The 123,401-nt window shown below is 39.5% G+C and overlaps 6 protein-coding genes and 1 long non-coding RNA gene across 18 annotated transcripts in view; 4 read left to right on the forward strand and 3 right to left on the reverse strand.

Annotated features, from left to right (window-relative positions):
• Positions 1–2,332, forward strand: part of LOC120797016 (phosphatidylinositol 4,5-bisphosphate 3-kinase catalytic subunit alpha isoform-like) — a 31,805-nt gene extending 29,473 nt beyond the window's left edge. For all 6 annotated transcript variants that reach the window (XM_040140219.1, XM_040140218.1, XM_040140216.1 and 3 more), the window contains one exon: positions 1,266–2,332. In XM_040140219.1, coding sequence (XP_039996153.1) covers positions 1,266–1,390 — 125 coding nt within the window. In that variant the 3' untranslated portion in view covers positions 1,391–2,332. The remainder of the gene's footprint in view (positions 1–1,265) is intronic.
• A 7,468-nt stretch (positions 2,333–9,800) lies between these two features.
• On the reverse strand, positions 9,801–12,986 carry LOC120797384 (H-2 class II histocompatibility antigen, E-S beta chain-like). The gene is made up of 6 exons (XM_040141006.1): positions 12,834–12,986; positions 12,438–12,707; positions 11,486–11,699; positions 11,282–11,349; positions 11,074–11,187; positions 9,801–10,543 (listed from the first exon to the last, which is right to left on the reverse strand). Exons 1-6 carry the CDS (start codon positions 12,886–12,888, stop codon positions 10,518–10,520), a joined length of 747 nt encoding a protein of 248 aa, XP_039996940.1. The 5' UTR covers positions 12,889–12,986; the 3' UTR covers positions 9,801–10,517.
• A 1,458-nt stretch (positions 12,987–14,444) lies between these two features.
• LOC120797386 (H-2 class II histocompatibility antigen, A-F beta chain-like) lies at positions 14,445–17,242 on the reverse strand. 2 transcript variants are annotated; one of them, XM_040141009.1, is made up of 5 exons: positions 17,114–17,242; positions 16,160–16,373; positions 15,956–16,023; positions 15,748–15,861; positions 14,445–15,187 (listed from the first exon to the last, which is right to left on the reverse strand). In XM_040141009.1, the coding sequence occupies exons 2-5, from the start codon at positions 16,354–16,356 to the stop codon at positions 15,162–15,164; spliced, it is 405 nt and encodes a 134-aa protein (XP_039996943.1). In that variant the 5' UTR covers positions 16,357–16,373; positions 17,114–17,242; the 3' UTR covers positions 14,445–15,161. The 2 variants fall into 2 exon arrangements, with proteins under 2 accessions (XP_039996943.1, XP_039996942.1); XM_040141008.1 differs by lacking the exon at positions 14,445–15,187 and adding an exon at positions 15,629–15,667 and having other exon boundaries at positions 15,698–15,861.
• A 3,718-nt stretch (positions 17,243–20,960) lies between these two features.
• On the forward strand, positions 20,961–24,138 carry LOC120797387. 2 transcript variants are annotated; one of them, XR_005708508.1, is made up of 3 exons: positions 20,961–21,749; positions 21,840–21,987; positions 23,278–24,138. It is a non-coding gene; the product is annotated as an uncharacterized LOC120797387 (long non-coding RNA). The 2 variants fall into 2 exon arrangements; XR_005708507.1 differs by having other exon boundaries at positions 20,968–21,548.
• On the reverse strand, positions 22,517–26,726 carry LOC120797385 (H-2 class II histocompatibility antigen, A-U alpha chain-like). Its single transcript, XM_040141007.1, has 4 exons — positions 26,578–26,726; positions 26,238–26,486; positions 23,742–24,026; positions 22,517–23,631 (listed from the first exon to the last, which is right to left on the reverse strand). Exons 1-4 carry the CDS (start codon positions 26,645–26,647, stop codon positions 23,510–23,512), a joined length of 726 nt encoding a protein of 241 aa, XP_039996941.1. The 5' UTR covers positions 26,648–26,726; the 3' UTR covers positions 22,517–23,509.
• Positions 26,727–40,840: 14,114 nt separating this feature from the next.
• On the forward strand, positions 40,841–74,065 carry eif4e2rs1 (eukaryotic translation initiation factor 4E family member 2 related sequence 1). Of its 5 annotated transcripts, none has more exons than XM_040141433.1 (8): positions 40,841–40,994; positions 44,353–44,443; positions 47,798–47,932; positions 48,797–48,901; positions 63,369–63,500; positions 70,088–70,240; positions 70,588–70,724; positions 73,918–74,065. In XM_040141433.1, the coding sequence occupies exons 1-8, from the start codon at positions 40,978–40,980 to the stop codon at positions 73,955–73,957; spliced, it is 810 nt and encodes a 269-aa protein (XP_039997367.1). In that variant the 5' UTR covers positions 40,841–40,977; the 3' UTR covers positions 73,958–74,065. The 5 variants fall into 5 exon arrangements, 4 of the variants coding, with proteins under 4 accessions (XP_039997367.1, XP_039997369.1, XP_039997366.1 ...); XR_005708550.1 differs by lacking the exon at positions 40,841–40,994 and adding an exon at positions 41,925–42,518 and having other exon boundaries at positions 70,550–70,724; positions 73,918–73,938; XM_040141432.1 differs by lacking the exon at positions 40,841–40,994 and adding an exon at positions 41,973–42,518.
• Positions 74,066–91,557: 17,492 nt separating this feature from the next.
• Positions 91,558–121,372, forward strand: LOC120797535 (retinal guanylyl cyclase 2-like). Its single transcript, XM_040141270.1, has 23 exons — positions 91,558–91,798; positions 93,295–93,525; positions 94,212–94,367; positions 95,236–95,378; positions 95,825–95,980; positions 98,593–98,742; positions 100,353–100,572; positions 100,823–100,898; positions 101,198–101,288; positions 102,329–102,445; positions 102,553–102,636; positions 105,890–106,066; positions 106,576–106,729; positions 107,122–107,265; positions 107,354–107,502; positions 107,677–107,840; positions 108,392–108,515; positions 108,594–108,662; positions 113,540–113,714; positions 115,447–115,545; positions 115,730–115,815; positions 116,168–116,253; positions 119,820–121,372. Exons 1-23 carry the CDS (start codon positions 91,558–91,560, stop codon positions 119,905–119,907), a joined length of 3,180 nt encoding a protein of 1,059 aa, XP_039997204.1. The 3' UTR covers positions 119,908–121,372.
• The last annotated feature ends 2,029 nt before the right edge of the window (positions 121,373–123,401 follow it).

Consider the following 123,401-nt stretch of genomic DNA (forward strand, 5'->3'; position numbering starts at 1 on the left):
AGTAAAATGACCTTTTTTGCGACAAAAACAACTAAAATTAAATAAAAACAAACAATATATGATCGATATCATTTACAATCTTCTCTTAATGGAGAAATGAAACTAAAACGTACAAAAACTGACAAAAACTATTCATTGACAGTACTTTTCACAACAAACACAAAAAGTAACAAATTATGACAAAATATTCGTTTACAAACTTTTTTCAACACTAAAACTATGAAAAAACAAAGACTGAAACAAATGTAGTGAAAACTGACAGAAGCTATTTGTTGACAATTTGGTTCTCAAAGAAAACAAAATTACAACCAAAAAAGAAATGAAAAACACTGTAGAACAAAAGTACACAAGATTTTTCTCACAACAAAGCAAGACTAAAAAATCTAAAAATGTAACAAAGGTTATGAAAAAAAACTGTTTTTGTTGACAATCTTCCTCACAACAAAAACAAAAATAAGACAAAACACAAAGTAACCAAAAGTATGAAAAAAAAATTTGATGGCAACTTTTTCTTTACAAGTAAAAGGAGACTAAAGTAAATAAAAATTGAGAAAAGCTGACATCAAATAATTGTTTATGAACTAATTTCATACAATCTTTGATTAATTGTAAAGCTTTTCTTCTATTTTAGTCTAAATGACTAAAATAAAGTAAAAAGAAACAAAAAAAATGTAAAAAATATTTCTTGACTTTTTTTCTCAAGTGAAGATAAATATAATGATGAAAATATAAACTATGCCATAAACTTTTTTTCATGATTAAAAACAACCTTTTTCAGAATGATAATGACACTAAAGTAAAAAAAAAAAAACATTTCACAACAAAAACAAGACAATTGAAATGAAAAGTAACAACAGGTATGAAAGAATATGTTCACAACTTTTTATATAAGAGTAAAAGTAAAAAAATACAAATTATGACTAAAAAATACCTGTATAGTATCTATGACCTTTTTTGCTACATAAATTTGACTAAAATTAAATAAATAGACATTAAATTTAAAGGCCAAATTGTTCTCAAGTGTAAAGCTGAATCACAACAAATGTATACACCTCTTTTTTCATGTATAAATAAAAATGACTCAAAACTATGAAAAAATATTAGTTAACATAATTCTTTCACAGCAAAAATGTGACTGTCAAAACTGTCGAAGGTGTGTCACCTGTCTCTTTCTCTACCTCTCTAAATGTGTCTGTACCTGTCTCACTGCGTCTGTACCTGTCTCACTGCATCTGTACCTGTCTTTCTACCTGTATGTCTCTCAGAGAAGAGCCAGCAGGAGGCGCTGGAGTATTTCACCAAACAGATGAATGATGCTCATCATGGAGGTTGGAGCACCAAGATGGACTGGATCTTCCACACCATCAGACACATGCCCAATGAGCACTGATCGATACACACATGTATATGTAACACACACACACACACACACCATCAGACACATGCCCAATGAGCACTGATCGATACACACATGTATATGTAACACACACACACACACACACACACACACACACACACCATCAGACACATGCCCAATGAGCACTGATCGATACACACATGTATATGTAACACACACACACACACACACACACACACACACACACACCATCAGACACATGCCCAATGAGCACTGATCGATACACACATGTATATGTAACACACACACACACACACACACACACACACACACACACACACACCATCAGACACATGCCCAATGAGCACTGATCGATACACACATGTATATGTAACACACACACACACACACACACACACACCATCAGACACATGCCCAATGAGCACTGATCGATACACACATGTATATGTAACACACACACACACACACACACACACACACACACACACACACACACACACCATCAGACACATGCCCAATGAGCACTGATCGATACACACATGTATATGTAACACACAACACACACACACACACACACACACACACCATCAGACACATGCCCAATGAGCACTGATCGATACACACATGTATATGTAACACACACACACACACACACACACACACACACACCATCAGACACATGCCCAATGAGCACTGATCGATACACACATGTATATGTAACACACACACACACACACACACACACACACACACACACACACACACACACACACCATCAGACACATGCCCAATGAGCACTGATCGATACACACATGTATATGTAACACACACACACACACACACACACACACACACCATCAGACACATGCCCAATGAGCACTGATCGATACACACATGTATATGTAACACACACACACACACACACACACACACACACACACACACACACACACACACACACACACACATGCCCAATGAGCACTGATCGATACACACATTTATATGTAACACACACACACACACACCATCAGACACACACACACACACACACACACACACACCATCAGACACATGCCCAATGAGCACTGATCGATACACACATGTATATGTAACACACACACACACACACACACACACACCATCAGACACATGCCCAATGAGCACTGATCGATACACACATGTATATGTAACACACACACACACACACACACACCATCAGACACATGCCCAATGAGCACTGATCGATACACACATGTATATGTAACACACACACACACACACACACCATCAGACACATGCCCAATGAGCACTGATCGATATACACACATGTATATGTAACACACACACACACACACACACACACCATCAGACACATGCCCAATGAGCACTGATCGATACACACATGTATATGTAACACACACACACACACACACACACCATCAGACACATGCCCAATGAGCACTGATCGATACACACATGTATATGTAACACACACACACACACACACACACACACACACACACACCATCAGACACATGCCCAATGAGCACTGATCGATACACACATGTATATGTAACACACACACACACACACACACCATCAGACACATGCCCAATGAGCACTGATCGATACACACACACACACACAACACGTGTGTGTTCACTGCGCCACTTTTTGAGGATGACAGTGGTGAAAGTGTCTGATTGTTGTAGGTTTTAGCATCACAAATTTGTGAGATGGTTGTCATAGCAACATGAATCTCAGGGTCACAGGTCAGAGGGGTGGTTGAGAATGACAAAGGCATGCTGGGAAAAGATGATGATGATGATCATGATGATGATCATGATGTCCTAAATGTCTTCCAGTCCGTGCTACAGTTAGCATGTTAGCTGTGCTAGCTGCTGTAAATACAGACCAAGCTTTTTTAAAGAAAAAAACTTTATTGCTTCAGTGTACATTTGAATCAAACTTTATTAATTATCAGCTGTAACTTCATGATGTTTGTTGGGAGAATTTAAATGAAACCAGCTTTATTGAAACCAGCGAAGCTAACACTGTGGTCACTGTGGGAGCAATAAAACTTCCAAAAGCTGATCAATACTTTGATTAGACAATCAGGAGTTCCGACCAATAGGAAGGCAGAGCTGACCAGCTGTGGGTGGAGACAATGTGCAGAGTTCAGACCAAACTAACCCATCGTGTTGTTAGGGATGTTAAAAAGGAGAACAAGATCAAACTGTGATGAAAAGGCAAGTTTAGACTTTTAAGCAGATTTTCTGATGATTGTCATTTCAGAAGATTTCTGCAGTTTAAACCAACAAGATAAGACTTTTTACCAGTGACACCATGAGTTTTCCAAGTTTTGTTTTGTTTTTTTTAATATTACAACCACTTTATTTAGTAAATATTTATATTTTTTTTCTCAAAATATGGTTACATATAAGCATTTTCTCATAAAATTACAGGTTTTCCTAAAAATATTAATTTAACATTACAGATTTATTCTCAAATTATTTTGACTTTTTCTTATATTTCCACTAATTTTACTTCTAAACCTGCTGCTATTTGACATATTGCAGCTCTTTTCTCATAAAATTATTAGTGTATGTATAATTTTACAACTTTTTCTCATAAATATATGGCGGTATTCTGAAAAAAGTACTTTTCTATGAAATCTGAGATGTTTGTTTATTTGTAGTATAAAGTCGTCGAGTGTTTAAAAATGATTATTTTCTTCCACAGGTTGCAGATTGTTGATCATTTACAGATGACTATGAAGTTTTCATCCACAGCTGGTCACAAACTGTCCGACGGCTTAAGTTAACTCCAGATATTTCAATATTTTTTGTTTTTCAGTATGATTAATGCGCTGAACTGATCTGAATTCAGTTTCTGCTGACTATTATCAGGGATCAAAGTCTTAAGACGACAATCTGAACCAGTCAGCTGCTTGTTAGCCGTTAGCTAGATCAGGTCTTTGTTAGCCTCTAATGCGCTGTTTTTGATAAACAGTGCTAGGCTAGTTAGCACTGTTAGCCTGTTAGCTGAGCTGGTGCACTAGTTATTTATTAGTTAGCTCGCTAGTTGCACTGGAGCAATGACTTGTGAGTAGCTTAAGTAAGTGTAGCGTAGCATTGTGTGGAAACCCCGCCCCCTCCTCTCTCATTGGCTACTCGCCTCTGGGGGCGGGGCGTCACTCAGGCAGGTTAAAGGGCAATGACGCTAATTTTTTAATGTGAAGGTTTGATTCTGCTCAGGTCAGGGGTCAGCATAAGTCCTGCCCACACCTGTCAGTAACCATGACAACCTGTGAGGCAATCTGAGCCTACTGCATGCTGATCCATAAATTGATTTATGTCATCATCATCTGTGCTGGTTACTATAGTGACTGAAGTGAACAGACGTGATGTGTTTGTTTTCATGTGACCATTATTATTGATTGTTTTGTACACAGTATTGATGATTGATTGATGTATTTAACGGGCATAAGAGCTGACGGGATCATTTTCTTCACGTTGGGTATTGACTTCTGATGACTATTGAACCTCCTCGTGGAGACTTTTTATAAATGTTTTCTCAAACTATTAAGACATTTTTCATAAAATATTACAACTTTTTTTCTTTAATTTTACAATCAAGGACGCAAATGCAGAGCCGATGCCCACAGATGGCAAGTTCAGCCAATCAGAGGGCTTGTAGAGCCTCTGCGCCCATATATGGTGATGAAGCTCCGTTCTGACTTTTTAAACTGAACTTTACAGCAGGTCATCTGGTGGCTGAGCCCGATCACACTGCAGGATCCAGGTGTGAAGCACTTATTGATCCTTGACTGTCAGCGTTATCATGGATTATCATTTTATTTCAAATAAAAGGTCAACGAGTTTGCTGTGTCTTGTTTGTGATCTACAGTCAGGACTCACCTGCGACAGTTGTTCAGTAACTCTACTGTGACAAAACTCTGTCACAGCTTTACTCTCAAAATATTGTTTTTCCAAAATATTACAACTTATATCTCAAAATGTTACACAATGCTCCTTAGTGTCCTCAGAATAGTTTCTGATGGGATGACACCAGCTGTGACGCTTGTCAACATCCTGACGTTCAGACACATGAGTACTCATGAGTAATGGGTCGGACCACATCCATCTTCGAACTCGGCCTTCATTCAATCACTTCTTTGATCTCAACTACACACCTGTAAAGTTTCCTGACTGTGTCTTGCACAGTTGTGACGTTATCGTGGTGATAACATCTGTCCACAGACAGACAGAGAGACAGACACCTGCCAAAGTCCTCAAAACCACCGCTGTGGTAGTTTCCGTTACAGTAGGTGTCTCCAGGACCACAATTTGCCATGATGACACACACACACACACACACGCAGATTCACAAGGTGAAAACAATACAGCCACATAATAATGGCTGGTAAACATCTTGATTTTTTTTTTTTTTTCCTTCAAAATATTATAGAATAACTAAAATATTACAAGTTTTTCTCTTAAAATATGTAAAAACTTTGTCTCGAAACTTAATTTATTTTTTAATTCTATAACCAGAGATGAATTGGTTCTCATGACCATCTGAGAAAACCCTTCAGATGATAAGTCAACAAACCTGAGACAAAATGTCTTCAGAGCCCAGATCACAGTTACAGTGAAATCAAATCCAACACAAGAAAGAAGATGGCCGCTGTGAGTAACAAAACATTTCAACCAACTCGTCCCAATTTTATCATACTGGTTGTGAAAATGACGCTTCATTAGGTTTATATGAATGTGGTGTCATTCAACAAGATAACAGTGGTGATTAGTATATTAAGAAGGGGAAGACGAACTAAGCTCAAAACAAACGTTCCGCCTTTACCTGGCAGATCTCGCTTGGCAGACGTCGTCTGGCTTACAGACACTGTTGACACGACACTTACTGCTGTGCTGTTTAAGTTTAGACTATCTTTGAACTATTGAGACCTGGAACAATGCACAAACGTGGACAGTGGGATCCTAAGCAAATCTGAGGCCAATTGACCTCAAGTGACTCGGAGGATAATGTTACTCATACTGCTATATATCTCTAACCAACTTCAAAACTGGACATCTTAAATAATTTAAAGTCTAACATCTCAGAAGTAAAACAATCTGGAGTATAGCAATACTCTAATGGAAGAAAGACACTGCTAAAATGTGACAACAACCTTTGTGAATGAAAATGAAAAATTCAAACTGATGCCGTTGGACCTCCAGTGAGAAATATGAGCGATAAGCTACTAATTATGGGATTAGAAGAAACAGAGAAGGAAACGTACGGAACGTCGGAGGCCCTTACGAGAGCATTCATGCAGGAGCTACTTGGAATTCTGGAGGAAGAGGTTAAAAAGGTCCGGCTGGGACAATATAAAGAACAAGGTAAACCAAGACCTCTTGTTAAATTTATTGTTCCAAACGTAAGTTCAAGTCCTGGGTCTCAGCAGAAAACTGAAAGTTGCAAGTTTTTACGTGAGTAATCAGTGTCCAGCAGAAGTGGTTGTGAAGCAGCGCAAGTTCATTCCAATTATGAACTCTTTGAAACAGCAGGGACAAAAAGTTTGCCTCACAATAACCGGTATAAAACCAACACAGAAAAGTTGAGGGGCTATGATGTCACTGTTGTTAAGTGTTAGGATTGGTTAGAGAAGTTGTTTAAACACCATCTCCGTAGTAATGCAACCACATGGCGAGAACTGTCCTGGGGGAATGTTCAAGACCGTATGATAAAAGGTTTGATTTGGATGCTTCACCTTATATTTCATCCATTCATTTCTCTGTTAATCGCCAGCTATAATTGTAATGATCTAGCAGATCGTAAAAAACTGGGTATTCTTTTTCTAGAAACATAAAATAAATCATATAACAAATAACTTATTTCTGCCACAATAGATCAAAAAAATTGGAAAAAAGAGTGGGATGGCCCAATTTATTTTCACATGGTCAGAGAAATTCAAAAGGTTTTATGGTTCTTTTCAAGAAGCAATTTAATTTTCAGATGTGGTCCATAAACACAAATTCAGTGGGAGGATGGTTACGTTAAAAAGTAATGATTCAAGGAGAAAAGCTGTGCATTTTGATCTTGTATGGACGTAATATAGATGATGCCACTGTTTTTGATGAAATATTTAACAAGTTGCGGGGTATAGAGGAGGAAATTATTATGGTGGGCGACTTTAATATTGCTTTAGCAGCACGGTCGATCAAAAATGAAGTCCTCCTATTAACTCTCACCCACATGCTCTTATGAAGATTTACAACCTTAAGGATGCTTTAGACTTAGTTGATATTTGGAGATTTAAAATTCCAAAACTGATTTGATACACTTGGAGAAGGCAAAACCAGGCAAGTAGAAAGGAATTATTTTCAATTTCCTTTTCTCTTACATCCAAAGTAATGGATGTATCAATAGAGGATAATTTAAAGTCTGACCATAATTTATTGGATTAAATCTTTCAGTGTTGGAAAATTTACAGGGACCAGGATATTGAAAGTTTAATCAGAGTCTTCCAAGATGAACATTTGTTGAGATTCATTTATTATTTTTTGTACATGATATTATTAGAGCAAATCCTTCATTAGTCTGAGAAGCATTTAAACGTAGTTTTAGAGGACACACAATTTCTATTCTTCTATGGGGAAAAAATGAAATTGAAAGAACAAACTTTAACACCAGAAGTTGAACAGTTGACTCTAAATATTGATGATTGGGCTGATTCATCTAGAGATAAGCTAAATGATTTGATAAATAAACAAAATTAATTATATAATTTAGATGGAAATTGCCTGCTAAGAAGATGCGATTATAAAAGGGCAGAGTTGATGGAGAAACGGGAAAAATGTTTAAAACTTTAGAATTGTTTGCACAGACCGATATTTTAAATGAGAGAGAAAATAATTTTTTATAAGATATTTTAATTTCAGCCATCACCTCCGCACAGCTCTCTGAACCTTTTCCCACAAATTTATGAAAGGAAGTTAGGTCATGTGAGTGTTTGATTACAGAGGAGGAACCTTTTTCTGCTGTAATGTCTTTTAAATCAGGGAAAACACCTGGAACGGATGGAATGGATAGACCCATTGAGGTCTATCAGAAATCTATTCAATATAGTACCTATATAAACGTGAGGACACTTTTGATTGTCCTATACAGTGGGAACAAGTGTTCAGGTTAATGTATAAAACACAAGTAGACACATTTATAAGATCCTTTCAGTTAAAAATAAGATACGTTTCTTTGCCTGCTAGGAAAATGTGAAGGGTTTGGGTTTCTGACTCAGATGAGAGTTGATTTGTTTAAGGGATCTGAGGTACATCTTTTCTAGTATTGTCATGTTGTGTCTGCCTTTTGGAGCGAGGTTCTAAAGGTGTAATGCAAAGAAGCTGTGCCTTCAACTGGACTTCTGCTCAGTGACATCGGGTGATGTTAAAGAGACAAACATTTATATTATTCATTTGATTATTTTGTTAGGGAAAAGATTTATTTTTAAAGCTGCTGATGTTGATTCATTGAATATCAGTCAATTTAGAGTATCTGTGAAACATCACTTTATTCTGGAAGGATATATTGCAAATACCAATGAGGAGGTTTATTGAAGTGGAAGGCTGGTAAGAAGCTTGTATTGAAACAATAAAAATATGAGGTGCAGAGTCTGAAATTTTTGTTTTTTATCTTTTATTGTTTTGTTACTTATTTAGGTAGTTAGGCCTGCTGATATATGGTGTGTGTTTGTGTTTATTACTTTGGTTTCTTTTAGTGTGATTTACTGTGCTTATTGTTTGTCTTCTGGTAATTTATGTCATGTTTTCATTAAAACATCTGACAGTGCAGAAAAACTATTCCAACCTGGTTGTTTCAAGTATTTTGTAAAACAAAATTTCTCATAATTCTCCAGCGGCAGTTGCCTTGTTCTTTCTACTTTTAATTAAGTGGAAACACTTTACTTTAAGCACCCATTTATCCCTTATAATCAGGATATAAACATGTAATAACTGGTTTATTTATCTGTATAATCAGCATATAAACATGCCACACATGGACATGAAACTGATCAATCGTCAACTGTCCAATTACTTTTGAGCCTCTGAAAATGAGGGACTATGTATAAAAATGGCTTTAATTCCTAAACACTTGATGTGATATTTTTGTTAAACCCCTTGAATTAAACCTGAAAGTTCACACCTCAATCGCATCTTGATGGTTTCATTTCAAATCCATCAGGATGGTGTACAGAGGCAAGACTGCAAAAATTGTGTCATTGCCCAAATACTTACGTACCTAACTGAATATGCTGATTATTCTGGATAAATAGGTTATAAAATCTTACTAGCTGAGTAAAGGATCTGAGTACTTCTTTCACCAATGCATATTAAGTACAGATACACAAAACAGCAGTAAAATCTGTGATCATTTCAGCTGTTTAATCTTAGAACAATGAGTGTGTCTGTCCCCGTTTCCTTCACATTTCTCGTTCAGATTTACAAAGAACGACAATTGTTATAAAATATAAAATATTTTAATTAATACTAACACACATCTTCTTCAACACCACAGTCTGTCAGACTTTTCCGATCGTTTATTGTTGTTCAAATGTTCAAATCCAGCAGATATTAACAAATCTATCAATCTCACTGGAACCCCAAAATGATTACAACCAGTGATTACATGATCTCAAAGAAGAGCTAATAAGTCAGTTAATGGCTGTAAAATATTGATTTCACACAGTCAAGCAGCATATCAGGGTTAGGTGAAGCAGAGCTCAGATCCAGCTGGTAAACCAGAGACCAGATTAAACCTGATCCAGTGAACATCTCAGATATTTAGTGCACAAACAGTGAAAGACAAAATGTTGAGGCAAAGAACAGCACTGTGACATACACCATAAAAAGTCCAGGATCGGGTTTACACCAGGTGACTATCAGATTACAGTCCTGGATCAGGTTTAGACCAGCAGAGACCATCAGATAATCAGCTGTTCAGCCAGTCCAGCAGGTGGCAGCACTGACAGTCTGCTGAGCTGTAAACAGAAAGCAAGTTGAAGCAGCAGCTGATTTGTCTTCCATCTGACAAACAGCAACAGGTGCAGAACCAGGACCGGGTCCAGGACTAGGATCCTGCCTCAGTTAGTGGGAACCAGAATCCTTCCTGGTGTAAAGAGAAGAAGAGGACAGGGTCAGCTACAGATACAGATACAGTATTACGACAACTAACTGAAACTGGGCTAAACTGGTCTGAACTGGTCTGACACAAGGCCAACATTCAGGGAGTTAGTGGGAACCACAGTATCAACAACAAACACAGACACCGCATGATTACAGCTGGTTTAAACTGGTCTGAGCTGGTCCGAGCTGGTCCAAAGGAAAGGGTCAATATCTGGACAAACACTTGGTTCTCAAACTGGTTCAAATATTAAAACTGGTCTGATATTTAATCTGAATTTGGTCTAAATCTGATCCAAACTGGTCTAAACCAGATCTAAACTGATCTATATCTGATCAAAACTGGTCTGGAGAAAGTGTAAGTCTTATTTGAATTCTTAAAAACTAGTCTGAAACTGGTGTAAACTGGTTTCTAGACTGTGTAAACTGGAGTAAACTGGTTTTAGACTGGGTAAACTGGAGTAAACTGGTTTTGGACTGGGTAAACTGGTTTTGGACTGGGTGTCCTGCTCTGACCTCGGGCCTTCCTCCTGTAGTAGATGAATCCAGCCAGAGATAAGATCAGACCCAGGATCAGTCCTGAGGCTCCGATGGCGATCTTGTTCCTCTCTGACTCAGGCATGGACGGATCTGAGGACAGACAGGTAGAGACACAGACAGGTGAGCAGACAGACAAGTAAGCAGACAGACAGGTGTACAGGTGTAGAGACAGACAGGTATTTACCCCAGTCAGTAACCAGAGGTTCTTTCAGGCTGGCGTGCTCCACCACACAGGAGATCTTCTCTCCAGACCTGCTCCAACACAGACCAACACATCACTGTTTCTGTCACACTGCTGATCCAACTGGACCCATCCAGACCCAACTGGACTCAACTGGACCTGGACCTAAGCGCCCTTGGACCAAACTAGATCTGAACCTGGACTCACCTGGGAGCGTACTCCAGGTGAGAGTGGATCTGGTAGTACCAATCACCATCTGCCAGCTCATCAGTGGAAGTGACATCAGAGGTGACTTCCTGTCCGTCTCTGCGCCAGCTCACTCTGATCTGTTTGGGGTAGAAGTCGAAGACGCTGCAGACCAACATGGCGGGACGTTTACCAGCAGGGGGCGTCGTAGAGCTCATCACCACATAGGGCTTAACTGGAACACGCAGACATTATTCTCAAACCTCTGCTGACTCTCCAGTGTTTCATATTAATTAAGTCACATTCTGCAGCCAAACTTTGTTCAAATTCTCTCAACTTTAATTCTAATGGAGATCTCAATGTTTGCGAAGATCGGAAATCGATCAGGTCCGTGGAACTGGACCATGGAGTGTGTGGTTTGAAGATTTCAACGACTGTAAACGTCAGAAAGTCTAAAAGAATTCATTAGTTTAAAGAAAAGAAGAAGAAACTTCAGGGTAAAACAGTGTCAGTAGCTGCAGTATTAGTGTTTGACCAGCAGGTGGTGACACAGCTAAGTCTGATGTGTTAAGGGCCGATCAACATCAGTTTTACAAAATAAGTTTTCTTCTAAAATGAAGCGACAAGACTTTGTTCTTCTTAAATAACAGTCATATTGTCAATGGACCAAATGTTAGAATACTTAAAGAAAAATCACATCATGAATCGTATCTGCAGTGTCTGTTTTTAGGAGTTATTTTAAGACAAAGTCCGGATGTTTTATCTCCACTCTGTAGATCTAAAAGTGTAAAATGAATTTCCACTTAAAAAAAAAGTTGACATTCAATTTAAAGTTTGTAAAAAAACAAAAACACAAATATCCTCATTATAAAGTGCAGTCAGTTGAAACAGTAGTTAAGTTGATAACGATTCAGCGTGTTGATGAATCTGAGGTTTAACATTAAGATCTGATGAAGTTCACAAACAGACTCACCGGACTTAGTCAGAGCAGCTTGGTAGAAGATTCCAACGTTGTGAAGACAGTACCTCTCCCTCTCAGCTTTCTCCTGGTCCAAGTCTGGACCACTGTTCCAGCGCTCTGCGTCCTTTACACCAAACTCAGTGTATCCAACGTACTTCCCCACAGTGCTGTTGAACGTGATGAGCTCCATCTTGTTGTAATAGTAAGAGTCGATGAACTCGATGTCTTCCAGCTTAGTGGAGCTAAACAAACAGCTGGTCACCATGTATTCCCGAAATCCATCTGAAGGACGAACAGAGTCAGAGAAAAGTATTGATCGGTGATCAGTGTGTTGATCCTACCTGCTGCGTGGACGCTGATGAAGTATAACCGGTGTGTATTGATCGGTGATCAGTGTATTGATCCTACCTGCTGCGTAGACGCTGATGAAGAGGAGGGAGAAGCTGAGAAAGGGCGAAGCCATGTTCCTCTGTTCACTTCACAAACACTGACACAGTCTGACTGAGAGCTGCACTAAAAACCAGAGGACACGATCACGTGACCTGCGGCATCACCTGTTGCCAGGAAGACGACTCTGGCAGAAGTCGGGTCCTGCTACAGAAACACAGTCAGAGGAGAGTTAATAAAGTAATGAGTCTAAAGAAGTAAAAGAGGATCAAGAGACAACAGTTAAACTATGTTTTAAAACTACAAATGTCCCGCACAGGTATTTTTGACCCTGATCTCATTTTGAGTTTTCTTTACTCTTGAGTATCTAACGATAAAGTTTGATCTGATACTTTTATTTACCTAAATGACAAAGGAGCTAAACACCCACTCTACACTACAACCTGAACTTGAGGTCAGACTGAACTTAATTCAATCTGAAGGAAGTTTTCCTGCCAAAGACACTAAGAATACACAGAAAAAATAATACTATAGTCAGAAGATATAGCAGAAGATATGGCACGTTGATTCAATGTGTATTCCTCTTTCAAAACTATTAAGCTGATAAATTTAAATTATTGATCTGATATGAGCAAAAAATTAACTGGAGAATGTGACTCCTGAAACTGACACGAAATCAGCTGATGGGTTATTAGAGAAGATATTTCACTCTGCTGTATTTGTTGAACTGCAGCAAAATGAATGGTAAAGTGGTGTTACGGAGTGGAGCTTCTTCCCTCAGATGAAGCAAAGCTTGGAAGAGCCACTGTAGTTCAAGCAGCCCAACGCGTGTCTGCTGCTACACTCGCGTTACTCATGGCAGTAATAATGGAAATGATAATCAATAATTACGCTGCATTCTCTGAATGATCCTTTCTATATAATTAGAATAAAAGCCACATGGACAAAGATAGTAAAGAAAGTTAGGATGCTGAGTGTTCAGCAGGTATCTAAATCAGATACTTGATGTTGATGTTGTACGGCATTCTGGGTAGGCACGTTTAGGAAGCCCTTACCCTCATGTGCTGTGTCCGTCATCAGAGGACAGTTTACAGAAGGAGGAGTTAACAAAGGTTTTCAGAGGCCTCATCTGGGTGACAATCAATACAATTATTCACAAAGTTCGTTATATAAACCAATTATTTTTCTTATATTAAAACATTTGATGCAGTTAAGATCAGATCTCTACCAAACAGACCCTACATTAATGCCGCAGCAGCCTCAGACGAATAGCAAACATCCTATATAAACACAAACTGTTAATGTATTATTATATTCATGAATTACAGTTAAGGCAATGAGGCACTTTCTGCAGTACTAACGTAAGAGTTAGCCCCACCACCACAACTGAAAACCCTGGAACTCCTCTAGATACGTATGTGGATCAACCAAATGTTTATGGTCAAAATGAAAAGAATACCAAATTAACTAGTGACTCACCTGGGTAGCTGAGTCAAGTACTTACGTACCTAACTGAATATGCTGATTATTCTGGATAAATAGGTTATAAAATCTTACTAGCTGAGTAAAGGATCTGAGTACTTCTTTCACCACTGCATATTAAGTACAGATACACAAAACAGCAGTAAAATCTGTGATCATTTCAGCTGTTTAATCTTAGAACAATGAGTGTGTCTGTCCCCGTTTCCTTCACATTTCTCGTTCAGATTTACAAAGAACGACAATTGTTATAAAATATAAAATATTTTAATTAATACTAACACACATCTTCTTCAACACCACAGTCTGTCAGACTTTTCCGATCGTTTATTGTTGTTCAAATGTTCAAATCCAGCAGATATTAACAAATCTATCAATCTCACTGGAACCCCAAAATGATTACAACCAGTGATTACATGATCTCAAAGAAGAGCTAATAAGTCAGTTAATGGCTGTAAAATATTGATTTCACACAGTCAAGCAGCATATCAGGGTTAGGTGAAGCAGAGCTCAGATCCAGCTGGTAAACCAGAGACCAGATTAAACCTGATCCAGTGAACATCTCAGATATTTAGTGCACAAACAGTGAAAGACAAAATGTTGAGGCAAAGAACAGCACTGTGACATACACCATAAAAAGTCCAGGATCGGGTTTACACCAGGTGACTATCAGATTACAGTCCTGGATCAGGTTTAGACCAGCAGAGACCATCAGAGAATCAGCTGTTCAGCCAGTCCAGCAGGTGGCAGCACTGAGAGTCTGCTGAGCTGTAAACAGAAAGCAAGTTGAAGCAGCAGCTGATTTGTCTTCCATCTGACAAACAGCAACAGGTGCAGAACCAGGACCGGGGCCAGGACTAGGATCCTGCCTCAGTTAGTGGGAACCAGAATCCTTCCTGGTGTAAAGAGAAGAAGAGGACAGGGTCAGCTACAGATACAGATACAGTATTACGACAACTAACTGAAACTGGGCTAAACTGGTCTGAACTGGTCTGACACAAGGCCAACATTCAGGGAGTTAGTGGGAACCACAGTATCATCAACAAACACAGACACCGCATGATTACAGCTGGTTTAAACTGGTCTGAGCTGGTCCGAGCTGGTCCAAAGGAAAGGGTCAATATCTGGACAAACACTTGGTTCTCAAACTGGTTCAAATATTAAAACTGGTCTGATATTTAATCTGAATTTGGTCTAAATCTGATCCAAACTGGTCTAAACCAGATCTAAACTGATCTATATCTGATCCAAACTGGTCTGGAGAAAGTGTAAGTCTTATTTGAATTCTTAAAAACTAGTCTGAAACTGGTGTAAACTGGTTTCTAGACTGTGTAAACTGGAGTAAACTGGTTTTAGACTGGGTAAACTGGAGTAAACTGGTTTTAGACTGGGTAAACTGGAGTAAACTGGTTTTGGACTGGGTAAACTGGTTTTAGACTGGGTGTCCTGCTCTGACCTCGGGCCTTCCTCCTGTAGTAGATGAATCCAGCCAGAGATAAGATCAGACCCAGGATCAGTCCTGAGGCTCCGATGGCGATCTTGTTCCTCTCTGACTCAGGCATGGACGGATCTGAGGACAGACAGGTAGAGACACAGACAGGTGAGCAGACAGACAAGTAAGCAGACAGACAGGTGTACAGGTGTAGAGACAGACAGGTATTTACCCCAGTCAGTAACCAGAGGTTCTTTCAGGCTGGCGTGCTCCACCACACAGGAGATCTTCTCTCCAGACCTGCTCCAACACAGACCAACACATCACTGTTTCTGTCACACTGCTGATCCAACTGGACCCATCCAGACCCAACTGGACTCAACTGGACCTGGACCTAAGCGCCCTTGGACCAAACCAGATCTGAACCTGGACTCACCTGGGAGCGTACTCCAGGTGAGAGTGGATCTGGTAGTACCAATCACCATCTGCCAGCTCATCAGTGGAAGTGACATCAGAGGTGACTTCCTGTCCGTCTCTGCGCCAGCTCACTCTGATCTGTTTGGGGTAGAAGTCGAAGACGCTGCAGACCAACATGGCGGGACGTTTACCAGCAGGGGGCGTCGTAGAGCTCATCACCACATAGGGCTTAACTGGAACACGCAGACATTATTCTCAAACCTCTGCTGACTCTCCAGTGTTTCATATTAATTAAGTCACATTCTGCAGCCAAACTTTGTTCAAATTCTCTCAACTTTAATTCTAATGGAGATCTCAATGTTTGCGAAGATCGGAAATCGATCAGGTCCGTGGAACTGGACCATGGAGTGTGTGGTTTGAAGATTTCAACGACTGTAAACGTCAGAAAGTTTAAAAGAATTCATTAGTTTAAAGAAAAGAAGAAGAAACTTCAGGGTAAAACAGTGTCTCAGTAGCTGCAGTATTAGTGTTTGACCAGCAGGTGGTGACACAGCTAAGTCTGATGCGTTAAGGGCCGATCAACATCAGTTTTACAAAATAAGTTTTCTTCTAAAATGAAGCGACAAGACTTTGTTCTTCTTAAATAACAGTCATATTTTCAATGGACCAAATGTTAGAATACTTAAAGAAAAATCACATCATGAATCGTATCTGCAGTGTCTGTTTTTAGGAGTTATTTTAAGACAAAGTCCGGATGTTTTATCTCCACTCTGTAGATCTAAAAGTGTAAAATGAATTTCCACTTAAAAAAAAAGTTGACATTCAATTTAAAGTTTGTAAAAAAACAAAAACACAAATATCCTCATTATAAAGTGCAGTCAGTTGAAACAGTAGTTAAGTTGATAACGATTCAGCGTGTTGATGAATCTGAGGTTTAACATTAAGATCTGATGAAGTTCACAAACAGACTCACCGGACTTAGTCAGAGCAGCTTGGTAGTCAATTCCAACGTTGTGAAGACAGTACCTCTCCCTCTCAGCTCTAATCTGGTCCAACTCTGGACCACTGTTCCAGCGCTCTTCCAGCTTCCACAACTAAAGTTTTAAAGCTATGCATTGTGCAGGTTCTACATAAAGTGTATAATTAAAAAAATAATACAATTATTAATAATAATTGAAGCAGTGGGTGTATAGCAGCATCAGGGGCAGAAATACCTGCAGAAAGCGATAGGAGAGAGGAGAGAGGCGAAAAAGCACAAAACTACGTGAGAGAGAAGAAGTCAAGTTGGTAACGAGCATTAATGTAATGTGTGTGCGTACAGATGGAGAGGAAGAGGAGGAGAGAGGAGCTCAGTGCATCAAGTCCCCCAGCAGTCTGGGCCTATGGCAGCGTAACTAAGGGGTGTTTTAAACCAAACCTGAGCCAGTCCCAACTGTAAGCTTCATCAAAAAGGAAGCTTTTAACCCTACTCTTAAATGTGGACAGGGTGTCTGCCTCCTGGACCCAAATTGGAAGATGATTCCACAATACTACTTTTGGAGACTCTAGGAACCACAGGGAAGCCCGAGTTCTGGGAGCGCAGTGTTCCAGTTGGGTGACAGGTGCTATGAGCTCTTTCAGATATGATGGTGCCTGACCATTAAGGGCTTTGTAGGTAAAGAATTTTGCAACCAAGGCTTAAAGGATGCTTCTCTGTGTGAACTGCTCAGAGGAGCCTCTTAGTACTTTCTAGAGTCCTCTCTCCATGTAGGCACAAGTAAAACCAAATCAAAGTTCATTTTCAAATAAGTCTGCTTGGGTCCATGGCTGGTCAGATCCTTCCGTCACAACTGGCTGAACAGCACAGAGGGGAGCCAAATGCAGACTCCGAGGCCGGCGGCTTCAGTGAAGATATTTTAATAGTAAAAATCAGGCTTACAGGCAGACAAGACAAGACAAGCTGGCAGGCAGGAACAGAGGTAGACTGAGGCAAGAGGAAAAATAAATGCTGGAGCAGCAACACAAGAAAACCACAAGGGACCATAAGCAGAAACATGAGCAGGAACAAAAGCAGACACTCCAACAAAGGACTGGTGCGAAATGGCAGGTTTAAATAGTTCTTAGGTGATGAAGGAACTGGGTTCAGGTATGTGAGTGGGGAGGGATGTTCAGGTGATTGAGGATAGAAAAAAGGTGAGGAGATGGAAATGGGGACAGGACGTTTGGGGACATCTGGGCGACAGAAGGCGAAGTCCTCAAGTCTGGGGAGAAAACGTGGCCTAGGAGCAGTGAGAAGGAGCAAGTGACGGGCCGAAGCTTTTATGAGCTTCTTGATCTAAATACTTAAGGTCATGGTTCAAAAATATAAATCAATCAGACTTTATTTATATAGCACTTTTCACAATGTAACAGCCCACGCACAAAGCAACAAACAACTACGTTATAAATAAAGGACTCAATAAAAACAGGAACTGCGGAAACACTATCATAAATTTCATAAATCTGCAATGAGAAAACACCAGTGGCAGGATAAAAATTTAAAAATTCAGAATAAAAAATAGGACAATAAGAAAAGTGAAGTATAAAAGAAGATAATAAAATACTAAAAGAGAGGAAATGTATTAAAAGGAAAACAAAGTTAAACATAAAATATTAAAGATAAAATAGTAAAATACTGAAAGGGAGGAGATGTATTGGAGTGAGTAAAATAAAAAAAATCGTAGTAAAACGGAATAAAATATATAAATACATAGACAAATAAATAAATTCAATAAAATTAAAAGCCAGAATAAAAAGGTAGGTCTTGAGTTTGCTTTTAAAAATATCAACATTCTCTGCTGTCCTCGGGTCTTCAGTAAGGCTGTTCCAGAGACGTGGACCATAGTAATAAGGGATGTCTCACCGTGGGGTTTTTGTTCTGTCTTAGGGTATAGTTAAAAGGACCAGAAGACCTGAGGGTTCTAGAAACTTCATAGGATAAAAGCAAATCTGATAAATAGGCAGGAGCAAGACCCTTAAGAGCTTTATAAACCAATAAAAGAATCTTAAAATCAATTCTGAAGCAGAAAGGTAGCCAGTGCAGAGACTTTAAAGTCGGTCGAATGTGTTCTCTCTCTCTGGTCTTAGTCAACACACATGCAGCTGAGTTTTGAAGCAGTTGTAGTTCAGATATATTGTTCTCAGGGAGACCAGAGAGCAGATCATTACAATAGTCAATCCTGCAGGTGAAGCCTGCGCTAGTGTCTCGGTTTTGGCTTGAAAGAGAAATGGTCACATTCTGGCCATGTTCTTTAGACGTAAAGATCGATTCTTAATTATGTTTCTAATGCGAGGATCAAATTGAAATCTGAGTCAAAGATGTCTCCTAAGATTTTCACTTGTTGACTGGGGTTTAATAACAGTGCTTGCAGTCTCACACTGAGTTTCACTCTCTGAGCATTAGTACCAATGACCAAGACTTCAGGTTTGTCCTGTTTGAGCTGTACAAATTCTCTGCCATCCATAAATCACATCTAAAATGCAGACTAATAGGGCATCATTTTGCTCTGGGCCATCAGGAGACAAGGCAATGTAAAACTGTGTGGTATCAGCATAGCTATGGAAATTGATACTGCGCTTCCTGATGACATTTCCAAGTTGCAGAATGTAAAGGTTAAAAAGTGTAAGACCTAAAATTGAACCTCGAGGAACACCATAATCAGTTTTATAGCTTCTAGATGAACATTCATCCATGCTTACAAAACATTTTCTCCATCAGTAAGATAAGATTTGAACCAATTAAAAACGCCAATCAGACTGAAGTCTGTCCAAAAGAATCGAGTGGTCTATCATATTGAAGGCTGCGCTCAAGTCATGTAGTGCTACTACAGAGGGTTTTTTCATATCCATATCTGACCTGAGGTCGATTACAATCTTGACTGGTGCTGTCTTAGTACTAGGATTGGCCCAAAAAACAGATTGGTGTATTTCAAAAATAATGTGAGAGTTCACAAGATTATGTAAAGGATTTTAAAAAACAAGCTTTTCTCAAACTCTACTTAAAAATGTTAGATTGGATACTGATCTGTGGTTATTAAATAATGAGGCATCAAATTTGTTTTCTCTTCATAAGAAGTTTAACTATGGCGGTATTAAGAGCACCACAGGTAACATCCAGAAACTTTGTTTATTACACCCCAGAAACGTCTGGGGTGTTAAAATTCATATGCTGACATTGAGATTAATTCAATCTAATAGTGTCCACTTGTGAAGTTGACTGCAAAATTTTAACATTTGGAGTTGGTAGACATACTGCTAGACTTCATAAAAACAGGGTTAATTAAACAGTCAATAGCTGAGAGGAGGATTCGGCCTTTGTTCTGATTGTCGGTTATAAATTTAGAGAAGTGAGCTTTTCGTGCATGTTTAATTGCCTTATTGTAAATATTCAGCTGCTGATGTTAAATTTGATAATTGACTGTTGATTCATTCTTTCTACATCTTCTTTCTGCTGCTCGAGATTTTCTCTTTAATTGTTTGATTTCCCCTTTTCTCCACGGAGGGGTTGGATCAGCAGTAAAGTATTTTCAGTTTTCGTGGGGCTACTGTGTCAAGGGTTGACCTTAGTTTACTGTTAAAACTATGAAAATCAAAACTGTCGACAAAAAGTCTGAGCTTTAATTATTGATATGAATGAAAGTTCAGGTGGAAGCCACTGGAAGACGTCTCACTCTGTTGGATTTGTGGTTGTACAGTGGTGTTGAAGAGTGTTTGATAATTGTGACAGCGGCGGGACACCGCCGAGTGCAGACCGGGACAGAGTTCACAGGAGTTAGTGACAGCGGATGTGACGTGTCACCGGCGAAGCGCGTCATTTTAACGGCGACAGCGACGCTGAGCAAAGGCTTAAATAAGAAGCCTCCGCCGATTTGCTAATGATCGTTAGCGTCGGGGCTCAGTCGCCCTGTGCAACCTTCCAACCTGAACTCAGTCACTCACCACTGCGCCCAATTAATATTTCAATTTCACACGCTCATTTTCACCGGATGCTGCACCGTTGAGGCCGGTTGTCTTGAAGGAGGTGGACCAAACACAGCAGGGTAACGTAATGGAAGGATCGGGTTTTCACCTGCCCACACACCTGACATTACAACAACAGCGATGACATGAACGGTAACCGGATGTTCGTGCCTGTCGTTGGCGGACGCAGACCGTGATGTGAGGTGTTTAAGGATTACCGAAGGCTGTAAAAACCCACAGACGCGTGGAAGGAAACTCCCTTTGAATGACTCGTGTTGTTCATGAGTCTGAGTCGAGTCTGTTAATGTGGGACTCGATTGTGACTCGAGCAACTTGAGTCCCCGTGTCTCAGGCCCCATTTGATTGATAGGTCATCCCAGCTACGCCATGCAAGAAAGGCAAATAAAAACATGCAATCCCTGAAGACACCCGTAAGTGCACTGCATGTAAACACAAACACCTACTGTCCTCACAGACACTAAAAACATGGGCAGACTATCCACAACCAGCATCAGGCCACCTCTCTCAATGGAGATATAAGGGCCCCTGACAAAATGGGAACAGATGAGCGACTTGAAAACAAATTTCTCCTGTCACATCTTCAGCAGGCCAAGTACTGTCACACGACAGAGGTTGAGTTGTGACCCTTACGAAGGCTATATTGTAAAACACAAGTTAAGTACAGGTTCTTTTTAAAAATGCAATTCCTTTTTGTCATTTAGGCTACTAGCATTAAACAGGTGCACTGCTCTTAAGGCAGATCTGTGAAGAGCAGGTCTGAAGGAGGAGCCTGGCTTGATCACATCTTACATACAGGATTGAATTCAGGTGTGAGCCCTTTCACCTACCTGCAGCAGAACCCTGGGCACTGTAAGTAACTGTTAGTCTGAGTTCTTTGTTCTTGATACCTTGCACTAATTTGCTTGAGATGCTATGTTATATCAAGCTTGAATAATCATGGTTGTTGAACATTGTGTTACACTTGATATCCTTACATATTTTTTTATCAGTGCATTAAGTTTAATGTACAGTGGTAAGTTAACACATGGCTTATATTTTCTGTTTCTGCATTAAACACAAAGTCCAGCTGAAGAGGATGGGAAAGTTATGATAAATCATCCCGGGGGGAACATGAATGTCTGAACCACATTTCATCCCGGTCCATCCAGTAGTTGAGATATTCTTAATCTCTGTTAGCAGTTAACAGTAAGAGTTGTTCTGTGTTTACAGCCTGTTACATCTTTGATCTTTAGTTCAGAATTGAAGTAACAGTGAAAAGTTAACTGTTTATTCATTTGAATCAACCTGCACAAAGATAAAACCTAACCTTAATGCTTTTTCATTATTCAGTGATCAATGATCAACAGAGCTTTATCCTAACAAACTGATCAATAATCAATGAGAGAACAAATGTAATCAGTTTATTCATGTTCATTAACACTTTTACAATATTTATTAATTCATCGGTTGATTAATCTTTATTTGCGAACCTGGTTTACGATAGAAACATAGTGATTATTTGATAGAAACTGTCCTGTCAAACCAAAATGTCAAGTACAGATATTTATTACGTGCTGGATTGTTATGATCATTCATATATTAGAGTGAGGATGTCCTGCGGAGAAAATCAGGAGTGTTTGTCTGAAAGCTGCAGCTGTCAGTAATGTGTGTTAGCACTGGATCATTGAGATGCATTATCTACATGAGGCAGAGGGAAAAAGGTTGAAGCCCTTTAGCTCACTGTAGAGCAGTGACGTGTGAGGACACATGTACAGCTTCCTCCAGTAAGAGTCCCATTCGTGTTTCTCATATTCAGTGACTGAGAGTTTGTGATGGACACAAAACCCTCCCGGTGAAAAGATCAACAACTGTGTTAGAAAATATCTGTAATTAAAAAGTCAAAGCCTGTGGACACGCAAACTGAAGGACGGAAATCAACTACAACTCCCAAGGTGCAATTCACAAAGAAAAGCTTAGAATTCTGTTGTGTGCTGCTAAGGGTGAGCTGAAGCTAAAGCTGTTGAGAGAAGAGAACTGGGTTGATTTCATTAAATTATTTCAGCTTTTGGGTCAATTTCTAATGAATTCGGTAACCATGGTGACATGAATAGTTAAATTCAACAAAGTGTTCTGAATTCACTTCTGTCTTCTTCTCTATAGACAGCTGCTGAGGCTTATGGGTACTATAGTATTTACAGGCAGAGTGAACCTGATGCGTCGGAAACAAAGTGGAAATGATTCAGAACAGAAACCTGTGTGTCATCAATGTTCAGTAACATCGAGGAGATCGTTTCAAGAAATCAAATTAAATGCAGAATGAGGAGAAACGCTTCAGGAACCAATGGCTCCTCACACCTCACTAAACACTGACGACATCATCAGCCCCAGCCAATCAGCTGCACTCGTTTCCTTTGATGAGGAAGAAGGTGCCAGCAGCCACGCCGAGCAGACCGACCGTCAGACCCAGTCCACAAAATACCGCAGGTCCAATGCTGGGCTGCTTCACCTCCACATCTGGAGACAGAAACACACAGACATTAACTTCACCTCCACATCTGGAGACAGAAAACAGAAAGTCAGTCAGTTCTCTCTCTGATCAGCTGTTGTCTGGTCAGTTTTCTCACCCCAGAATCTGGTCAGTGGTTGGTTCAGAGCTGGATGTTTCACTGAACAGCTGTACATGTCTCCCAGCTGTGGGACGAACTCCAGTCTGGAAATCTGGTTGAAGGAACCATCTTTGTTAGGATAGGGAATGTTGATACTCGTTCCTTCAGTCACTTCCTGTCTGTTCTTGGTCCAGTAGACTGTGACAGGAGCAGGGTAGAAACCAGTCACATAACAGATCAGGGTGTTGTTCTCTCCGAGCTCCACAGTATCTCTGGTGTAGATCATCGGACGGGAAGGAGGATCTGCACAGGAAGACAAATCCTATCATTACTGCTAAATATACTGGAGTGTTTCTTTTAATGAAGAAAGAAGTGAAATCATCTGCAAAATAAACTTTGTATTAATACTGTGGTACTCAGTTGATATCCTTTTGTTTTATTTTCTGCCATTGTGAAGAATCTGTCAAGTTCTTATTTCAAAGAAGACATTTTTCAGTACTGTCGGTAAATTATAATTATTCATATATATATATATATACAATTTTTTGTGCATTTAAAATGAGTTGTAAATATTTATATATATATTTTTTTAATTCACTCCAGTTGCTTTTTTTTCTTGTAAAATTAATGTAAAATTAGGATTTTTTTTTTTTTAAACAGGAAACTGAAATGCACAAAATGGTTTTAATTAATATCCATGCTGTAGATAACCACACTCAGATTTACCTTGATTGTTACTCACCATGAAAATAATGTCATTCATTATTTGTTTTAATTAAATTTTAGGAGCACTTCTAGTTTTACTAACAAAGACAAAGAAACCTAGTACCCATGAATTCCTTAATTACAGTTATAAGGTACTTGTACTTTACTGGAATATTTCCACGTTTATATATTATTTATATTTATATATATATCTATATATAGATATAGCTATAGATAGATGAAACTTTTCAGCAGTATATCTAGTTAAAACGAGTTCCACCTTTTAAAAAGAGTAAGTAAATGTAAGTTCATTGTTTTTGTTAATACTTCTGTACTTTTACTTTAGTAAAAATTTTCAGTGCAGGACTCTTAACAGTATGTTTGCAGTGAGGTTTAGAGTGTTAACAAAAACAAATATTTTGAGTATTTCTTCTACCACTGCCAATACGACACTCTGAATTTGAGGATGAAAATAAGGGGTGATGGAGGCCCTGTGTCTGAGTTCTCTTAGGGATACCGAATCGGGGATCCCGGCCATGAAAAAGTAATCATATGAAAACAGTATGCAGCGAGAAGAGAGAGGGGGACGTAGCTCGTGATCACATGACAACTGTGGCTCCAGGCTGGTGCAACTGCATGTTTAATTGCCTTACTGTAAATACACTGCATGTGTTTGATGCACTCAGTCTCACTGCTGACTAGTTAATGCCAGTGTAACGGGACTGTGTACCACATTAGTTCTGAGATTCCCTGTACTAATTAGTTATTCAACTTTGTCTACTTCATAATGCTTTGTTGACCAAAGCAACTTTACAGGCACACTCTCTGACAACATTATGATTAAGGTTTTGCCTCCATATATACTATGCACTAATATAATGAACCATATCAACATTCTCGCCTATAAAGTTTGTTGTGCTAAAGCTTAACTCGGTGTGAATATTTAGCTACTAGTATCTGTAATGAAGAAAAAAGCGAATCATCTGTGAGCCTTAACATGAGACAGCTGGTTTTACCACATTGTGATCAACATGTTTTGCAGAAATGGTCTATCTATGGATTATGTAAAAAAATTGAATAATCAAGTATATCCACATGTCTTTTACTTCCCAAACAAGAAGTTTCATTTGTAAAGTCTGACTGTCACCTGGAAAACACAAAGCAGTTAGCACAAAGTTAGTGAGTAGATGGTCTAGTATTAGGTCTGGGTACTAGTCAATACTAGGTCAGACTGTGCACTAGTCCTGCACTGCAATGTTTAATGTCACACACCAAAGTATTACGCTTCATTCTCTTACAGGAGTTTAATAAAGAATACGTTTGTAAATATTTCTATGGGTTACTGAGTGTAGACTGACTGAAAAATGGCAGGTTTATCTATTTAAATGAAAATCCACAAAACAATGAAGTGAAGGGGTCTAAATACACAATTGGCACATTTCAGGAGGAAGTTATTATTGTATAATTATTACAGTGTTGTTTAAATGAGCTAGTTCTGTGTAGCACTGCTAGCTTGTCTAATTGAAATTTTTTATTTACATTTAAACATATTTATAAATCCTACAGTTTAATTTCACCACCAACATGTTGATGAAGACTTAATTAAATAAACATTAAATCATGTTTACACACTTAAGTTTGATTTACCAAAAAACTTTTGTTTGTATTATTTATTTTTTATTTAATACTTATATTTTCTCTTATCTTATACGTTACTAATTTTTATAGGTGGCTACGGTCAATAATAACTTTCAGTTTAAATAGTTGGAAAGATGTGAATGAAAAGGTTCAGCTTGTTACTTCTCTTACCGAACTCTAGTGGGACGTCCTTGAAGTTATGCTGATCTACTTTCAGGTTTGATTTGCAGACCTGTTGATTAGCTACAGCTCGTTCATAAGTTCCTTCCACATAGCTCATATGATCTATAAAACCGGGCTGAGGCTCGACTCCTCTCTTGTTGATGAAGTCTGCGTACCACATCTCTTCACCTTCCAGTGTGTACATGTTCTCTCCATCAGTGTCTGAACAGCCACCGATATAAAGGTCCACATGCAGACCTGAGGAGAGAAGAGAGGGTTAACCGGCTGACTCTGTCTGTTGTTCAGTCCTGACTGTCAGTAAACTCAGTGTCTACAGACAAACACTTACTGTCAGCGGAGACACAGAGGACACAGGAGAGGACGAGGACCAGCTCTGACACCTTCATCATCATCTTCATCAGCAGCGGCAGGTCACTGAAAGCGTCTGAATCTCTGCGAATCTTTGTGAGGTGACTGACACCAACTGACACAAAGTCCAGCAGCAGCGGAGCTCCTACTCACAGAACAGCCAATCACAGTGCAGAGATCCCATGATGTCACCGGTGTCCAGGTAGACTCAGGCAGCAGCTGCTCACACAGACATGATGGCAGCTGGTATGAAGTTATTTCAAAATAATATTTGACAGAGGAGGAAGTAAAATAAAAGAAAAATAATTATAAATACACAAGCAATGAATAAAATGATTTCCTGTTGTAGTTTTACTGCATCAGAACAGTGATTTCATTTTTGTTTGTGTTCAGAAATGAATCATTTCATCCTCATACTGAGGATTTATACAAAGACGTCACTTTTAAATTGAGAGGCTTGAGAAATTTCTCTCACTGTTTCCTTAATGTTGATAAAAGTTGAAATGTATCACGATTTTTACTGAATTCACAAACTTTGACTTCCTGTGTAGCTACAATAACACTGTGACCTGCTGTGAACTGCACCACCGAGCCTTTATATCGAAACCAACTACAGATAAAGTTGTTTCACAGTCAGAGATTTACAGGGTGATGATCAGTTAGAAATAGAAAACCTGCTCCCTCAGTGTAGCCTCAATTACAGAGACAAAACTGAAACCACTGCACAAAATAGCCCACAGTAAATAAAGTCTATAGACACCCCAGCACAGCAGTAAATGACTGCTGCTTGTTAAAGAATTATCAGCAGAATATCACTGGGGCAGACAACACAAAGATGTATAAACAATATAAATTCATTTACTACTCACACTCATCTACAGTTTCTACACTTCCGATGTGACTAACACACCTCACATCCACATTTACTTTAGTTTAATCGTCAACAGCTGTTAATTCGTCAACGGCGTACTAGGTGTCTCACTCTGTCTCTGCACTATTTGAAGGTTAAAGAAACCCAGCAAAGTTTGGGAAAACAGTAAAATCATTATCAACTAATTCTGCCTCATTCTTACCCAGTGAAATTGTACAAGGTTCTACCATCATCTCAGTTGGAAAGTTATATGCGATGCATTCGATGAACACTTTGTTTCTTAAGATCATATATTTGTTCATATAAGTGTTTTGGTTTCCTCCAACTGCCTCTGATCATATTGCACTTTGCTGCTCAAAACAAATTTGACACTCAGATCTTTTCATTGATGTATTTCTATGAAACTTGAAGCTTTTAACGCTCTTTGTTCTATTGATCCAAAACAGTCTACTGGGGCTGATCAGTTGGAGCCAAGGCTGTTATTATCAGCAGCTCAGTTTTTAGTTGAATGCTTGACTTATATTTTTAACTTGACATCTCTGACTTTTTGGAAGACAGCCCCTGGGTCAGTCCAGCTAAATAATTACTGACCAATTTTTATCTGTTATGGACTATGGCATTGTAATTTATATGCAGTGTCCTGCCTCTACTCTTAAACCTCTTGATGCAGTCTATCATCCCACTCTCAGGTTCATAACTGCAGATGGCGTTACAACGCGCTGCTGTTTATTGTATGAGAAAGTTGGGTAGCAGTCGTTGGCAGTGAGAAGAAAACGGTTCTGCATTTTATTTATTTACAAAGGCCTTCTTGGCAAACTTCCTGGGTCTCTTACACGTCTTTTGAACTATAGATCAGTTTCACACTGCACTAGGGGCCAAGGCTATTTGGTCTTTGAGAATCATCATATTAATACTGAGATTGGGAAACTGGCTCTTGAATGCTAGGCTCCACACAAGTGGAACAATCTGCAGAAGCTTGTAAAACTGGACAAACTAATCCCTTTCAATCAATTTAAATCCATTTTGACTGACATAGAGCAGTGTGAATGCATGTGTTGTCTTTGAACTGATTTTGTCCTTTATGCTGATGTCCTTGGCCTGTTTGTTGTATAATTTGTTGATGTATGTGGTAACTTTCATGTGTTTCTATTTTTTGAGCGTGTTTTAATCAGGGTGTCCCTGTAAAAGGCGGCGTCCTCTCAATGGCCCTCCTTGTTTATGTTAAGGTATATAAGAGGAAGAAGAAGAATCACTTTATTAGAGTAAATCATTTCAGTCTCCTTTAGATCAGTTAAATAATTAATACAGATATTTGTGTTTGTGTTGACTTTACAGTTGAACTTAACTGATCTGTCTACTATCAGCTTGTTTTAAGTTGTAGAGGTTATGTTTCGTACTTAAGGGTTGACAAGGGATCATATTTTAAGATAAATATTAAGATTAAGATTTTATTTTATTTTCCCGAAGGCATCTGCTGTTGAAAAAACGTAATACATAGTACGTGCACATTTGTCATCCGTATACACACACAGCAAATCCACACAATTAGATTACCAGTGACAAACCAATACACACTGACTTTATACAATGTGCCTCGGGGTTATCTGGCTTCACTGAGTCTGACATCAGCTGTCCTGGATCACCCGCATGACAAAGCCGGTTATCAGCTGGCACTGTTAACTCTGAGTTTAATAATCTGGCTACGAGTGAGTTCATGTAACAGAGGAGTTGTAGTAAATGAGAAGAGTCAAGATCAGAACTATGAATTAAGTGATTAATATGAAATGAAATCAAACAGTGAAACCTGCAAGAATATTTGGTTCAAGTGAAGCAGAAAGTTTTATTAATCAAGGTATTTCACCTTGATTGTGTAAAGAACATTATCACAGAACTAGAATAATCCCAGAAACTGGAGAAAAAAACGGACGTGGAAAGTAAATAAGTACATTTACTCAACTACTGTACTTAAGTCCACCTTTGAGGTACTTGTACTTTACGTGAGTATTTCCATTTAATGCTAGTTCATACTTCTACTCCCCTACATATATCTGACAGCTTTAGTCACTAGTTACTTTTAAGATGATTTTACACAGTGGATGATAGCGAGCTTTTAAAACACAACACATTGTTACAGATTAAACCAGTGGTTTCCAACCTTTTTGGCGTCTGACATCTTACAAACAGCAGAGTGTAGTCGGGGTCACATTTCATTCCAAAAACTGACAACAGGTTTGTGTATCAGAACTTTGTTTTTTCTTCTATCCTCTCCCATTAATCATCGGACGACCCCTCAGATTTATCTGGTGTCCCTGTGTATAAAACTGTAGATAAAGTAGTTTAAACCAGCTCCACCTCCAGCAGCTACAACAGTAACACGCTGCTACACCCCTGATGCTTCAGTATTAATCCTCTAACAATGTCAGATATAATAATATATCTGTAAGAGGGACCAAACCAGTACTTTTACTTTAATACTTTAATTACTTTTTGCTGCTAGTACTTTTACTTAAGTAAAGGATCTGAATATTTCTTCAACCACTGAGAGACACTAAACTCTTTTGTCTCTTTCAGGATCCTGTAGGAATGATGACGGTGTTTTTCCAGTGATTTGATTAGTCAGTAGTCAGGCTGTTGACAGGTTTTGATCTGATCCTAGTTAAACCCAAAGAGAGCTGGATCACCCACTGATCTCACTTGGTGGTACCAGCCCAGGGACACAGGTAATAAAACCACGCCCTCAAACCCAGTTTGTGTGGATGGGTGCTGAATCCTCAAAAGCAAAAATCAGAAGTAGGACAGACCTCCACTTCAGTAATTTATTGATGCATTCAATGGATTTTTAGGATGAGAAAAGAAATTATAACAAAGAGAGAATTTTTGGATTCATTACGAGTGCTTGAATTAAGACTTCTCATCCTCTTATCTTGCTTTTTGTATGTAATATGATTCATGTTTAGTGAGGTTTGTTTTCCTGTTGCAAAGTACTTCTTGAAATGAGTGTTGCTTGAGATATGCGTCCTCCTATTGGCCACACTGTTAGCTTACAAGCTCGCCTGTGTTTGTCTGTAACGCTGTTGCCAGTTTACAGGCCCATTGACAGCCATCTGCCGTTCATGTTCATGAGTTAGCTCCTCAGCTCGTTCATTGTCAGTGTTTAATATAACCATTCAGTCCACTCAGCCTTTAATCATCCTGAGTTTTTCACCACAGTGACAGACAATAACAATCTAAAACAGCAGAAAGATTGCACACACTGAAGATAGAGGTCCTTAGTACATGTAGAAGTCACAGAAATGTAAATAAATCAGAAACATTTAGGAATGAAACTATGAATCGTCCCCAGCAGCTCACTGTGACCACCCAAACACTCTTGTTTATCTGGTCACATTTAACACTTTTAGAGAAGACATCTTTGTTCCATACAACAGTTTTCCCTTCGTAAACACTGCAGGTCGTTTTCACGGAAAATGAAGACGATATGATGAGAAATCCTGAGTTTAAATATCAGTTAAAGAGACAAAGTCTACCGAGAAGATTAGAGGGTGAAGTGTTAAAGACTTCAGCCTCTTTATTTTCTTACTTTTCAGACCTGCTCACAGCATCACATCTCAACAACCAGACACATCAACTGCAGTTTGATTATCTCATATCTGACAAACAAGAACTTTCCTCCACCTTTTGGTGGTAAGTATGACTCAGACATTATTTGTTTTTAAAGGTTTTTTAAAAGACAAAATGTTTCTATACACAACAAGAAAAAAAAACTATTTAAAAAAAAATCCACCTTAATAACTCACCACTGGGCCCTTTGACCTTCATTTCATTTATAATTGACCCACCTGTTACCTGTAAAGTCTTAGTATATTGGTGTATGCAGATGATACAGTCATTTGTGTATCAGCAGAAACTCCTCATTTTCTTTATAATAGATGTATTGATCCAATGCAAATTGATGAAGTGAGTAAATTAAATATCTTGGTCTCATTTTTGATCCTGAACTAAGGTTGTTTGCCAAAATAGCTTAGATGTACATCTATAGGTATTCTATGACTTTATCACATATATGCTACTGTGTGATCATCTGAGGCCTCCTAATCAATAATCAATCCTATAATGTCTTTACACAAAGTCTATAGGAAACGGGTCAGAGACCAATGAAATTGCACCATAGTCGAAATATACAAAAACATTATTTTACATAATTGGTTTTGTCATTTTTTTAAAATTCTGATTTATAAAAACAGCATTAAAGTGTACAAATGGCCCCAGAGATAATCTGTTAAGTGATAAATAAATACAATAACCGATGAGTGATGACGACAAACAGTAAATGTAGAGTTTTAATACTTGGAATAACTTTCCTTCAAACATGTTGTTCAGTAAAAGACTGAACACAGTGTGTTTTATCTGCCTGTTGTTGTCATCCTGACTCTGTTTCATCAACTCATGTAATCAAATGTTTGAACCTGAATTTAAACCCTAACCAGAGAGAGTGGCTGTAAACATCATGTTGGTCTGTATGGTTCCTGACAAATAAAATAACTGATACATAATGAAACTAGAATGGCGCTCGGTAGAGGAATGGAATCTTCCCTGGCCCAGGCCCCATCCTTCCACCAAATTGGTGCAAATTGGTTTGGTACTTTTTGCGTTTTATTCATCAGCAGGATTAAGCAAAACAGAACCTCCTTGGCAGAGGTAACAATGTAGACTGTAGAGCTGCACAGAAAGCAGGCCAAACAGGAATCTTAGAAAATTAAACACGTTCAGAGTTTTAAAGATTCTCCTTTTCTGGATCAGGAAAGTTTCATCACCTTATTATTGTGAGACATGTTCAGTAAAACAGAAACATTCAGAGCTTTAAACTTTGTGAACTGTGTGAGGGTTTGAGACTGCGCAGGTTCTCTCACCACACTGACATTTATTTTCAGCTCAGTTAACAGCAGGTGCATAAACTCAAGCTACAGCTTGTGTCTGTTGACACTGGAGGATGTTTCAAATAACACTACTGTGTTTTCTATTTCAGGTCAGGGTCATGTGATCTGACTGGGGACCAGTTCGTCTTCCACTTTCCTCCTTCAGTTTTTGGACTCTCAGAACTTAGTGTGATAATTTCCTGGATTTCTTTGGTAGGACAAACCAGTCTGATCGAACCAGTCTGCCTTCAAGGCCAGACTGGTTTGTCTGAACACACGCTGCCTTCAAGTGTCTCTATAAAGCCAGGAAATGATCACACTAAGTTCTGAGAGTCCAAATCAGTTTCAGTTGAACATAGCATCTCTGGAAAGTCACGCCTCTTTACTTTCACTTGGGGATCAGCAGCCAATCAGAAAACCAGAAGCTAACGAGTCATGAGTTGTCAGGGCAGCACGTTGTTCAACAGCAGAGTTGGTTATAGCTGAGAGGTCAGTCAGAGCGCCACCAGCTGGACAGAGCAAACACAGCAGCAGGAAACTACAGTGCTGAACTCTGACGTAGTGCTGTGTGCACTGTTATACAACATCACTGTACAGCACGTGATGCTGAAACTACTACTGCGTGCATGCTCCAGGACTGGGCTCACTGGCCAATCACAACCAAGTTTCAACCCTCACCGACTTGAACCGAGCACAACAACATAAGAAACAGACAAGCAATTCAGTCTATTAAAAATAGACATTCAGGAGAAGAAGATTAAAACGAGAATAAACAGTCTGTTCTACACTGTAAATAATATATAAAACACAAACCTAGTATTAAACAGCTGTAATGTGATCAGCACCGCCTGTGGAAAGTCCTGACGCGTTACTTTCAGTCCAGCATCGCCAGCCAATCAGAGACAGAGCTGCCGATGACTCATCAGTTACCAGGACCAGCAGAGAGCAAAGGAGCTGACAGCTGGTTTTAAGTTGAGTACGGCCCTGAACCTGAGACCTGAACCTGGCTGATCCTGATCCAGCAGTCAGTTTCACCAGCTGTGAGTCAGTTCAAATGTAGTTTAGGTTGATGGTACTGTGAGACTTACACTACACGTACAGCTGAGCAGACACTGTGTGTATTAATTCATAATGTACATTGTGTTAAGTCACGCTTTTCATTTTAAATTTTCCTTTCTGTGTCTTTATTGTCAGACTGTATGAATCAACTGAGGAACCTCGATGTGGAGCTCATGCTGAACACTGAACCCAAAAACAGCCAATAACAACAGAAGATCAGAATAAGAATAATTAAATAAATAGAAAAGTCACTGTCGATGTATAAGCTTCTAATGGATTTATATATATATATATATATATATATATATATATATATATAGTTCAATCAGGGAGTATCCAGACCCCTTCACTTTATTATATTATTATGTTGCAGTCTTATGCTAAAAATCATTTTTTTTTCTCATCAGTCTACACTCAATACCCCATAATGAATGAGAAAGCAGAATTTTATAAATGCTTGCAAATTTATTAAAAAGGAAAAACTGAAATATCAAACTGACATAAGTATTCAGACACTTTGCTCACTATTTAGTTGAATTTAGTTGACCTTTGCCGCTGATTACAGTCTCCAGTCTTTTGGGGTCTGATGTGACAAGCTCTGCAAACCTGGATTTGGGGATTTTCTGGGGTTTTTCTCTGCATGCCATTTTCAGGCCTCTCCAGAGTTCAGACTCTGTTGAGTTATACAGTCTCCTGTTCTGATGGCTATAATGTTCAGTTCTGTTCAGCTCTACTGAGCTCAGAGTCAGTGATGATGTAGTACTGGGTTGATATTTGTACTCTTTAGGTGTATGAACCACAGAAACATCAGCAGCTTTAACTCTGAGCTCAGTGACAAACACAGAGTTGAATTTACACTTTTTGGATGATAAAAACAAAACTCAACCTTATTAACTTCGTGAAGACAGGTGTCCTGGCAGGGCTGTTACATGAGACTGCATCAGACTGTACAGGTGTATGTGTGCTTTCACCTGCAGAATGTAACATGTTTTTACTTCAGATGTTCTCTGAGCCAGAGTCCCGGTCTGGATCCTGTAGCTCTGATCCTGAGTCAGCTAAGACTCATCAAAGAGACAGCAGCTCCATCTGCTGGACACATCTGTTATTACAACTACATCATCAATAATTAGTAGTAGTACTTACGCCATAAACTGCAGTTGTCAGACGTCATGTTTTACACTGAATCAGTGCTCATAAAGCACATTTATATACACTGATCTAGAGTCTCTTATTTCAATATCTTTGCTATTGTAGAGTTTTGTAAAGACTTAGTTTCATTCTACCATTAGTGTTAAATCATCATAAACTCAGCAGGTGGAGAACAAATAACTAATCACTAATAATCAGTAGATTAGATTTAGATTTAGTTTATTTGTCATTTTAAAAGAAAAAATGCTCTTCCTTCCAGCCCACCACAGTGCAACAGAAAGGATAAAAAATACACCAATAAAAACAGAGAGAAGAAAAAACAAGAAGCACAAATAGTTCACAGCACAGACCATTAAAGTGCACCACAGTCCTTTTAAAAGTGCATCACAATTCATTTGGGTGCAGTTGACAGCTCAATGTTGACACGGAAGGGGGTAACAATTTGTTAATGATCCTGATTTCTTGCAGGTAGAAGCCATTAAGCATTCTGCTGGATTTTGCAGAGATGCTTCTGTCCCTCCTCATCGAAGGCGGAAGGGAAAACTGGTTGTGAGATGGGTGGTGGGGATTCTTAATGATGCTGGAGGCTCTACGAACACAGCGCAAATGGTAAATCTCCAGCAGGAAGTGGAGATCATGGGGCAGTAGGTGGTTTGCAGTCACAGTTCCAGACTCTGGAGCTCCAAGTGCAGAAACGACGAGAAAGCGAGACGAGAAAGCACAATACTAATGGAGAGAGAAGAAGTCAAGTTAGTAACGAGCATTCATGCCATTTGAGTGCGTGCAGATGGAGAGGAGGAGGAGGAGAGAAGTCCTTGGTGCATCCTGGGAAGTCACCTGGCAGTTTAGGTTTATAGCAGCGTAACTAGGGGATGGTTCAAGCCAAACCTGATCCAGTCCTAACTATCCTAACTACTAACTATTCTTTATCGAAAGGAAGGTTTTAAGCCGACTCTTAAACCTGGAGAGGGTGTCTGCCTCCTGGACCCAAACGGGAAGATGGTTCCACAGTAGAGGATCCTGATAACTGAAGGCTCTGCCCCCCGTTCTACTTTTGGAGACTCTCAGGAACCACAAGGAAGCGTGAGTTCTGGGAGCGCAGTGTTCTAGGTGAGTAATAGGGTGCTACGAGCTCTTTCAGATAAGATGGTGCCTGACCATTAAGGGCTTTTTAGGTGGAGGAGGATTTTAAATTCTGTTCTGGATTTTACAGGGAGCCAATTAAGAGAAGCTAACACAGGAGAAATGTGATCTCTTTTCCTAGTTCCTGTCATTACTGTCGCTGCAGCATTCTGAATCAGCTGGAGAGTATTTAGAGATTTGTTGGGACAGCCTGATATTAAGGAATTGCAATAATCCAGCCTAGAAGTAATGAAAGCATGGACAAGTTTTTCTGCATCTTTTCGAGAAAGGATGCGCCTGATTTTTGCAATGTTATATAGGTGAAAAAAGGCAGAGGTTGAAGTTTGTTTTATGTGGGAGTTAAAGCACATATCCTGATCAAAGATAATGCCGAGATTCCTAACAATGGTGCTGGAGGCCAGGGCAATTCCATCTAGAGTAACTGTATCATTAGATAATGTGTTTCACAGTTGTTGCGGGCCAAGCATAATATCTTCAGTTTTGTCTGAGTTTAACAGCAGAAAGTTGCTGGTCATCCAGGTCTGTATGTCCTTAAGACCTGCTTGAAGTTAAGCTAACTGATTGGTTTCACCAGGCTTCATTGACAAATATAATTGACTGTCATCTGCATAACAATGGAAGTTTTATGGAATGTTTCCTAATAATAATGCCTAAAGGAGGCATATATAAGGTGAATAGAACTGGTCCAAGCACAGAACCTTGTGGAACTCCGTGACTAACTTTTGAGTATGTGGAGGATTTATCATTAACGTGCACAAACTGAAATCAATCTGATAAATAGGACTTAAACCAGTTTAGTGCGGTTCCTTTATTGCAAATTAAATGTTCCAGTCTCTGTAATAGGATATGATGGTCAATGGTATCAAATGCAGTACTTGTAGTAGTAACATCCCAAGAAATATACTCTGTGTGCAAAGGTATATTAAGAATATACTCTGTGTGTTACTGTATTAACCAGAATGTATTGAACATTGATTTTAACTTTTAAGATTGATTTTGATGATAATCAGACTCAATCAATGATTTTGCAGTGAGTAATAGAAGTACTGTGATTAATCTGAGTTAAGAAAATGATTGGCATAATACACAGTTTGGAAATATTAAAGTTAAAAAAAAAAAAGTGGCCTAAGACACCTCCGAGATAGTGGTGTCAGGAGGTACCCGAACTTACCCAGGCAGGCCAGGAGAGTTGGGCTTTTTCCAAAGAGACTGACATCATTATTTCCAAGTGGATATGGAGGATGTAACCAAATATGGAAAGCATGATACCATTATTTCCTGATGAAGTGCAGTTCATTTTTTAGAAAAGAAGGTGGAAAACCAACCAGCAAGGAGGAATGATTTGGGGTATAAAAGATGATGTCTACCTATGTTTTTTTTCAGTTGGTTTGCGGAGCTAACTCGGGTTTATCTCTTGTGAGAGAATAAACTGTATTGCACTGAACTCTGGTCATCTCCAGTGAGTTTTTGTGAACTTTTTGAGACTTCAGTACGTCATCACCTTCCCTGAAGTTAAGTGTTGGAAAAGATGTCCAGAGATACACTCTGGCACTGATCTGGACATCCTTTTCTTTTCAAGACACTAAGATCCAACAAGACAATTTCAGAGACAAGTCCTTTGTCCAATGCAGTAAGAAGGTAATTTGTAACTTTCACCAGTGCTGTCTCTGTGCTACGATGCACTCTAAATCCTGACTGAAAATCCTCAAATAAACTATTATCATGTAAAAAGTCACACAAATGGTTGGCGACAGCTTTGTCAAGGATCTTAAGAGAGAAAGGGAAGGTTAGATATAGGTCTACAGTTGGCTAAAATATCTGGATCAAGAGTAGGCTTTTTAAGAAGAGGTTTAATTACAGCTGTTTTAAAGGACTGCGGTACATAAACTGTTAATAAAGACAGATTGATTATATCTAATAAAGAGGTGTCCAGTAATAGGAATTCAAAGGTTATTAAATAATGGTCCAATAAAAGAGGATTCTGTGGAAAGCCTATTAAATGTTCAATTTCGATGCCATAAATCTGAACAAGGTTCAGGGTGTGGTGAAAATGGTGAGTGGGTTTATACATTATATATATATATATATGTGATATATAAATATATCAATATGAGAATCTGACATTAGTTTACTAATACGGCTTTGGATAGGAGCGATCTAATGTTTAAGAGTCCACATTTAATTCTCCTATTTTGTTGTACTTCTGCAGTGATGGTCTTAATTTTTTATTAGGTTTCTGTATACAACTCCTCTTCTGCTTATTTTTGAGTTAATTAATTTAGGTGGTCGGGGGCAGACGAAGTCTCTATGGGAGTTTGGGAGGGTGACTGCTGTACTGGAAAAACAGAGAAGTGTGTAAGACTGCAACTCTGCCTCCTGGTCTTAGGTCTGGGTTGTCATGGTTTTGGTCTACTAATAAAACACAGTCAGATAGATATGAGAGCTGCTCCATCCAAAGTGGGATGTATGCCGTCTCTCCTGATCAGACCAGGTCTTCCCCAGAAAGTCCATTAATTATCTACAAAGCACATCTCGTTTGCTGGGCACCACCTCGACAGCCAGAGGTTGAATGATGACATGCGGCTACATATCATCGCTGGTCAGATCAGGCAGGGGCCCAGAGAAAACTACGGAGTCCGACATGGTCTTTGCACATGTACACACCGACTCAACATTAATTTTAGTGATTGACGTAATCGGGTTTCGTTACCGCCGACGTGAATGACAATCTCACTATATTTACATTAATCTATAGCCAGCAGATTTAAACAGGATTCGACGTCGCCCGCTCTGGCCCCAGGAAGAGATCCGACTCTGGTCGCTGGTGTCGCGAACTTCACGTTTATCCAGACAGCTGCCAATACCCAGGGTTGGTTTCTCAGCGGGTGTATTGCTGAGTGGGGAGTATCTGTTTGAAATGTGAACCGGTCGGTGTTGAACCACGGGCTTCTGCTTACGGCTACGCTTCCTGTTACAGTCACTCAGCCGCTCTGGCTTCCCGGCTGCTCGGGACTCGCCCGGGGTGGAGTGGCAGCTCCGCTGTGTCGGCTCGCACCGGCTACTGGGGGCTGGCTAACTACCGCGGCTAACAATTTGGTTTCCATGGTGCGGAGCCAGCGTTTCAACTTCACTGAGCCTCGCCTTCATCACGGCAAATAAACTACATTTATTACATGTGCCATTATCCCTAAAGGAGGCAGATATGTAACTAAACATAAGACAAACTGAGCAGGAGAGTGAGAGAGAAAAGCCATCGCTAGCTGCTAAGCTAAAGTAACTAGCAGACTTGAATAGCGAGTAAACAACTGTCAAGTAGCGAGAAAATGACTAAAAAAATGCGAGAGCTGAGAGTGACTGAGCAGAACTACTTCAGGTTTAACTGTGCAGCGGGTAATTAGCCGTTGAGATGAAGAAAATAGCAAAACAACCGAAAATAAGTGAAGTATGCAGGACGCAAAAAGTTAAATTCACATCTATTTATTAAAATACGGCAGAGTCTTAAAGACTGAGGTTGCTCACGGAGCTCTGGACCAGACTGTGCGTCCCTGACAAGCATACGGCATCCACATCAGTTCACTGGGTCTGAGAGACTAGTCTCCCCCTGGTCCAGCAGGTATCAGGTTTAAACATAGTAAATAACATCATCTTCTTATTGGCTGAGACCTCCGTCACTCCTCAGGTACGTGCCTCCCTCGTACGGACGTTTCACTCTGGACGTGATGGACTCTCCCCATTTAACGACTTATCTGTAGAAAAAGACGAGACACGGGACCCAAGGACAGTTTTTCAAATTGTCCTGCCGTTTCCATATAAGGGGTCGTTTGTCACATATAGACAACCATGTGTCTTTGGGTGCCTTCTTTACAGAATAACACCTCTGTTTAGTACAAGCACCTGAGTTTAATAAGCACCATCAGCCGCTTTCTTTTAGTCTCATAGTAGGATAATATATAAAAACATATAAAAATAACCCTTCACCAGCAACCTTGACAATATGGTTGGTGTCACATTTGGCAGAACAGTCATGGGTTAGCACAGTGAACAGCAGGGGGCTCAGGACACAGCTTAGGACCCAGTTGCAGGTACCAGCGTCCATGTCCAGCAACCTCAGCTTCTCCACCAGCTGTTGTGGTTTTATGTCAGTAAATGCTGTGCTGAAGGCAATGAAGAGGATCTTGGTGGAGGTGTCCTTTCCTTCCAGATGTGACAGAGTAAGATGGAGTGTGGTAGATACTGCATCTTCGCGGATCGGTTGGTTTTAAATACAAACTGTAGGGGATCTAGGTTTGCAGAGAGGCTGGCCTTGATGGCACGATGAGTCGCTCAAAGCACTTCATAACTTTAGGAGTGAGGGCTACAGGGTGGAAGTCATTCATGCAAGTGGGGTTTGAATTTTTTGGCGCGGTAACTATGGTAGCACTTTTGAAACAGGTGGACACTACTGCAGTCAGTGCTAGGAGAGGCCGCCACACGATTTGTTCGTGCCGCCATGTCAGTAAAGTCTGATCACAGTTCAGGTACATTCTCGGTTTAACACAGACTGTGTCAATAAAAAGATAACAGCTCAACCTACTGCCCACAAACACACGCACGCACACCTGTGGATACACTTGTATTAGAAACACAGGTACATCACTACAAGTAAACCTTACTGTTACAGCAGGGTTTAATGCAGACTGGATACAGCGTGTGTTTTCTATTCAGTCATTATAACTGGTTATTAATAACAGATAAAAACAGGTTAATAATTGTAAAAAACACAAATATGAATCTTCATATAATACCAGTACTTGATGTAGTTCTATTAATGCATCTTGAGTTTCCTCTCTGAAAACTTTAAAATGAAATATAAATTATATTAATGTGATGGACTGTCGACCTGTCCAGGTGTAATCCTCGCCCAGTGTCAGCTGGGATTGGCTCCAGTCCCCCCTCGATCCTCAAGGATAAGCGGTATAGCTGATTGATGGATTGAAAATTTGAATTACATATAAATAAAAAATTAAATCATTATTTACTGTTTCGTTTCTGCAACTTTAACTCAAAAACGCGAAAAAAAAAAAAAACTCCTATTAAACTTGTCCTTTCTCGCCTCCCTTCCACTACTGCCGCACATGCGCAGGGACGGCGGGTGTTAACGTTTCAGAGCCGCATGAGTAGAAACAGGGAGGAAACTAAAGTGAAAAAAAACAATAAAGGTAATTAAAAGTAAGAATAAAGAAGAGAGAGTGACAGAGGAGTTATGAACCAGCTGGAGCGGTAAGACTCACATTTGACCAGTAAATAACTGGTAAACTACCGGAACACTGTGACAGCTAAAGGCTAACAGTTAGCATCCGGTTTTATTTAAACTTTATTTCCACAATTACCGGATTTCTTTCAATACTGCAGTGTTTTAAATTTATAAAGGTACTTTTACTGCGACCTGTTTAAAAACTACAGCTGTTTTACTAAAACCAGTCTTTAAATGTTTGTATTTTTATTAAAATCAGTTTGAGTCAGACTGGAAGGAAAAGTTTCTCTGATGAAAATTGTTTAAAAATCTGACAGATTGTGAACGTGTTGTGGACAGTTAAGTGACATGTTGTTGACAGTTTATGGACATTTTAATAATAAGCCTTGTCCCAGTCGACTGGTCAATTGGTTTGTCGATATGCTCTTCCCTGTTTTACTTGCATGAACAGAAAAGTGCTACATCAACAGCCTCCGATTAAGCCATTATGTACTCCGTCAGTGGAAGCGATAAATTACCCGTGAAAATGGGGGGTTATTTTCACAACACCCTCTCCACTTGGAACTCGCCCAACCCAATGAAGACTGGCAGATCTAACTTATTTAACATTTACTGAACGTTTACTCTGAGTCGGCTTCAAACTAATTGACATGATGTCATATAAGTTGTCAGTTTGTCCGCATTTTGTCGAAGCAGATGATCGAGACGTCGAGTGTAAACTTTGCCAACAGCAGTTTCCCCATCAGAGCTCAACAACCAACATGGCAGACCATCTTAAAACGGTCGTCTGCTTCGTCTGCGTTAGGAGGCTCCGTCACAGTTCCCGTTTAACGCTTGAGGCTTTGAGTGAATATCCCCCAGTGGCTCTTGTTCTCGGATCACTGGGTGAAATAGTTCTACTTTCGGAAATCACACGAACATGGGCAGGTGTAAGGCTAGTCTGCTCTGAATCTGTTATCATTTCAGTATAGAATAATTAGGTTAAAGGGATTTAATATGCTGCAGATACTATCTTTTGAAGTTTATTCATTATTCGTTTAGGGTAATAAGGCTACTTGGTAGAATGCACTCAGTGCACTTTGTCGATTCAGTTAATCTAGAAATAACATGGAGATTATTTTTTCCCCGCAACCAATCGATTGGTCGAGTACGTACAATTTCAGTCGACTAGGGTTTTTATTGGTTGACTACAAACCTAGTTAACACTGTTCTACGTTACAAAGAAATACAAAACCGTAATAATGAGCCTTTAAAATATAAATTTTACAAGCGCACGCATGAAGTGAGCGAGACAAGCTGCCCTTTAACGACGCCGACAAAAGCCGTAGTGATTCTGGATTTGTCGGAACAACCCGCCAAGAGGATGCCGGCACGAGTGGCCACGCTAAGTGGCTAACGTTAAACCACTTACATGTTTCAAATGATAAGCCATGTTTGAGGTCAACGAATGATAGGCGATGTTTGCCTGTACAGTTTGCATGTCACCTTTTTGGGGTCGTCCTTTACCCTCTCGAAATGATCCCGAACGTTGGATTTCCCGCCCGACATACGTATGTAGTTACTTTAACAGATTGTTTTGTGTACATGGGTTTTGCTATTTCAGGTGGTGGTTCGGTAGAGTTGCTGTAAGGCAGGAGTTGTTGTCGGAGTCCCGCTTGTGAATCGTGTGTGTTAGGAAAAATAAAGTTGTTGCTGCTGTTCATCTTACTACGTCTCTATGTCCCGTTCATTATTGTATTACTAGATATGCCCATTTAGGTGAACCCAAGACTCTCAGTGACATTTCTATCTAATTACGTCAGGGACCAGCTGTGTAAAAGAGGCCGTGACTGAGTTCGGAGTTTTGGATTCTGTTTTTTTTTTTCCTGCGACCTACAATTTTTGTTGGACTAATACTGTTTTCATCGACTAAAGTTTGTTCTACTATTATGGGGAAGCCGTAGTTTGTGGACATGTTAGTGACACTTTACTGATCTAACTGAGACAGTTAAGGTCATAATAATCTGTTAACATTTTATTGTATTTGATTAAAGTATAATTCAGCTTGTGGTGTGGACAATGTGTCTTTCTGGTGTTTCATTTTGTCACTGTTTAATCATAATTCTTCAGAATATTCCAAATATCTCATTCACCATCATTTATGATTCAAATTATACTTAGAAAAGGATAAATCGATGAATAGTTTCTCAAAATCATCGGTTATTGTTTTTCTTTCAGTAAAGAGAATAAGAAATTAAACTTTATTTAGCAACATTATCAACCTTTCATGTCCTGAAAAAAAGGATCAAAGAAACCGTCACAAGTCTGCAACAGGAAACACTACAGTTTAGATTATTTAATTTATTGATTTATTATTTTTATTCATCTAATTAATCTGATTTATGTCAAGATGTAAAAGCACCAAACCCTCATGACTTCTACAGTGAAATATTTAGATGTATAAACAGAAGGTCAGGTTAACACAGTATCTCATTATTTAATCATTTGGCATAAATGAAATTAAACAATTCTGTAGTCCACTGCTGTATGATGTCATGCGATTATGACGCACGACTTTTAAAGGACTAGTTCAGTTTTTCTGTAGCCCCCATCGATACTGATGTATTATAACAGGAAGTCCTGAAATCAGTGTGTTTGAATATAAACAGAGTCACACTAACATGCCCAATACGACTGCAAGCCATGATTATTTATACTATTGATTAATAATTGGTTCATCCAAACATCAAGTGATTTCATTAACTGTCTGGTCCAGAGCTATAAATATTCAGTTTACTGTGATGTAAGACAAAGAAAAACAGCAAACACTCACATCTGAGAAACTGGGATGATAGAAGTATTTGGTATTTTTCCTTGAAAAGTTACTTAAACAATTGATCGATTATCAAAATAGTTGCAAATGAATTTAGTTTTGATTAACTCATTGATTAATCAACAATTTGTTACACACAGACGTGTTGTTATGATCGCAGTCGGTGGTGTTTTAATGTAAGGATCATTTGTCAGTTTAATCAACACTTTGATAACTTCGGACCGTCTCACTCAGTTTATCTGATCAAACTGTACAAACCACGTTCAGCACATTTTAGGTGATATCTTTTTGTGTGTGTCTCTGTCAGTGTTTCCATCATCAGTCATTACCATTATTTATTCCACCTGTGATTGTAATGATCAGATTGTCTCAGTATCAATATATGTATTGATCTGAGTTTATTACAGATACAGAAATTAATACAGCTGACTTGAGTTCAGATGTACATTAAAATGTCAACAGTTAAGCCTGAGACCAAAATGATAAATTATTTAATATTAATAATAAATACTTACAACCAACACACAGGGTACATATGATGTTCACAGAGACACTTTCTGTTTGTGTTTCAGTCCAAGAGACGAAGAGGACCAGGAGGAGTCAGAGTGTCACCATGACAACAGTGACGGGACCAACAATAACAACAACAACAACCGACGCAAGGTTTCAATTTCAGTTTTATTTATATAGCACTTCCAGACTCTTTTCTTCCCATCATTCTGGTACGAGTTAATCTTGGTTTCATCTGTCCACAGAATCTTGCTCCAGAACTGGGCAGGCTTTTTTAAGATGTTTTCTGGCAAAGTCTGATCGGGCCATTCTGTTCTTGAGTGTTACCAGTGGTGTGCAACTTGTGCTGAATCCTCTGTATTTACATTCATGAAGGTGTCTCTTGATTGTAGACTTTGAAAATGATACACCTGCCTCCTCCAGAGGGTTCTTGACCTGGCTGGATGTTGTGAAGGGGTTTTATTCACCAAGGGAAGAATTCTGTGATCATCTACTTCAGTTGTGTTCAGTGGTCTTCCAGGCCTTCTGCTGTTGATGAGCTCACCAGCAATTTCCTTCTTTTTAAGAATGTACCAAATTGTTGATTTGGCCACTCCTAAAGTTTCTGCTATCTGTTTGATAGGTTTGTTTTGTTTTTTCAGCCTATTAATGACCCCTTTCATTTACATCGGCACCTCTTTGGGCCGCATATTTAAAGGCCCCATGAACAGCTACCAAATGCAAATTCAACACTTGGAATCAACTCTAGACCTCTTATTTGATTAATTTGTCATGAAATAACAAGGGAACAGGCGACACCTGGCCATGAAACTGGCTGTCAGTCAATTGTCCAATTATTTATTATTAAGCCTCTGAAAATGAGGGACTATGTATAAAAATGGCTGGAATTCATAAACGGCTAATATGATATTTTTGTTAAGCCTGTTGAATTAAAGCTGAAAGTCTACACTTCAATCACATCTTGATGGCTTTGTTTCAAATCCACTGTGGTAGAGTACAGAGGCAAAATTACAAAAATTTGTCACTGTCCAAAAACTCTTGGACCTAACTGTAAATTTCCCGAGGTTAGGTTTTAAGAAGTGGGGGTCTTCTTATATTTGAAGACGAGACATTTATATATTCATAACATCAGATATTGTTTTTGAATGTAGAGAGTAACAGTGTAACACGGCCCTCTACAGAGAGTGTTGCATGATGGGTTGTTTGTAGCCTTAATGTTGCTAGGCTAGCAGGTATATTCGGTCTGTTTATAGTGAGTCTTTCAGAGTCAGTCAGCACTAAAAGTTTATGGTTAGTCCAGTTTAACCTGCAAGAGTTTCTGGAGACTGGTGTAACATGTTTTGCTGCCACAGAGAAAATAAATTAAACGAGTGAAAATGAGTTCATAGCGTCTCCGGACTGTTCAGTTGACTTAGACTCTGCTCCAGGTTGTTTAATGGGAAATACTTTATAAATCTGTCTCTTCTGGCTGATGGTCTGTTTACAAGCTTCATATTCAGGATGAGTGTTGTGAAAAGTCTTCAGTCAGACCAGGCAGTTTAGGTGCTCCACTGTCTCATCTGGTCTGCAGCAGCAGGTTAGTCCTCAGATTATTTGTGGTTGTAGAGTTAGAGTCCACAAACAGCCTCATCTTTGTTGGTCCTTTTACCATCTACAGTGAAAAACCCAGAATATTCCACACTCTGCTTATCAGAGGCTCCAGAGTCCAGATTATCTGATCAATAAAATGATAGTTAATTTTAAAACCAACCTCAGCTGGATTACAAGGCAAACTACTTCAAACACACTGTGGAGATTATACACAGATCAGGCAAAACATTCTGAGCACTCACAGTTGAAGAGAATAACACTGATTAGCTCGTAACAGTGAAACATGTCTAGGCCTTGGATACATCAGATGGTGACTGAACAGTTGGTTCGTAGTTAGCATGTTTGATTTGGGAGACCTGGGAAGGTGTAAAGACCAGAGCCACTTCAACAAGGATCAGATCATAATGGTCAGACGACTGGGTCGGAACAACAAGGCTGGTGGGGGGCTCCCAGTCAGAGGTCGTGAGGACCTACAGACATGGTTCAAGGAGGGACAGTGGTCTGAGGAGGGACCGACCACAAACCAACAAAGGCGATCCCTTCTCTGCTGAACCGACAGAGGGGTGGCTGTGGTACAAGGGGCAGAAACGTTGACGTTATGGGAGCCCAATAAGGTTGAATTGAGGGCAACTGAACTTGGTTTTAGATACTTGAAGATATTTCCTCTCTACCTCTCATCAAAGAGGCTGCTTCAGAAGTCTTCATGTATCTACCACCAAGTCCAGTTTCCCTTGATTCAGCCCTTCTTAGATAATCACGACCTGGATGACTGAGAATGTTCACAGACATGTTACGGGTGGTACATCACACCCTGCTGTATATGGGGCTGTGTAGTCTCAGACTGCTCAGAGTCTTCTTTCAAACTGATTTTAATGCCTTATCTTTGTTACTTTGCCAACTACTCTGTAGAATCCAAAATACTTCCACACACTGCTTCTCAGATGCTTTGGTGTCGTGATTGTCTGCTCAGGACGGCTTTGCTCACTAGTGTCCTCCATTGTCAGGGCAAACAACATAACATTCCTAGCTTCATAGGTCAATAGGGCATGTCATAGGTCAAGCTGATAGTGAAATTTTAGAGCGCCCTCTGCTGGATCGCAAACTACTTGAAATGGTCTGTTGCGCTTATAGACTGTAAATCTTTTAATTTAAACGTGTCAGTAGAGTTCGAATATTAACTTTTTCCCCTACGTTTGAATGAATGTTTGAAGTTCAAATAAAAAGTGACCACCTTACCGTCCAGAGCTCCTACAATGGGCAGGCAAGCTTTAGAACTTGACCCTGAAGCAAAGGGCGAAGGTCTCCTGGTCTAATGTGTCCTGTTTTCTTGTACATAACCTGGACAGCCATTATGTGTGCAACATTTACTTGGACAAGTGATGACACCAGGATGCAGTGTGGGAGGAAGACCAGCTGGTGGATGGAGTATGATGCTCTGGGACCTGTTTTGCTGGGAGATCCTGGTTCAGGCATTCATGTGGACTTCAGTTAGACACCTGCCACCTACCTAAACCCTGCTGCAGACCAGGTACACTCCTTCATGGCAGAGGTATTCCCTGATTCAGCATCTGTGGGATGTGCTAGAACAACAAGTCTGGGTCCAGATACCACAGGAGCCTTCAGAGGTCTTGTAGTGTCCATGTCTCGGTGGACGACCAATAGCATGTTAGTCAGGTGGTCATATTGTTTGGTTCATCAGTGAATCTGTGAACTTCAAACAGCTCTTTACAGTTCAAATATTTATTTTTTCTTAGCACTCAAACAAGCGTTTGAATTTTTGATAAACGTGACAGACCTAGTGTGTTCAGGTGTAGGTGAACATTAACCTGTCTGTCTCTCTACCTGTCTCTCTGTCCAGATGGTGTGTCTAGGTGTAAGTGAACAATAACCTGTCAGTCTCTCTGTCTCTCTTTACAGACGGTGTGTCCAGGTGTAGGCGAACACCCTCTGCAGTATAATTACACCTTCTGGTACAGCAGAAGAACTCCAAGTCGTCCTGCCAGCTCTCAGAGTTACGAACAAAACATCCGACAGATTGGCACCGTGGCATCGGTACACACTCAGAAACACACAGTAACACACACACAAACACTCATACGCACACAGACACTCATACGCACACACACACACACAAATACAAATCCATGTGTAACTTAACTTTCCTGGAAAAACCTGGAAATCTACTGAGTACCTTTTGAAGTTTTGATATATCCAGAAAACAAATTAAACAACATGTCCTGAGAGCTTGAGTTATTTTGGAGGGTTTGGAAATAGGACTCCAGACTTTACTTCAGTCTTGTGTTTTAGAGCAGCTGGATGTCCAGGTGTGTCTGTGTTTGTTCACGTACACGTGACATCACATCTCCTGTGTTTGACAGATCATCACATTTAAACTCACTGTGAATCTAATTCATACATAAAATGTGTCTTTTTTTAAAACCTTAATTCAATGCTGAAACTATAGTTCAATAATCAATCAGATTATTAGTGAGAAATTTAACTGGTAACCATTTAGATAATCAATTAAACAATTTTAAGCAAAATACCATAATTTCACAGCTTTCAGGTTCAGAAAAATATGATTTTTAAAGAAAAAATTACAAGGCAGAGAACCGCAACGGAGTGTTTACTGATTGATTAACAGGTGATCAGTACATCAATAAATCACAGATACAGAGCGTTTAATGCCCCCTGCTGGAGTTTATGTACAGCAGTATAAATATGCAGTATATATAAATATAGAAGGCAGTATATGAAGTATCGTGTATATATAGAAGTCTGAAGTCACACACTCAATTATTTCTCACTTTACATCAACAGTTTGAATCTCAGGTTGTAATGTGTTTTTCTTTATTTAGACATCAGTAATGCAGAACTGATAATCAACACTGTGTTTGTTTTTGTGTGTGTGTTTAGGTGGAGCAGTTCTGGAAATTTTACAGTCACCTGGTCCGACCAGGCGATCTGAGTGGACACAGTGACTTCCACCTGTTTAAGGAGGGAATCAAACCCATGTGGGAGGTAACAACATGTTAAAGTAATGCTGTGATAAAACTTTAATGATACTATGGTAATACTGTTGTACTACTGTAATATCATACTGGACTCAATGTAAGAAGATGATGATCTTTCTGAAAATAATGTTTAATAACTGGAGGTGGTTTTATATGAGAGGACCAGACCAGATTCTCTCTGAATGCAGTGAGTACAATAGGAAACTAACGTAGAACAGAATCAGATAGAATAGACTGTCTTCGATTCTGCAGTACAACTTGGCCATTGGATGGTACTCCTTCACTTTTAGACTCATAGTTCAAAATCTGTAAGTCGCTGTGGAAGACTAATTATCCTACATTCTGGCCAAAAAAAAGGTATTTGAAGAGTGAAATTTGTGGCAGTGATGATAAGTTAAACAGAAGTTTTTCAGAACAGTTTAACACCTTCTCCCACTCTGTCTGTGACGTCACCCACTGTAGCCTCTGAATTTTCTTTCCACTCATTTCTATGAGAAAAATTATCGTCAGAGAGTTGAACATTTTGGAAATTATGAGATATATTGCTGAGAAAAGTAATGTCCCACATCTCCCAATTGAGCCGCACGTTTTGACGTTTGAGTGGAGTTTCTACAACGAACGGTGCGGGACTAGTTAGGTGCCAAAAAAGTTAGCAGAAGATATAACAATAATAACTACACTATGCAATTTCTGAAGAAATTACGGTGGGATTGCTGGCTTCTGGAAAAGCTGATGCTAAACTGTGTGGCTGGTGGCTAAAAAAAAGGCTGAAGCTGAGTTTAAATGCTAGAATTGCCAGAAACTAATCTGTGTTGGTGGTATATATTTGTATAATAGAGTCACAGAAGGTGTTAAGGGACATCCAGCTGGGTCATTACTATTTGTCTCTGCAAATGTGGTTCTGAATTTGTATTGCAGTCTATGGGGCAGCTGGATGGTACTCCTGCCAATTTGATGCTCGTAGTTCAAATTCTATAAGTCGTTGTGCTTTCATACTTACATTGTCTGAAAAAAGACAAAAATCTTATAATAGTTTAACTACATAAAATTCTTAACTTTGCATAAACTGTTTGAAGTTTGAAAGATGTTTCTACAAAAATGTAAGGATGTGTAGAAAGAGGCTCAACAACACTGGGTTTGAAAGTTTATCTTAATCACTTCCATGGCAGCTAAACTGCATTGTTTCATGTATAGCTGGAGCTGAAATGCAATGATAAATGGATGAATGGTGCTCTGGGCGGTTGTTATGGCGGTAGCAGGTTGCGTTCATGTTTGTGTGAATGTGTGTCTTTGTGCATCTCTGTATATGTGTCTGTTTATCTGTGTGCCTGTGCTTATGTGTGTGTACAGTGTAATAAGTTGATCAGAATCAGGTGTTTGTGCTCAGTTGCAGTTAATGGTAACAGTGATGGTAACTCCTTAGTCGTAGCTGGTTTAAACAGGGATTAGGCTGAGATACACCTCTCTGTGTTATCTCTCAAATTCATAATCCCTATCGCCTACAGTTTTATATTTCATGAGAGAGGAGACTCTGCTGAACGCAGTGATATAATTTATTTCTTTGTGGTTTCAAAAATGTGGGAGATACAGCAATTTAAAGAATCCCCCTCTTTCGGTTTTCCTCCTGATTTTCTGGTCTCAGTTAACAGTTAAGTCTCTTTGCTTAGACAGTCACATTGTGTGAAAGAGGACAACATTTTCCTGCATTCTGGTAGAAAATTACGTGTGAAAAGTGTGGCAGTGAAGATGAGTTAAACAGAATTTTATATGAAGAGTTTAATACCTTCTCCCACTCTGTTTTTGATGTCACCCACTCCAGCCTCTGAATGTGCTGCCTGATAGACACCAATGTAAAAATCTGGAAATAAGCTCAGAGAGCTCAGAAAAGTTCATGAAACTTGAACTATGAATGTGTAAAAAGTGTGAAGGGCATAAAAGAGCTGAATAAGGAAGTTTTGAGGTGAATGTATGAATGAGTACGAAGAGGTTGAAGATAAGTGGTTTTGAAGGTCTCTCTCATTCAATCTTTATAACTAAGGTTCAAACAAAGCTAAATATTTTCAAAAGTATGAATAGTATTTAAGAGTTGAATACAACCAAAAATGTATAAAAGTTTCTCAATATTTAGATTTTGGAATGGTGTTTCTATCTGAAAGTATGAATAAGTAGAAGGAGTTGGAAAATGCTTGAAAATTTGTAAAAAAACTGGCAATTCTTAATATTCTGTCCATTCATTTCTTCAGTGAATATTTTGGAAACCACGAAATATATGAAAAACTGAATACATTCGATAATGTCCTAATTGAGCTGAACATTTCAAAGTTTGAACAGAGTTTCTGTGTTGAAGGGTGTAGAAGGAATTATGAATCCAAAAACTGTGGAAAAATAAGAATAATAAAGAACTTAGAACTTGAGAAGAACATATAGTGTTTGCTTGCACAGCAATCCCACAAATAACTTAAAACTGCATTTCCTGAGGAAAATTTAATGTGAATGCTGAAAGCTGAAGGAAATTGCTGAAGCTAAGCTGATAAATGGCTGAATATAGTTGAAAAAACAGAAGAAATATAGCAAAACTGCAATTCAATTTTATTTATATAGCGCCAAATCATAACAGAGGTTATCTCAGGGCACTTTTTATGTAGAGCAGGTCTAGACTGGGACTCTTTATAGTTATATTTACAGAGACCCAACATTCCCGCATATGAGAGAGAGAGAGAGAGAGAGAGAGAGAGGGAGAGAAGGAGAAGGGGGGGCATAGCACAGTAGACGTATAACATAAAGATGTGTAACAATAACGAGACCAATAATAAAACTAATAATTATAATAATAGGGTGAAAAATAAAACTAAATATTGAAGCAAATTTGAAGCAGCGGATGTTGAGCAGGATCATGAGGCAGTAGGTGGTTTGCAGTCACAGATCCAGACTCTGAAGCACCAGGGGCAGAAATACCCTCAGAAAGTGACAGGAAGAGAGAGGAGAGAGACAAGAAAGCAGAAAACTAAGGGAGAGAGAAGAAATCAAGTTAGTAACGAGCATTGATGCCATATGAATGCGAACAGATGCAGAGGAAGACGAGGAGAGAGGATTTCAGGGCATCATGGGAAGTCACCAGGCAGTCTAGGCCTATAGCAACATAACTAGGGCGTGGTTCAAGCCAAGCCTGTGGTAGCCCTAAAAGTTAGCTTTATCAAAAAGGAAAGTGTTAAGCTTACTCTTAAATGTGGAGAGGGTGTCTGCCTCCTGGACCCAAATGGAAAGATGGTTCCACAGTAGAGGAGCCTAATAACTGAAGGCTCTGCCTCCCGTTCTACTTTTGGAGACTCTAGGAACCACAAGTAAGCCTGAGTTCTGGGAGCACAGTGTTCTAGTTGGGTAATAGGAGCTAGGAGCTAGGAGCTCTTTAAGATATGATGGTTCCCGACCATTAAGGGCTTTGTAGGTGAGAAGGAGGATTTTAAATTCTGTTCTGGATTCTACAGGGAGCCAATGCAGAGAAGCTAGCACAGGAGAAATGTGATCTCTTTTCCTAGTTCCTGTCAGTACTCACTTTGCAGCGTTATGGAGTATTTAAAGATTTGTTGGGACATCCTGATAATAAGGAATTACAATAATCCAGCCTAGAAGTAACGAAAGCACTGACTAGTTTTTCTCCATCTTTTTGAGACAGGATGTGCCTGATTTTTACAATTTTACGTAGGAGAAAATGGCAGAGGTTGAAGTTTGCTTTATGTGGGAGTTAAAGCACATATCCTGATCAAAGATAACGCCGAGATTCCTGACAATGGTGCTGGAGGCCAGGGCAATTCCATCTAGAGTAACTGTATCATTAGATAATGTGTTTCGGAGGTGTTGCGGGCCAAGCATAATATCTTCAGTTTTGTCTGAGTTTAACAGCAGAAAGTTGCTGGTCATCCAGGTCTGTATGTCCTTAAGACCTGCTTGAAGTTAAGCTAACTGATTGGTTTCACCAGGCTTCATTGACAAATATAATTGCGTATCATCAGCATAACAATGGTAGTTTATGGATTTTTTCCTAATAATATTGCCTAAAGGAAACACATATAAGGTGAATAGAACTGGTCCAAGAACAGAACCTTGTGGAACTCCGTGACTAACTTTTGAGTATGTGGAGGATTTATCATTAATGTGCACAAACTGAAATCAATCTGATAAATAGGACCTAAATCAGCTTAGAGGAGTTTCTTTAATGCCCTTTAAATATTCCAGTCTCTGTAATAGGATATGATGGTCAATGGTCAATGGTCAATGTATCTAACAAGACAAGTACAGAGACAAGCCCTTTGTTTATTGCAGTAGGAAGGTCATTTGTAACTTTCACCAGTGCTGTCTCCGTGCTATGATGCACCTTTAAATCCTGACCGAAAATCCTCAAATCAACTCTTACTATCTAGAAAGTTACACAACTGATTGGCGACAGCTTTGTCAAGGATCTTAGAGTGAAAAGGAAGGTTAGATATTGGTCTAAAGTCGGCTAAAACCTATGGATCAGGAGTAGACTTTTTAAGGAGAGGTTTGATTACAACTGTTTTAAAAGACTGCGGTACATAAAGTGTTAATAAAGACATATTGATTATATCTAGTAAAGAGGTGCAAACTAAGGTTAAAACTTCCTTAAGCAGCATAGTTGGGATGGGGTCTAAGAGACAAGTTGATGGTTTAAATGAAGACATTGTTGAAGTTAGTTGGCAAAGGTCAATGGGAGAGAAACTGTATGAGTATATCTCACCTTTTGCAGCTGTTTCTAAGGTGCCTGTGTTTGAAGATAAATCGGCGCCGGTTGAGGGCAGGAGGTGGTGAATTTGACTCTGGGCAGTTAGAATATTATAATTTAAAAAAGCTCATGAAGTCGTCACTACTGAGAGTTATAGGAATACGTCGATCGATAGAGCTATGGCTCTGTCAGCCTGGCTACAGTGCTGAAAAGAAACTGAGGGTTGTTTTTATTTTCCTCTATTAGAGATGAGTAAAAGGCTGCTCTGGCATTACAGAGGTCATTATTATATGTTTTAACACTATCATGCCCGGCTAAGTGCCATTCTTCCAGTTTGGTAGAACACCATAACCTTTCAAGTTTTCACATAGTTTGCTTTAATATGTGGGTTTGGGTGTTAAACCATGGAGCTAACCACCTTTGTTTTATTATCTTCTTTTTTAGAGGGGCAATAGAGTCGAATGTCATTCTAAATGAGCCTGCAGCACCATCAACAAGATGGTCAATTTAGGAGGGACTAGAGTTAGCATAGAGTCCTCTGTTGTACTGTAACTGCAGCACTATCAGATAGACATCTAGAAAAGACATTTTTTTTGCCCAATTGCGTGTAGTCCATTAACAGGAATTCAAATTTATTAAATAATGGTCCGATAAAAGAATATTCTGTGGAAAGACTATTAAATGTTTAATTTCGATCCCATAAGTCAGAACGAGGTCCAGCGTGTGGTTAAAACAGTGAATGGTTTTTTTACACCCTGAGCGAAGCCAATTGAGTCTAATACTGAGATAATGCAGTTCATTATCAGTAAAATAGGCTTTAAATTTTTCCATGATGAATATGTAAGAAAAAGAACTTTCAAATTAGTTATAATTGAGTTTATGTTTAGGGTTGATTATCAGCTTGAGGTAAAAAATGGCTCCAACTCCACCTCCTTGGCTGGTGTCTCAAGGAATGTGAGTATTGATATGACTCGGGGGAGTGGATTCATTTAGGCTAACATACCGATCGTGACGCAGCCAGGTTTCAGTGAGACTAATTAAATCAATATGATGATCAGATATTAGATCATTTACTAACACGGCTTTGGATGGGAGCGATCTAATGTTTAAGAGTCCACATTTAATTCTCCTATTTTGTTGTACTTCTGCAGTGGTGATCTTAATTTTTATTAGGTTTCTGTGTACAACTCCTCTTCTGCTTATTTTTGAGTTAATTAATTTATGTGGTCGGGGGGAAGACAAAGTCTCTATGGGAGTTTGGGAGGTATGACTGCTGTACTGGAAAAACAGAGAAGTGTGTAAGACTGCAACTCTGCCTCCTAGTCTTAGGTCTGGGTTGTCATGATTTTGGTCTACTAATAAAACACAGTCAGATAGATATGAGAGCTGCTCCATCAAAAGTGGGATGTATGCCAATTCTCTTGATCAGACCAGGTCTTCCCCAAAAAGTCCGCCAGTTACCTACAAAGCCCACCTAATTTGCTGGACACCACCTCGACAGCCAGAGGTTGAATGATGACATGCGGCTACATATCATCGCTGGTCAGATCAGGCAGGGGCCCAGAGAACAATACGGAGTCCGATATGGTCTTTGCGTATGTACACAGCAACTCAACATCAATTTTTGGAACCAACCATTTTTTTGGACACTGAAATTTTAAGGAACCTGCTGACAAAGGCTGAAAATGGCTCAAACTTGGAGGCTGAGTGCTGGAAGTATTTGCTGTAGCAATGTTGAAATTGGCTTAAAAACAGCTGAAGTGAGACATGGAAGATGAAAGCTGAAATTAATTGGAAGCTGAGAGCTGATGGAAATTCGTGAAGCAATGCTGAAAATGGCTACAAACCAGCTGATATCAACTGAAATGCACAAAGTACTGCAGGAATGAGTCCTAAAACCTGGAAATAAGTTAGCATTTTTGCATGTCTGGTTCTCTTGTCCCGAGGTCGATGAGGTTTTTTTTTTTTTTTGAATGGGTTTTTGGTTAGATGCCTGAAATAAGGTCTGTGGTTAACACCAGCTCAAGACATTTTCATCGTTTTATTCTACAAAATAAATTATGTAAGTAAATATTCCCCTCGTGATTTTTGTAAAGCTTTTGTGTGTCTTAAAAAAGGAGGTTGCTAACAAGTGGCTAAACAAGACTACAGAGGTTGTCGGGGACATTGAATGTCATCACATCGAACACGAAAACTGATCCACTCATCAGTCTGCCTTTAGAGCCTCGTTTATACTCACACTATTGCAAACTGTTATTGACACAATTGTTTGTGTGTGTGTGTGTGTGTGTGTGTGTGTGTGTGTGTGTGTGTGTGTGTGTGTGTGTGTGTGTGTGTGTGTGTGTGTGTGTGTGGAGATAGAAAAAAATAAATGTTACTGTTAAGCAGAGCTAGTGATAACAGAGGTACCACTTAATAAACAACCTTACTCAAAAACTACACTTTATAATGCTGAAATTTCTTCGCAGTTAGTGTCAGGAGGTTTTAGTGAAGATGTGCATGAGTCTTTACAGGAAATTTCTCTGCTGCTGGTTAAGAATGAAATAGAGACTTCTGCCGGCCGACAAGTTTTTTATTTTCTTTGCAAAGAAAAGGTCAGTCAACACACGAGCGGTCAAAATGAAGCAAGACCCCAAGCATGGGGAGAACTAAGCATTTATACCTGAGGAATGCCCCCTACCCAAGGGTGTGTTTTCACACCCTTTGGTCTACTTTAGGTATTGGTGCTGACTCCCTAGGGTGGGTTCCACACCCAAGCATCCTGCAGGATTTTTTATGTAGATGTAAAATCAAGAGGTCTAGACATGACAATTTAAAACACAAAAGGACATGATATCTTGGTGAGATAGTGGGAGGTGGGGTGTCTCAATTGGTTGAAACACAAGGAAATTGAAATTTCAATTACAATTCGCCCCTTTTGATTATTGATTAATCACTAAAAAACAGCAACAAAAGAAAGAAAGGGAGTAGGAAAAAGGAAGAAAAAAAAAATCAACTTAATTATCCAACACATTAGCTCACACAGATTTTAAAATTTATCATCATGGCAGTTGTTTTTGAAGAGAAGAAAAAATAATAGAAGAAAAATAAAAGAATAAAAACAAAACAAAAAATTATTTACAAAATGTCATCATCGGAGTCAGAGTCTGAGTTGGGGTAATGATGGGCGTCAGGAATGTGAAATGAAGCCGAATTTTGCATGAACATATGTAGAGGATTGGATTATCTTTTTAGTGAGCACGTTAGACGAGCATTTCAACACACACAGAATTATGGTGCTGAGCAAAAAGAAAATAACTACGACCGGGGCAATCATTGATAAAAGCCATGAGAGTCATCCTTGGCCCCAAGACTTTAGCCAAGCAAGCCATGAGTCATTTGTTACTGGTAGGGGTCGAATGGCATCTTGGGTGTGTTTGATGTCGGTGATGTTCTCGTATTCAACAGGGACATAAAAACAACATGAGACATTAAGTACTTTGCAAATACCCCCTTTTTCATCTAAAATAATATTGAGAGCAAGTCTATGCTGGATAACTGCTGTTCTAATCGCAAACATTTCAGTATTCATTGAGGCGAGAGGCGAAGGAATGAACAGACCAGGCTAGTCCATTAATTTTGTTCAGGGCTGCAGCTGTTCGAACTCCTAAAAATAGGGACCAACCAACATTGGCGTTAGGGGAAGTCCAGGGGTCAGCCAGTACATAACCATCATATTTGGAGGGCACGCAAATAATATCTCTCTGAATTCAAAAATGCGTGTTGGATTGAATGTTGGTGGTAGGAGCCTTCTTATGGAAGACTTTCGTATCAGTTGCAACAGTTGATGGGTGGCAACAACCGGACCATTTAAATTGAGGTGGCAAATCATGATAGGCCTTTTTACCGCAAGACCAAATTATTCCTGGTTGGATGAAAGTTGTTTAAATTGACAGGCAAATCTTGTCAGGGTGTTATTAGGCTGTTTGTTAGAACAATTGGTTGATGCTGTAGTATTCACAAATATTCTAGTTTGACAACTTGACTGGTCTAAGTAAGGACCTGATGATGATGTTGAACAGACACAAGTCTCTGCATGCTGTAGAGGATCTTCAAATGCCATGTTACTAGGGGTTGGATGGGAATCAATAAAGGTAATATTGGGATGTGGAGCAACTGAGACATTATTCCTGATTTGTTGGCCGGCAAGTAGTAACATCATCATTCCCAAAGGGACAGTACATTTTCCATGATCCTCTCTGCCCCAAGATTTTTTCATGTGGCTCCGTAACATAACATCTGCCATCAGGGATTTCGCTTGCCATCAAGCTGCTAAAGCATGACAAACACAACAGTCACCAGGAATCTTCAACTCTTTTTTTGTGTAAAAGGGCTAGGGCACATGCACTGTTGTAATTACATTGTCCGAGGGCTTGTTGCACTGTGTCATCTTTGTGATCAGCAATGTTTAAGTCATCGAGGTGGTAGTTTCCTATCTCAGAGGTCAGTGAGACAGTCTTTACATTTGGCAGCATGTTAAGGGGAGCGTCATATGGGTCTGGTGGGCCCATTGACTATGACTCTGAGTTGTCTGTACATATCAGAGCTTGGATATTCAATTCCACACCAATATGTGCCTGTATCAGTGGATTTGACATCAGAGATGGTGATCTGAGCTCCGGGGGTTGGTTACAGGCTCCACTCCCAGGGATGGAGGTCTGGCAGAAAGATTTTTAAAGAGACTCATATTCACTCTGGACCTTTTTCTCATTCTCATGTGCATTAGAACGATAGGCAGAGCTTTCATCCAAGACCCCAAGTCTTCATCCATTTCAGAGTGTCATTTTCTCGTTTGACAGCAACTCCACTGGCAGGGTGGTATGCACAATGTTGTCTGAGGTCAATGGCAAGAAATGTACTGATTTGGGTTATTGCTGAATTGACAAAGTGAGAGCCATTATCGCTACTCAGTTAAGTTGGTATTCCCCATCTGGGAATGATTTCCGTTAACAGAGCCTTTGCTACCGCTTGGCTGTTTTGGTGTTTTGCTGGAAATGCTTCAAGCAATTTTGACCACATATCAACCATCACAAAGCAGTATTTTTTCCCTTCTGCTGGTGAAAGTTCTATGAAATTCATCATCAAATTCTCAAATGGTCTGTCTGGTGGTGGGTGAGCGGCGTGTGTGATTTTTTTGGTTTTACCTGCGTTGTGTTGCACATCCCAATCACGACTGACAAAACTTCTGCGCATGGACTGAAAAACCTTTGGTGAACCAGTGTTGAGCTATGGAGTCCAACATTCCCCCTTTTGATACATGGTCCAAACCATGTGTCAATTTGGCAAAGTGAGGAAAGCAATGTTTAGGCAGGCAAGGTTTGTTATCGGGTCCCTGCCACACTGCTTCTTTATGTGTGGCACCGCAGCATCTCCACAACGTCTTTTCTTGTTGTGTGGCAAAGGATTGTATTGCTTTAAGGGAGTTGAGAATAGAGCATGGAGTTGATACAAACAAAGGGTCAAGGATAGTGGGTTGAAGTGCTGCTCTCTTTGAAGCGTCATCAGCTATTGCATTTCCTATAGAGACTGAATCTGAATTGTTAATGTGAGCAAGGCATTTACAAACAGCAATTGAGTTTGGAAGCAAAATGGCATCTTAAAGAGCTGCGATCTTGTCATGATGGAGTATGGATTTTCTGTCATATTTTAAGAATTGTCTGTGTTTCCATAGAGTGCCAAACTCATGCACAACACCAAATGAATATATAGAGTCAGTGTAGATAGTTGCTGTAAGTTCTGCTGCTTGTGCAGTAAAGTGAGAGGGGAGTGGACCTGAGACAAGAGTTTCATGATTAGTGACAACAGCAAATCCAACTCTGTTGCGACCAGTTTGTGGGTCGCGTGAAGCAGATCCATCTACAAAAACAACCAGATCAGGGTTAGTTAATGGTGTTTCTTGTAGATCCGGTCTTGGGGAGCCAACCTGTTGGAGGACAGCAACACAGTTATGTTCTTGTCCATCGTCTGGTGGGGGAAATAGAGTGGCAGGGTTGAAAACATTGTATCTTTTGATGGTAATATTAGGCATTTCTAAAAGCATGGTGTTGTATCTTAGCCATCGTGCTGTGGGGAGGTGAGAAGTTTTTTGTTCAAGTAGAATCATGGACACAGCATGTGGAACCAGGAGAGTTACATCAGAGTAGCCCACTATGTCTCTGGAGGCCATAACTGCCTTTTCAGCAGCAGCCACAGCTCTGAGACATCTTCGGAGGCCTGCAGCCACGGGATCCAGTTTTGAAGAAAAATAAGCTTACAGGGCGTAGTTTATTTCAGTGATCCTGTAACAAAACAGAAGTCGTACATCAAGTTTTTTCATCTACTGGTTCAGTGAAAGGCCTGGTAGGGTCAGGTAGACAAAAAGTTTGGGCAGTCTGTAAGGCAAGCTTTAGTTCAGTGAAAGATCGTTCCGCTTCAAGAGTCCATGTGATCTTGTCTTGTGAATGTAGACCTTTGCCATAATGAGGGAGGAGAGTGGAGTTTCAAAAATGGCATAGTTTGAAATGAATTGTCTACAATAAGAGCACATGCCAAGAACTGACATCATCTGTTTTTCTGTGATGGGTCTTGGAAGATTCTGAATTGCACCTACTCTTTTTGGTGAAAGAGTTTTCCCTTCAGAAGTAATGACATGTCCTAAGAAATCAAAACCTTTCCTCGACAAATTGAAGTTTAGACAAGCTGGCTCTGTGACCACTATTAGCCAGATGTTTCAAGAGTGTTACTGTGTTGGCTTCACACTGCTCTTTGGTCGGACTGCAGATCATAAGGTCATGAACATACTGTAACAAGGCAGTGCCTGGAGAGAGAACAAGAAATTCAAGACTTTGTCTGAGAGCCTCATTGTAAATGGTGGGGCTTTCACAGTAGCCTTGGCCAAGGCGAGTGAATGTGTAGCCTTGCCCATTGAAATTGAAAGAAAACCAGAATTGACTTTCTGGATGAACTGGAACACTAAAGAAAGCATTTGAAAGGTCCACTACTGAAAAGAATTTTGCATTAGGTGGGACATGAGATAAGATGGTATAAGGATTGGGAACATTTGGGGCTCTGGGTTGGACTTGATCTCTGATTTTCTTGACCGGGAACAAAGGTGTGCGCACTGGAGAGTCATTACAGGGAACAATTACTCCTGCTCTTTTAAGAGACTCAAAGACCGGTGTTATGCCATCGATGGCTTCTTGTTTGAGTGGATATTGACCCTTGCAAGGTCTAAAGTCTGATTTTGGAGTCAGGTTCACAGTTTTTACTTATATACTTACTGACAGCCCACAGTGTCTTAGGGACCTCCTGTAGGACTGTAATAGCTGTGGCTTGTTCTTCGGAAAAAAAAGAAAAAGATTTAGAAGTGCTTTTCTGTACCAGCTGGATTGTTCTTTGAGTGTGCACAACGGATGTTAAACTCTTAGAGTAGCACTGCAGTGTTGGTCGACAAAAAAAAGAATACATCGATCAGATGCTTTTTGCCAATCGGTTGCGCGCTGATATGATTTCATAAATGGGCCCAAATCTTCCCAGTTATTTGATGTTTGTTTTGCAAGTGTGATGTGTGGGACTGAATGGTCCATGGTGTACACATCATATTGTGCTGGTGTGAAAGAGACTGATATAGCGCATTTATGTTCTGTCCAATAAATGTGTGTCAGTGTTAGTTTATCAAATCCCTCTCCCAACCAACGATCCTCATATGGCTCATCAGGTCCTGGTGATACATGAGAGGTGCAGTGCGGATCCTTTGGTGTCATGAAATCTGTTGCAGCTGTTCAAACTATTTTTCTAGCTTCTGTGTCAAGCTCAGAAGAGGCTGTTACTGGTTGAAATTTCCATTGATATGCATACTGCTGGTTTGGGGTGTGGTGAACAAAAGAGTGAGAAATTTGGTTCCAGATCGGAACTTTGACACCTCCTGGGGTTGAGATCAGACAAAGGCCTAATTTGCACATCAAGTCTCTGCCCATCAAGTTAATGGGACAGACTGTAGAGAGCAAGAATGCATGTTTGAGGCTTTTATTTGACCCGTCTGCACATTTGAGTGGGACATTAATGTTTTCTCTAATTGTTTGACCTGATGAACCAACAGAGTACACATAATCTCCGCTCAGTTTTGGTTTTGTAGTGAGTTCTAAAGCTTTTATCACAGAATGTGTGGCTCCTGAGTCAACTAAGAAGATAACATTTTGTTCTGTAATGGTCAATGTATGTTGTGGAAACTTCTTGAAATGATCAGATGTGTACTGAACATATGTTAGAGCAGTTGCATATCTATTCTCTGAGCCCTCAATAGATGGTGTATTAATCTGTTCAGTATGTATGTATGAGTGTGGTGCAGTACCTTCTTCCGACCTCACAAGTTGGTTTGGCTCCATCCCTCTCCGACAACACCCGACCATTGTCAGTCTGATGTGTTTGCTGGATTAGATGATGTTGCTCTGGGACACTCATGTTTCCAATGTCAAACTTTACCACAGCGGTGACAGACATCATTGATAATACTTCTATCTCTTTTTCCCAGTTCCTGTTTTTACGACATCTTTTTCCTCTGTGTCCATAATCTGGTTGTCCATGTTCTCAGACTGTGTTATACATGGTCATTGGTGTTATGTGAAGTTCTTTCTGTGATGCCTCTTCCTTTTTCTTCTTCCTGGCGAGTAGTTGGTCATGGGCGTGTATGGCATGTCGGCGAAGTTCGGACAGGCGTGCATCATGCCAACCAATGCAGGAAATTTTAACAGCAAAATCTGGTTTCAGTCCATTTAGGAAACAGTTACAAAGATGAATTTCCCACACATCTGGAGTGTTGCTCAACTCATCAGGTAGTTGAAGGCCATTGTAGGTATTGAATATCTCTGTCAGGCAAGTGAGATATTCGTCAGGGTTTTCACAATCCTTTTGTCTGCAGGCGGTATTTTTCTCCATGTTAACCTTAACAAGGAAAGTTTGAGTGACTGCACCACAGAGGTGACGGACAGCATCTCTGTATTGGGTATTAGACTCATCTTCCCAGTTAATGTGTTCGCAACGGATGTCAGCACTTAGGAGCTTACTAGCTATTTTCTGCCAGTCTGTGGGTTTCATCTTGGTAATCAGAAGTCTTTTTAGTTCGATCATGGTTGGTTTAAACTCCTGGCAAAACGTGAAGAATTGCTCAGCAAATATTTGACCTGATGCTCTGGGGTTGGGCAGATGTTGAGAGGCTGCTGTGATGTCAGCAGAAGTCCCTGGACGGAAAACCAGCGTTGCACCTTCTGGTCCAGGTACTTTAACCATGGGCATGTTGAAGGCTGCATTTTTATTGGGATGACGCAGTCTATGTGCAATTGGAGAAGAGGGGTATGTTGTAGAGTTTTGTGGTGGAACAGACACAACAAGGTCAGCTGCTCCTGAACTTGTTTCATGTTATGACATGGTGGAGTTCGTTTCTCTTCTTTCGTTTTGTTAAGTTTTTATACTTTGACCACTGAGTCCTTGACTCAGACACGATTGTGGAAAACACAAAAATGAAAATATTATGCCAAATTAAATCCTAAATTTAAAAGAAAGAGAACTAAAATGTCAGTATTTCAATGCTCACCAGATGAATTTCGCTGAATTATGTTTGTGGAATCCCACCGACAATAATCTGAAGCGTTTGCGGTCAGTCCTCCCTTCTCAGAAGAGGATTTGAGGTTGGAGGCTGGAAAACTTTTTTTTTTTCTTCCAGGATGGCATGTCACTGTCCGCATTCCGCTCGAGGGATCCCACAATTGTTATGGAAATTTCTCTGCTGCTGGTGAAGAATGAAATAGCGACTTCTGCCGGCCTACAAGGTTTTTATTTTCTTTGCAAAGAAAAGGTCAGTCAACACACGAGCGGTCAAAATGAAGAAAGACCCTAAGCATGGGGAGAACTAAGCATTTATACCTGAGGAATGCCCCCTACCCAAGGGTGTGTTTTCACACTCTTTGGTCTACTTTAGGTATTGGTGCTGACTCCCTAGGGTGGGTTCCACACCCGAGGCATCCTGCAGGATCTTTTATGTAGATGTAAAATCAAGAGGTCTAGACATGACAATTTAAAACACAAAAGGTGATGATATCTTGGTGATATAGTGGAAGCTGGGATGTCTCAAGTGGTTGAAACAAAAGGAAATTGAAATTGCAATTACAGTCATTAGTATAAATAATGTGAATTAGGTATAGTTGGTTGCCATGGTGATGGTGCCAGCTTCCCTGTGTCAGACTTGGATGTAGGTGAGAGTTGGCTTGGCGCACCTTTCGAACTCCTGCTATTCATTAAAAACTATAACTCATACCCCCAAAGTTTTTACACCACAAGGGCTCCTTTTGTTGCTCAGAGGCTATTGTTTAAGTAGTCATACTGTGTGAATGAGCACAAATTTGTCTACAATTTGATGTATAAAATGTGTGTGAGAAGTGAAAGATGAGGGCGCTACAAGAGCTGACGGACAAATATTTTGGTAAACCAGAACAGCCAACCCGACCCCATAGACCGCCAGTACAAACTCAGACTGTCAGGAAAAAAGCATAAAACTTAAACTATGATAAATCAAAAAGTCTACATGGTATCAAAAAGCTGAATACAAATTTAATAGCTGAAAGTCTTGTGACCCATTTAAAGATGAAATGAAGACACTAGCTGAGAGTATGCTGAAGTAGTTGAACTTCAATGAAGAGAAAGTTTTCGAAGGTTTGGAAATTCCATCCGTGCATTTCATTTCAATCTCTTTATGAAAAAAATATTTTTTAGGAAAACCTGAATTTTAAAAAATTATAAATGGTAGAGAAAATAAATAAATAGCAAAAATAGCTGAATTGTCCTGAAAAAGCTGAACGTTTTGAATGTTGAATGGTTTTTCTAGCAGTCTAGTAGTTAGTGACCGAAAGACATACGTAGTGTTGATGATGATGATGATGATGATGATGATGATGATGATAATAATAATAATAATAATGAAGATTTGATAGCAGTACTGTGAATGCTGAATCATGAGGATGTCCTTCAAAAGCATTAAATTTTCCCATGTTTGACTATTCTCTGGGACATCAAAACCAATCATGGGTAGGAGAAGTGTTGTGAGTGCCCAGTTTTCGTGGCCGTTACCGCCAATGATACCTCCAGAGGCAAATGTGGCCGGGATGGCCTGAGGCAGATCACTTCTTTGTGTATCACGTCTGTTTGTAAGGAAAATGTTTGATTGCTTCTTTCAAGGACTCAAGGGAAATGTTCTTCTTGGAGATCAAATCATTAATGCACAATGACATCTCCATGTGGATGATTCCCTCTAAGAGGTCACGCATTTTGTTGGGTGGAAAGCCAATGACAGTGTGAAAATGTTCTAAATTATCTCTTAAAACACAAGGACCTTTCAAACTATATTGTTTTACCAAATTCAGTTCCTCTAAAACTTCAGAAACATGCCTGTCATGATTCTGGCTGGTTCTGGGGTCAAATGCTCCTGACTGGACCTCTTTCTGCTGAATGTCACTCCTCTTTACCATGCAAAATTGACATGAGTGCTGCACCGTGAAACTCTCCTGGAAACCAGGCAAAGAATGATCACCTAATTTATCATCTGACTCATAGAGCACAGTTCCTTTCACACACTTGCCTAACTGCGCAACATAGAGACCATGTTTTCCAGAGTTACCACGTCCTGAAGAAATGGATGAAGGACATCTGCATGGCCATACTGTTTGACAGCACTTGCTCTGCATAAAATTGCCAGCTGAATAGAGTTAAGAGAGGAGCGATATTTTGGAGGAAGATTGGCAAGAACCCAATAAATACTGCAGAATTAAAAAAAAAAAAAAAAACTGTCCAGAGGATTGGCAATCTCAAACTCATCGATGTACAGGTCAAGAGCAATCCTTAATGTCTCAGTCTTCAAAAATCATTCCCACGATAGTGAGTGACATCTCTTTAAGTGCTGAATACATCAATCATGAGTGAGAATTTTATCTAGAACATCAGTTCTGTGTAACAATTTTTGTAACATTTTCAGAATTGGCACACGAGTGATTGTAATTCTTGGTCAAGCTTGTATTAAACTGGCCTGACCACTGGAAATTCCTTCTGAAAATATGATGCTCTTTTACTGGCTGTGGAGAGTGACCTGCCAGCATCATTTTCAAGAACAGGTTATTCTCTTTGACAGCATTCACAATCTTTCTCAGAACTGAATCATTGTCACCTACACCGTGTTCATTGAGAATTTGCTGAATGGCATTATGCAAAAGGGGCTCTGAGAGAAGAACATCTGATTCAGTTGTTTGATTACCCACTGTACTGCCCTGTCAGATAAATGTAAATCTACCTGCGGTTAAAGAAAAAGTGAGGCTAAATTATGCTCCAGTTGATGCTGTAAATGATCCAAATTTTCAATTTGCACTTCCTCCTCATTTTCTTCCCAGATAAAATTTGTATGATCATTGTAAAAAGCCTCATTGTACATCTCTTGTACATCTTGTAACACATCTAGATCAGAATCTTGAGGTGCACTGTGCAAAGCAATGTCAGGCTTCAACAGCTTCTACCTTGGAAGCCAATATTCTTCACATTTGTGGGCATTACATGTTGAGTATTTATTGCAAAATTACCTGTTTTATATGGCTACTTAACCTTTTCCTGTGTCTTAAGGTGTTGGGGGAAATGGGAGAAAAAATTAGTTCTGTGCAGGATTCTTCAAAAAAACAATGAAGACAGTGGAATATCACAGGGATCAGCTCACTCATCTGCATACCCTGTACTTAATGGGAGTGATTTCTAGTTAAATGCACTTTGAGGGCATTAAATGGCTTGACTGAACACAGACAATATGTCTGGAGGCATGGAATTGGAGTAGTTATGTCTTAGCTTCCATGTTTTAAGTGGTAGTGCTTTAATAGTTGAGCACTCATTGGAAGAAAACAAGCAGTACTTCCATCGCATGGCCAGGTTTCTGTCTCCAAAGATCAAAACCTACAAAAGAAACAACAAATGCAATCAGTTTAATTGTAATTGACTCATTGTACTGCATGTGTAAAGTTGGCTAGCCATCAGTTTGATAGAAGGGTTCAAGGTTTTTTAGCTTAGTGCCTAGGCCAATTTTGCTTGATTTTCTACCTCTCTATTTATAGGCCAATATGATCAGAAATACTTGTTCCAGCTAGCCATGCCATGTTTGTTTTTTTTCCTCTCTTTTAGAGCAATGACTAGTTGATTAATTGATTAATTGCCAACTAGTAAGTAATTGCCAACTACTTAGATTCAATTAATTGCTTTAGGTCATTTTTAAAGAAAAAATGTCCCAATTCTCTGATTCCAGCGTCTCAAATGCAAATATTTTCTGGTTTCTTTAGTCCCTTATGACAGTAAACGGAACATCTTTGGGTTGTGGACAGAAGATATTTTGGGCATTGGGAAACAGTGACTGACATTTCAACAATTTCTGACATTTTATGGACCAAATAACTTAACAAATAATTGAGAAAATAATTGACAAATTAATCAATAATGAAAATAATCGTTAGTTGCAGTCGTACTCTCTTTTATTCACAAGTTCTTATTTTTTCCTGTTATGAGAAATAAGGACTCAATTACCCATGATGCTTTCACTTCCTATTTTGGATGACAAGAGATTATGGGTGTTACCAGTCACCAAGAGACAGCTGATATCAGTATGCTGACCTTCACCCACCGCTTCTCCCTCTGTATCAGCAGGTGTGCTAACAGCTGGGATTTTTGACACCTTAGTTTGCTTGTCAAACAAAGTTGGCTGAAGCATGATACACGCTTGGATCACTTTCAAAATTGACGAAGAAGAGAAGATTAGATAACTGTCAGGCAAGAGTTTGAAATTAGAAGGGGTGATATTTTCATCATGTCCACGATGGATTTAGGGAGACTTTAACTTCCATTATGCTGCGTGGTGAGTTTCTTTGTGTGATACAGTCTAATTAGTTATTTTAATGTCATGTACTTTAATATGAAGGAAGGACTAAATGACTGGGAATTAAATCTATGTGCTACATAACCGATCAGTATGAAAAGGGATAAGGGTAAACTCCGCCACCTGTACGTTATTTTTTAAGTAGTAAACTCATAAGCAGGTTTACCATTTTTTAAGGTTGCTCATTTCATCGATCAGGTCGCTTCTCCCACAGTCCCACTTTTATGTTAACAATACTACACCGTTGATGGTTGAGCCATGGACACCAAAAAACTCATTTTTTGAATTACATGCTTTCTGAATTGAAGAGTGGTCCTGAAAGTGACACAGTTGCTTTTGCAACCATTAATAAGCACGTTGTGTTGACTGAAACTTATTCTAAACAATTTTACAAGGCGTATGTGAGGGGCTATTTAGTCTTAGCTTTCACGGAGTAGTTTCTGGTTTACTTGAACTCACCTGTCTTTGTCTTAAATCCGCCATTGTTGGTTATTGTTTGTGTTGTCGGTCTGACCGCAGAGAACCAACTCCTATTCCCATTCAATTCACAGTCCCTGAATTGTCTTAATCAAAGACATGAGGTTAACGTCCAAACCATGACGAACACATAAAGAATATACCAAAAGATCAACTAAGTTTGCTAATTAGATGGAAATGTAGCTGCTACTATGTAGCTGCAACTTACCTTCGCATAATTTGGCTGAGGAACACTTACTTCCTTCTTTGTTGATTCACCCTTGACCCTCACTCAAAGCACGTCTTCTGTGGGCATGTGTAACCTCAGAGTGCTGCCGAGTTCTGTCAACTTTCTCTGGGTTTTCTGGATGATTCTTCCTAAATTGTACTTTTAAATAATGGTTATTTAAAGCTGATGAGTTTAATTACTTTCCTCACAAGAAAATTGTCTTACCTAGGTTTAATGTAGTAGAGTCAACAAAGTAAGCAGAAATTAGGGAAGGCCACTGTTTTTTTTGTTTTTTAAGTAAGGTGATCAATTACATTTTACAATGCACAGACCTAAATTAACTGCGGATGTTTGTGCCCAACTGCAGTCAGGTTGCAGTGAAACTAAATTAAATTTAGCTGACAATTTAACTGACATTTACCATAATTTCAGAATTCTGAAAATCTATTGAAATTGAGTCTAAAATACAGCGAAATAGCTGTGTGTGCGTGTGTGCGTGTGTGTGGAGTCAGTTGGAAGATTCAACTGATAACTGCCCAGTGTTTCCTGACTAACACTGTACTAAAACAGTATTTCCAGTGAGATCTGTTGAAATGTATTAAGTTAGAACAATTGGCTTTTCCTTGTGTCTTGTATGTAGTGTGGAACATTATGTAGCAGGACTTCGACAGAAATGTCGGTCAGGTTGTTGATAAACACCACAGACATCAGAGAAGTCGTCTAATCAACTGATCTGAATAAGCTGTTTGTGCGCAACTGCACTCAGAGGTTGCCATGGTGTTTTTAGGGCTTAGTTTTTACTGAGTGAGACTAGTGAGCTTTGGCTCGGAGCATCTCTCCAACTCCTGCTATTTAGTCAAATATCGTAACTATTGCCAAAGTTTTTCCACCATGAGCGCTACAAGACTTCTGCGCATATCCGAATAATTTTGTGTTCTACCTGTCTAACGTGGAAAATGTAGCAAGTTGAAAAACGGGTCATTACTGTTTTTCTCTGAAAATCTGGTTCTTAATTTGTATTGAAGTTTATGGGGCAGCTGGATGGTACTCCTACCACTTCGAGACTCGTAGTTCAAATTCTGTAAATTTCTTGGTAACATTGTCTGAAAGAAGACTAATTTGCCTGCATTCTGGCAGAAAATGATGTGTAAACAGTGAAATATATGGCCGTGAGGACAAGTTAAACATTTTTCAGAACAGTTTTAACACCTTCTCCCACTGTGTTTATATCACCCACTCCAACCTTTGAACATTTAGTCCATTCATTTCTATGAGAAAACTTGCTGACAAAACATTGAATATTTCAGAAATCATGAGACATATAACTGAGAAAAGTAATACCCACCATCTTCAGATCAGGCCACACGTTTTGACGTATGAATGGAGTTTCTACGACAAACAGTGTAGGACTAGTTAGCTCCCAAAAAAGTGGCAAAAAAGTTCTGGGTTTTGGAAAAACCTATAGAACTCCCCTAACAATAATAATAAACAAAATGGATGACCAGAAGAACATATAGTGGGATTGCTTGCACAGCAAGGAAACAATAAAATAAAATTAAAAGTTAAACAGTACATTTACTACTTGTACAAACACTACAGGTTTTCCTGTAGAGTTTACTGACTAAAGCCTGACTGAAAACTGCCTCTGTGTATGACCTCACTCTGTTCCTGTAGGGTGGAGCAGAGACAGTACTGCACTCTGTGTCAATGTAACACTGTGTTGCATTGTGGGTTGTTTTTGGCTCTCTACTTCTCACCTGTCGGTCCCCTCATTCGTCTCCCACTTCCTCACCCATCCTCTCTCCAGGATGAGTCTAACCGCAGTGGGGGGAAGTGGATCATTCGTCTCCGTAAAGGTCTGGCCAGTCGATTCTGGGAAAACATCATACTGGCCATGCTGGGAGAGCAGTTCATGGTGGGAGAGGAGATCTGTGGAGCTGTGGTCTCTATACGCTTTCAGGTACTACAGTACTGCTACCACAGTACACCTAGAGTAAAACTTAAGTAATACTACACTATTACTGCAGAATTACTGCAGCATGAACACAGCAGCACTTCTTGGTGGGAGAGGAGATCTGTGGATCTGTGGTCTTTATACACCTCCAGGTAATGCAGTACTGATGTGCTACTACTACTGTACTACTACTGCAGTAATATTGCAGTACTGATGCTCTGGTGTGATTCTGAAAGTTGTGATCTGGACCTGATAGGCGTCATACCTGGATCAGGTCTGTTAAACCACTTTTCTCGACCTGTCTCTCCCGACCAGACTTTCTTTCTGTCTATCTCTACCTGTCTCCCTGTCAGGAGGATATCTTGTCAATTTGGAACAGAACGTCCAATGATCAGACAACGACTTCCAGAATCAGAGACACTCTGAGACGAGTCCTGAACCTTCCAGCAAACACCATCATGGAGTACAAAACCCACAACGACAGCCTCAGGTATGAATACTTTTATTAATAATTTACATTTACATGTACTCATTTGGCAGACACTTATATCTAAAGCGACTTACAAGTGAGGGCAAACACTTAAGCTTTAATACTGTAAAACTACTAAACAACACCATCATGGGGTACAAGTACAATAACTTTGATACTGTAACTCCAAAGTATTAATGACCTGGATATAAATTTACCAGAGTATCAATACCCTGGATATTAATACCCCCAATTATCAATAACTGGGTTATAGTACACCTCTCCCGTCATGTCCACTATAGAAAAATCTGTTTTTTCAGTGGACGGTAACCAATTGATCAACAAAGGCTAAAACGCTACCTATATAAGTTGCCATGAACATCTAGATAACAGAGAAGGGGAATGGTTTCAGGCATACATAAGCTTCCTCTCTTTTCTTACAACTTGGCAATATTGAGACAAGGAAAAAATGTGAGCAAGACCTGGGTACCTCCAAATACTGTCCCTCAGTAGCACTGTCCAAATGTGCAAGTACAGTTAAAAATCCTGCACAGAGCATGCAGTTAGGTACATAAGTATTTGGACAGTGACACAATTTTTGTAATTTTGTATCTGTACACAAACCATATGGGTTTGAAACGAAACCATCAAGATGTGATTGAAGTGCGGACTTTCAGCTTTAATTCAAGGGGTTTAACAAAAATATCATATTAACCGTTTATGAATTCCAGCCATTTTTATACATAGTCCCTCATTTTCAGAGGCTTAGTAAAAAGTAATTGGACAATTGACTGACAGCCAGTTTCATGGCCAGGTGTGGTCTTTTCCCTTGTTATTTCATCATGTTAGTAAGTTATTTCATGAAGCAGATAAGAGGTCTGGAGTTGATTCCCAGTGTTGAATTTGCATTTGGTAGCTGTTCATGGGAACTCTCAATATGTGGTCCAAAGAGGTGTCGATGTAAATGAAGGAGGCTATCATTAAACTGAAAAAACAACACAAATCTATCAAACAGATGGCAGAAACTTTAGGAGTGGCCAGATCAACAATTTTGGTACATTCCTAAAAAGAAGGAATGAACTGGCGGAGCTCATCAACACCAAAAGGCCTGGAAGACCACGGAACACAACTGACGTGGACGATCACAGAATTCTTTCCTTGGTGAAGACAAAGACCTCCACAACACCTAGTCAGGTCAAGAACACTCTGGAGGAGGCAGGTGTATCATTGTCAAAGTCTAAAATCAAAAGACGCCTTCGTGAATGTAAATACAAAGGTTTTACCACAAGGTGCCAACCACTGGTTACACTCAAGAACAGAAAAGTCAGATTAGACTCTGCCAGAAAACATCCAGAAAAGCCTGCCCAGTTTTGGAACAAGATTCTGTGGACAGATGAAACCAAGATTAACTGGTCCCAGAATGATGGGAATAGAAGAGTATGGATCCAAAGCCAACACATCATCTGTCAAACATGGTGGAGGCAGCGTTATGGCGTGGGCATGTATGGCTGCCAATGGAACTGGGTCACTGATGTTTACTGATGATGGGACTGCTGATAGAAGTAGCAGGATGAATTCTGAAGTGTATAGTTCTATACTATATGCTGAGATTCAGCCAAATGCTGCAAAACTGATAGGACGGTGCTTCACTATATGGATGGATAATGACCAAAAACATACTGCGAAAGCAACGCAAAAGCTTCTCAAGGCAAAGAAATTGAATATTCTTCAATGGTCAAGTCAGTCACCTGACCTCAACCCAACAGAGCATGTTTTTCCCTTACTGAAGACAAAAAACTGAAGGTAGAAAAACCAACAAACAAGCAGCAACTGAAAGCGGCTAAAGTAAAGGCCTGGCAAAGCATTTCAAGGGAGGAATCTCAGCATTTGTTGATGTCGATGGTTTCAAGACTTGACGCAGTCATTGACTGTTAGTACAATTATTTTTGAGCCCCTGAAAGTGAAGGACTATGTATAAAAATGGCTTTAATTCCTGAAAAGTTAATGTGATATGTTTGTTAAACCCCTAGAATTAAAGCTGAAAGTCTAAAATTCAATCAAATCTTGATTGCTTCGTTTCAAATCCATCAGGATGGTGTGCAGATAGAAAAATTACAAAAATTGTCACTGTCCAAATACTTCTGTACCTAACTATACATCACCCCTTCTAGACTTAAAAAGTTGGATCAAACCCACTGGGGAGGCACTCTCTGTGGCTCTTTCCAGCTGTTTAGGCCCTCTGGGATGGAGTTGGAGATACACTTTCAAAGATCTTGAACATGGATGTAGTTCTATGTCGGGTGACATGCTTGCTGAGCATTCAGCCCAATGGCATGTCAGATTATGTGCATGCATGTGTTCCTATGGAGACGCTTTGGGTTAAATACTAACACATGCATAAAATGATTTAACACTGTAACCCTCCCCCTCCCTCCCTCCACCAGTGGGTCTTGTCAGTGTAATAGCCATGTTCTTGTAGTGTCATACTGTCTTTCCTGTGTATTTGTTTCTCCTGAAAAATCTATAAGAAAATCTAAAGGGAAAAAAATAACTGGGTTATTGGTGCTCCAGAGCATCAATGATCTGCATCTGACCTGCAGATGCAGATAAAAGTGGTCTCAGACTTTTGGACCCCACTGTAAACAATGAGGTGTATCAATTAACTGGATTTTAACACTCCAAAATACCACCAACCTGGATTAAAATTTACCCGACTATGAATAACCTGGATATTAAAACTTCAATGTCTCAATAACTTGGACATAAAAATTGCATAGTATGAATTAACTTATTATTAATGTTTCAGGGTATCAATATAATTATTGAAATAATTATAATATTTCCAACCTGAATCCTCTTTAGGACTAGGTCTATTATCTTTGATATAAACGTAATCAGAACCAGTTATAGAGCAGATGCCAATAGATTGGCTGACGAGTACTGCTTCCCAAATCCAGGTATGAAAAAACAGCTGCTCTTTGGATCCAGACATATCATGAAACTAAAACAGGAGAGAGGTTAGACTTATACTTTAATTAAAAAGCGTTTAATAAATAGCTCTTGCGCCAATGTGTCTCGACTCACAGTCTTCATAAGGGACTTTTTTTTTTACAAGTCTAACCGCTCTCCTTTTTTAGCTAAATGATCAGGACAAAGATCAGACTCAGAACCAAGATCCTGATGTTGACAGACTCTCTGTGTTTGTGTGTTTCAGGGACAACTCAAGCTTCAGAAACACAAAGATTTCCCTCTGAAGACCCTGTCCAATCAGGATGCAGATCACCATTGTCTCACTTTGCTCTCATTGGCCAGTTGAGGTGTGTGTGTGTGTGTGTGTGTGTGTGTGTGTGTGTGTGTGTGTGTGTGTGTGTGTGTGTGTGTGTGTGTGTGTGTGTGTGTGTGTGTGTGTTTTACTATGGACCAATAAACTGACTTAATTAGACTGAAGTTGTCTCACTGTTTTATGGAAGATGAAATATTTAAACTTAAACCCAAACTGTGCAATACCACCAGTATAACCAGTGTAATCAGTAGAAACCCGTATAGCCAATATAACCTGTAGAAACCAGTATAACAAGTAGTTTGATCAGACAGATTTAATGTGTTTGACCTGTTTTTGTGTGTGTAAATAAAACTGAATCCGCTCATCTCTTTTTTGCTAAGAGCTGAAATATAAAATATAAAAACAATTTAAAACACTGAAGTGTAGGTGGATTTTTATTCTTTACTGGAAATTACACCAGTGAAATCAGTAGTTATCAAATTAAAATAATTAATTTACCAGCCAATAAGATAACTAAATACAACAGTCAGACGTCTGACCTCAAGTGGATGTAAAACACAATTTTACCAAAAACATGGATTTAACACAGTGACAAACAATAATTCAACAAGCTACAGATCATGTGATCATTTTACCAAGAACAACAAAACACTACATGACCGACGACACAAAAACAAGCATTTATTATTCAACATGTACATGCAGATAAACATGCTCCCATGATTCATTGTGATACATGTTGGAAGATTGGAGTACTTGTGTTTCTCTTGTTTCTAAGACTCTGATGAACTATTTACATCATACATTAGAAATAGTGCGTCTTGCTGGAAATCAAAATTACATTTTAATAATGGCTAACACATCTCAGTGGCAGCTAGTAGTAATAACAACAATCTGAACTACACCTGTAACTTTCTATAAATAGCCAAATTACATGATCCATACAATGATGTAACAACAACAAACAACCAGAGCTTCTAACACAAAAATCACACATTCTGTTTGCGTATGCAAGACGCTCTGTTGTGATGCTCTGTTGTGATTTGACTTTCTGTCCAGTTTTTTTGATACACTTTCAGACCTTGGTCGTTTTAATCATATCTTTTTCTGTTTAAAGGATTTTAGTCATTGGAAGGAGATTTTAAGTTGTTTTAAGGACTTGTCTCCTGCAGGTACACTCATGGAAGCACAATAGCACATGTCTGAGAACACCATTCTCACCAATCGTAGGATTGCTAAGGTTATGGTTAGGGTTAGGGTTAACCCCAAACCTAACCCTAATCCTAGTAACCCTTTATCGGATCGTGTTGTTTTGTGAGTTATTCTTGAACTGAATTCAGCTGTAATGGCTGTACGTGTTATGCAAACTTCAAAACTCACAGTTAAAGGAGGATATCTACTGCTTTGAAGTGAGATCTTTGTAAAAGGATCGGCTGATCGACAGCTTTGTCTCTGTAGCTGCTGCACAGACAAAGCATGTTTCCTTAATACGCGCCATGCTTGCCTGGAGGCTCTATTGCTCCCCACCCTGGTGGCACAGCTTGTCTCGGCCTCTGATGCCACCTTTCCCTGGTTGGCTTCAATGCACACTGGCACTGGTACTATAGTGAGTGGCCATTCCTTTGAAGGATTACTGGATGTAGGTGCATGAAGCATCACCTCCATCGCAGCTATACTGGACCTGGGCATTAAAACACTGAAGCTGCCAGATGATCTGGAGGTCGGCATGGGAACTAGGCTCATTGCCCCAGTTTATAGCTCCATTGGGTTGGGGGGAGATCTTCTCCACCACATACTTCAACTTTCTCTAACCACTTCATGTCCCTGATTAATGAGGATTCGGTTAGCCCTGGTGATGCCTCAGCAGTAAGGCCTCCACTCAAGACGGTGGACCCACTCAAGCCATAGCTCCTTCTGTCTGCGTTGCGTCTCCTCCAGCTGTGGCCAGTGCAGATCAGGCGGCTCGTTACGCAACGACCAGGACGAAGCACTGTTGGATGCTGCATAGGGCTGCCATCGCACACATCACCTCCTTGTCCCCTATTCCCCCCACCACATTAATCATTTGAGATTCTATAACCAGGGACATCCGCTTCATTAATGCAATCACACTATGTTTCCCTGTTGTCACTGTCCCTGTCATTTTGGACAAAGCTCTGAATTTAGTGCCCTCATTCCCGATCTCCGTCACAAAGATTTTGCAGCCTGTAGGGACAAACGACACATCCCTTTGGGAGTTTTAAGTGCACCAAAAAGGATTTTAATTTCCATTTTAACATTTTAAAGGACTGTGGAAAGTTTTTTTTATTTCTGGCCCCATTCCGACCCTTGGTCACGGTGCTCAGTGCTTTAGCTGCATTCTCGGTCTGCACACCTGCCTCCAGTCGGCATGCAGTTCTCACAACATGGATTTTATTGACAAATGTAACTTGTTCTGGGATCATGCTTCGCTTTTCAAAAGAGACAGGATTCATCTCAACAGGCGGGGTAGCCGAATGCTGACGGGTAATAGTCAGCATGTGGTCTGGTCCTCTCAACATGCATGACTGTTTGCAATCATCAGCGTGTGTCCCTGCTCAGGTCACTCGCTCTTCACTAGACATCAGTTCTTGTTCTTGTTGGCTGCCCGGCCAGGACCAGCTGTTGTCCAGCAATGGAGGTCACAGTGCCAGGCTTCATCCCACCACCGCCGCGCCAAGCTGGTAACCAGTCCAGTAACCTCCATTGCTGCTGTCCTCGCTCTCAAGAGTGACCAGTCCAGCACTGTCTGATGTCTCCAGGTCCGAGCCCAGGTCAGATTAGTTCCACTCATTTAATACCTGTACATATCAAGCACGGATCCATTCCCAGTAACAGAGTCCCAAGCTGGAAATTCAACTATACAATTTCAAATCTAATTGTTGTTCCTCACCAACAGACTACAATCTCTATTGCTGACTCTGAAACAATACATTTGGCTTTGCTGAATGTAAGATGCCTGGCAGGCAAATCGTTTTTAATTAATGATTTTATTACTGATCATAAACTTTTGTTTTTAGCCAAAACTTGGCTCGGTGAAAATAATAGGTCAGCAGCTCTTATGGAGTCAGCACCCCCTAACTATAACTTTCTGGATCTAATTAGAACAGGAAGGAGAGGAGATGGAGTAACTGTATTTTAAAGATGTGTATGTGTGTAAACATATCATTGGGTGCATATAACTCATTTAAATGTCTATGTTGTACTAAATAGCAATGCTAAAACCTTTCTAACAAATATCTATAGGCTGCCGAAATATTCAACTACATTCTTCAGTCTGGATTTAGGTCCCACCACAGTATTGACACAGCTCTCATCAAGGTTCTGAATGACTTTCACCTTAATATTGATTTTGGTGAAGTCTCAGTTCTTGTGTTCTCTAAGTGCTATGCAAAGGCAACTGGACTTGCTTGAAGTTCTTGAACACATTTCGCCTCTCATCCGAAAGGCTTCTTCAGTTCTGACTAGTGGGGAGTGAATTCAAACCAAAATTTCAGTACTCATATTAAATGAATTACAAAATCAGCCTTCTACCACCTTAAAAATATCACAAGGATCGGAGACTTTATGTCAAAATAGAATTTAGAGAAACTCGTTCTTGCTTTTATTTTGAGCAGGCTCGACTACTCGAATGGTCTATTCACAGGTCTCTCTAAGGCAGCAATCAGACAGATCCAGTTGATTCTGGATAGTGCTGCCAGGGTTGTAACCAGGACCAAAATAGCTCAGCACATAACTCCAGTACTCAGATCACTACACTGGTTTCCTGTTTCTCAGAGAATAAACTTCAAAATACTATTGCTTGTGCACAAATCCCTGGACTGTTTAGCTCCAGGATATTTATCAGATCTCCTAATCCAGTATGAATCCTCCAGACCTCTAAGGTCAACTGGTTGTGGATTACTGGTTGTTTCCAGAGTTAAAATTAAGCATAGTGAAACTGCCTTTAGTTTCTATGCCACTCGAATATGGAACAATCTGCCAGAAGAGCTGGGACCTGAAACCATGCTGACCACTTTAAAACCCAAACTAAAGCCCTATCTTTTCACCAGTGCTGTTAATTAACAGCTGTGTGTTTTTGATTGTTTATTTTTATTATTTTTACTCTGTGTGCCTGTAACCTGCTTTGTTTTTATAGTTTTTATCACTTGTTTTCCTTTTGTTCTCTAAGGCAATTTGAGTTACCTGTAGGTAAGAAATGTGTGTTCATTTTTTCTATAAGCTGGTATACTGTGGGGAAATCTCCTCTTTTGAAAGCTCAATATTTTTATGTCAACAATTATCAGCATATTTTATTCCTGTCAGTTTACCCCCCCAAACCTAATGGCACTTTTATCTCTGAATTCTCTGACCTGCTCTCTCTGCTTTTACCTAAGAATGACCGAGACTGTATTATTCGCAATTTTAATATTCATATATGTTTTCCTGGTAATGCACTCAGTGGGGAATTTCTTATCCTTTAAGAGTCTTTTAATTTTGTGTTACACTCCACAGGGCCCACCCATGTTAAGGGGCCACACTCTTGATCTTGTTCTATCATGTGGGCTGAAGATCAATTGTATGGAACTTATTCATTTCTGTGTATCTGGTCATCTTAGTATTGTGTTTAATTTGTATTCTCCTCTGCCTTCCAAAATTACATTGGCCCCCATTCGCTCTGGCATCATTAACTCAACAACAGCTTGTATATCTTCATATGAGTTATCGACCCTATGTCAGACAACGTCCTCCCTTTGACTCATTACATGTCCATCACTGTAGCACTTTGACCCAGCTGGCACAACGCTCATATATCACAGTATACAGACCCATTCCAGGCTGTTCCAGGCAGGTTAGTTCAGGTCTAATCCTGCCTCTATTCCTGGCTGCAGACCAGCTGGATATGTGATCTCTGAGGATCGACCTAATCCAGATCAAGATTAACAGATCAACCAGTACTAGATGCAGGACCGATAACCACACACTGCAACACTGCAGGCGTTTTACTAAAGAAACACTGCAGCCCTGGCAACCATACATTTAAATTCATATACTGGAAGCTCACTGCAACTGTGTACTGAAACTGCAGATATTTTTTATAAATGAGATACTTTTTTATAAAGAAAGACACTGCGGAGTTAGTAGAGTTGAATACCACAGACCTGGGAACCCTACAATCATATTGACTCTGCAGAGCTGTTATAATACATATAGTCATTCTGATACGCATCAAACCTGGCAACCTTGAACTTTTAACCATCAAACTGATGGACAAAGTTCAGACTGAACAGATGCCGAGCCACAACTGCACCAGAGCTGGGACAAACCAGGACAAACCTGAATGATCCAATAGATACTTCAATTAAACCACTCGCTGATCCGCATCTGTGTGTGTGTGTGTGTGTGTGTTTGTGTGTGTGTGTGTGTGTGTGTGTGTGTGTGTGTGTGTGTGTGTGTGTGTGTGTGAGAGTGTGTGAGTGTGAGTGTGTGAGTGTGAGTGTGTGAGTGTGTGAGTGAGATTTTCAGATAAATAGTTTGGATTTTTTTTTACCTAAAGCAATCAAAACAAAGAACCTATGAACCAGAAAGGTCATCTACAAGAAATAAGAGTAAATCATTTTTTGAATTTTTTAAAATGAAGTTCGGTCTGCAGGTTCAGACGAGTTTTTCACTGTCACATTTAATTAAAATCTTGAAAAGATGAATTTAAGCTTTCTCTCAGTTTTCTGAATCTGACTGAATAAAACTTCAGACGTTATTATATATATTGATTATTGATTTGTGTTAGGGTTAGTCAGATTCATTTTCAGACACTTAACTGCTGTTTTCACTCCTCTCTTCATCTTCTCCTCTTCCTCTTCTCTTTCTCTTTTCTTTTCTTTGCTTGTTTTAAGATTTTGTAGCACAGATGTCTGTGTTCTCTGGGGTGGATGTTATAGTTTCTAACTGTCCACAGAGCTCACGTTATTATATGTTAATGTGTATAAACACTGTTACATTGTCAGTGTACAGTCAGTGAACACGTGTGTGTTTACTCTGTTTAGTTTGATGTAACTCTCTGAGTAGGGCAGGTGTAAGGTCACCTCTCTGCAAGTCCATAGTAGTCTGTCTCCACCTGTGCCATCAGAGGGAGGCTGATGATGTAATCAGTCTGGAAACAACGTTTGGTTTCAATAAATGAACCCAGAGATTCAGCAGGTAAGAAGGCCTGGCCTTCACACACACCTGCACTAACACACACAGTCTTTTTTTTTTTTTTTCACTGTCCCCGTGGGGACACTAATTGACATAATGCATTTCTTGGCCTGTTAAGATTTTAGGGGGTAGCCTGGGGTGGCCAACCTTGTGGCCACCCCTGATCTGATAGGTAGTCGGTCAAGTTCATCAACAAAATAAGGCAGGACAAATGCTGGTCAATCAATGATGATGGCAGATTAGCTGATATAGGGCCAGTTTGCCATTTCCAACGACTACAGTAATGGTAGGATTGAGGCCATGAGAGCTGATCACTGGTCAGTGGACTTTTGACCATGAGAAAAAAAAAAAAGCAGGTCTCAAAATTGGAAGTACTTGTTTATAATATGAGTACACATTCTTGCTCTTATGGATCCGTTCACTGGACATCCAGATATTTACCAGCGTCCATAAATGACTGACAAACTTTCCTTCTGGCTCCTGTGAAGACCTCTTTTGGAGGTTCAAATGTCTTTTAGACATGGTTAAGACATGATAGTGCTCACTGGGTATTTATTAATTCCTTATTAAATCAAGGAAACATCCAGGACTATCATATGGAAAATGATCAGCTTTGGTGTTTAATAAGGTGGATGTTTTTGCACAGAGGAAATTGATTAAAAATCACCTGGTTTAAGACAACTCAGTCTGACTGCGTGTTCATGTTAATGGCTGGTTTGTTTTTGTTTAACTTTTGGCAGGCCATATGATCAGTGATCAATAAATATCAGGTCCTGTATAACAGTGCGTTGATCGCAGTGTGGAGCTTCGTAGCTGTCAATCATAATAAACTTTGATACATGATACAGATAGGTTAGTGATGTTTACATGTTGTTCAGTGTAATGTTGTTTCCCCATGAGTGAAAAATTGACTAATTTTACTGTCAGGCCTCCCCTTTTTCAACTTTGTACATTGCAGTGTGCAAGTTATGTTTGCTACATAAAGGGAGGAATGTCATGAAGCTGCAGGTTTTGAGGGGTAAGAATACTTAACACCATCAGTAAGTGTTGTTATGTGAATGGAAAGTAGAAATTGGTTTAGCAAGAAAATCACTCTGAATAACTTTTGTAACTCTTGCCTGCAAGGATCGTGATAAAACTGCTGCATCAGCCCCAATCAGCTACCATTTTTAAAGAAAAATGAATGCTTTTAAACCTTAATTGAAAAAAGGGAAAAAAACACAGCCTGTCCAGGGTGGGGGGGTATGGCCAATTATAGTTTCCTCTGGAGGTATCTGTAGGCAATGATGCTAAAATATTTTAAATGAAAGTAAGAACAGGAACAGAGGACCCAAACTCCAGAGAGCAGAGATTCAGGTACAAGCAACAAATGTATTTAGAGCTGCCTATACTAGTATTAGTAAATAACATTATAAATTAATAAAATAGCACTGCTTCTCTCTTATGTCTGCACATCCACAAGCTATTAGGGACTTATTTTAGATTCACACTCAGTGTTAGCGTGCATTCAGGTGAAAGTCCCCACTGGGATATAAAAACGAGCCCACAGTAAGATACACACACAGGAAGTCTTCCTCTCATTACAGGTACTAAACTGAAGCCAAAGTTCCTCCTGAGCCTCAAACAAGATTAAACTAAAGCCTCTCTCTTTCTCTCTCTCTCTCTCTCTCTCTCTCTCTCTCTTGTTCGACCTGACATCAGTACTTTCTCACTGTTCACTTGTCAGTTTCAGGATTTTATCCCCATTTTGATTGAAACTGAAGGTTTTTCTTTGGACAGATGAAGCTCTGAGACAAAGGTAAACACGGTGTGTGTTTGTGTCTGTGTTTGTGTTTGATAGGGTCAGTTTGTTTCCTGTTAAACTGTTGAATCTAAGGCTGATTCATGTAAGACAGTCTCGTTATGTAAAACATACGTCAGAGTAAAGTAAAAACCAATAGAAACCACTGTGGTTCAGTAAACCTGTTGTAAAGTGCAGGTCTAAACTCTTCCTGTGAAACTTCCTGATCTCAGGACAGTCTATCAGGAATGTAGGACTTAATCCAACAACTGTAAGACCGAACAAAACCCCAGGTACCGCTGAGCTGAATGTTTCGGATTCACAACCCAGATGATTTTACAGAGACAACAAACAAAGAGCTACTTTAATAACTCGGCTAATTTAAACTCTGTCTGTGCACTCATAGGCTTCATTGTTCAGGTTGATCAGCTTAATGAGTTTGAATTTTACTCAGTTGTGATCAGTTTGATCAGGTTGATCAGTTTGTGGTTTTAAAGAGATAAATCTTCTTCATCCTGCTGATCAGATTTGGGCATATCTCAGAATGCCCAAAATTCAGAGGTACTGTTTAACACACTTGACTGGATTGTTGGATCCCCCTTTGACATTAACTAGCAGTCATCACCTGACCTCTGTGAGCAGTTTAAAAATAATTTTTACAAATAAAATTGAAAAAGTACAGATCCCAGACTAATAGCACTCAACCTCATTATTTACTTGTCCCAGAGCTGTTAACTCATAGATCATTTCATGCTTTATCCATCAGCCCTTTTACACCAGTGTCTTTATCTGCACTCAATGATATGATTAAGCCCATGACATCTTTGTCTTGCCCCTTGGATGTGGTCCCTCCAAGGCTACTGAAGGAGAATATGCCCACCATTAGTCCTTTGATTTTATCTGTTGTAAATAGCTCTCTGACCCGTGGCTCTGTCCCCGGCCTATTTTAGAACTGCTCTATTCTAACCTCTCCTTACATACCCCAAACTTAGATCCTGCCACTCTGGAGAACTACAGACCTGTCTCAAAACTACTATTTTTATCCAAGATTCTAGATTAAGTTGCGATCAAACAATTATTAGCACATTTAACAGAGAATAAACTATTGTAAATATTCCAGTCTCTATTTCGATCTTTCCAAAAGTAGTGAGACGGCTCTTCTTAAGGTTTGTAATGACCTTTTATCGGCTGAATATGCTGGTGATTGCTGCATCTATGTTCTTTTGGACCTCAGCATTGTTTTGCACACAGTAGGTCATATCATACTCATTGACAGATTGGAGAAGTGGGCAGGAATCACTGATGTGGGCTTTAATTGAAATTTGTTCAGGTCCTACCTATTTTGTTTCTTTTTTATCATGACTGGCTCAATTTCATCCTCCGCAAACTTATTCTATGGTGTCCTCCAGGGTTCAATTCTGGGTCCCATTTTATTTTCCATCTATATGCTCCCTCTTCATGACATCATCCTCAAAATAATGTCTGGGTTCACTGTTACACTAATGACACACAATTCTATCTCCCAATTAGACCCAGTGACCAGTATAACCTAGCAACCCTCCACAAGTGTCTTGCTGAAATAAAATACGAGAGATCAGACAACTTCCTCCATTTAAATCTCACAAAATCTGAGGTCATTGTACTTGGTCCCCTCACAAAAAAGAACTCAAATCATTGCAAACCTAGGTGGACTAACATATTATGTTAAGTCCTCAGTCAAAAATCTTGGTGTAATATATGTTCAGGACTTATGTTTTGAATCCCAGATAAAGAAAGTTGTTCAGTCATGTTTTTATCATTCGAGAAATATGGCCAAGGGTAAGTCTTTTATTTCAGCCACACGTCTGGTAAACTCATCCATGCTTTTATTTTTCCTCCCACTTTGATTCCTGCAAAGTCCTATATATCTGCCTCAGTCAACAATCAATCCACTGCCTACAGTTAGTTAAAAATGCTGCAGCTCGGCTCCTTATTCAGTCCAAAAAATATGCTCATGTCACCCCTGTTTTAGCATCCTTGCGCTGGCTGCCCGTTTATTTTAGATTTGATTTTAAAATCTTTAAATTTTTTTTAAGGCCAGGCATGGGCTGGTCTCTCCCTATATTTCTGAGCTTTTATCCCCCCACCAGCCAGGACACATTTTGAGATCTTCTGGTAGTGCACTACTGGCTATTCCAAGGTCTAGTATGAAAACAAAAGGAGACAGGGCATTTGCTGTCAGGGCACATAGACTTTGGAGCAACCTGCCAGAGGAGATCAGACTTACAGAATCAGTTCCCCATTTTAGTTCCAGATTTTTAAATAACAAACAAAATTTTATTGTGTGATGTTTTGATCTGTTTTATATTGACTGTTGTGGAGCACTTTACCTGTATTGAAAAGTGCCATTCAAATAATTCTTATTATTGTTAATATGTCATCAGACAGGTCAGGCTTTACATCATAAAGGGTTAAAAAGAAACCAATCAGATGTCTGATCAGTACCAGCTGTTAGCTCTTTTAGCTGTTAGCATCAGTAATCATGGCCTCTCTGTATAATACATGCTGAAAATTAACACGTAGAATGACTGAAACCAGGTTAATAAATTTCTGATCAGGTGACTTTCGCGTATTTATAATTGACTGAAAAACTTTTAAACACCTTCAGACTGAACTTGACAGTTCATTCTTACCTTATAAATAGCAGCTGACAAAAGTCAAGGTCCACTGTTGCTCCAGAGCTTTTGATCATATGTCACAGTCTTCATTGGCAGTTAGGTTTACTCAGGTGTCATACTCCAGATCTACCTTCAGTGTCTGCTCCTCCTCTAGTTTTAATTAAAGTTAAATTAATTAGTAGCTTTAATCAATCCTTCATAGCTATTTCACTGGTCTGAACTCTACAATCCGCCAACAGCAACTCAAGCTGATTAACTTATTCACAGTGATATCATCAGTGCCATCATCAGGTGTATTCAGGTGTGTTATAGTGTGTTCAGGTGCATTACGATTTGTTCAGGTGTCATCCGTCAGGTGTGTTCAGGTCTTGTCAGGTGAGTTAAGGTGTGTTCAGGTGTGGTCTGTAGTGCAATTGAACACTGAGCTGTGACGCAGCGTTGTCCTACAGCACATTGTGACCTCACCGAACATGTTTAGGCAGTTTGAAACAGGATCATTAGACTGACTTCAGCTTAAACCTGACCTGAACCTCATCATCAATATCCATGGTTAGGGTTCGATGAGACTCTCAGTCAGCAGGTCATGGTCGGAGCTGTGTCAGGCCTTTAAATTAGTTATTTCTTTTCCCACCCAAGGTGGGCGAAGACCCGTCCCTACTCTGCCTCTGATTGGCTCTGACTCTGGCATTTTCTAGTATCTAATCCTAACCATCTCACCGTTCCTTATGCCTGAATGTAAGTAAGTAAGCACAAGTAAGGTCGGTCTTCGCCCACCTCGGCTGGGAAAAAAATAAAGCCCTTTAAATTATCCTGCAGATGTGAAACCGCTAGACTCTCCAACAGTCAGAGCAGAATAAGAAACGTCTTCAACAACCTAACGTCTGTCCAGCTGCTACAGACAGTTCTCAGTAAATGTAGCTGCAGCTTGTGAACATCAGTTGTCAGTGATATGTTCTGATCTGTGTGAACAGAATGAAACAGACCTGAGAGATAAGTCTGGCTTTATTGATCCTGATTTGTTCATCAGCTCTCGCAGTAACACAGGTGTTTATTGCTAAGATTGTGATGACCTGTTGATTGAGCTGTGATTGACTGTGACCTTCCTGTGTGTCTAGCTTTGATTGGCTGCTGTCTCAGTGCTCTGCTGGGTGGATGGTTGATCTGAACGTGAACCTCCTGCTGATAAAATATCTGTAATAAATTAAATTGAAATGGTGCAGATGTGATCAGGTTATGCCCTTGAAACAGTTCACTGTTTCTTCAAATTTGGTTGTTTTTGTTGTTTTTATATTTTAATGTTGTCTCAGCCTCGCTTTCATTAAAGTGTGTGTTTTCATCTGACTCAGCATTTTAAACATTATCTTCAGCTAAACTGGGACGTATGAACTCAGTATATGATACTGTAGATAAAGTGTTTATATGTAATATTTAATATCTGCTGTGCACTGTTGTTTTAGCTCCTCAGTGAAACTTCCCAATGTTTTCACTGAGAGAAGTATTTATGTATTAAAGCTTCATCTTCCCTTCAGATAAAAATATTCAAGCAGCAACTGATATCAGCAGCTAAGCAGGGCACAAGTGATTGCACTTCAAAACACCTGTACCTGACTGAAATGTGACAAAATCATCTCAACTTAAAGATCCACAGAGACTGTTTCTTGAAAACGGAAATTGACAGTGGAGTAAAACATACACCTGATATCTAATCTGTGATGTATAATAAAATCAGATGAAATTTAACCTGACTCTGTTCATTTTTCGTTTATATTATATTTATTAAGTTTACAGCTTTATTTTCAGACAAACTGGCAGCAACAGACGATATATTACACCTCTGATACCAGATTTCATCTTCCAACAGGAATTATATTTTATATCAAACACTATGAGCCAATAATAAATTACCAAAGATCTGGCCCAGATTAGACCTCGCTCCCAGGACGACTGTGGATGCTGACGGGCTGGACATCTCTGGAGCTGGACTGTGAACTGCTGAAAACACATCTTTGATAACACCAGTGCAAATTTTTAGACAGACGTTATTTGGATAAAATGACCACATGTTGTAAATCTGAATGGTCACTTTCTGTATTAGAAATATCCAAACTTAGTAAAGTGACATAAAAACAGTCCAAGCACAAAAACTGGAACAGCTTTGAGTCTGGATCAACATCTCCATCACCGCTGGTTCTTGTGTAGTGCATTCTGGGACACTTTCCTGCCCCTGTTAAAACAGGTGGAGAACTCTATAGGTTTTTGATCTGGATTTGGGTGGATGTGGACTTTGAAGTGGACTTGGGCTCTGACTGATCAACACAGACTGAGAAAGGTCTACTCGCTTTAATGAAGTGAATCTGATGAAATCATGAACTAGTTTTCATCTGAAAAAAGAAATAAAGATGTCTTTCTTCTGAGTCACATGCATGGTTCTACTTTTTTATTCATGCTACCGTTGCACCACAAGATTTATCAGAATCTGTTCTGGAGCTTTCCGTTATACCAAAGTATCTTTCTCAGCAGACAGAGTTCCATTTCTCATTCAATTGCTGATGTTATGTTTCAGAGGATTTCTCCTTCGGGTTGGTTTAAACATTGAGATTAAATATTTCTTCTTATTTTAAAACAGCAGCTGTCAAAACAGTCTCACTGAAGAAAACCATGTGACACAGTCGAAAACAAAAGAACAGCTACTAATGGGCCCTGTTGTGTTATGGTGAGGTGAAGAATGAACTTGAACGAGTTACGATGTGTGGAAAGACTTTGCTCAGGAAATTAATGTGAGAAAATTGCTGACCAATCACAGATCAGTGCTGGAAAAATTAGTTGGATATTTCATAGAAATAAAAGTAGCAATACCACACTGTAAAAATACTCTGTTACAAGTTAAAGTCCTGCATTCATAATCTTATTTCAGCACACAAGTATATCAGCTTCATGTCCATAAAGTATCACAATAAAAGTACTTCACGTAAAATACATAGAAACTGTAGTTTAGTACAGTGCTGGAGAAAAATTTATCGGATTATGTTGGATTATGTTTTCTGTTAATATAATGAGGAAATGTTGATTATTTACATATTTGTTTTCCACCAAAATATCTGATCTTGTTTTGCAATATCCACAATAGTAACTCCAGCATTATTAAACTGTTTTATGGTTATGTTTAGACTCTCATGGCAATTGGTTAAGGTTTGGGAAAGATCCTGGTCTGGTTTAATACAGAAAAAGTTCAAATTGACGTGTTTATTTACATTTAACCAAAACCACCATTCTTCCCAAACCTTAACTAAAGTGCTTTTATTATCTAAACCACAGACAAGACTGTGGATATGATTCTGGTCTCTGGTGTCACAGTCCTGATTTTTGTATATCCTCCATCTACCCTGACCTCCTCCCTGAGACTCTGGTGCCATTCATAAATGTGTTGCTTCAAACAAAAGTCTGAATGAAACACAATCCCGCCAGAGGTTAAATCTGTCACTACGACACTGGGAAAACACTTAAATAGCATTGAAACATATTTTGTAGGAGAGAGGACTGTATCGTTACATAAAAAACAAACTGCAGTGTACACTAAGTGTGTTTCCATGTAAACATCAAATCCTGGTTTTACAAACCTGAATACTCCATCTGCATAAACCAAGAAACATGGAAACATTTGTTTAGGTTTATAATCATCACAGCCCACCTGCACACAGGTGAACACACCTGAAGGTGTTTTAATGTGAAACATCGTCAGTCTCAGAGGTCTCACTCTGTCTGTTTTTTAAGGAGCTGGCTTTACACAGGTATCCCAGAATGCATTTCACATCAGCCAGCAGTGATGGGTTTTAGGTTTTATATTTTTTCAAACAGTAACAGTTTTTCTAACATGTGGTCACTTTATTAAAACAAATTCATTCTGATGTTTTCAGAGATGTGAGAGCTTTCAGTCAGTGTCCATGGTCATCCTCCTGTGGAGAACGGTGTGATGTGTCTGTAGAGTTGTCATTTAAAATAACATTAGGACCTGTATCAGACTTCAAACTAAGATTTTAAAGTCAATGTAAACAAGCCAGCTGGATGACATCATCAGAGAGCTGTAAGATGTCAGCAGGTGAGTGTGGTGTTATATTACTGGAGTCAGTAAAACATTTGATACAGCTCAAAAATGAGAGTAGTTCCACTAAAAACAGCACATATCGTGACTGAGTAGAACAACAATGAAAAATGACCAAGAATGTTCCTCTTTAATGATCATATAGTTAGATATAGTTTGATATGGTTATCATATAGTTAGTTATAGATCATATATAGATATTATAGAGCAAAACAACTATTTGGAGAGGGGCTGGTGTTCTGTGCCATTAGGTACTTCTTTAAACTCTTTTTAAAAAACAGTTTTACGTGCTAAATGTGTAATGTCTGGTGGCAAACCATTACATGTTTTCATTCCTCTACATAGTACCTTGTTTTGCATCAGTTTTTGAGACAGGAGGTAAAAAAACAACTTCTTGATGCATGCCTATTATTAAGTTGTGGCCATTAGTACTATGTGAAAATTGATGGTACAGGACATTCGGAATTTTAAAAAACTAAATATCTCTTATAAAGTAGAGCAGAGAAATTACCATTCTTTCCCTCACCAATGACCCACATAAGGCTATGTGCATTCTGAAAATGTTACCTCTTCTGTTACAGTTCAAAGCCAGTTGTGCAGCTCTATTCTGGATGGTTTTTCCAAATCTTTATTTGACGCACTTGACCACACTAAATGAGTAAATGAGTACGAACTAATGTTTGAACAGTGTGAGATAGACATTGTTGTGGTAAAGCTTTAGCACATCTCTTGCTAACTGTAGACCCCTCCCCATAATTGTGACAGTTTTTCTTCTCTCTGCTTTTACCACTTCAATCTGCTGTCTAATAGTAATCCAGGGAGTTTGGTTTCCTCTGCCTGTTCCACAGGCACTCCCTGTACAGAAGAGTTTAACTGTAGCTTATGGTTTAGTCTAAAGTTTGATGCAAATACAATACTGTTGTTTTTCATAAAGAACTAACTTGTTACTCCGTGCCCAAATTACAATGACAATTACAATGATTGATTTTAAAGATGTTGTTTTCTCAGGTTACAATAAGTTTCCCAGTCACCTTTACTCCCCATCCTGTTTGCAATACCCGTTGCCACATCTCTATCAGCCATCCAACCACCCTTGCTTTTTGATAGGTGCATTTCTGTCCACTATAGGGTAAAATATGTCTTCAAAAGCCTTAATGGCATCATTAGGAAATTTAAATTACTTTTGGTTTCCCTTTAGGTACCTTTGCTTTTTCTAGTTGTAGCTATTATGTTGTGATCAATACACCTAGATGGAACAGATATTCAGAACTTTACTTTTTAGTGGATAGTTTTGCGACATCAAATAAATGTTTAGGTCACCCTTTAGATAAATTTAATTTCCAGTGTTGCAAATACTGTCAATCATGTCACACAATTCACTCAGATACAAGCTGTTTGCACATGGTGGCCTGTAACAGCATCCAACCAACAGTTTTCTTTTACATATAATAACTGAACCTGTAACCACAAGGCCTCCACACCGACAGCTATTAGGTCTTGTCTCATCTTTGAAGGAATATGACTCTGAATGTATATAGCAACTCCTCCTCCATGCAAGTTCCTATCTTTTCTATAAACATTATAACCCTGTATACTCACTGTATTATCTGAGACATGATTTATCAAATTTTAATTTATCTGAAAAGGTATGATACTGTATGTGTGAATATGTGTGTATGTGAGTGTGTGTGTATCAAGTGTAATGTTCAGAAATCAGAGGCATAGCATTTTTCTCCATAGGCCTCAGTTCAGGTTTCTGGGATTGTCGGTGTACAATAAGTTTGTCATACCACGGTTAGGCAATATCCCCCTTCTCCCTGTCAGCCCCCTTGCCTGGAAGAAGTTCTTCTGATTCTGTCAAACAATGTCAGTCTGTAATTTAATAAACAAATAAATCTTCTGTAACTGTGGAGACACAAACCTCATGATCGAAAGGTATTTAAATAAAGGTTTTAATTTAGAGTCGCAGCTTGTCACAATATTTCACCAGAAAAAGTTCCTAACTTTTTTTTTTAACAAAATGTATCATTCAGTGTTTGTTTTTTTTTTGTTTTTTTAATGACAGACGAGGAACAGGAAGAGGAGTTAGAGGAGGAAGAGTTCCTGAACATCTGTCAGCTGGTTATTGTTGGTTTTCGTTGATGAATTTGAATCTTGACAGACACGTTTCTGGTCCAGATGTGACTCAGTTCATATTCTGGCTCAGTCCTAGTCCAGATATATGCGAGTATTTGTTTTGTGGTAAACTGGTGTGTTGAAGGTGTTTGGTGTTTCATCCTGAAAACTGGAAGCTTCTGCACAGTTAAAAATACACTTCAAACCTGGATCATACCCAACACACACACACACACACACACACACACACACACACACACACACACACACACACACACACACACACACACACACACACACACACACACACACACACACACACACATATCCATGTCTGTCTTTCTGTGCTTATGAGGACCCTAACTGACATTAGACATTCTGTACCCCCTAAACCTGGATCTAACCTGATTCTTAAAATGAAATGTGACTCTTCAAACAATCATCACATTGCAGTTATGCCCTCACAATTCAAAAATACCCTGGTGAGGCAGAAATATTGTCACGATGCACAACTGTCCTCACAATGCAGACATGTCCTCATCATGCAAACGTCCTCATAATAAAATGATCAAATGTTAACTGTTTTATGGATTGAGCAGTCAGATACAGGCATAGAGATAAACTAAATATAAAACTAACTTCTTGCAGGTTGTCAGGATGCAGCTCAGTTTTTCATGAATTCAACTCAAAACTGTTTCCATTGTTTTTTATTTCCGCAGGTTGTCAGGATGCAGCTTCCTAAGTGGTTGTTATGGGTGTGTCTGTGGTTGCTATGCATTACAGAGGCTTTAACAGCAACCTTCAAGCTGGCTCTGATTGGTCCATGGTCGTGCGACCCTATGTTCTCTCGGGCGATGCCGACAGCAGCGGCCAACCTGGCTTTGACACGATTGCGGATTGACAGAGGTCTGAGTAGAGGATATTGGTATGATGTGAAACTTCTGGATGAGGACTGCTGCACCTCCAAAGGTCCGTTAGATAATTAAATAACCAGTCAAACAATTAAATAACAATCAGAAACACTTCTAAAAAGACTAATACCTTTAATAAAACTGTCAAACTAAAAGTGTTTTTACATGTAAAATAGTTTAACTTTATTAAACCTCAAGCTGGTGGATGAGGACTGCTCCCACTACCAATGGTGCTGGGAACCTTATTTTAATCACTCAGGTTTTTATTTTTTGTTTTTAATTTTCTTTTCTTTTAAATTCTTACATTGGTAAAAGTGGTACTGGAGTAAAAATTATGTAAGTGAAATTTTAGGGGAAGTATTGAATGCTGCACACATGTCAACCCGCAGATGGTGCTATAATCAAAGTAAGAGAGTTTTGACCAGTGACTCCCACATAGTACATTGCACATTCAAAAACCTTATGTGCACACATTCCCTGAATTTAGCTAAATCTCATTATATAGGTCACACCCATTTCCGCCCATAATTTTATTTTCGCAAAAGTGGTAAATATGAGGAACCTACTTTTTCAAACTCCTCCTAGGTTGTGAGTCCGGTCTGCACGAAACTTTGCACATAGAATCTATGGACTCATGATAAAAAGTTATTTAAAGAATTTTGATAATCTAAAATGCAGCAAGTTATAAAGGAACAACTTCCTATAGGTTGCCGTCAAAACTGAAAGTTCTGCATATCTTGGCAACAATCACGCCTATTAACATGAAACTCAATTATTTACTTTCACATGGTCCACTGAGAGTCTGTGCAAAATTTGGTGCCAATTGACTGCGCTTTTTTTTCAAAATCATGAAATATGCTGAAATTTGTTTATCCAAAATTACTCTTAGGCTGTAATTGCGATCTGCATAAAAATTTACATGTATCACCTGTATGTATTCGCAAGTTATTAGAAGAGTTTTTAGACTCCAAAAAGTGCAAAAGCTTTAAAGTAAAAGCTTGTATTCATACAAAGGAAATGACGTCGTATCTTTACAAAGGTCTTTCCTATTAACACAAAACTTGAGCCAGTGGTTTGTGGTGCCACACTGAGGTTCTGTGCAAAATTTGCTGCATGTAGGCCACTAGGTGGCACTTTTACACAAAGTTGAAAAATATGCAACACCAACTTTTTCAAACTCATCTAAGGTTGAAGTCCAGTCTGCATAAATTGTTAAACATAGCATCCAAGTACTCTCTTCATAGTCGGATTACTTACCCAAAACTTAAGTCGACTGCAAGTCTAGGGTTTATGCCAGGCTCGTTTAACCATGCTTTCTGGAATACCCACCTGGAATATCCCTCTGAAAAATTCCCACCTTGGTGGAATGTTTACCGATGTCTATGCTGCTCTCACCCTGAGACTTGCATATTGCCCATGGGCCTGAGGGTCTGCCTTGCATTGCCTTGACAGGGCGCTGGGTGCAAATTGTGCGGGGGTCAGTTGTGACTGATTCTTCTTCTTCTCTGGTTTTATTTCAGCTCTCTGATTTCGTCTTTTCTGATTTTATTTCAGCTCTGACAGAACTTGGCGAGATGGAGGGTTATGGCCATGCCTACATCGGACCCTTTAACCCTGCCCTCTGTCATGCTGCCTCTTTGTTGGCTCAGCACTGGGAGGCAGGGCTTGCCTCTCCAGGCTGTCTAGACGCTGACTGGGCGAACCTGCCGCCCATCACTCCCCCCAGCAGAGTCCTGTTCACTGTGCTCAGGTTCTTCCGCTGGGCGCACGTCGGCATCATCTCAGGTGAGGAAGTGACGTCACTTCAGGGGCGTTAACATTGGTGGGTGTGGTCTCGTTTCCGCCTGTCTGCAGACGGAAGAAATTCAGCCATCAGTTTCTGCTCAAAATCTGGGAAACATGAAAGTTACATATTAAATGCTTTATTTAAAATTATATTGTAAAATTAAATGTTAAATATCTTTCTGAGAAACTAAAGTTTTATTCTCAGTTGAATGTATTTAGATCTCCGTCAATGGACTGAAGATTTTCTGTTTCAGGTGTTTAGACACCAGAAATGTTTTTATAAATAAAGATAGGAAACGATATTTTAGGAGACTGATCAAGGCTGTGAATATGTGTTGTTATTTCTCTTTGTAGTCATTATTAAATTATCTTTTGTATAAATGAAGCTCATTTGCTCTGGGTTCTATTTATTTGATCTTTTTAAAGCAGCAAAATGTTGTAAAGTTGAAAAAGTTTTGTCAGATGTTTGTTGAAATTAATATATTTACATGGTACAAACAGAAAACAAAAGCATATACTTCATGTAGTATTCACATGTAGACAGTCGTTTTATAGTCATTCTTTTTAGATTCTGAGTTGTGTGAAACCCTCTGTCACATTATTGATGGGAAATAATTATCTTTATTCTTGTTTGTGTTTATCTGGGTTACTCTGTCCTTCCTCTTCCTCTTCCTCTTCATCATCAGCTCCATCTAACCTATGGGAGAGCACTGGACAGGAAGTGGCCTCGGCGCTCCGGGCTATGGGTCTGCCTATTGGTCCGGTGGTTACCATGGAAACAAAGAACACTGGCAGAGCTTGGGAGGCACTGAGAGCAATCAAAGAAGCCAATGAGGTCAAAGGTCAGAGCAGAAAGATCTGTTTAAAAAAGGTTAAACATGAACAAAACAAAGAAAAACAGAAGCTGCTGTCAGTGAATAAATGTTTATCATCAGTTAGTTTCGAGCAAAGTTCGGCTAAAAATAGGCAAAAAGAACCTCAGGGGCCCCAGATTTACTCCACACCATTTGGCAAATTTTGTCAGACATTTTCTCCACTTAAGTAGAATATCAACTGTACCAGGTCCTTCATCCTCCATGTTGTGGTTCTGGTCTTGATTGTTCAGTGAAAAAAATGTCAGAAAATGGTGAAAATGCCTCATTATTCCCTGAATCCTAAATTTACATATTCTCTGGGTCTGCCTGAGCAACAGTCAAAAATACAAAGATGTTGAGTTTACTAAACTGGGAAGTAATCAAATATTCACATTTGAGAAACTCGTCCTACTGAATTTTTGGAATTTTTGCTTTAAAATTAACTTGTAATTGACAATTAATTATCAAACCAGTTGCCTATTTATTTTCTCTCAATCAACTAGTCATTTCAGCTGTAGAGTACTGGCTCATTTCTTGGTGTCTGGAGATATAATAAAACTCACATGTACAGTAGCAGTCCAACAATTAGTTCTAAGTTAGGTTTGGAGTAGATTCACAGTAAAGTAGACCAGATAATGTATAGTAGTAAACAAGATAATCTATATCAAGATAAATTATAACTGTTTTTAATCTGAGAAATCAGGAAAAAAGAAAACAGATTAGAAATTGTTGGGACGTCGGGTTGTAATAATCTCCTGCTGGGTTCTGACATTAATCCGTTTCAGACACGTTTGAAGCTTCAGTTCAGCAGATTCACATGTAACATTAAAAACTGTTTTCATTTTCTCTGTTTCAGTGGTGATCATGTGTATGAGTTCTGTCCTGATTGGTGGAGAGGATCAGAGAGAGCTCCTGTTGACTGCTCTGGAGATGGGAATGGTTTCCGACGGTTACGTGTTCATACCGTATGATGCCCTGCTGTATGCCATGCCGCACCAGGTAACTGATCAATCAATAACAGACCAATATAAAACCAAATGAACTGATCAATAACTGACCGTTTTAATACCAAACTGAACAATCAATACCTCCTCATGTCTAATCTGCCGAAGGAATTTTTATTGGATTCAGTTGACTTGTGTCTGAAGCTGTAGTTCCATTTGACACTTGAGGAGGCGCTGCTGCTTTTTTGGCAACAAAATATTTCACATTCTCAAACTGAAACACAAACTGACTATACTTATATTGACATATAAACATTACTACACTCTTTATATGATTATGATTTAAAATGGTGAAATGTAACAAGATTTTAATTCCATATTTCACATTCATACAGAAAATATCCTGTTCTTCTAAATCCTCTTTTTTATTATGAAAGGTGTCGTAAAATGTTTGAAAATGAGTTCTGACTGGTTCCCTGGTTTTGTCCTCGCTCCAATCAGGACACAGTGTTCCCTCAGCTAGCCAATAGCACGGATCTTCGTCACGCCTACAGTGCCGTTATGACCGTTACCATGGCGTCTGACCAGAGTTTCTACGAAGCTTTTCGTCAGGCTCAGATCAACCGAGAGATCCGGTCTGCTGTCTCCGCGACAGAGGTAAATACACAACAAATACAAAATACATAACCACTACACAACAACAAATAAACAATAGCAAATACTAAACATTATAGAAACAACAACCGCACATCCTCAAAAATACAAAACATTTACAACAACAGGGAAACAGAAAAGAAGTATAAAAGTCTACGTGTTGACTTCAGCTGTATTACTGTTTTACTGTATACACATGTGTAAGTGTATTACTGTTTGCATGCTGAAGTGTTTTACTCTAGCTGAGGTGTGTTACTGTAAATGTGCTGAGGTGCATAGCACAGTACAGGTATAACAAAGATGTATAACAATGAGACTAATGATAGGGTGAATAATAATATTAATAAAACTAAATATAATAACAGTAATGATAATCATAATAATTGAGGGTGTTGAGCAGGATCATGGGGCAGTGGTTGGTTTGCAGTCACAGATCCAGACTCTGAAGCACCAGGGGCAGAAACACCTGCAGAAAGCGACAGGAAGGGAGTGGAGAGAGACGAAAATGCACAAAACTACGTGAGAGAGAAGTCAAGTTAGTAACGAGCGTTGATGCCATTTGAGTGCGTGCAGATGGAGAGGAAGAGGAAGAGAGAGGAGCTCGGTGCATCATGGGAAGTCACCAGGCAGTCTAGGCCTATAGCAGCGTAACTAGGGGGTGTTTTAAGCCAAGCCTGAGCCAGTCCCAACTGTAAGCTTTATCAAAAAGGAAGGTTTTAAGCCTACTCTTAAACTCGGAGAGGGTGTCTGCCTCCTGGACCCAAATTGGAAGATGGTTCCACAGTAGAGGAGCCTGGTAATGGAGGCTCTGCCCCCCGTTCTACTTTTGGAGACTCTAGGAACCACAAGGAAGCCTGAGTTCTGGGAGTGCAGTTTTCTAATTGGGTGACAGGTGCTATGAGCTCTTTCAGATATGATGGTTCCTGACCATTAAGGGCTTTGTAGGTGAGGAGGAGGATTTTAAATTCTGTTCTGGATTTTACAGGGAGCCAATGCAAAGAAGCTAACACGAGAGAAATGTGATCTCTTTTCCTAGTTCCTGTCAGTACTCACTTTGCAGCGTTATGGATCAGCTGAAGAGTATTTAAAGACTTGTTGGGACATTCTGATAATAAGGAAGTACAATAATCCAGCCTAGAAGTAACGAAAGCATGGACTAGTGTTTCTTAATCTTTTTGAGAAAGGATGCCTGATTTTTTTTTTTTTTTTTTTTTTTGGTGTATTACTGTATAAATGTTGTGGTGTGTTATTGTCTACATGATGAATTGTATTACTGTATATGTGCTGAGATGTATTATTGTATAAAAGTTGACGTGTATTACTCTAGTTAACTTGTATTACTGCATACGTTTTGAGGTCTATGACTCTATGTGAGGTGTATTACTGTATGTGTTCAGGTGAATCACTGTATACATGCTGAGTTGTATTACTATATATGTTGTGAGGTGTATTACTCTAGTTGACTTGTATTATTGTATACATGATGAGGTGTATTACTGAATACATGTTGTACTGTATACATGCAAAGCCACCATCAGTGTGGTGGCTCCTCACTTGTATAAAACTGATCAGTTCAAAGGATTTCACTTTTTAGTGGCTTCTTACAAAAAGTCTGTGAAGCACGTCGTGTAGTACTGATGGTGAGCCCCCAACCTGCTGATCTGTTATGTTCTCTGATTTATCCAATGTAATAGCATCATGTGTTTCATATTTGTATGGAATGATTAGTTTCTTCTGATGACAGTGGTTGTGGAGGTCAGGCTGAAGCTACGTTAATGTTTGTTTGTGTCATCATTCTTTTCAGACGAGTATTTATAGACGGAATAATCTTAACATTGATACAGATGACCTTCATCTGATCACTGTTATCAACACAAACACCTGCTTCACTGTCAGTGATAGCATTTTCAGTTTAACTGCAGTAATGAGGAGACTCTTCAGAGAGACAACACCGACATCACACACAGAATTTCAATATAAAACACTGGATGAAGTTTTCTCCTGAATTTCTTCTGCAGGTGCCTCCAGTCTATGGGGCCATCTTTAATATGGTTTACTTAGTTGTTAAGTTTTATCCTGGATTTTGTCTGCAGGAGTCTCCAGTCTTTGGGACCATCTTTAACATGGGCTGCAGTCAAATAGTCAAATTACGTCCTGTGTCCTTTTCTAACCACTTTTCCTTAAACTCGATGGAAAACATCAAGAGGTCAAGGAAAGATGTGAAGGAGAATTCATAAGGACTTAGGAAAAAACAACCACGATGCAAAGAGAATTTGACTGCGCTTACACTAGACTACATAATTATGTGACAGCAGATGTTATTGACGTAGGTTGCTTTAAAATTCATGCTGCAAGGAATTGTGGGACACCATTATCTCCTTTCTTTTCGTAAAGGATGGTCCAGTGTACCCTATGTTCCATGAGATTAGAAAAGAAGCACTGAGACACCTTTCCGAAGCATTTATAGAATTTGACCAGCTCTTGTCATGGCTGCCACTTACTTACGTACTTCTGGGTCATTTCACTCAGTTAGGAAGCTTCCTAAGCAAAAGTCTATCTGACTGCAGCCGGTGTGTACATTATTGCTAAGTTTTGTCCTGAATCTTTTTCTGCAGGTCTCTCCAGTCTTTGGTACCATTTTTAACATGGTGTACTTCGTTGCTAAAGCGGTGGAGGAGCGTCGTCAGGCAGGGGGCAGGCAGTGGGTGACGGGTGACCAGTTTGTCCAATCAGATGGAGGCTTTGATTTCCAGGGCTTCAATCAGGTCAGAAACATTTTCAATAATCACTATACAGATATTTAACTAAATACTGGACTTGTTCTTGGAGTCACAATGAAATAAATAAAAAGAATAAACAAAGTTTACATAGAATCTCAACCTGAAATCAAAGTATTCTGTTCTAAGTTTAATTTTGACAGTGATCCTGATAACTTTAATTTCCTGCTTCATTAAACAAACCTCCGAGAAAAAGTGAGCTGTAAAAATAGTGTTTTAAAATTTGAAGAGAAATATCAAACTTTCCTCTGCACTGATTAAAATTTTCTCAAACTTGATGTAAACTGTAAGATTACTTTTGGTTAATATTTTTTTTTCTCTTGAGTCACAACTTTAAAACCTAAAACTGACCAGAATCAGACCAACAGAAGTTGAATTTATGAACAACAAATGCCTAGTTGTTACGGGGCCTGAGAAAGGGTGAACCCAAGAACAGACAGGAAGGAAGTTAAAAATATTTATTGCAGAGCACAGGACAAGGATGGGTTTCAGATTAAGGGGTAGCTTGAGCTGGTAGCTGGGAGCCAGGGACTAAGGCTGAGGCAGGGGCGGTTAGGGGCTGAGGGAGCAGGTCCAGAATGAGATCGAGGGGAATTGAGTTGAACAGTGATCCAGAGTGGAGCAGCAGGGCAGAGGCAGAGGAGCAGGCTTGACCAGACAAGAGGGGGAGACAGGGGCTGGAGTCAGAACAGGCTGGACCGCAAGGGGAATGGAGAAGAGGATGAGTCTCAGAGATTAAACAAAAAGAACTAAATGCACAAATAGCAAGACCTGGTAAATAATGGCTTGTTATCAACATTTCCAGAAGCTCCAGGAAGAGCTGCCTCCTTTCATTAGCTCTCCATTAGTCCCACTCCCACTGTACTACACAAAATCCCATTCTATATGTCACTCAATGCTGTTGATTTGTTGGCTTACATTAGGGAGATGGATGACTCCACTCCTTTTATACTGGACATTTTCAGTGAGTTCAGTCAATTTTTGGGTTTAGGATTAAGCTCTGCTCTACAACCGCTTAACAGCTTTGTTAGAGATTCTTGTTCTTCTTCGTTTTTAAAGCTTTGAGATTTTTGGAAGTAGAAATTTAGACTGTAGACTGCTGTTTTTTTCAATCTTAATGTAAGCACATATTTCAGTTGTAAATATGAACATACTACCTAGGATTATTTTAACAGTTCAGTGATAAATCTCTCACCACTCTGACTCCAGGCGAATTACTTGTAGATTTGTTTTGAAAAAACTCCTAATTAAGTGCAGCACCTTACAGTTTTGAGTTTTATTTTTGATTCTTTATGTCCTTTGTATATCAGGTTCAACCATTCAAACACTGCAGCACGGAGCACAACTGAGAAGAACACAGTTACATTTTTACAAGATGCGGTGTAGTCAGATAATCCTTATAAAAACTTTATGGCCAAATTTGGTGCAGTTGTGTCAGATTTATTACCAGTCTAGTCCTTGAAATATAAGAAGGTCCTACAGAGATACCGCTCAGTTTCCTCTGTGCATCAACTAGAGTCTCAACCTGCTACTACAATGTAATGAAGATGTTGTTCGATTCAGATTCACTTCCTCTCTTCTACCTGTTTTTTTCTCAGGTGTTGTATGGAGGTAAAGATGGCCGTGGCCTGCAAGCCAGGTACGTGGTGTTGGACAGCGATGGTGACCGACTCGTGCCAACGCACTCGCTTGCTCCGATGCACACTGATGGGACTGCTGGAGGTCTGAGTCCACTGAGCCGCTCCTTCATCTTCCCCGGAGGAAAACCTCCCACGGCCAGCTTTTGTTGGTTCAGTCCAGAGGAGGCCTGCAGTGGGGGTGAGTTCAATGACCTTGGGGGGGCGGACGGGAGCTTTGTGTTTCTCTTGGTTCAGTCCACTATATGTATATGTATATCCTGTATATGTACATATGTATGTTGACTGAAGGTCTGAGGTCTGCTGAGTGCCCCTTAAAATCCATCATAATCATGTGTGTGTAATCCAGGCACTTCAGCAAGAGGTGAAACTGATTTGAAGACGTTTTTAGTCAGATGTTAAATTATTTAATTCCCTGTGTTTATCTGCAGGTGTAGACACAGTGACGATTTTCTTTGTCTTCTTGCTGCTCTGCGCTTTGATTGGAGCATTTTTCTACTGGATCAGGTCCACACAAACACACACACACACACACACACACACACACACACACACACACACACACACACACACACACACACACACTCTCTTTTTCTGAGCTTCTCTGTGACTTCCTGCGGCTCAGTTTTCAACAGGAAACTCTTCAAGAACTTTTATGGTTCTGTTTGTACATGACCACCACACTAAATCATATACTCTTCATGCATAGTAATAATAATGATGATAATAATAATAATAATACTACTACTACTACTACTACTACTAATAATAATAATAATTATTAATAATAATAATAATATGAATGTGTACAGGAAGTACAAAAGAACAGTGAACATCACCAAACTGATCCTGACTCTGGATGACATCGTCTTCATCGACACTCAAGTCAGCAGGAAGGTCAGAAACTCAAAGAGCACTCAGGGTCACCTGCCAGGTGTTGAACTATGGGCTCAAATTAGAGTAAAAAAGATTCTGAGCTTGTAAAGTTATGTTCACAAATAATTCCGAAAGTTTGTAGTTGTAAATCAACCTTTGTAAACCTGTAAAATAAATATGCATGGGAAATTCAAGCTTATGCATTTGTATATTTAAAGAAAATCAGACTGTGTGAATGAAATCTGTTAAAAAAAAGATATCAGCGGTGAGGTTACACAAAGACACTGTGAAGAAATAAGTGTTTTAGTGAACATCTGGGTACAGATACAAAGCAGAAAACTGTGTAAAACTCAGCGCTCAAAGTTCCAGCACTGTGTGTGACCCTTAAGTTACAAGTATGATGGTGCGGGCACATTACATGTTTATCATCATTTCCTACAGCATCATCAAATATAATGAAACACACCTTGGTCGCAGAAGAGCCCACACCATCTTCCAGCTTGAAAATCTACTATACTTTTCAGGTAACGGAACCACCTGCCCTCTGACTGGACACTACTTTGTGATTTCATTGTCATTGTCCAGTCAGATTCAGGTGTAAAGACAGAGTCAAAATTTGTACCTGTAACTTCAGTGTCACACACAGTGTGGGAACTTTGAGTGCTGAGTTTTGCACAGTTTTCTGCTTTGTATCTGTACACAGATGTTCACAAAAGCACTTCTTTTTGCAGTGTCTTTGTGCAACCTCACCACTGATATAATTTGTTCACGGATATTATTCACACAGTCTGTTGTTTTTACAAGTACAATTTTTTTCTACACATGCACGCTTTTTTTTTTACAAATACAAATGCACAAACTTGAATTTCTCATGCAGATTTATTTTACAAGTTTATAAAGGCTGATTTACAACTACAAACTTTGGGATTATTTGTGAACATCACTTTAGAGCCTCAAAATCTTAATGACCCTAATTTGAGTCCTAATTGAATTGTGTTTATTAACTGGACGTTTGCCTGTGGAAAGACGAACTGCTGCTGATGTTGTTGTTGTTTTTCTAGAAACTGAATGATGAGTCAATCATGAGGAGTCTTCTGGAAATTAAAACTCCGTTCCGATCAGTTGCTCGAAGTTACATCTTGACAACACCTGAGAGCTCCAACGTAGGAATACTGGAGGTACACCTGTACTTCTACCTGTACCTGTATGTGCATCTGTACCTGCACCTGCACCTGTCTGTTTGATACATTGACTCTGTTGCCGTGACTGTTTGTGTTGTTACCAGGGCGACTGGGTTTGGCTGAGGAAGATTCCTGTTGGAAAGACGATGACAGCTGTCAATCAAAACACCCAGAGTCTGTTCAGCCACGTACGAAGCACAGTAGAAAAAAAGTAGATACACAGTTAGAGACACAGTTATATGTGTACAGAGTAGTACACATATTTCTAATATTTTATTTTTAATATTTACGTTCTGACTTTAGTTATTATATTCTGGTAGTATATAGATTAATACATTCAGAAAGTATTCAGACCCTTCTGATCCTTTAATTTTTTCACATTTTGTTATGTTGCAGCCTCGTGCTACAATAAAAAAAATAATTTTTTCCCTCATCAACTCAATACATAATGATAAAGTGAAAACAGAATTTTAGAATTTTCTTTAAAATTAATTAAAAAGAAAAAATTGAAATATTACAGTGACATAAGTATTCAGACCCTTTGCTATGACACTTGACATTTAGCTTAGGTGCCTCCCATTTCTCTTGATCATCTTTGAGATCTTTCTACACCTTGATTGGAGTCCACCTTTGGTTAATTAAATTGATTGGACATAATTTGGAAAGGTAATGCCCATCAGAGCAAAAGTCAAACCATGAGGTCGAAAGAACTGCCTGCAGAGCTCAGAGACATGATTGTGTAGAGGCACAGATCTGGGGAAGGCTACAAAAACATTTGTGCGGCATTGAAGGTTCCCGAGAGCACAGTGGGCCGTGTGTGTGTGTGTGTGTGTGTGTGTGTGTGTGTGTTTGTGAGTCACACAAATGATAGCAAGTCAACATAATGTCCTGTGAAGTGATCTAAACATGATTGTGTTTGTATGAATATGTGTCTTTGTGCGTTTCTGTATACGTGTCTCTTTATCTGTGTGTCAGATTGCTTATGTGTGTGTGCAGTGTAATCAGCTGATCAGAGTGTGCAGTGTGTGTGCTCTGCGGTTAATGGTTGCCATAGTGATGGTTACTCCTTTGTTATAGCTGGTTCAAACAGGGATTAGGCTGAGAGACACTTCTCAAACTCTGGTTTATCACTCAAAGGATGTAGTTACTATCACCATATACTATATATTTTTGAAGAAAGGAGATTCCGCTGAACACAGTGATATAATGTATTTCTTTGTGGTGTCAAAAATGTGGGAGATGTTATCTAAAAATGCCCCTCTTTCTGTTTTCCTCTTGAAATTCTGGTCTCAGTTAACATAGGAGTCATGGGGCAGTTGGATGATACGCCTATCAATCAGAAGCTCGTAGTTCAAATTCTGTAAGTAACTGTGCTGTGGTAGTCACATTGTCTGAAAGACCACAAATTTGCCTACGTCCTGGCAAAGAATGATGTTTGAAAGGTGAAATTTATGGCCGTGAGGACAAGTAAAATAATTTTCAGAATGGTTTAACACCTCCTAGTCTGTCTCTGATATCCCCACTCTAGCCTCTGAACATTCAGTCCATTTCTCAAGACAAAGTAATTCCCATCATCTCCCGATTTTGACATTTGAATGGAGTTTCTACAAAAAATGGTGTTGGACTAGTTAGGTCCCAAAAACCTTAGCGGAAGATATAATAATAAAGAAAGAACATAAAGTGGGATTGCTATTTGCGCAGCTATAATTCCACCAATAATAAACCGACAATGTAATTTCAGAAGAAACTGCAGTGGGATTGCTTTTGACACGTTTTCACATTCGAATGGAGTTTCTACAACGAACGCTGCAGGACTAGTTAGGTGCCAAAAAAGTGATGAACGAAAAATAATAATAATTACATAATGATAATAATAACTAGCAATTGTGTTTCCTAATGAAAATGCAGTGTGAATGCTGAAATTTTTTAAGGAAATTGCTGAAGCAATGCTGATAGATGGTTAAAACGGGCTTAAAGCAAAACTTGGGGACCGAAATCATAAGGAAATTGCTGAATAAATGCTGAAAAAGGCTGAAAAAAAGCTGATATACAGAATTGACACTTGGAAGCTGAAAACTGAAAGAAATTCCTGTAGCACTGCTGGAGCTGGGAGCTGAAACATGTTGCTTAATAGGATCAATGGTAAATGATACACTGCCAAAGCTGGAAGTAGAAATAAATGCCTTCAAACTGTGACAGAGGAAATTCATTGTGTTAATATCAGGCAGATGAACTGCATCCTGAAACAGCTCAAGGTTTGAATTTTTTAACAGTTAAGATGGGAAGAAATGGATCTCAGGTGTGTGTGTATGTGTCTGTCAATTTGTGTGAATGCAGGTAGATACTGCTTAAGGTGTTTTCCGGTAAAATATGGTGAAGATTTGACTTTAATAACATGGGAAATGGAAAGAAAAAGGTACCAACTCCCAAAAACAGCCTAAATGCAATCCACCAATCAGAGTGATCTCTGTTTTAATGTATGTGGAGCCTGAAAATGCTAAGTCACTGTCACTAGAAGCAGTGATAACAGACCGAGATCACCACTGAGGTACCCTTTGAACAAGACACCTCAATTCAGAAACTATACTTCATTCTGCTGAAATGTCTTCACAGTGAGCATCAGGAGACTTTCCTGAGGACATACATGTGTCACTTAACTAGATAATGAGAATGATGACTGAAAAGTGGCAGTTTTAAAAGTACCCACATTTGTACTTTTGCTCATGAGCAGTAGAGGCCACTTTACAGTAGAGTATATGGAGCAGTTGAGGGCTCCTCTTGTTGCTCACAAGCTAAATATTCAAAAATGTAAATCCTATTGCTTAAGTAGTCACACTGCTTGAAAGAGCAAAAATTTGTCTACAATTTGATGTATAAAATGTGCATGAGAAGTGAAACGTGGCAGCTACAAGAGCAGTACAAAAAAACTACAAAAGTTGTAGAAAAGCACAATAGCTGACATTTAGGCTTCAATTGTAGAAAAAAGTTTGAAATAGTAGAAAAAAAAGAAAAATAATAGCAAAATTGAAAAAGCTGAACGTTTCGATAGTTGAATAGTTTCTGTAGCTGAAAGTATTCAGAATTTGTTAGCGTCCGAAAAATGTATGTAATAATAATAATAATATTAATAATAACAATGGATGGATGCTGACGTAGCATTCACACTATTAAGAATAAAAATAAAGAGAACATTATTGGGCTGAAAAGAAAATATATTTCGATTGCTTGCACAGTTATTCCACCAATGAAAATTATATTTTGAAAGTACATAGATTAATACATTGACAGTACATAAATGAAATGGACTGCACTTATATGGCGCTTTTCTAGTCTAACCTTCTGGTTAGTGGACGACCTGCTCTAACTCCTGAGTCACAGGAGGTATGTTGACAGTATACAGATGAATATTTTAAAATTCTATACTTTTTGTCTCCTGTCCAGTTGCGGGAGATGCGACATGAGAACCTGAACCTGTACCTGGGTCTGTTTCTGGACTTGGGGATCTTTGCTCTGGTGGTTGAACACTGTCCTCGAGGAAGTCTGGCCGACCTGCTGGCTGACAGCAACATGAGGCTGGACTGGATGTTCAAGTCCTCCCTGCTCATGGACCTCATCAAAGTATTGCTGAGATACTATTACTACTACTGATAACAATAATCATTAAAATAATAATAAAACTATCTTTTTAAAAAAAACAACTTTGATACTAAAAATATCTCGATAATAAAAGTATCTTGATAACAAAACTATGGTGATAAAACCTGCAGGTATTTATTCATGTTTACATTTTGTGGTTGGGGGTCTGAGTGTTGGCATGGCATAGTCTTAGTCTAGTTTCTCAGGTGATCCTTTAATCCTCTGTGAGCCAACTTCCTGTCCCACTGTCAATGTTAAAAATGTCTGAGCTTCAGTCAGCAGGCCTCTCAAAGAGATTACATCTTAAATTGATGATACACTTCTTTAATCATACACTTACCACCCAGTCTTTACAAAAAAAACAGAGTTCTAAGTTTTATTTGTGTGATGTTCTATTTCTGCCAGTTGCTTAATTTTTCAGTTTCTATTCCCTGATTCAAGGTTTAACTCTGTATTTAATGATAATAAATAGCTTTTTGTGTATGTTTCAGGGGATGAAGTACCTTCATCTACGAGGTTTGAGTCATGGTCGACTGAAGTCTACAAACTGTTTAGTTGATGGACGTTTTGTTCTGAAAATCACGGACTATGGCCTTCCCATGATCCTTCACTCTCAGAGCCTCAGCCTTCCTGAGGACCCACAAGGTAAAAACATTTAAATATGGTCAAGATGTTGCTCAGAGGTTTTATATGTGTGTATCTCAGAGTTTTTTTTCTCAGAGTTTTTATCTCAGTTTGTCATCTCAGAGTTTTTAGTCTCAGAATTTCTGTGTTACAATGAGAGACAGACACTGTGTCTGTCTGTCATTGTAATCTCAAAAACATGTTTTAAAAACATGAAACATGATTCTCAAAAACACGAAGCCAAAGGATTATTTCTGCTTTTTATATGGACGGAAAATTAAAAAAAAAAACATGATCGCATTGAAACAAGAATTTAGATCAGACGCCCAAGAGTTCACATACAGGTCTGTCTGTCCACCTGTCTCTCTCTGCCTGTCTCTCTCTCTGTCTGCCTCTCCACCTGTCTCTCTCAGAGCTGCTTTGGGTGGCTCCGGAGCTTTTGAGGAATCCGGTCCGAGGAGGCTCATTTGCTGGAGACGTCTTCAGTTTCTCTATCATCATACAGGAAGTGATCTCACGAACGCTGCCATATTCCATGATGGACATGCCTGCCCATGGTGAGCAGTTTGCCCCCCTGTCTATCTGTCTGACCAACTGTCTGACCACATTTCTGTCTGACCACCTGTCTCTCTACTTGTCTGTTAGAGATCGTGGAACGTCTAAAGAAGCCCCCTCCTCTCTGCAGACCGGTTGTTTCAGTGGATGAAGCTCCAGCCGAGTGTCTCAGTCTGATGAACGACTGTTGGAATGAAGATCCTAGCAGGAGGCCAAGCTTTGACGACATTTTCAAACAGGTTAGACAAGCTGCCACCTCCTCATGTGAGGAATTGCAGAATAAAAAACAAATCTCGGTGTGTTTTACTTGAAATCTTATTTAAAATTTCTCAACTCTTCAGACATGTATTTGCTGATTTTTCCTGAACTCCTCATAATATCTGTCTTGTGTTTTTCTGTTTGTATGTTTGCAGTTTCGGGGCATTAACAGAGGGAAGAGGGCAAACATCATTGACTCCATGTTGCGGATGTTGGAGCAGTACAGTTCAAACCTGGAGGATCTGATCAGAGAAAGAACAGACGAACTAGAAGTTGAGAGAAACAAGACAGAGAAACTGGTCGGACAGCTTCTGCCTAAGTAAGACATATTTCATTTAAAACAAAAATAATAAAGTACAGGTTACAGGTACAGCAGCAATACCCGGTAGCTGTGAGGTGAAGTGAAGTCCATCAGTCATAACTCAGTCAGATCTGAACAGTGACATTAAGCACATATTGATATCATTCAGTGTGACTTTAACTTCATGAAGATATCATTGTCTCCAATGTCCATCCAGAAAAACCTCCAGAAATCCACTTAGAACTCAGAGAAAAAAGAGGCTGCAGAACATCATTCAGAATCATCATATTTTTAAGTTTTCTTCACTATCACAGTAACCCAGGGATTGTTGTCTGTACATCCATGGGTACACTGCAAACAGGAGCTGATCACAGCTGATTCAGTGGATTTTTAATGGGACAATTTGACTAAAAGGAAAAAATGTAGGTTAAAAAATGTGACTGAAAGTTAATATCAGTACCAAATATCAAATCAGCACAACACAGAGGCTCTGGAGCAGAAGACTGACCGATGGATGTATATGTAGGGTTATTATTCACTCTCCAAATCTGGTTCATGGTGTGTTTCAGGTCTGTGGCCCAGGCTCTGAAGAAAGGAAAGCCAGTTCAACCTGAACATTACTCAGACTCCACTCTTTACTTCAGTGACATTGTTGGATTTACGACCATCTCAGCTCTCAGTGATCCAATCGAGGTACAAACTGTTCTAATATCTGCTGATATTCTACATCCTTCCTTTACTGTTAAACTAAAACTGTGTATGTGCCTGCAGGTGGTCGACCTGCTGAATGACCTTTACACCATGTTTGATGCCATTATTGCTACTCATGATGTCTACAAGGTAAAGAATTCCTCACCTCCACACACACTTATCCCCACTTATTAAACCCAGCTAAACTTTCACCTCTAAATGTTAGATTCATCTTTTAACATCAACAATGATTGTAGGAACCTATATGCAGTTTATTGTTGTTTGACTAATTACATTAGTCAAGTTCATACGTAAAACAACAGTGATGGAAATGGTTCATTTAAGAAAGAAAGGAAGGAATATTTACAGTATTTACAGGTTGATGTATTTACAGTTCATTTTTACAGTAATACAATAAATTGTTTGGTTCCTTGCCCTTAATATGTATGTGAATAATTGAAAATGTATAAAATCTCATTTATATTACATTTGTAATATTTGGGAATAAGTGACTATGATCATGGCATCCTAGTGACTGTGCATGTTTAACTGCCTTTTGATACTACTGTCAGAAGTGAGGTGGGATTGTAATCTGTGGACAGTCAGGCAAGCGAGATTGGAGTCAGTTTTTTGACCTGTCTCGTTCCGTCTTGTTTAGTTTAATAACTTTGGAAATGGACAATTGTTCTTTACCAATTTCTTTTTTGTGTTGAAGTAAACAGTTCAACTTAACCAAGTGGTTCTTTGGATTTTTTGAAGTGGACAAGCTGTAAGTTGTATTTTGAATTGCTAATTGCTAATTGAAGCTGGCCCCAAGATACGGCAGTGCAGTGTGTGTGTGTGTGTGTGTGTGTGTGTGTGTGTGTGTGTGTGTGTGTGTGTGTGATGGTCTTATGATCAAAAGAACTTTGTTTGGCTGAATGACGAAGTACAATGTAGTTTATGTGTAAAGCACATTTTATGGTGCTTTGACATTTTTACTACTTAAGTGTGGAAAATTTTGCTTGATATGGTTGAACAAGACAGTTAAAAAAAAACAGTAAAAATGTCTGGGCTGTATAAGAACACAAATCCAGACACGCAGGTACAAGCAATCCCAGCTAACTAACATGGTGAAGCAAATTGAGCAATTAATGGAAGATGATGCCAATGTCAACACTGTTAGATGTTTCCATCAAGAATTTGCTAATCTGAATTCTGGTTTGCAACGATTCATGGCTGAGGATGAACTTTTGGATAATCAAAATAAATAGTTTGATCCTAAAAATAAATCAATGAACAATTTCTTCTGAAGAATGGATGAAAGACGTCATTGAATGAATTGAGCAGGCTAGAAAGTGACAAGATAGCCCTAACCCTAACCCTAGACAAGATAGGTAGGTCTACATCATCAAAATTGACCACTAAATGTCCAAGTAGACCCAGATCACAAAGAGGACGCGTGCTGTCACCATCTTCCTCAGTCAGAATAAATTCAGAAATGGAGCATGCATCATTAACGGTAAAGGCTGCAGCTTTAAATGAGAAGTTGGCCATAGAAAAGGAAGAAGCACATTGGAAAGCAACATAAAGATGCAAAGAGGCTCAACCTTGAGCAGAAGAAAAAATGAAGAGAGGGCAGTTTACCTTTGCATTTTTCCTCACAGGCTGCTTCAAGACCATAAAAGATATTAGCTACATGTAAAACTTGGCCAACACAGCTAACATGAAGGCATTGGCTAACGAGCTTCCATGCAAACTCAAAGAAACTTGGTGAAAGTATGCCTGTGACCTACCAGAAAACACAAAGAAAAGACTAAAGTTTAAGGATTTTGTTGACTTTAACAACAAGCAAGTTAGATATATATTACATTCACTTAATGGCAGCATAAAAGAAACAACCACAAGCATGAGAGACTAAGTCTGACATAAATCAAGACCACAATATGCTGAGATGCTCAAACCAAAGAAAGTATTTGCAACAGCCATTGTCCTCCCTGGCTCCAAAAACAAAGTCAAGACCGAAAATGACAAACAACCAACATTAAAAACACAAACTGTCTCTATTGCAAAGAAGAGCCTCACAGAAGCCTCACAGTCTGCTGAATACTCAAGAGCAAACCACATAAAGAAAAACATTTTTTTTCGAGAAGCAAAGTTTGTTTTGCATCTGTGTTTCACGTATTTGAAACACGGTCATGAGTACCTGCTGCAAAGAGAAAGTTCAGTGTCAAGAATGCTCTCGACTGCCAAACGTTCCCAAGGCAATGGAGCCAGTACAAGTGGTCAACAGTTTGGACAATGGACCATGAGCTGTGAGAACAATATTAAGATGGACAGTAAATGGACCACTCAGAGGTAAAAGCTATTTAATGGAGACAAACAAATTTACAGATGTCACTGATGTCAAATCGAATCTCATAAGCCAAGCTAGAAGAGTTACGACAACTTCAGTTCAAGCAGGACTTTCCTGATGCTGGACAAAACAAAGACACCGAAATATCCACAGGTGATCACCAGCTTATAAACATGATCTTTCAATTTTCAAAATTTGTGGATGGTCAGTCATTACAGTGTGTATCCTCTGGTGAGGAGCAAGTAGTTGTGCAAGCCAAACAACAGATCATTTGCAGAGCGACATGCGCTGAACTTGCGGAAAAGATTCTTTATAGATGAAGGCTGTGTGCTGAAGATTGAGAGTACTGAACTGAACAGCTGAGAGGCAAACATAGTATCTGCCACACCAAAGAGTCAGACATCCAGTCAAGCAAAAACTGCGTGCTGTCTTTCACTGTGGAGCAATCTTTTAAGGAACATCACTGAACCAACAGTTCTTGCAGGGACTGGACCTAACAAGCTCTTAGAAGCAGCAGAAGTATAGCTGGGACGAAGACCTGCCAGATAATGTTGGTAAGGAAAAAAGTGGATCTCCAGTTTGCAATAGCTTGAGAAATTTAGAGTTTCAGATGGGTCGAGCAGAGCAAAGCAGCTGGTACAGCAGCCTTTGCACAGCTACATCACTTCACCGATGCGAGCAAAGATGCCTGCGGAACAACAAGCTACCTAGTGCTGTGCACTGCAACTGGTGAAGCTCAGTCCACCCAGATGATGGCAAAGGCAAGGGTCACACACATACTAAGAATGGAACTGACCACAGCCATGGTAGCAATCACAATAGACAAGAGCTTGAACTGGGACTTTTTGACTCTATCTTTTGGATGGATAGCACGGCTGTGCCTAAGTATTTGTTCATGAGAGCACAAGTTTCAAGACTTTTGATGCTAACAGACCCTCAGCAATCCTGGAGCACTCTCAGACTTCACAGTGGAGATATGTCAATATCATTCTGAATCCCACTGACCAAGTCTCAAGAGGACACAACGTTTCTTTAAAACGGAAAGTTGGCTTTCAGGACCAAGTTTCTTGGTTTGTGCACAAGACCAGTGGCCCAAGAATGCACATCCTGGCATGCTGGACATTGGCGACCCAGAGGTAAAAAGAGTTCTTTTCTGAGTGTGACACCTTTAAAAGAAACTGCACGCAACTGCTGGCAAGAATCTCCTGGCGGATCTACCAAAATGCAAGGTCCTGCCTAATGACACTCCATTCACATGATATGGTGTCAACTACTGAAGCACATTCCTGATGAAAAGAGGAAGAGGGCAAGTAAAGACATATGGTGTCATCTTTACATTTCTCACCATATGAGCCGTGCATTTAGAAGTTGCGTCTTCACTTGACACTGATTCGTGTTTCAAAGCAATTAGACGATTCCTTGCTAGAGGAGGACAAGTCAAAGAGATGTACTCAGATAATGGAACCAAATTCAGGTTGGCTGACAGTTAGTTGAAAAAATTGATCAAAGAATGGAAGACAAACTAGATCATGAAAAACTTGCATAGAAGGGTGTCCAAGGCCACTTCAATCCTCAAGTAGGCTCTCACCATGGAAGAAGCTGGGAGCGGCTAATCCGCTCAGTGAGAAAAATTCTGAACATCACAGTGAAGGAACAACATTCGGATGAAAAACTGTGTGAAGTAGAGGCCATCATAAACAGCAGGCCCATCACAAAAGCATCTTCAGACCTCAATGATTTACAGGCCTTAATGCCCAACCACCTGGTGTTATTCAAGGTCAAGCCTGAGTTTCCACCAGAAGCATTCAATAAGGATGACCAATATGCTGACCACAGATGAAGACAAGTCCACTACCTTGCGGACGTATTCTGGAAATGCTGTTGCAAACAATACCTCATGCAGCTTCAAGGATGTCAGAATGGTCCAAGACTGGAGGAGACTTACGTGTTGATGATGTGGTGCTGATTGTGGATGACACGTCACCCAGAAATTCATGGCCACTTGGAAGCATTGTGGAGATTTTTCCTGACAAGAAAGGCCTTGTTCGTCAGGTGAAAGTCAAGACCAAGTATTTACAAGTATTTACAGTATTTACAAGTTGATGTATTTACACTTCATATTTACAGTAATGAAATAAGTTAGTTGTTTGATTCCTTACCCTTAAAATGTGTGTGGATAATTGAAAATTTATATCACATTTGTAATATTTAGGAATAGGTGACAATGATCGTAGCTTTCTAGTGACTGTGTATTTGTAATTGCCTTTTGATACTCTAGTGATAAGTCAGGTGGGGTTGTAATCTGTGGACAGTCAGGCAAGCGAAGAGTGGAGCCACACAGTTTTTTTTTTTTACCTCTCTCACACTCTTTTCTTTAGTTTATTAACTTTGTAAATGGACAGTTGTTTTGTGCCTGTTATTTTTTGGTGTCAAAGTAAACAGTTCAACTTTACCGAGTTGGCCTGTTGATTAGGACGAGGGGAGCATCAAGCTAAAGCTCCATTCATTGGAAACCTACAATGATGATATTATAAAACCAAGAAGACCAAATCAATCTCCTTGTGAGATTAACATTTTTATGTTGTTCATCCTCCTGATTGACTGAACATCAATAAACAAAATAATAATAACTTATAACGTAGATGTGTCCATCTGACTGCTGTGAACTGTTTTGTGTGTATTTTGTTTGCAGGTCGAAACAATTGGAGATGCCTACATGGTGGCTTCAGGTGTTCCCAACAGAAATGGGAATCGACACGCAGCTGAAGTGGCCAACATGTCTCTGGACATCCTGCACTCGATAGGAGCCTTTAAGATCAAACACATGCCCGAGATTAAAGTTAAAATTCGCATCGGACTGCACTCAGGTATGCACACACACACACACACACACACACACACACACACACACACACACACACACACACACACACACACACACACACCATGTACACACACACACTCACATGTACATGTGGGTACACAACTATGAGGGATGAAAAGGGTCAGATGTGTATATGTATGGGCATCTGTGTGTGATTAGTACAACTCAGCCATGCAGAAACATTGGACTCCTAACACACAGGCGTGTGTGTGGCATGTCATCTGTGTTTGCATGTTTGCATCCCAGTGCAGCAGTAGTGTGTGTGTGTGTGACTCATGTGTGACTTGTTGTTTGTGTTTTTTTTTAACCTTTACTTACTTTATTTAAGTGGTAAAAAAGGATGGTCAGTAAAATCATTTGCATTGATGAAAAAAAAAATCCTTCAGTTCATTTCATCAATCATCCTGCAGGCAGCAGGCAGCATAGCAGGAAATGATACTGATATGTTGAGAGAGCCGAGTGCAGTGCCAGCCTGCCCTACCACATGGCCGTTTCACTCACTGTATGTATAATTTTTGTAAAATGAAAAAATGACACCAGGCTCTATATATATATAACCATATAGACATCTAAGCATAAGTAGAGTAGTATATCGATATTCTTTATTTTTTTTTAGTTAAAGTTAGTTACATCATCATCTTCTCATTCTTCTTTTTTTTTTTTTTTTTTTTATCTCATTTCATATTTTTTTTTTCCTTTTGCAGTGCAAATGCTGTTGTGTAACATTCATAAACTAATAACTAAATTATATGCAAAAAGTGCAAGAGTGAGATATTTTTATTAAAATAAAATATCATATCATATCATAAACATAAACAGTTTCATTATTATTGTAGTAACCTGATGGAAAATCATACATACATACATAAAAATTAAAATGAAGCCACATAAATGATGAAAACAGATAAAACAACAATAATAATTCATACTAGGCTGTTAATATGGTCTAGGGGGGGGGAACTATTTATAGGATGAATGAGGAATGCCCTTTTAGTGTGTTTTTGGTGGTTGTAGTCCATTGTGGGTGGTGCTGACGTGGTTGGTGTGTGATCCGAGGGGCATGCATCGCATATATTTTGGGTTAAGTAGTGTAAATTAAGAAGGAGGGACATCACAATTTTTTCAGCAGGAAAAGGACATGTAGGTCTTGAGTGAGAGAGGTGGGGTATTTCAAGTGGTTGAAACACAAGGAAATTGAAATTACAAGTACAACGCACACTTGGGTACACGCATACACACACGGGTATACGCAGGTACATATTCGGGTACACTCATACACACAGAGACACACACACTCTCGGGTACACACACACACACACACAAACACACACACACACACACACACACACACACACACACACACACACACACACACACACAAGCACATACCTGTTGTCGGCCCGTGATTGGACAGACTACCAAAATTAAGGACAATTAAATTGTGCTCATATTTGGACAGAACCTACTCTATGAAGCCATTAAAACTGTGTGTTGTTTCTCAGGTAAGTGCTTTCTAAACCATGACGAGTCTGAACCTACAGACAGCCCGCCTCTCAGATGAAATAGTTTGAAATAGTTATAGAGTAGCGATAGTGATGAAAACCTTCTCCATCTCAGAAGAGTTGGGTTAAAAAAAAGCTTAAATTTCTCAAAGTTGATGACTAGACATGTGACTGTACCTGCTACTCTTTCGGCACTTGTGTCTCTGTCTTCAGGTCCAGTGGTAGCAGGTGTGGTTGGTCTCACAATGCCCAGATATTGTCTGTTTGGAGACACAGTGACCACGGCCTCGCACATGGAAGCCACTGGACTGCGTATGTAAAAATAAAATCATGGATTTCTTAACAGAAATTCTCCAGGAAATGACATCAAACTGTCTGATCTGAGTTCAATATTTCTTTTCAGTTGATATTTGAATGATGGCTGGGTCAAGATCAATAACTGATATTTAATAATCATTATGTGTTGTAATGTACGATTGTGTGTGTTTGTCTCCAGCCTACAGGATCCACATCAGTCTGAGTACAGTGAAGGTCCTGACCAGTCTGAAACTGGGATATCACATAGACACCAGGAAGGCACAGGTACGCTGACCTGCTCTGATATTTTTATTCAGACCTAGCAGATGATAGTTGTATTTAACACAACACTTTTATTACATTACATATTTAAATAATTTTCTTTCATCAAACTATATGTCAGTTTATGGTGTAAAGAGAAAAGAAGTTTACAAAAGGGCGCATGGAAATATTAGGGATAATTAAAAAAATTATTTTAGTCATTCCATCCTAACAAAATATCAGTGCTGACTTTCCAAACTTTTCATTGTTTTAACTGTAGAACTAAAGTGGAAGAATCAGGCGTCTAGTGTCCCGAATGGGGTCCAGACTTGTAGTGTGACAGCCATGATATAGAAGGTGGTTTTTTTTTTTGTAGGTGAAGGGCTCTGAGGACACATATTGGCTGATTGGTCGAGATGGTTTCACTAAACCTCTTCCTGTTCCTCCAGACCTCACTGGAGGGTAAGAACTCACTCACATGTAAATACATTGTAAATAATGACTAAAAATTAATATTATGATGATAATCGTTAAGGTTTGAACTCACATTGTGACTTCATCAGATGATGAATCTTATTTGGGATGTAATGACTAATGGGACTAAGTTGGACCTGGTCTGTTTCAGTTTGGGTCAGGTGTTCTGTTCCAGTAAGGGTCAGGTGTACTGGGTCTGATCCAAAGTCTTATTAAATGACCTGTATGTCTCTGTGGAATCACACACTGTAGCTTGTGATTGGTAAAACATTGGTAAAATAGTCTATCCTCCACCGGCCAAAATATCTTCATTCTGTCTGTCAGTAATATTCTCTGACGTTCCCTGAAGAAACACGTCTATGGATTAAAATTAGTACAATCCACTGAGAATGAGACAAGAAGCAATGCTCGGTCTGCCGTCCTTTTACTAGCACCCTGGTTCATGTATTTTCAAAGCACAAAAATCATCAGCTGTGTGTGCATGTGTGTGGTGTAAGGCTTGTCTCCCTCCACAGTAAAAAACATAAAATTAATACAAACAGCCTGTGTGTACAACGGAGATTTAAGCTAGCATGAAGATGAACTCCTCAGAAAAATATCAGACTCACATATGAAACTGGTTGAAAACTAAGGACAGACCGGTCAAACCTCAACAAAGCTTTTATAGTGTCAAAGCTGGTGCAGGCAGGGTAACTAGAACACAGGAAATAGGACCCAAATGCAGATGCCGAGTTAGAGCTATGCAGTTCAGTGATTTGTTATAAACAAAGAGGAACAAAACAAAAACCAGTCTATACATACTTCAGGGAATTCATTTCAAAATGAAAAAGGAAATAACTACACAGAGTCCAGGAGAGAAGTCACACAGAGGGGCAGATTGTGACACATAGAATGAACAAGACTTAACAAAGAACTAAATACCGCCATTAAACAGTGTTTGTTCATATCACAAGAACAACTCTGTTCAACTTCGTTGTGAGGAGAGTCACTTGACACAACTTCCTTTACAGCCAGAAAAAGCCTTAACCCGTGGTGCAGGTATTGGTCTGCATACATACACTGGCCAAATCCTTATGTACACACACAAAAACATGCACACACACATACACGCGCATGCACACACACACGGCAACACACATATCAGGAGATGATGAAGCAAAGGAAATGTGTACATAAAAATTCAGCCACTCCTCCACAAATCACCACCTTAACTTGGTGGAGGGGTTTGTGTGTGTCAGTAATCCTGGAGCTGTATTGTAGGGAGCATCAGCCCATTTTAGGGTCTCCCAAGGCAAATTGGTCCCAGGGCAGAGGCCAGACTAAGAGTGATTCAAAGTTACCTTACCCGGGGGGCTCAACTCCATGCATAGCACTGGCTCTGGAACCAAACTCCTGGAGAGAGGATGGGCTCGATCCTTTTCTGGAGTAAAAAGGGCCAAGTGGGTATGGGGATACTCAAGAGCCCCCGTCTGTGCGCCGGAGAACAAGAGGGTCACTTCAATGCGACTGCAAGTCGCAAAGAGAGAGGTTCTAACTGTTGTTTGTGCCTACGGACCTAACAGCAGTTCTGAGAGTATCCAGCCTTCTTGGAGTCTGTGGGTGGGATCTTTGAAAGGGCACCACCTGGGGACTCTGTTCTTCTTCTGGGGGAATTCATCAGTCATAGGGGTAACAATGGAGAAACCTGGAGGGGGTTGATTGTGAGGAATGGCCTGCCTGATCTGAACTTGAATGCTGTTTTGTTGTTGGAGGGTGAACTGGGAACGTCTGGCAGAGGCCCCTCTCTGTTGGATCTTTAACTCCCTCCTCTGCAAGAATTTTTCACACATCAAGGGTAGGATGGGGACACAGAATCTGAATGGGCCATGTTCAAAGCCTCCATTGTGGACGCAGCTGTTAGGGGTTGTGGTCAGAAAGTCGTCAGTGCCTTTCTTCTCAGCAACCTGAGAACCAGCAAGTGGACATCGGTGGTGAGGGAAGCCATCAAGCTGAAGAAGGAGGCCTTCTTCAGCTGGCCCAGGCGTCTTCTGAAGCATCAGGTAGGTACTAGCTGGCCAGATAGACAGCAGCTGCAACTTTCTTTTGGCCTCATGGAAGTTCTGGGAAACCATCCGGCATCTCAGAAAGGGAAAGCAAGGCTTTATACTCTGCAGGAAGTCAAACATATTTTCATTGGGTGTTGGCCTTTGCCAGGGTTTTCCTTTGTCACCAATCCTGTTTGTGATCTTCATGGATAGGATTTCAAGGTACTGGGCTCAGCCTTAGAGATAGGGTAATGAGCTCTGACATCTGAGGGGAGCTCGGAGTAGAGCCGCTGTTCCTTTGCATCAAAAGGAGCCAGTTGAATTGGTTCGGGCATCTGATTAAGATGCCTTTTGGGTGCCTTCCGTTGGAGTTCTTCGAGGGAGGTCCAACTGGTAGGAGACCCCTGAGTAGACCCAGAACATTTTGGAGAGATTATATATATGTCATCTGGCCTGGGAACACCTCGGGATCCCCCAGGAGGGAGCTCGAAGACGTTGCTTGGGACAGAGACATCTGGAATGCCTTTCTTAATCTGCTGCCACCACAACCCGATTCAGATAAGTTGCAGAAAACGGATGGATGGATGGAATTCAGCCATATTAACCTGTTACACAGGCAGCACACTGACACTTATTAAACGGTAAACTAACATAATGTTATGAGATTCAGTGGATGTGGCTCTAACACTGACGTAATTGTGTGCTGATATTGGAACGTATGAGTTAGTTTAGGATTTATGTCGACAGTCAAACATCTAAATCTTTATCAAGATGTCAACCAAAGAAATATCACTACGTCATCTAACATTTTAGCTTTTCCTTTCAAGACAAACCCAGACAGTGAACAGTATTTTGGTGAATAAGTTTCTGAATGATTTGCTACTCTGCAGTGGAGAGAAAAGGGTAGCTGTGCTAATTCTAATGCTAATGCTAGGAGTTTAGGAGAACTGGATTTACTAAGGAGAGTCAATGTATCGTTTTACTGCAGAGAACAATCACGTGGATACTGTGCCAACAAGTAAAAAGCTATAAACATGGTAACTGTACACAAAGATGATAACAGCGGCAACCAATGTAATTGTATACAAAAGTTAGATGACAGCGACCTCCAGAACTGGTTCAGGGTGTCATGTGGTGGATTAACTCAGTCTGAGGTTTCTGCTCCTTCAGAGACTCTTAGAGACTGGAACATCTTTGTGTTGGTTTGTCCAGTCTTTGGAGGTTTCAGCTGGTCTGCAGGTTTGTCCTGAGCTTTAGTGAAATGCGATCCATTAGACTGAGGTCATGTGATGCAGGTGGTCAATCAGACACATTTCTGTTTGTGATAATATAAATATAAATATAAAATATGAAGAATTGTTTTGTCTGAATACTTAAGATCAACATTTAATTTGTTTGAAACTAAATAAAATAAATAAAATCTCACAGCTGAAGGCCAAAGATTTAACCTTTAAAAACATCAGAGTTCACTAGGTTTGTGTGTCTCTCTCTCTAACCTGTCTCTCTGTCTAACCTGTCTCTCTCTCTCAGGGCTAGTAACCATGGTATCAGTCTGGATGAGATTCCAGTTGAGAGACGACAAAAGTTTCTGGACCGACAGAAGAAGATAAAGAAATGATGCTAACACACACACATGCACATTAAAATACACATACATGTATGCACATTTTTAACTAGTACAATCTCATCAATTAACGCTTAGACCAGATACACACACAAACACAGTTTAATAACACATACACACTACCATGAGGACTGTGCTTTAAAGGACATTTTATAAGCTGGTGACACATTTTCAGCCATTTTGTATCAAACTGATGGAATCGAGACATCCAGAAAATTTTTAAATGCTTTGAAATCTGAATGGAGTTCTGAACAGACAACTAATATCTGTAGGGACATGGATTTCTGAGGACCCTTAGCTTTGATCACTGGTGACTAACATCCCTTCAGGTTTATTTTGAACCAGTCATTTCTTTGCCTCATCATGGGTCTGATACATTATACTGCAAAAAAAAAAAAAATCTAAAGGAGAATGTAAATAAATCCATTACTGACACTATCCTATAGCTGTACGTACACAATCCACCACAGTGTTAAAGGACAATTTTCATGTATTTATTTCCCATAAATGTGTCCACTGTGGTTCTGTGGGTTGTCCTAATTTTGTAGAGACTCAGAGAAATTTCGCAAGAACAGCATATATTGGAGCGAGGTGTGTGAGCCTCCTAAAGCTTTCCACATAAACCTGCTGTTTGCATGAATCATTTCAAACATTCGTCTCTGAGTCAAACACAAGGTATCCTCCTGATCCTGGTCAGGTCACCTGCAGACCTATTCACCCTGCAGAGTTTGAGTTTCCTGAGAAGACAGTATAACCGCAGTGAAAGTCAGCCTTACACGTGGAAACAAACTATAGGGGCAGATACGTGTTGTTCTGTCCTCATTTCTCTGAGTCTCTACAAAGTTAGAATGACACAAAGAGCCACAGTGTACACATTTATGTGAAATATGACAAGTAATTCTTAAAGGCACTGCATTCTGGGTAAGGCTTCTGACTCCTCCTGTGATACTGTTAAAGAGTGAACAAATGAGTGAACAAGCAAGTGAATGAATGAAAGGTAATCTTTTATCAGGATCTACAGTCATCCCTATCTTTTACCCACTGGAGCTGCAGTGATCAGTTTTTGATGATCAATAAGCAGTTTTGCTGACATTGTGGGCTGTGATGTAATTTATTGATTGATCAGTTTTGTCAGTCACATGATGAAAGTGTGTTTGTCATTAGTTTGTTTTTTCTTAAGTAATAAAATGTCATAAATCTGTTCAGTCATATATTTTTATTACTGAAGAAAAAAGTTTAGGAACAAAATAATAAAATGTAAAAATACATGATATGATGATACATGATGTCTAACTGGATATCGGCTCAATGTTATATTAAAATCTATCAAGGCACGTGTTTTGTTTTAAAGTTATTATTGGTCCAATAAATAAAGTGTAAATCAAAGGTCATGTAAGAAGTTAGGATCTATGGGAAGAATGATTAATAATCTTTTTTGTCTCTGTCACTGTTTGCTGTAAGATACCAGAAATAAACAATGGATTTAATTTTATTTATTCCTGGATCCTGATTGTTATTGCTGTTCAGACATCATCTTTCTGTCATGTTTCCAGTAAATTGGGGTTTGGGTTTAGGGGGTTAGGGTTAGGGGTTAGGGTTAGGGGTTAGGGTTAAAGAAGAAGAAATAGGGTTAGGTTAAAGAAAGGTTAGAAGAAGTTAAAGAAGAAGAAGAAGAAGTTAAAGAAGAAGAAATAGGTTAGGTTAGGTTAGAAGAAGGTTAGGTTAGGCTAGGGTTAGGTTAGGTTAGGGGTTAGGTTGTGTTAGGTTAGGTTAGGGTTAGGTTAGGTTAGAAGAAGTTAGGTTAGGTTAGGTTAGGGTTAGGCTAGGTTAGGGTTAGGCTAGGTTAGGAAGAAGAGGTTAGGGTTAGGTTAAAGAAGAAGTTAGGTTAGGTTAGGTTAAAGAAGAAGAAGAAAATAGGTTAGGTTAAAGAAGAAGAAGAAGCCAAGAAGAAGAAGAAGAAGAAGAAGGCTAGGTTAGGCTAGGTTAGGTTGTGTTAGGGTTAGGTTAGAAGAAGAAGTTAGGTTAGGTTAGGTTAGAAGAAGAAGTTAGGTTGTAAGAAGGTTAGGTTAGGTTAGGTTAGGTTAGGTTAGGTTAAAGAAGAAGTTAGGTTAGGTTAGGAAGAAGAAGAAGTTAGGTTAGGTTAGGAAGAAGAAGAAGAAAATAGGTTAGGTTAGGTTAAAGGTTAAAGAAGAAGAAGAAGAAGAAGGTTAGGTTGTGTTAGGTTAAAGAAGGTTAGGTTAGGTTAGAAGAAGAAGTTAGAAGAAGAAGAAGAAGTTAGGTTAGGGGTTAGAAGAAGTTAGGTTGTGTTAGGTTAGGTTAGGTTAGGTTAGGTTAGGAAGAAGAAATAGGTTAGGGTTAGGTTAGGTTAAAGAAGAAGAAGAAGCTAGGCTAGGCTAGGGTTAGGCTAGGTTAGGGTTAGGTTAGGGTTAGGGCTAGGTTGAAGAAGAAGAAATAGGCTAGGCTAGGGCTAGGTTAGGTTGTGTTAGGTTAGGTTAGGGTTAGGGCTAGGGTTAGGGGTTAGGGCTAGGGTTAGGCTAGGTTAGGGTTAGGTTAGGTTAGGTTAAAGTTAGGTTAGAAGAAGAAGAAGTTAGGTTAGGGTTAGGCTAGGGTTAGGTTAGGTTAAAGTTAGGTTGTGTTGAAGAAGAAGAAGAAGAAGTTAGGGTTAGGTTAGGGTTAGGTTAGGTTGAAGTTAGGGTTAGGGTTAGAAGAAGAAGAAGTTAGGTTAGGTTAGGTTAGGAAGGTTGTGTTAGGTTAGGTTAAAGGTTAGGTTAGGAAGAAGAAGAAGAAGAAGAAGAAGTTAAAGAAGAAGAGGTTAAAGAAGAAGTTAGGTTAGGTTAAAGTTGTGTTGTGTTAGGCTAGGGTTAGGTTAGGTTAGGGGTTGTGTTAGGGCTAGGGCTAGGTTAGGTTAGGCTAGGTTGTGTTAGGGTTAGGGTTAGGTTAGGTTAGGTTAGAAGAAGAAGTTAGGTTGTGTTAGGTTAGGTTAGAAGTTAGGGTTAGGGGTTAGGGCTAGGGTTAGGGGTTAGGTTGTGTTAGGTTAGGTGTTAGGTTAGGGTTAGGCTAGGTTAGGTTAGGTTAGGCTAGGTTAGGTTAGGGTTAGGGGTTAGGGGTTAGGTTAAAGAAGAAGAAGAAGAAGGTTAGGTTAGGGTTAGGAGGCTAGGTTAGGTTAGGTTAAAGAAGAAGTTAGGTTAGGTTAGGTTAGAAGAAGTTAGGTTAGGTTAGGGTTAGGTTAGGTTAGGTTAGGTTGTAAGAAGAAGAAGAAGAAGCAGGGGTTAGGTTGGGTTAGGTTAGGTTAGGTTAGGTTAGGCTAGGGTTAGGGTTAGGTTAGGTTAGGTTAGGTTAGGTTAGGTTAGGTTAGGTTAGGTTAGGTTAGGTTAGGTTAGGTTAGGTTAGGCTAGGGTTAGGGTTAGGTTAGGGTTAGGGCTAGGGCTAGGGCTAGGCTAGGCTAGGGCTAGGCTAGGGCTAGGGCTAGGGTTAGGGCTAGGCTAGGC

The sequence above is a fragment of the Xiphias gladius genome, chromosome 12 (assembly GCF_016859285.1).
Source record: "Xiphias gladius isolate SHS-SW01 ecotype Sanya breed wild chromosome 12, ASM1685928v1, whole genome shotgun sequence".
Taxonomy (NCBI): Eukaryota; Metazoa; Chordata; class Actinopteri; order Istiophoriformes; family Xiphiidae; genus Xiphias; species Xiphias gladius.

Excerpts from the sequence above, each read along its gene's own strand:
- LOC120797384 (XM_040141006.1), bottom strand. The coding sequence starts at position 12,888 with ATGGCTTCGCCCTTTCTCAGCTTCTCCCTCCTCTTCATCAGCGTCTAC. Across the intron at positions 11,700-12,437 it reads AGCTGCTCTGACTAAGTCCG|TTAAGCCCTATGTGGTGATG; the intron begins GTGAGTCTGTTT and ends TGCGTGTTCCAG. Across the intron at positions 10,544-11,073 it reads CTACAGGAGGAAGGCCCGAG|GAAGGATTCTGGTTCCCACT; the intron begins GTCAGAGCAGGA and ends TCTTTACACCAG.
- LOC120797386 (XM_040141008.1), bottom strand. The coding sequence starts at position 16,356 with ATGAGCTCTACGACGCCCCCTGCTGGTAAACGTCCCGCCATGTTGGTC. Across the intron at positions 16,024-16,159 it reads CACCTGGAGTACGCTCCCAG|GTCTGGAGAGAAGATCTCCT; the intron begins GTGAGTCCAGGT and ends GTGTTGGAGCAG. Across the intron at positions 15,668-15,697 it reads TTTACCCAGTCCAAAACCAG|TTTACTCCAGTTTACCCAGT; the intron begins TTTACTCCAGTT and ends GTCTAAAACCAG.
- LOC120797385 (XM_040141007.1), bottom strand. The coding sequence starts at position 26,647 with ATGAAGATGATGATGAAGGTGTCAGAGCTGGTCCTCGTCCTCTCCTGT. Across the intron at positions 26,487-26,577 it reads CCTCTGTGTCTCCGCTGACA|GTCTGCATGTGGACCTTTAT; the intron begins GTAAGTGTTTGT and ends TTCTCTCCTCAG. Across the intron at positions 23,632-23,741 it reads ACCACTGACCAGATTCTGGG|ATGTGGAGGTGAAGCAGCCC; the intron begins GTGAGAAAACTG and ends TTCTGTCTCCAG.
- eif4e2rs1 (XM_040141432.1), top strand. The coding sequence starts at position 42,484 with ATGATCCCGAACGTTGGATTTCCCGCCCGACATAC. Across the intron at positions 42,519-44,352 it reads GGATTTCCCGCCCGACATAC|TCCAAGAGACGAAGAGGACC; the intron begins GTATGTAGTTAC and ends TTTGTGTTTCAG. Across the intron at positions 70,241-70,587 it reads TGGTCTCTATACGCTTTCAG|GAGGATATCTTGTCAATTTG; the intron begins GTACTACAGTAC and ends TCTCCCTGTCAG.
- LOC120797535 (XM_040141270.1), top strand. The coding sequence starts at position 91,558 with ATGCAGCTTCCTAAGTGGTTGTTATGGGTGTGTCTGTGGTTGCTATGC. Across the intron at positions 107,266-107,353 it reads GATGGACATGCCTGCCCATG|AGATCGTGGAACGTCTAAAG; the intron begins GTGAGCAGTTTG and ends CTTGTCTGTTAG. Across the intron at positions 116,254-119,819 it reads CCTCCAGACCTCACTGGAGG|GGCTAGTAACCATGGTATCA; the intron begins GTAAGAACTCAC and ends TCTCTCTCTCAG.